This window comes from Borostomias antarcticus (genome assembly GCF_949987555.1).
Source record: "Borostomias antarcticus genome assembly, chromosome: 10".
Lineage (NCBI taxonomy): Eukaryota > Metazoa > Chordata > Actinopteri > Stomiiformes > Stomiidae > Borostomias > Borostomias antarcticus.
In genome coordinates, this window is record NC_140243.1 from 10,587,027 (window position 1) to 10,692,854 (window position 105,828).

General features: G+C 48.1%; 8 protein-coding genes across 9 annotated transcripts; 5 read left to right on the plus strand and 3 right to left on the minus strand.

The window, feature by feature from the left end:
- The first annotated feature begins 6,161 nt into the window (after positions 1–6,161).
- LOC311314575 (nucleotide sugar transporter SLC35D2-like) lies at positions 6,162–15,241 on the plus strand. The gene is made up of 12 exons (XM_084444999.1): positions 6,162–6,280; positions 6,707–6,740; positions 6,829–6,915; positions 7,209–7,276; positions 7,483–7,554; positions 8,491–8,559; positions 8,792–8,894; positions 9,548–9,640; positions 10,448–10,515; positions 10,651–10,729; positions 12,845–12,927; positions 13,370–15,241. Exons 1-12 carry the CDS (start codon positions 6,171–6,173, stop codon positions 13,473–13,475), a joined length of 972 nt encoding a protein of 323 aa, XP_084301125.1. The 5' UTR covers positions 6,162–6,170; the 3' UTR covers positions 13,476–15,241.
- Positions 15,242–15,730: 489 nt separating this feature from the next.
- On the minus strand, positions 15,731–20,532 carry LOC311313800 (transmembrane protein 205). The gene is made up of 3 exons (XM_084444002.1): positions 20,331–20,532; positions 20,071–20,234; positions 15,731–17,881 (listed from the first exon to the last, which is right to left on the minus strand). The coding sequence occupies exons 1-3, from the start codon at positions 20,428–20,430 to the stop codon at positions 17,579–17,581; spliced, it is 567 nt and encodes a 188-aa protein (XP_084300128.1). The 5' UTR covers positions 20,431–20,532; the 3' UTR covers positions 15,731–17,578.
- Positions 20,533–21,901: 1,369 nt separating this feature from the next.
- On the plus strand, positions 21,902–25,569 carry LOC311314137 (ciliary microtubule-associated protein 2-like; the record flags this gene model as incomplete). Its single annotated transcript, XM_084444473.1, has 10 exons — positions 21,902–21,951; positions 22,064–22,151; positions 22,265–22,435; positions 22,544–22,663; positions 22,781–22,918; positions 23,028–23,171; positions 23,383–23,556; positions 24,933–25,061; positions 25,240–25,370; positions 25,473–25,569. 10 exons carry the CDS (start codon positions 21,902–21,904, stop codon positions 25,567–25,569), a joined length of 1,242 nt encoding a protein of 413 aa, XP_084300599.1.
- Positions 25,570–25,720: 151 nt separating this feature from the next.
- dhcr24 (24-dehydrocholesterol reductase) lies at positions 25,721–33,126 on the minus strand. Its single transcript, XM_084444786.1, has 9 exons — positions 32,879–33,126; positions 31,728–31,883; positions 31,493–31,598; positions 30,436–30,554; positions 29,031–29,294; positions 28,777–28,920; positions 28,090–28,287; positions 27,495–27,673; positions 25,721–26,994 (listed from the first exon to the last, which is right to left on the minus strand). The coding sequence occupies exons 1-9, from the start codon at positions 33,107–33,109 to the stop codon at positions 26,841–26,843; spliced, it is 1,551 nt and encodes a 516-aa protein (XP_084300912.1). The 5' UTR covers positions 33,110–33,126; the 3' UTR covers positions 25,721–26,840.
- A 1,272-nt stretch (positions 33,127–34,398) lies between these two features.
- On the plus strand, positions 34,399–35,521 carry LOC311314138 (uncharacterized protein; the record flags this gene model as incomplete). Its single annotated transcript, XM_084444474.1, has 2 exons — positions 34,399–34,679; positions 35,284–35,521. The coding sequence occupies 2 exons, from the start codon at positions 34,399–34,401 to the stop codon at positions 35,519–35,521; spliced, it is 519 nt and encodes a 172-aa protein (XP_084300600.1).
- A 5,334-nt stretch (positions 35,522–40,855) lies between these two features.
- Positions 40,856–60,172, plus strand: pcsk9 (proprotein convertase subtilisin/kexin type 9; the record flags this gene model as incomplete). The annotated part of the gene is made up of 13 exons (XM_084444475.1): positions 40,856–41,036; positions 55,627–55,823; positions 56,296–56,487; positions 56,597–56,723; positions 56,815–56,948; positions 57,117–57,258; positions 57,955–58,151; positions 58,321–58,504; positions 58,599–58,778; positions 58,877–59,025; positions 59,410–59,575; positions 59,666–59,835; positions 59,972–60,172. The coding sequence occupies 13 exons, from the start codon at positions 40,856–40,858 to the stop codon at positions 60,170–60,172; spliced, it is 2,220 nt and encodes a 739-aa protein (XP_084300601.1).
- A 581-nt stretch (positions 60,173–60,753) lies between these two features.
- On the minus strand, positions 60,754–97,216 carry usp24 (ubiquitin specific peptidase 24). 2 transcript variants are annotated; one of them, XM_084444324.1, is made up of 67 exons: positions 96,879–97,216; positions 92,926–93,094; positions 92,377–92,444; positions 92,092–92,235; positions 91,754–91,876; positions 91,279–91,314; positions 91,077–91,142; positions 89,884–89,949; positions 89,697–89,771; positions 89,276–89,434; positions 88,684–88,798; positions 88,176–88,279; positions 87,639–87,746; positions 87,125–87,220; positions 86,851–87,012; positions 85,020–85,112; positions 84,078–84,185; positions 83,558–83,707; positions 83,132–83,263; positions 82,911–83,022; positions 82,274–82,350; positions 81,902–82,042; positions 81,635–81,688; positions 80,957–81,072; positions 80,357–80,423; positions 79,710–79,820; positions 79,485–79,583; positions 79,130–79,303; positions 78,761–78,846; positions 78,514–78,622; positions 78,250–78,408; positions 77,912–78,009; positions 77,696–77,791; positions 77,360–77,582; positions 76,894–77,056; positions 76,483–76,644; positions 76,255–76,325; positions 75,958–76,118; positions 74,920–74,981; positions 74,526–74,717; positions 73,964–74,078; positions 73,667–73,811; positions 72,976–73,095; positions 72,687–72,812; positions 72,442–72,540; positions 72,248–72,330; positions 72,000–72,141; positions 71,733–71,852; positions 70,827–71,044; positions 70,263–70,387; positions 70,014–70,155; positions 69,769–69,919; positions 69,109–69,204; positions 68,909–69,012; positions 68,115–68,228; positions 66,464–66,671; positions 66,257–66,346; positions 65,968–66,070; positions 65,768–65,886; positions 65,500–65,613; positions 65,232–65,297; positions 64,670–64,736; positions 64,308–64,386; positions 64,113–64,188; positions 63,873–63,959; positions 63,670–63,780; positions 60,754–63,340 (listed from the first exon to the last, which is right to left on the minus strand). In XM_084444324.1, exons 1-67 carry the CDS (start codon positions 97,155–97,157, stop codon positions 63,278–63,280), a joined length of 7,869 nt encoding a protein of 2,622 aa, XP_084300450.1. In that variant the 5' UTR covers positions 97,158–97,216; the 3' UTR covers positions 60,754–63,277. The 2 variants fall into 2 exon arrangements, with proteins under 2 accessions (XP_084300450.1, XP_084300449.1); XM_084444323.1 differs by having other exon boundaries at positions 80,936–81,072.
- Positions 97,217–97,735: 519 nt separating this feature from the next.
- bloc1s2 (biogenesis of lysosomal organelles complex-1, subunit 2) lies at positions 97,736–102,063 on the plus strand (the record flags this gene model as incomplete). The annotated part of the gene is made up of 5 exons (XM_084444050.1): positions 97,736–97,895; positions 98,468–98,584; positions 98,779–98,898; positions 99,074–99,178; positions 99,733–102,063. The coding sequence occupies 5 exons, from the start codon at positions 97,736–97,738 to the stop codon at positions 99,762–99,764; spliced, it is 534 nt and encodes a 177-aa protein (XP_084300176.1). The 3' UTR covers positions 99,765–102,063.
- Between the last annotated feature and the right edge of the window lie 3,765 nt (positions 102,064–105,828).

Below are 105,828 nucleotides of genomic sequence, written 5' to 3' on the forward strand. Positions count from 1 at the left end.
CCTATTCGGGGGCATGCAAAAATCACGATCATTTAGCTGAAGTGAAGGGATTCCGCGCAAACCTGTACACTCTTGGAATACCTAGTTGTAACGTTAGCTGTCTTTATGTCAAATTTTCCTGCAATTTTGCGAAATGCAAAGTTAGCCAACTAACGTTAGCTAGGTACTAGCTAAATTACTGGGAACAGAGCAGGTTTACTCACTCACCATACTGACGCAGAACTCGATTCAGAATGATTCTGAGCAAACTAGCTACTAACGTTAGATATCATGGGACAGATTTTGACATGGCTTGCACACCGCCAGGAAACCGAGTGTTGAGTCTCGCACAGTCTGCTAGTGTGTACGATTAAAATGAAATACACGTTTAACGTTAATCCCGAACAAAATTAATAATACTTCCGGGGAAGTGTCATGGAACGTAGGAAGCGTCGGACACGTCACACGTGGCTCGAGACGAACGAGGGCGGGAACAGCAAGTTGTCAGCGAGCATCGTCTGTCAACGCATGCGTCAACTACAGTCGGTAGTTTAATCTCAGACAGACAGTAGTCTAGTTTTCTCACAACGGAACTAGACTTTACATCTAGTATAGTATAGAAGAATAAACTTTTTTCCATGTACGTCTATTTCGACGATTTCATCATTATAAGCATGCATTCAGGTATACCTGGATACCCATTACATTTACATTACAGTCATTTAGCAGCCGCTTTTACCCAAAGCGATTTGCAAAATTTGCATTTAACGTAGGAAAAGCCAATGTAGCCTACTACTACCTGCAAGAACCCCCTCCATTTTAAACATCACTCACCAGATTGAGGGCATGGAAGGTTGAGGGTGGTCCCAGAAATTCCAGTAGGGTGCGTTGTCGGAGCCCTGACTGGTCAGTAGCCCTAATATCTAGATTTGCATGTGCCAGCTGCCAAAGGATTTGATTTTAAATACATAATAATAATAAATAAATGTGAATGTTTATTATTAAATATAAGTGGACATTATGAAACGACGCTGAAGTTAGAACCCGTTTCTCAGAACCCGTTTGGAATTATCCGGTCCACCTTAAAAAAAACGGTTCAAATCGGGATTGAATCAAGATTAAAAGAAAACTACCCAAAATGTCACGGGTTCTATACAACACAGTGGTAGTAGACCCCCTCCCGGTCTGACTCGTGGAGTTTCACGAGATTCTGATGTGGCATTTCAAAATAAAAGCCTTCTAAAGTCTCAAAAATGGCTTAAATCAGGATTAAATCAGAATTGAAAGAAAACTACCCACGATGCCACATGTTCTATGCTACACAGTTTCATTTTGGGTAGTTTTCTTCTAATCCTGATTTAATCCTGATTTAAGCAGTTTTTGAGACTGTCAAGTGATTCGCAATTAATAGCCTAGTTTTACAAAAATGCTTTTAGAAATTGGGGAAAACTGCCTCTGAGTCGTCTGTCCATGTATTTTACTGGGTTTCTGAAGAAAGGTTGAATGATAAATTGCTTGCAATGCTACCATGGTAACGGACATTTCCCCCAGCACTGCAGCAGAGTAGCACAACCGCCTCGTTTAACACGTCTCGTCGATGGTAGCCAGACGTCTTTACAATACTAACGTTAGAGAATAATAGCATATAGCTAAATGGAAATAATTAAGAAAATAATTTCAAAATGGCTATGCCTATAGTGAATTACAGAAGCTATGCTGTACAACAACATAACGTTACTGTGTTTATTCCTCTATCAGCATGTGATGAAAGATGACAACAAGACTGCTTGCCTCGTTCAATGTCCTGGACAACTACTCCAAGAAAGTCCTGGATAGGCATGCAAGGGTAAGTAATAGCCTTTTCATAGCTAGCTACTTGAGATAAAAGTAAAATGTCACTGCTATACATAAAAGCAAATTGGATTAATGCGACCATCACTATACTCTGTTGTTTCATAGCTTCTATTGTTATTTTTTATGTATTATTATTTTGCAGAAGAATCAACTTCTCAGTCAGATGGCCATGCCACCCTGTGGCTCCTGCCAAGAGCCGGACCTGTTCCTGTCCCAGGACTGGGACTTGGACTTCCCCAGCGCCAGGAGAACCCCTATCTCCAAGCCTAAAACTAATGCTGAGATCATCAGTGAGGAGCAAGAACTCATGCATAACAAACTAAGGTACCCAGTACTCAGGAGGATTACTGTAGGTTTGAGTTTCCTATTCTCTGCTTGGGGGATTCTTCAGAGCAAAGGAGATCTTGGTCAGTCAGTCAACATACAGTAGGCCCTTAATTCAAAGCAGCCTGACAGTTTGGTCGATATGAGCAGATCGTAAGCCAAACCTATCTATGTTGGTAGGTTGTAATAAGTGACCAACCATAAGGATGTTATCTGCCTATCTAGTTTGGAGGGAAGGTTGAAGTCTAATATTGGGGAGTCCTTTTTATTCTTTGTAACCTCATGTTGTCAAAATGTAGCTTGATTATCTTTATGTCCGCCAATATTTACAGTTTCGTGCCAAGGCAAGGCAAGTTTATTTGTAGCACATTTCAGCAACAAGGCAATTCAAAGTGCTTTACATGAGACATTAAAAGCATCAAGAAAAAGTGCAAGAAACACATAAAAGGTCATATAAAACGAAATGCAAAAAAAGGACATTTAAAACAAAATGCAGGAAAAATAAAATACAGGAATAAAAGTTACAGTGCACTGTATGAATGAATAATTATTTTATTTAATAAAAAGCAGCGGCAAAAAGAAAAGCCTTCAGTCTTGATTTAAAAGAACTGAGAGTTGCAGCAGACCTTCAGTTTTCTGGAAGTTTGTTCCAGATATGTGGAGCATAAAAACTGAACACTGCTTCTCCATGTTTTGTTTTAACTCTTGTCAAGAGCATCAAAGTTTACAGCACCAAAGCGGCCCTTCAGAGAAGACTCTAGCTGCAGACCAGAGAATGCAGTCAGCAGCAGAGTGACTATCCGACCCTTCACCGGCCCTGTGGACCTGGCCTGGAGGACTGAGCAGAGGAGAGGTGGGTTAGCAGGGGAGCACAGGATCAGGAGTTAGGATACTGGTTAGCTGGCCAGGAGAACTGGGCAGAGGGGTGTTGTAGGAATCATTCCAAATTCATACTGCTTTTACCTATCCTCACCCTCTCAGTGCTTCAAATATTTGTTCACAACATGTATGTAATACTTCCTGCAGTGTGTTGTTGAAGAGCATATCCACTGTTTCTCTCCACAGCAGTGCCTCTACTGTAAGTTCATAACTAAAGAGGGTACTGCATTTCGGTTTAGACTTCCAGTTGCTTCCATTTGTAAATGAACATGCGATACTGTTCTTTCGTTCTCTTTCCAATCATGCATTATTCACTGCAGCTTTATTTTCCTCCACATCCTCTTTGTGGCAGGAGACCCGTTTATAGGCGCTTTCTTGATGTAAAACTGGTATAAGATCTATTCGAGCAGAAAATGTTGATACAGTATCATGATCCTTCTACCCTCTGTTTGGTCCTTCAGGCCAAGATGAGAAATCTGAGGGCTTTATGGTCATTACTTTGAAAAAAAGTCCTCCTTCCTTCAAGTCTGGCAAACATCCACCCCAGAGGCCAAAGTGGTCAAGAGAGGTACAGTCAGTTACCTTTAAATACATTCATGGTTTCAGTAGTGTAGTCCATTGTAGATGGGAAGTGGCAAGTGTTGTATTTCTTTTTTTGCCCCTCTAGCAAGTGTGGCAAGTGTTGTATTTCTCTTTTCAGGTTTCAGTTTGAGGTTTACAGGGATGGTGTTACAGAGATTTTTCTGTTTCTCTAGGTGGAGAAGGTTCCCCCTTTGGAACTGGACAGTGATAACAGCAAGGCCATGGTGGGTGGAGCTCTGGGCTACACGGACATATCTCACTGGTGCTCTTCCCCTTTTCCCCGAGACACCTCCCTCACCGCCTACACAGGTATAACACACAGCTGTCTTAATTTTCACTTGTGATTCATACCTAGCCCCATGCACCTTCAGCATTTCATTGTACACAGTAACCTGTACATCTGACAAATGAACATTGTTGAATTTAACACATTCAACTGCACATATAATGCACCTTCAAGTCAACACATCTGCCGGTAGACCTCTCAGAACCTTCAAAGATGTTTTAAGTCCTAATATAGCTGATATTACGCTCGCTCTCTTCCTCCCCTATGCTGAGTAACATGAAGCTGTCTCTTTGTTTCTACAGAGGAAGAGGAGGACCAGTTCTCTCTGTCTGAGTCTGTAGGGAAGGTGGTTTGCCAGCAGCTTCAGCGGGGGAATGTTGTACGAGTCTGTACCAGCCGAGCCCCCAGGAGGCAAGTCCTCCTGTTCACTACTGTAAGTTATATATTTTGTGAATTTTCTGAAACAGTTTTCTGTCTCTGTGTTTACTTTTCCAGGAGCAGAGAGTCTCCGGTGAGAGATGGACAGAGAGAGGAGCAATCTCCCTCAGGAGATGAGGCCGCTCCAGAATCAATCCCTCTCAGCCTCACAGATGAGCTGGAGAGGACGAGTGTGAAAGTGCTCACACCGCGGCCCCCATCAGTTTACGTCCCCCTTCCGGTATGTAAATATTTACTTAAGTGGTTTTGAATTTGTTTGTTTGATTATTTTGTGTGTCTGGGGTTTGTTTTGTAAATTAATAAATGTGTTTCCACAGATAGTCAGTGAGACGTACCCAGTGGTATGTAACACTGACCCATACGAGCACAAACCCTTCACTTCCCCCGGCCTTCACTCCCTGGACCCATCGGAACACAGTGCCCCCCTCAGGAGCAAAGTTCACTCTGCCATTGTGCGCATCACTGACTCCCTCCAGGCAGAGATCATGGTGAGGAAGAGGAGGGAAAGAGAAGCGGAGGAGAGGCAGGGGGCCTGGGCCCAGAGGAAGGCCTTCTCAAGGATTCAAAGTGTGAGCCTCAGAGCTCTCTCTGCAGATGGGAGTGTCAACGATACAGACCTGGGACGAGTCCCCCTAAATAGCAATGAGCCATCGCCCAGCCCAACCGCCCAGCCACCAAACAGCAGAGGGGCCCATCTCGTTCCCCGGATGGGTCCAAATGTCCCCCTGACAGCACTCTCTGGGCAGAAGTGTGTCTCCTCTGATGCAATGGGGACAGTCCTCAATGGAGTTAACCCAAAGCAGGAAAACACTTGTGTTGAACCGCCAGACTATTTCAAATCCCTTCCTAATGGAACCAGGAAGAAACTGACAGCCAATCCGACCCTGCCCAACTCTCACCGAGAATCGGTCACCATCCACAGTAGTAAAAAGGACTTTCTGTTCATCTCCAAGCCCCTGAAGAACAATCTAAGCAATATTAGTCAGTTTGTTACCAAGCAACAGCACCACAAGGACTGGTGTGCTGGAAAACGTCGGATGTGTCACACCTACGCAATTTCAGAGGCTGCTGGTATAGAGAACATTGGTGTATGCGGAGTGAGCTTCTTCTTGTCCACACCCAGGCCCAGCAGCAGGGCCGAGTACAAGGCTGGAAGTGCTGAGGTTATTCTGCCCCGGCTGCGCCCCTCCCCTTCCCTGGCTGACCAGCCCCTGCCCTCCCTCGCCCTTTCAGACCGGGAGTCTGAGGGCTCAGAGGGAGCAGGGTCAGACTGTACACTCAAACCAATCTGCCCCTTTGAGCGGCAGCAAGCTATAAGCATCCCCACTGCATAGAATCTGGCTTAATTTACACTGAATTTTGAAGGGAATGTACACCCATTTGGTTTATGAAAATACATTATATATAAATGTTGCATATAAATGTGTGTGATTCTTTAACAAATAGCCTACATTTGAATTGACATTTGAACCAAAATTGTGTGAAATCGTTCTAATTTAATTAGAACCCGAACCCAAGTCAAATGTATATGAATGAACTTTTGAATATATCTTTTTTAACCCCCGACGACCCATCCCTTGCCAGATTATTTTGACACACTTTCACATAAATAAACAGAAATACAGGCCTATCTTTCATGTACAGGAAACCAGATGTAGGCTATGAGCTCAGTTTCCCCCATCCCCCGAGGCTTGGATACAAGCATCCGCTATAACCGCTACTCTCCACCGGAAGTTGAGAAACGCTGTAACGACGGCGTTAGGGAGGGCTGCACTAGTGATGGCTGGGACTGAGACACTGGGTTAGAGCGGGGGATGAAGGTTTGGGGATGGCGGACAAATCTCTTACACTGTTTCTGAAGCTATTTGCTGCTGTATTCTACGGTATCAGTTCGTTTCTTATCGTCGTTGTGAACAAGAGTGTCCTGACTAGTTACAGGTACGTGATGTTGGGTTCCCCGTGGCTGTGGAGCGTAGCTAACGTTAGCTACGAAAGTCTGAGCTGAACCGACTGTCAGTGGCCGTAACTTTGAGCAGCTTTCGACTCTTCTCGCTCTTTTTAAGGCCAGCTAGCTAGGGACTCTTTTCAGTCCACCTAACCTAACCGGACGAGAAAGCCTGGGAACGAGGTTAGGGACAAGGCGGGGTGGCTACGGCACGCTCTGGGAAAACGTTAGTTTGCCATCTATCTAACGTTACTGCAGTTCCAGCTACAGTTACCCACCGCAACAGGCAGGATTCGGTAACGTAACCAAATAATGCCACAGACAACTCTTTGATTAGGCTAATACAGGGCTAGGAGGTTTTATGTTTCTGTGTCGACAAGGAAACAATAAATCAGCTTTGCGATGTGTTTGTTTCACAGGTTCCCCTCGTCAATATGTGTCGGCATTGGTCAAGTAAGGCGATATTTATTTACATCAACTTGATGTGATTCATTACCAAATGCCCAGTATGCGTTTTAATGTTTGTGTGTTGTGCGTGTAGATGTTGGCCACGGTGGTCGTGCTGTGGGTGGGCAAGGCTCTAAGGGTGATCAGCTTCCCAGATTACGATCACAGCATACCTCGCAAGGTGAGTCCTCATCCCCCTCTGTAGACATAGCTACCTATCTGCCGAAAGTAAAACAGCTCAAACGTTATTTATCATCAGGTCAATGCATACAGAAACGTCTGTTTTCCAGTGTCATAAATCAAATGAGTATGCAGATTGTCTTGACTAACTGACAGAGACACATTTGAAAACCCAGATAACTGGATTTAGTAGGTTGAATTTTAGTTTTTCTCAAAACAGACATTGGGCTCTTCATTTGACTTGCATAATTTCACTCTAGTAGATGGCTAATACTTGTATTTATCCCATTGCAGACATTTCCTTTACCACTCCTGTACGTAGGGAATCAAATAACCGGACTGTTTGGGACAAAAAGACTGAAGTAAGTCATCTTTTTTTTGGGGGGGGGGGGGGCACATCTAGCTGTCCCGTTTCGGGGGTTGGGTTATGGTGTTTGACATATAGTCAAGCTTGACACAAGGTTAAAATGATTTTGCTGGACATATCTGCTGGCTAACAGGTATATAATTTGTAATACACCTGTTATTACATAGCTAACTGTTGTGCTCCACATACCTCCTTCCTCAGTCTGCCGATGTTCACAGTCCTCAGGAGGTTCTCCATCTTGTTCACCATGCTAGCTGAGGGCCTGTTGCTCAAGTAAGCCTCCTTATTTCACACTCTGGCCTTTATAATGTGGTAGAATTTAAACTAAGCTCTGTGATTGATATAATTTGTACCAACATTTCAGTGATAGAAATAGTACGAATAATGGTAGCGGACAAAATGCTCCAGGATGGGTAAAATATGGATTACTAACAATGACCAAACATAGCAGACACAGCAAAAGGTTTGGAACTGAAGGTTGGTTGAGTGACCACATCCCCCTAATGGATAAAAGATCGATATATGGGTGAAGGGATATTTACATACTATTGTTACATTGACAAAGGGATCTTTAAGGGGTGTATCCACTAACAATACACTGTAAACTACAGTTGTAGTGGCTGATCGTTACTCTTCAGGGAGACTTCACTGACAACTTTGTACTGACAACATGTTTGTAAAACTTTTCCCCTCTGCAGATGTTGATTAAAACAATATCAAAGTCCAAAAAGGTTCAGTGCGTCTTAGCCAAATTCTGGGTAGACGGTTTGGTGCTTAACAGCAGACAACAATACATTTATCAAAAGCTGTTTACCTGCGCATTTCGACTAGACTACCCAAAATAAAGAAAGATGGAGCACTCATTCATATAGTCTGCACATTTATTCCTGTCACCATCCCAGGAATAAACATGCAGACTACCGTATATGAATGAGTGTTCCAGCTTTCTTTATTTTGGGTAGTCTAGTCGAAATGCACAGGTAAACAGCTTTTGATACGTTGACTAAAACTAGTCTATGCATCTAAGAATTAGGCTACTTATTTATTGACTCTTGTCAACAGTGACTCTTGTGACTCTTTTTCCACCACAAAAATCAAAGTGGCTTCAAAAGCAAACTCATTATTACCTGTAACCCACACATTGAAAATGAAACACAACGCAACCACTCACACACTGCTTTCATCTTCCAACCCCCTCAATCATTTCAGGAAGAAATTCTCCAGGCCTGTCCAGCTGACAGTCTTTACAATGATCCTCGGGGCGTTTGTAGCAGCAAGGTAAGGTTTATTATGCCAGGTGTTCCCACTGAAGCTATTACCCATTCATGTCTACTACAAAGAGCACTTTGAGGTGTGGCCACTCTAAAATGACAACATCCAAGTCACTGTCAGAAAAACACAGGGTCTGCTGTCAAACAGTGACCCGTGTCCATGACTGACGGTTGGCTAAATGCCCGTTCAGAAAGCTAACCCTGTCCTTGCTAAAAGTGTCTGTGTCTGTGCTTCACAGTGCAGACCTTTCCTTTGACTTGCAAGGCTACGTTTTCATTCTTCTGAATGATGTCTTGACTGCAGCCAATGGGGCCTACGTGAAGCAGAAACTGGATTCTAAGGTATGCCATTGCCAATGACATAAGGCACACCATTGTCTTAGGAGAGTTTCCCTTGGCATTGAGCAGAGGATTTAATGAATTCATGGAACGTGAGCCACCCAAAACATGGTGTCCTCGATACAGTTCGTGACTAGCAACAGCAGGGACTTGTGATTGAAAACCTGTGTTTCAAGGTCGAGGGTTAGAATGTCTCCTGCCGTTGGAAGTGGCAGTCTTGTGCTCAAGGCTGCGCGGTGGCTGTCTAATCGGTCCTGGATTCGTACTGGCCCTGGCCAACATGCATAGGCTACCTACTGTGACTTAGAGGCTGGCCTCCGCTTAATTTAGGGACATTGCTATACATAACCTCTGCTAGACAAGTTCTCACATTACATACTACAAATAGTCAGGGTCCGTGTTAAGAACCTGCTGATTGTATGACGTTACAGTCATCACTGCTCATACAAGTGTGTGTGTGTGTGTGTGTGTGTGTGATAGAGAGAGAGAGAGTGAAGCTATAGAGCGCTGGACTCGCCACACATGACATCTGTATACTGGTCAGAGAGGAATGCATCAACCCGGTTATGAATAACCCTCTCTGTTCTGCTCTCTCTCTTTTTTTACCCCCCCCCCCCTCTCTATCTCTCTCTCTCTGCTTCACTCACTTTCTCCAGGAATTAGGAAAATATGGGTTGCTGTATTATAACGCATTATTTATGATATTGCCCACACTGCTGCTGGCTCACCTCACTGGAGATGTGCAGAAGGTGAGCCCCGTCTTGTCTGCTTCTGCCACCTTCTGTGTCTCTGGCCGACTGTCTGCTCTCATTCAGCTCAACTCGCAGTATTTATTACTCAATTGTACTGTAGATGACCGAGGCTGTGACCAGGGTGGTTAGAAAGCCTCCCGGCCTTGTTGTTGCGACAGTGTAAGAGAGGCTACACCCTCTGCCATCTTGATTTGTGGAGGCGGTTATGCTGTTGGCGTTTATGAAGTAAGCCTGCCGTACGTGGACATGAACGGACCTGCAGAGGTGCGTCTGTCATGGCGAGATTCAATCCCAGTGTTGGCAGTCAGCGGTGTGCAAATGAGCGGGATGTGTTAGGGCACTGTTATGGAGTGTGTGAGTGTGTGTTTGTGTCTCAGTGGGCAGAGTCTGTCTGGCTCGCCAAACTCCAGAAGTGGAGAAGTCAGCAGTCATGAAGGCACAAAGCTGCTATTGTGCTGCCGGCAGCGACATTACTGCCCAGTCAGCGCCGTCTCCCTGGACTAACTAACTACAGCAGAGCTCCCCTGTTGCTTCTACTGATGCTATATTTCACTCAAGGAAAAGATTTTGCCAATAGATTTGTTAGAGAGAGACATCACAGTTCTTTGTGTGTGTAAAAGATGCTGACTCAGCATATAGGCATTGACATGAGGAAACTTGAACAACAAATCTGAGACACAGTGAGGGTGTAGATATACAGGTAGGCCTGTGAATATACATTTTGTCTCAGTGTCTGTGTGTTCTACTGCTGTCATTGTGTGTTTGTGTGTGTGTGTGTGTGTGTGTGTGTGTGTGTGTCTACAGGCAGTTGATTATGATGGCTGGTCAGATGTCCTCTTCCTTACCCAGTTCATTCTGTCCTGTATTATGGGGTGAGAACTTGAGAATCCTTGCCTTGCCGCACCTTAACGTCACCAATGCTTAACTGTATTGTAACAGTCATGCGGTGTAATTGGACACAGTATGTGATTAGTTTTGACTGATTTTTGTTATTGGTGTTTTTTTAGGTTTGTGTTGATGTATTCCACAGTACTGTGTACACAATACAACTCTGCACTCACAACTACCATAGTCGGATGCATTAAGGTAAGCCCTTGTTTGCACATCAAATATTCCCTATGTCAATCTGGAATACTGCTGCACCGTGCTGAAATCAACATCTGTACCAGGGCTGGGCGATATGGCCAAAAGAAAATCAATCTCGATATTTTTTTTCAGTGGTATGGACGGACGATTCATGATTTTAATCAAAAATAATACTGTCTCATGAACTCAAGATAGTGAAAACATTTAGTGACATTCAAGTTTGTCGTTATCATTTTCTGTAGTGCAGGTGTCCACTACAGGGTCGGCTAATGAAAATGGCAGAAAAAGGAGAACTGATTTCAACACAATGAATAAACCAGAAAATGCAATGGACATCAGTTGAAAGACAGGCAGTCTGAAAGAGAATGAAATACCGTAAATTTCTTCACCACAAAAAGAGCCATGAAATCTCATACTGTATGTGTATAGAAGAAAGACAAATTACCTTCATGTCATGTCATTCCCTCACCCCTCTAACACATGCCCACTGTACATGCAAGTACACAAAATCCAGGCTAAAAAAAAAAGGGCAAAGGCTTGTTTTTCATGCACCAGCTAGCTAATGGGATAACGATAGCATACAGTAGCTAGCTGCACATTAGTACTGGGGCTAACATATTATTCTCATTCCCTCTTTAACTTTAACTTGGAATTATTTTGTTGCGTCTGCTCCGGCTGCCATTACTCAAGCTTGTTGTTGACAGGCAAAACTCAGATGTGCAGGCACGTGAAGAAAATGACGACAGCCATTACATTCAAGGCTCCGAACCGGTTCAAGGAAGGAAACGAAAAACGAAAACGAACGGTATTTTACGAGGAACAGAAACGGGAACGAAAACGAAATGGTCTTTAATTGTTAAAGAACAGAAACGTTAATTTGAAATCTTTAAAACCGGTTAATAACGTTATTTTTTCGTTATTTGTAGTAGGCCTATATAACTTGAAAATAATTTTAAAAAATAAGAAAGCTGAGCCTTTTATGGCCGAATAGGCTAAATTAAATGTATTAAATTTGTAGCCTACATCTTGTCCTGTTTTTGTAATGTAGCCTAGGCCCCTAAATCTGTTATTTCACATTCAGGATCTTAAATGCTTGCTTAGCAAAATTAAGAGATTTAGATAACTTAAATAATTTAGGAACAACACACCATAGCCTAGTTCAGACTAGGGATGTGTGCAGCGACTATTTCCACTGACGACTAGACGGTGGTTTTATAACCGATTACATGACTAGTCTAAAAACAGGATTCCCAAGTTTCTACAACAAGTGCTATTTAGAAAAATTGAGGATGTTTCTCAAACTCTGCAAGCTAAGATGCATGACTATTCTTGATGTTTCCCAACCGCAGCCTATTTGCACGCGTTGCGCAGGGCTGTCACACACTCTCGTTTGTTGGCCTGTGCAAAACAGTAGTTCAGCCTGTCCTTACAGCTTATTAGTTAGCAAAGATATCAATGTGATTTATTTTGTTTAATTGGAGAAGAGTAGGCTAGCATATAGCCTGTAATGTTTCAGTAGGCTAAAACTAGATTTCACATAAAGACCGCGGATGTCAAAGAGGGCAATAACGTTCGAAGGCAAATTTATTCCAACATTGCATTGGTCCACAAAGAATGATGCGCATAGTTTACGGTTAAGGGCATACGGGAATAGGACTAATGTTGCGTATTTCTTGTAAAATAATCAACAAGGCCACTACAGCACACATCACCAAGGCTAATATTGCTGGCAATAAGGCCACCACAACCCTAGACTTGTTGATTAGGTTATACCTTACAAGAAAATACTGTAGGCCTATAGAGTCTTAATAGGCTAACACCCCTGGAAAGGTGAACGGAACGTTATTTTTTGTTCAGGAACGCTATATTGGTGGCAGAACACGAGAACGGAAACGTTAAATATGCTGGTTCTGCTCGGAGCGAACCGATTGAAAAATAATTTCGTTTTTAAGCCCTGATTACATTACTGTTGTAACTACTAAGAACTGCTGGCATTTGCAGCAGCAGATGGGGGAAGCACAAATCTCAATGTTGAGGCATGTTTTGCATCATTCAAAAACGAAAAATCAAATGAATCGCCCAGCCCTAATCTGTACTGTTCTCTGCTTTCTCTAGAATATACTGGTGACATACATTGGAATGGTGTTTGGTGGAGACTACATTTTCTCATGGACCAACTTCATAGGTTTAAATATCAGGTATGGAACTACCAATACATACGGTTATATAATTTCACCCTACTTGTTATTTTAGTCTTATAGCCTACCGTGGGAACGTAGAAGCCCTGCCTTGCTCTCATCAGTTCTTCTAAAAAAGCGTCTTATTGCTGCAGTTCTGTGCCAGGACAGCACTCTGATGCCCCCTCGGGGCATATATACCAGAGGTAGAGAGAGTGGTTCTGCAGTATCAGGGTTTTGACCCCTGGTCAGACTTGCCTGCAGGTGTCCACGGCCTGCTGAGTCATGTCTGGATCACTTGCCTGTTGGACCTGGGATATTGGGGCACTGTGAAGATGTGAGGAGTTGATTGCGGGCTACGACAGAGAGACAGCTCATTTTCCTTTGCATTATGCTTTTCTTTTCTTGTCTGTGTGTGTGTGTGGATGTTGACTGCTGTTTCTATGTCTACTTGTTGTTTCAGTATCGCTGGCAGCTTGGTGTACTCCTACATCACTCTGACCGAGGAGCAGTCCAGCAAGCAGAGTGAAAGCATCAAGCTGGAGATAAAAGGGAAGGTTGTCGTATGACAGAGCCACTGGAGATCCTGTTTTTTTTCTCACATTAAGGAACAAGAGAAGTCTATTTTTGCTACACTGTGTATTTATTGAGTTTTTCTGGTGGTAGTGGTATGGCAACCATACTAACCATCTGTTGCTTGGACTTCCTGTCTGTCTGTGGAGTTGGGGAAAGTCCAGAGCTTTCAAACAGGGCACTCCTCAGGCCGCCATGGTAGCAAGACCCTCTTGGCTGGTTCTGTTACCAGCTGGTCGCTTTTTATATCTTTGGATCCAATTTTTTATGAGTTGGATTGTTTTTTAAAAGTGTTATTGTTATTATTTTTCTAAAAGGTGCAATAGTCAAGATTTCGTTGTAGACTAGTCTTGCAGAGCCAGGCCTATCTCTACACTTCGTTTACGCTGCGCCAGCGCTAGAGAAAGGGCTGGCTGGATTCATCACCATTCGGAGATAGGGGGTTAAAAATGCTGTGTTTCTTTAAACCAATCACATCGTTATGATCGTTATCCCGTAGTCTGGGAGAACCTCCCATCGCCACTGATTTGCCGACCACATGAATCGGCGCCACTGATAGGGCGGTAATTAACAAATGAGAAGGCTTATCCCCAAAACCTACATCCGTTGAGTCAGACTAGATGTAGACTAATCTTTTTTTCTTCTCTTAAAAAAAACTAACAAGGCATGTGAGCCAATTGTATTGGGACTCTTGATCACTCCCGGCTCCTCACATAGCATGTTACCAACGTCATTATACTATTGGCTCACTATTGTTTTGTACAATACAATACAACAAAACATTAATTTCAGACCTGTCAATTTTTTTGAAATTATAAATTTATAACCAATACTTTTATTCTGCACCTTTCTAAAAGCTTTGTGGGTGCAATCTGTATTATGATTACTTAACATCAAAATGTTGACTATTGCACCTTTAACTCATAAGTGTTGTCATAAGAATGATTTCTCATAAGGGAACCATCTTGTATTGGTATTACATGGGGATAAGATTCTTACCTTCTGACTTCAGAAAAAATGGAATGTTAAGAAAATGCACATTTTCTTTGATAGCAAGGATGGTGGTTTTGAATATGATGTAATATTATACATGGGTATGTTTAGATGGATGTGCATTTGTCAAAGCTGTTGTATGATGGTTTGAATCATTTTGCTGTCTATAGTCTTCATTGGGATAAGATCTGAGAGGATCAATATGTTTACATTGTACTCCCTCAGTATTAGAGACTGCCTATTGCAGGCTTTCTAAAGGGGAGTCCACATGTGAGGGCAACATGCTGTAACTATGTTTCATTTTGTTTGTATCATAAGGTTCATTTGCTTTTCGAGACAATAATGTTATTGCACTTTTAACAGTTGTCTAGCCAGAGATGACGAGAACAAGGTGAACTCTAGATGCCTTACTGTGAAACACGACCAGGTGGAGAGGGAGATTGAGATTAGTTTCAAAGTTTAGTAAAGAGGTTTGCAAGTCAGGGTCTTTATAAGTGTTAACAAACCGTCGTCCTGGAACAGTCAGGTATGACATTTCACTGTTTTTAAATGTTTTATATCGTCTGCACTCTACCAATTCTTGGCTGGGTGTACTTCATAACTTTTATATTTATTATTTTATAATGGATATGCATATTGTAGGGTGATGATGATGCGCAATACTGAACTTGGGTTCCTAAAGAAGACACATGAATTTGTAACTTGCATTGCAATGCTCATGAGACCAGAAAAGAATGTTCTTGTTTTTTATTACAATAAAGATACCTCATCTGCCACCCTTGTTTTGGTCATCAATTTCCCATGAGTTGATGTGGTGATGAGTGAAACACTGACCTTTTCTCATGTGTCATCTCTGTTCCTGTAACACATAGGTAAGGAGGGGGTAATTCAACAGCCCTTAGTCCTCTGTTACAGTTCAACCATGTGGTTGGGTTTACATGGGTTGGGTTACAACTGGCATGATGGGATTCTCACATATGCCCCCTACTGTCAAGTTAAAGAGCAGCATGCTTATTACTCTGTGCCCCCTACTGTCATGTTAAAGAGCAGCATGCTTATTACTCTATCATTCGCTAGTAATCGTTCTATTGCATAGTATTATTGCATGTAACCCAAAAAATAGAACACATATTTTCATAAGATGCAAATAAGCCATCCCATGTTGGATTTGGTAATATCTAACTTTTTTTTATTTTTATTAAATGAAAGGTCACTCAATGTTGATGTGGATACTGCACTACCATTTGCCACTAAACAAACACTGGTCCATTCATTAATTTATTTGATATAAAATACAAAAAAGAGCAACCCAAAAGTCAGATCAATACAAACCCGCTCCCACACACAGGTAATAAAAACAGTTCATTAGCTCTGATCCACACTGCATCTTTACATTAAGGCAAAGGATCTGAGACTACAGAATTACATTCATTATTTATAACATTAAGCCCTTAATAAACCATTAACACAACAAAAAATTTTGACATAACACCAGAGACAATAAAACTACTTAAATGCCATAAACATGAATGTGATTTGGTTTTCTAAACACATAAAACTATCAGAGCTAGTCACTCATTTCACTCAAATTCTCTGTGAAATGTAATTAGCCAACTTGACAGAAGACAAGCATAGGCATGGTGAGCCAATATGCTTTTTAACCAGGTACCTTTAGATTGCATTGACCGTAGGCATAAAGTCTGGACCTCTATGACGGAACCAGACAAGAACATATGTGAAAAATCTCAAGTCTATTTCAAAGTACACTCCTAAAACACATATTCATGACAGAGCAGTATGAGAATGCTCAATGGGGGCCAAGGTGGCCCAGGCTGTTGGACATCATTGCATTGTTAGCACATTCACGACGGTACAGTAAACCACATACTGTACGCTCACGGATGGAAAAATCTGTAAGGAGGTCGGTTGTATTCAACAGCTCAGGAAATACATCGCCGTAGCACACACAAAAATACAGCGGTATAAAGGGATGAAACACACCATTAGCACCCAAACCGGTGAACTGGCAAGGCACATTTTCATTAGTTAACATTGAAAATATATATATTAAGATGATTAGGAGCAGAAATAAAATGGGAGTAAAGCTACAGTGAACTGTAACATTGTTAACCCGGACACCCCCCCCCCCCCCCCAGGGGTTGAGCAGTGACCCTAACCTGAGGGGTGGGACGTGCTGTACACATGTATACTAAAGTACTGTGCAGATGTCTGGAAGCTGACCCTAGAACCAGTGGCCTACAATTAGGCTTCCCATAGCAACCCTACCAACCAGCCTATCCGCAAACACTGGATCCTGGAGCTGAGAGAGCGGCAGCCTGTTGAGCACGCCTGGGAATTGCGGGGCAGAGTCACAGATTGAATCGCCAGGACACTGCATTGGTGCGCATTCAAATTGCAAAAAGAGTGTAGTTGTACTCGTTCAAAATTGAAGTCGCTCTGCTTTGTTCGCACGGCCTTTATGAGAACAGAATCAATGATCGCCTTCACACACAAGCTCAGCACCAGCACATGCATGCACGCACGCGCACGCACGCACGCACGCACACACACACAGGAAACAAAGCTCAGCTCAGGCCTCATCCCTTGGCGGAGTGCACGAGGAGTCCCCATTTAAGTCCCCATTCCAGGTGAAAGGTGAGGTATGTGTGGAGCGCCAGCGTGCAGTCAGGTCATCTCTGCTCTCATCCCTCCATGGAGACGCACATACACCAGGGCTGCATCTCAATCAACTGTAGCATATTCAGCACTAGACCAACCTAAATTCAACATAACCCTTTATTTTAATTCGAAAAGTTCCTGAGCCACCTGGCTGAGCAGTAGTAGCCAGGTACTTCAGTGATTAGTACTCTGGCTACATCATTCTGGTAGAGGAATGGAGGCACTTGTCTGAACATTCTACCTCAAAAGAACACACTGGAGTGACATCAGCTACTGACTGATATGTCAGCTTTGATATAATCAAACACAAACCTTTCTGGAAGTCTGATTGGCTGAGTGAGTGGGAGTGACCGTTTGCGAGGTCAGGCCCAGTTGGGCAGAGTTATTGGCCTAAGTGGAGGGATGACAGTTCTGACCGGTGCGTGTGTTATAGCGTGATGAGGTTCTCAGCCATGTAGAAAAGGCTGTAAGCATTGCAGGTTATACAGCAGAGGTTGCAGAGAGACGACAGGAGCCTGTAGAGCCCGAGGCGACCACTCAGATGGCTGTATTTAACATCCGTCTCACACAGCTTGGCGTAAGCCTCCCTGTTGGACGAAAGGCCGATGTCTTGGCCCAGTCCGCACGCCTGTTCGATGAGGTGCATGTCAGCCATGATCTCAGAGGTCATCTGGCCAAACCACTGAGCGTTCACGGCCGCCACCGTCACACACACGAAGAAGATGCAGATCTGAGGGGAGACAGAGACACCGTTCAGAGAACATTATTAAACACTTAGAACCGCGGCTTTTCAATAGCGGTTGAAGTACTGAATTTAAAATTATTCTGTCAGTGTCTATTCAATATTTACCCCCCTGCCCTGACGTTTACATACTATACATGTCTACGTTGATGATGACAAAATGTGGATTACAAAAGAAGTTCTTTCTTTTTTTTAACACGTCCTATAAGCGCGAAAAGCAAAGTCTTTGAAGTTAACATTGGTACCCAATGGTACTAAGGTGTGAAAAGCCCCGCCTCTCTCCTCTGGCCAAATTTAATGCGTTTACTATAAGTGAATTGAGACAATGAATACAACATAGAAAATGAATATAAGTAATTTGGAGACTATACTCTATACTGAGCAGAATCACAAGAAGGACCAGGATGATGCCAAATCCACACAAAAAACCTGCTCGTCTCGCAGCATCACTTTGTGCCTCCTTGACTCCAATGTTCCCGCAATAAAATCACAGAGAACTGGGTAAGCTGCTCACAGAAACCTCCACGGTTGTGTGGCATAACAAAAGAATGACCTGGCAACAATCTGCACTTATTTCTCACAAGATCGAGGAGAGAGGGAGAGAGAAGGAGAGAGAGAGAGGGAGAGAGGGAGAGGGGGAGAGAGAGAGAAAGACTGACTTTATTTACCCCAAAACAAAAGTTCTGAAATGTATTTACATTGAGATGTTTTTTTTCAACATATTATCAAGAAGCTATGCTAAGCTAGGCTATGGCTTGTCAGGGGGCGCGCGCTATCGGGATGCAGATTGATAGGCGGCCACTAATGAGAATAATAGGACAATACAGATCTGACAGCCAAGACCTGACGCCCATGAGTGTGTGCCTTAGCGGTTACTGGTATGAAAGCTCTGCGCTTCCAGTGTTAATGACTGATCAAGACTTAAAGGAGTAGTAAAGGGAAAATGCATGTATATCCCTGTTTTAAAGGACAATGCTCGTTTTTGACAACCTGGACCTTATTTACGACATATTATAAGACGTTTGACTCACCGAGATCACTTTGGTGTAGTTCGGAGGCATGTAGAAGAAATTTAAAATCCAGCGCGAGCCAGTATATGCATATAATGGCGGTGGTGGGGGCACCGGGAATGCAGTTTCTAAAAATCTATTTTCTGCCGCGAAACGGTTGTTTTCATCAATCTGTCTTTATGAATCGCTAGTTGTGCTTACATAGAGCGTAGGCCTGTTGTGGTTGTTCACATGCCCCCACCACCGCCATTATATGCATATACTGGCTCGCGCTGGATTTTAAATTTGTTCTACATGCCTCCGAACTACACCAAAGTGATCTCGGTGAGTCAAACGTCTCATAATATGTCGTAAATAAGGTCCAGGTTGTCAAAAACGAGCATTGTCCTTTAAGGTTACGTATGATCATATACAATGGTTCAGATCAAAACATTGACAAAACGAGCACTTCTGATAATTGCTCTACCACTGTTTAGGTCATACAATGGATGTGGGTGGGCACCGTGAAAAATCATTCAAAAACATGTTAAACTCTCAATTTCAAAGACAAGAAGCTCACCGAGGGGGTAATTGGTGTCCGTTGGTGTTCTGACATCAAATTCGCCGCAAAGTATGAATCCTGTAGGGTTTTATTGATCATTTTATGAAATCCATTGACTTGTATTGGAGTAACCGTTGTAGATGTGTAGATCAATCCACATAGTGGATTCAGGAAGCAGAACTACTTACGGTAGCTATTGTTATTGTTTATGTTGCTAGGCTACCTAGTATGTATGTGCTGCGACTAAATAGTTCTATGCTGAATATTTTAAAAAGCCTTTCCAGATGAACTAGAATCTTACTTTATGGCGAATTATATGTCAGAACGCCAACTAACACCTCGGTGAGTTTCTTGTCTTTGAAATTGAGAGTTTAACATGTTTTTTTAATGATTTTTCAAGGTGCCCACCCACATCCATTGTATGACCAAAATGGTGGCAGAGCAATTATCAGACTTTCTCAAAAGTGCTAGTTTTGTCAACGTTTTGATCTGAACCATTGTATATGATCATAAGTAACCTTAAAACAGGGCTAAACATGCATTTTCCCTTTACTACTCCTTTAATGACCTATGACCTACACAGCCACATATGCACGTCTCGTAAGCAAACGCACACACACACACACCTGAAAGGCTTCCCTGTCGTCCAACATGTCGCTGGGATGGTAGACGGCGTAGAGCGTGAGGTTGAAGAAGGCACAGGCTGAGCCCATGTGAAGGTAAAAGGGGACGAGGCGAGACTGAATGAACCCATAGGTATGTCTGTTCAGGTGGTTGTTCATCACAAAGCCTGCAGAGAAATAAGACCTGGATATTAACACTGTGGACCCTGCTAGAGGCCAGGACTTGGTTAGGGGGGGGAAGGGTCAGAGGGTCCAGTACTCACTTGAAATGAAGGTGACCCAGATCTGCATGCCCCAGTAGGTGGAGAGCAGCAGCAGCTGAAGCAGCTTGGCTGTGTCACTGGGATCCCGGTCAGTAGGCATGCTCCCTGCTGACTCCTCTTATCCAGTTCTTCGGGCTGTCAACCACAAAAACTTTCTCTCAGCCTGTCACCTCCACTCTTCTCCCTTCCTGGTTTTGCCTGTGCCAAGGTCCCTGATAAGAGAGGAAAATGGGCGATAATTGCACTCCAAACTACACCAGTTTGGTATACAGACAGCAAAAGAGATCCACGCAGTCTTGTATGTTAGCAGACAACCTTGACTGGCAACCTTCCCCCAAAACCACCTCTCTCTCAAGAGGAATGAGGAACACGTTAAATATAACAACATCCACGCCCAAAGTCAACAAAGTTGCTAACCAGAAGGCAGCAACATTGTGTGAAAAAACAGTCTATTGTTACTTATTTGCTTACAAACCCACTCCGAGGGATGGGAAAATCGCAGTGCAGTGCAAAATAGCCACTACATTAAATGGATCAAATTTTGTTCTGATCGGTCTACTTCCGACAACTCGACTGTAACATCTGACTCCTAGTCGCCAACCCAGACATGGTTTCATAGCTTGACACACAGATTGTGCTTACGTTTTGTTCATCATAATATAGCCATGCATGCCAGCCCATCTTCAATGTCACCTCCACAGATCAACTTTCCGCGGTCTAGCCTAACTTTAGCTTAGATGGCTAATGTTCTACCTAACTAAGCTAGCCTTAGCTACAGTAGCTAACGTCAACTGTGCAGACTATCCGATGACTTGTGAAAGCTAATAGCTATCTTTCTTGCGAACTATATCGAAACAATGTTAGTTATTCAACTGTCGTATGTTTTGGAATTCTGAAGATTAACTTCAATGAAATCACAACATACTTCACCTGTCCCACTTCTTCCTGCCTTGACAGTTTGAGCATGAATGTGAGATGTACAGTAACGATGGTTGAGGAAGCACGCCTTCCTAAACTACCTTCTTATTGGCAGATGGGATTTCAAATTGGGCGTTGAGTGGTTGTTACTGTCTGTCTGTCACCAGTAGAGGACGTGAGAGAAGTGTCTGTCCATATTAGGAAGAGGGCGGAACACACTCAGTCAACGTTGGGCAGAGAAAGACAACTTTACATATAGCTGGACTTCAGCATAAAATATCAACAACTGGACATTAATCATTTCTGGAAGCAGGAGAATATATGATTTTTCAAATTAAACTGTATTTGTATAGCGCATTTCATACACAGAGGCCACGCAGTGTGCTTTACAGAGAGCAAAGGTGGGGTAGACATAGATCATACCTGTACATTTTTCAGAGGGGAAATGCCTGAACACGTCAGGCATCGATCGCCCTATGCCCCATGGAGGTAGGGGATGAAGTCGGCCTGCATTCGTTGCTAGGAGATGTGGGGCCTACATTATTCATGCATTATGATCAGTGTTGCCATAGCCACGTTGGTGTTGGAAAAAAAAAATTAGGCTAGTCGTTTTTTGGTACAGTGTGAGGAGGAGGCGAAACTAAAACCATACCATGGCTGAGAAAAAATTCAAAGGAGCTCCGTTTGGAACACAAGCTGCAAGGTGAGAGATCGGTGTTCAGGAAACTATTATTATCTCATACTGAACGAAGTCCTAAGTGCACCGGATGGTATAGCGTTGTTCCTGTAGCCTACCGGCTCCCCTCTTTTGGCAGGTTTGATGTGTCTGCAGTCCATCCAGCCAATAAGAGAGCTGGGACATACACAGAGATCCCCTATTGCAAGAGGTGGACCAGTGACCCGGTACTACATCAACCTGTATTCTCTACCCTCAAAGTCTAATTTCTTCTCTTACTGTGTGTTGTTCACATCAAACCTAGCTTTTTAGTAATGCCTTACTAGACTATCTATTGCAGGAGAGGAATCTAGGTCCGGGATCGTACAATGTGGACAGCGGCGACTTCAGTGTGCGGGCAGTGACAGAGAAGGCCAAAGGCCCTGGGTGGCACAGGGCCCAGGAAACCGCTAGACTGGCACAAACACCACAGCTCCTCTACAGAGAGGCCTGGGAGAACAAACGCTTTCTGGTCAGAGCTCTTCACATTTTCCCTAGTTTCTGAGAAAAATATTTTGATGGTACATTGGTTCTGAGAGTTATTCTGGGACATAATTAACAGCTGTTATTTCCCTTGTAGAAAACCAAAGTGGGTCCTGGTACCTACAGAACCACAGACTTCATAGAGGAGCTGGAGAAGAAGCCAGCCAGTGTCAGAGGCGTGTGCGAAGGTCGAGAGGAGAGGTTCAGAGACACTAAGGTACCTCACCTCTAGAGGGCAGCACAAACTAGTTCATTCTGGATGGATAACACCTGCTGACACTGGAGGACAGCCTGGAGTAATCCAGTGTGTGTGCGTGTGCGTGCATGTGTGTAGAGCCAGACTCCAGGGCCTGGTTCCTATGGTAAAGGGGGTGTGCCATGGGCAGCTTTGGAGGAGAAGAGGGCACAGACTACTGGATGCGTCAACATGGACCTCTGGTCAGGGCTGAAACGTTTCCCCAAAGGCATTACGGTAGGCCTATGCCGTACAACTGAGCACATGTGTGTGTACACAGGACTAGGCTCTGTGTGTGAGAGGGAGAGGGTAGGACTGCTGTCTGGTGATGCTGTCCTGTGTGTAGGACTGTGGGCTGAGTCCTTGTACGTACACTCTGAAGAGCAGCACTGATGTCATCTTGAACAGCAGCAGCAGCAAGAGGGGACCTTATGACCTGTTCACTGGACGGAGAGACAGAGCAATCACAGCTGGATATTTTGCTGCTCCGGTAACACACACAAACACAAGCACAAAATCTCTCCACATGATTACTGGCTATTTCCATCTTCACTCATGCATGGTTTTCCAGTAACACACACACACACACAAAATCTCTCAGCTTTTTCCATCTTCTCTCATACACGACTTTCACAGAACATGGTGTCTGTGTGTGTGTGTGTGTGTGTTTACCTATGCACACACGTGTCTCTCTCCCGTAGAAGCGTACGCACCTGACTCCAGGCGAGTGCGACGTGCAGGGGCAGGGCTTCGGCGACGAGCTGCGTGGGAGGAAGAAGCAGCAGCACGGGGCGTTCAGCACGCTGGAACAGTACCCGGCTGTGCACACAGAGAGGATCTACCACAGCACCCTCTCCCAGTGCCCTCGGCGTGCCGTGAGTAGTCTCAACGCCAGACCCATGAGAGTTATTTCGCTGATACACTACACAAGCTACGATAACTACGTTACTACATGCTGCAGATCTCTCTATGGGTGTGGGGCACTTCATACAAAAATCTGGTGCTCAAATCCTGGCAATTCATTGGTTTCGCAGGAATCCCTGCGACACCAATCAGTAACGACTTTCGCGATCAGGCGTTCCCACCCATAGATATGCCCCGCCCATCTATCCTGGGCTAGCATCTCTCATTTGCTGCTAAGATATGTCACTCTTTCCATTTTGAACCATTGATACGCCCTCAGAATACCAGCTTTGGCAGCGAAGTGGCACAGACTCTATTAGTAAGGCAGAGCGCTGCGATTCAGCGTAATATTTTAGTCTGGAAAGAGACTACGCCGCGAGTTACCACCGCCGTGACCCCTGACCAGTAGATCTCACTCCTAGCCCAGTAGATATCACTCCTAGCCCATTAGATCTCACTCCTAGCCCATTAGATCTCACTCCTAGACCATTAGATCTCACTCCTAGCCCATTAGATCTCACTCCTAGCCCAGTAGATATCACTCCTAGCCCATTAGATCTCACTCCTAGCCCATTAGATCTCACTCCTAGCCCAGTAGATATCACTCCTAGCCCATTAGATCTCACTCCTAGACCATTAGATCTCACTCCTAGCCCATTAGATCTTACTCCTAGCCCAGTAGATCTCACTCCTAACCCATTAGATCTCACTCCTAGCCCATTAGATCTCACTCCTAGCCCAGTAGATATCACTCCTAGCCCAGTAGATCTCACTCCTAACCCATTAGATCTCACTCCTGGGCCCAGGCACATCTATGCACACACAGACATACACCAATGTTTGCCATGTCTCTCCTATGATGTTATTAGCCTCTCTTACTTTGAAAATGTAATTTAATGTTATTTATTGCTCTATAAATGTTCTTAGCCGGTAGACAAACATACTCCAGGAGCTTGCTCGATCGCCTCGCTGAGAGGGGTCAGGGAAGAATTTTTACAGCTCACTTATCTGGCCCCCGGGTGATTACTGTTTTTTTGCTTCCCTCTGGAATATGTAGGGGTGGGATGTCTGCCCACCTCCCTTGTTCTCTGTAAAGCGCATTGTGTTGCCTCTGGGTATGAAATGCGCTATATAAATAAAGCTTTGATTGATTGATTGATTGACTCCTAGACCATTAGATCTCACTCCTAGCCCATTAGATCTCACTCCTAGCCCAGTAGATCTCACTCCTAACCCATTAGATCTCACTCCTAGCCCATTAGATCTCACTCCTAGCCCAGTAGATCTCACTCCTAGCCCAGTCTGAGTGGGCCTCCCTCTCTGTTCCATCTCACCCCATCTCTCTCAGACGTCCCCTGGGCCTGGCTGGTACGAGAGGACGTCCTCGTCCCGTCCAGAGAGCCGCAGCCCTCCCCCCTTCCTCTCCTCTGCCCCCCGCCTCAGCAAGAGGTTGGAGAGGCTCCGGATTGGAAACCATGTAAGGAAAACCTCGTCTCGAACTCCTCACTACTCTCCCCTGGTCTTAGTTTAATGTATCAAACACGATACCATGGTTCATATGGACCTCCTTTGAATTTGACAGAAACTATAGGTTGTATAAGAGTTATAGTGTAACAAGAGCATAACGAGGCTATTTCACACAATCCTCTCCTCAGAGCTCTGTTGGCCCCGGTCGTTATGACATTGCTGAAAAGGGCCAGAGCAAGGCTGGCAACGGACCCACCTCCTCCTTCAGCTCCCGAACAGAGAGATACCTGACGCATCTGCACAGAGACAAGCACACACAGTAAGAGACAAGCCTACACTTAGTAAAAGAGACACACTATCAGTGTCTGGAAGGACTAATGGTGTGTGTGTGTGTGTGTGTGTGTGTGTACGCACATTTCAGGGAGAGGCTACGGGCAGTGAATGTTCCAGTGGAGAGACAGAGTTTCTTGGTGCCTTTCAGCCCATCTGGGGGGAATGCTGTGGTGACATCAGCTTAACCACACACACACACACACACACACAAACGAAAGACATAGGATACACAAAACAACAACTGCCACCAAAGTTTACTTTTTGAACAATATAAAAATATATATTTTAAGATCAATAAGTGTCCATTTTTCATAAACCAGAAAAAAACATTTTAGATAGAGCTTTATTTTTCATACCACAAAAAGGCCATAAATATCGAAAGAAAAGTGTTTCACACAATAAAGGACTTGTGAGTGGTCCCTCTCCCAGACTAAAACCCATCTCCAGACTCTAATGATGTTTGCATGAACGATTTAGGAAAATACAATTACACATTCTAGACTATATAGGGCTTTGTTTTCAATACAAATGGATGTGAAGTATTTTCATCCTGCCATCGATACTCTTAGATCAAGGTTTAGAACCCGGGTGGGATAAAGGTGTAAGGACATGCAGCACTTTGGAAATTAAGAGTCAATGACCTTTCAGATGGAAAATATACACCAGTCCACAATAGTCAGCAAATGGCTTCACCTACACAAGTGAAATGAACTGATGTCTGGCTGTCTGTAGTCTCTAAGCACATGTTGGACAGAAATTAAGATTAACCGGAGTGGAGGACATTGTTGTACATCATTATTGACAGTGATTATAATTATGTTGCAACATAGAATAGAACAAAATACCATCATAGTTTGCAATGCAAGGAGTTCAGGACAGACAAATTAAGGACAGTCAAAAACTTAAGAGGCACGAGAACCAAGCCAATGGTAGGGTCAGGTCAAAGGTTAGGGGAGCTGGTGCTGGAAGAGAAGGCTAGTTGAGGAATATCCGTCCTCAACCCTTTAGTTTCATGATGCTGTGCGGTTCACATTCACTGGGCTTTAAATCTGGATTCGACAGTATGACGAGAATACCTATCAAAAATATTCCAATTGTTAAAGGCTATAAAATATGTTTCACCTGTGTGTGAAGTTAAATTCCAGTTGAGGAATGAAATGCTGATGTTGTATCTCTCTGTGAGGGTTTTTTAAAGTGGTGCAGCTGCTTCTATACGTCTGTCCATGCCTCGTAGCATGAGACCAATCAGGAGTAACCAATACCGTTGCACACCAGCAGAGGGCAGTAGAGATTGCTCATAAACCTGCACTGCTTACTTTTTACATACCAGATGGTACATGGTGATCAGAGATACATACAGGCTTGGAAGTGAATGCTGTCCATCTCTGGATTAGGTGTGGGGGAAGGGGGGGGGGGAGGGTTCAGGTCATATTTAGGGTTGGGGGTCAACGGTGGTTCAGTGGCGTGCTGATTTGCAGATCTTGTCGTAGACCTCGGGGAATGCCTCCTTACAGCCTAGCTCCTCCCTCAGGCGGTGATAAAGCGTCCCGTCGAACATCTCCCAGAATTCCTGCCGGTCCATGTACACGTCCGCGTACAGCATCTGGAACCTGCGGGAGACGGTCGCCATAGCGACAGACGAGGAAAAGTGAGCAGAAGGCGAACTAGATAGCAGCAGGAGAGAGATGAGGTCCAGGTGCATGTGTGTGTATGCGTAGTCTCTCTCCAGACTCAAATATTACGTTGAATCGCTGCGCTCCGCATACTACATAATAGAGTGTGCCACTTCGCTGCCCAAGCTGGTATTCTGAGGGCGTATTGACGGTTCAAAATTGAAAAAGAGTGACAGGTCGTAGCAGCAAATGAGAGACGCTAGCCCAGGTTAGATGGGCGGGGCATATCTATGGGTGGGAACGCCTGATCGCGAAAGTCGTCACTTATGGGTGTCGCAGAGATTCCTGTGAAACCAGTGAATTGGCAGGATTTTGAGCACCAGATTTTAGCATTAAGTGTCCCAGACCCATAGAGAGATCTGCAGCATGCAGTAACGTAGTGTATCAGTGAAAGAACCCTCATGGGTCCGGCGTTGAGACTATGTGGCGTGACTCACCCGTGCACATCTCGAACAAACTGCTCCAGCTGGCGTGTGGAGGCTCTGGCCTGGAAGTGTTTCACCTTGGGCTCTCCGTAAGCTCCGATGTCCACATAAAGCTCCGTCTCCTGACCTTTGGGATGTACCATCCCATGCCCAGGGGGGAGCACAAACGGACACAACCACAGAGGGTATACCTGCAATGGGACATGCCAACCAAGTAAGAAAGTATGTAACCCGTGTGTAAGGTCTCAAAGGTGGAGTCCAACGCGCTTCAGCCAAGTTCCAAATAAAAGGCTTTTGGTGCTCAACAGTAGAGGACAATACATATAGGAAGATTTTTTTTACCTGGGCACTTCAAATAGACTACCCAAAGCAAGGCATTTTTCAAAATGGCTGTCAATTGGATAATTATGTGGGAGGATATACAGTATATACCTCCCCTTTTTCTTGCCAAAACGTCAGTCACCCCCCTGCAATAAATGTGCAGACAGGCTGAGTGCTCCGATGTCTTGCTACGGATAGCTTGTTTGAAGCGCCCAGGTAAAGAGATCTTCCTATATATCATAATGTCTTTCATGAGGTAATGTGTGTGTGTGTGTGCGCGTCTTACATTAATATCCTGGTGAAAGTGTGTGATGGCTGCCTCCATGTGTTTCATGGGGACCAGCATGTCCTGGACCACGTGGTTCTGTTCATACAGACGTCTGATGGTCTCTCCCTGGGTCAGCTTCAGCAGCGAGATCTTAGGAGGAACCATCCAGCCAAACAGCCACCGGAACACCACGTTGTTCCCAAAGGGGATGATATCCTGGAGAGACGACGCATGCGCGCGCACACACACACACACACACACACACACAGTCGGGTTACTCCAGACGGGGATGTTATCCTGCACAAAAGTGCCCTGAGACAGAGGCCTGGGATCTGAAACATCCGGCTGAAATCTGTCAATCCCATTCACTGCATAATTCAAACACACAATTTATGGTTATGGAAAGTAACAATAATCACCAAACCACACATGACTCACTAATGGCTAATGGTAGTGTGTGTGTGTGAGTGTGTGTGTGTGTGTGTGTGTGCCTGCATTAGTGAGGCTAATGCAAAAAAATGTGCGTGTGGGGGGTTGGGATTGATGACAAGCTGAAATCTGCAGGATAAAAGGGTAATCATCTTTCTAATGCACAGACAGGGCGAGTGAGTGTGTGTGTGTGTGTGTGTGTGTGTGTGCATCCATGTGTTGTCTAATGCATTTGGAGACGAGGCCAGAGAAGTGTGTGTGTGTGTGTGTGTGTACCTGTATTTCCCAGAAGATGCTGCGCGTGTGTCTGTGGTAGTATTGTCGTAGAGGAATGTACTCCACTGCAGTCCGGTCCTCATTCAGGAAACCCTCCACATGTTTGAAGAACCAGGGCTTGAAGTGCAGGCCGATCCGGTTGACCTGAGACACAGAACCAAAGCTTTTCATGTAAAGATTCGAGGTCACACGCGTGCACACACACACACACACACACACACACACACACACACACACACACACACACTATTCACCTTGTCTGGCTCTGCATGGTCCGTCATGGTTCCTGTCATAATAACAGCACTGTTTAGAGAGTACTGCAGTCCTTCTACGAACGTGTTCTCCTTGTTCTGCGAGGCCTCAGAGAACTGCCTGCAGATGTTCTCCAGCCCGCGTACCGGGTGGTACTGCAGTTTAACCCAGGTCCGCGCCGGAACTATCTTGATCTCCGCAGCAACCAGGAAGCCCAGAGTTCCACAGGACCACGGAACCGCATGGAACAGGTCAGAGTTCTCCTCCTAGAGAAGAACCACGTACAACAAATCAGTTATTGAAACAAAAGGTCCTAATTCAAAGGGGGGGGGGGGTACAGTGCCTGTAAAGTATTCCCTTTTGTCTGCCATTCCAGGATATTGACTCTTGTTTTTAAGCCACTCCAGTGTGGCTTTGGCTGTATGTTTTAGATCATTGTCCTGCTGGAAAATGAATCTTCTTGCAAGTCCCAAGATCTCTTGCATGCTGCAGCAGGTTTTCCTTCAGAATCTTTCTGTACTTTGCTCCATTCATTTTGTCCCCTATGTTTGTGTGGTCTCCAGTCCCTGCTGCTGAGAAGCATCCCCATAACATGGTAAATGGACTTCACTTATATAGCGCTTTTATCCAAAGCGCTTTACAATAGCCTCTCATTCACCCATTTACACACCTGCCATGCAAGGTGCTAACCTGCGCATTTGGGAGCAATTTGGGGTTCAGTGTCTTGCCCAAGGACACTTCGACATGTGGACAGGAGTAGCCGGGATTCGAACCGCCGACCCTACGATCATTGGATGACCCGCTCTACCTCCCTGAGCCACAGCCATCCGCTGCCACATGATGCTGCCATCAGTCACAGGAGGGATGGTGCTCCTAGATTCTTCAACTTGGACTGTCTCCCATGTGCCTTCTGGTAAACTCTATTGGATTTTATGTTGTTTTCAACAAGGGCTTTCTTCTTGCCACTGTCCCATAAAACCCAGATTTGATTTTTGCAGCTGAGTACTTTGTCTTTATCAGTGACAATAAAAACTAAATGAAATCCATTTTGATTCCATGTTGTAACACAATGAAATGTGAAAAAGGGGGTGAATACTTTTCATAGGCGCTGTATCTACCTGCCATCAGTGCTGGTGAACCTTGGAATGAGTCCACTCATATCAGGATAGCACTACTGACTGAGGTAACTTATTATTATAATGCACTGCAGCCTAACTCTTCCATACTAGGGAACAGCCTGTACCATCTGGCAGGGCGACTATCAATGTAAATCAGCCTTTTGGCTGCAATTGTAGTGCATTTACATTTTTGTTTTTGTTTTAAAATGTTCATCAATGTACACTGTCCCTACTTGAGAAAATAAAATGAATTGAATTGAATACACACACGTATTCTCATGTAACTTACCTCGGTGCAGCGGACCAAGCTGCCATCTGCCAGAACCAGTTCGAAGGCCACACAGATGTGCTGGAACAGTCCATAAATATGGGAGGAAGACTCTATACCTGTACCCATCACCAATCCACCTGAAACACACAGAGACAGATAACTCTACACCCGAACCCATCACCAATCCACCTGAAACACACAGAGACAGATTGGTCTGGGAATTTCAGAGGTGTAAAATAGATCGATACTGTTTCTGTTATGTGAGGCTGTGAGGATACTGAATCCCCACAGCAGGTGAGAGGTGCATGGCTGAGTAAACATTCAAACAGAGAGGAGATCCCGTCGGCTCCTCTAAAAGGTGTGCGTGTGTTTCTCTGTGGACCTCCAGATGAGAGTACAGTGTCCTGAGGGAACAGTGCCCTGTGGATCTGTAGTTCATGGCATCAGGAAACCCATTATGAAATCTGATCCAGGAGTGCTGCGAGCTCTAAAGTCATTTCCTCCCAGTTCCATCCACAGCACCGAGCCCCCTGTTCTCTAATCCAATCAGAGCAGACGATGACACTCCAAACAGGATATTCCGTCCCTGATTGATGCAGCCCATCAGCACAACAGTCAGGCAGCCAAAATACCAAACAACACTACACCATCCATCTCTAACCCTCACCAACAAAAATACACTTCCCAGAGAGCAACATTGGTTCTGGTATAGGTGATTACATTACATTACAGTAATTTATCAGACACTTTTATCCAAAGCGACTTAAAATAAGTGCATTCAACGTAGAAAGGAGAGCTAATAGTTGCCATAAATCATCAAGTACATCTCCTTTCAAAACAAGCATCCAAGAGCATAACCGGTGAGTAAAAGTGCAAAAACAAATAAATACAAATACAGGAGGTGCTAATAGGAAGGGTCAGGGTAGTATTTCTTGAAGAGGTGGGTTTTGCACCTGCGGTGAAAGATGGGCAGCGACTCTGCTGTCCTGATGTCAGCGGGAAGTTCATTCCAGGACAGAAAAGAGTTGTTGGTGGCTCGTGGCTAAGGATGTAATTCATAACATGCAGTACATACCGACTGTGAGGTCATCAAGCTCTGGCAGCACAGGTAGTGTCCAGCCAATGGAACTGAGGAGTGCAGTCACCTGACCCATGTTTGCCAGGGGTTCAACACGCACCACCTGTGATGGGAGGGGGGAGGGGGGGCAGAGTTAATATAAAAACAATGTCCCTGCATGCCTTTATGCGTGTTTGTCTGTCTGGGCATTAGAGAACCCAGTTCCACAGCTAGTTCAAGCAGGTCCCCCTACTTGTCTGTCTGTGTCCACCTCCAGTATGTCCATCATGTTGATCATGATGTTCTTGTGGGTCTTCTTGTACTTCCCCACCCTGAGGGACACGGTGAGCCAGCCGGGCCGGCCCGTACACATGTGGGTCTGACCCCCCTCCTTCTTCCAGTCACGCACCTGAAACGCACACAAAGGGCCAATCAGCACGAGTCACACTGGAGGAGACCAACTAGAGCCCTGCCCATCCAGTGCAGTGCGACTCAATGGGTGAAAGTTAATTTAAATAGTTGGTCTGTTCTTTGTGACGTACCTCTCAGACTAATTAAAATGCATACTGCACACTATGCTGTTAAAGGCCAAATTTCCCCTTAGGGGGATCATTAAAAGTATCAATCATTAAAGTATCTATCAATCTAATATGTGATATTAAGTAGGTAATAACAATGCAATAACTTGCATACTTTCTTCATGAAGTAACCAAGCAACAGGACCACAGAAGAAGCCCACCCATATGTTCGGAAACAGCTGGTGGAAAGAACAGCCTTGCACAGTAATGGGAATGAAGCAGCCCTGGTCATCCTTTTCTGCATGTTCCAGCGATGTTCCATGTTCTAATCTTACATACACTAAATCTGTCAAATAGTCTACACACACACACACACACACACACACACACACACACACACACACACACACACACACACACACACACACACACACACACACACACACCAGACCTGTGTAATGAACCCTGTGGCAAGTTAGTTTTTTCCTCTCCTTCATTTCCAAATCCCCTGCTCTTGTCTAAATCCCTTCTGGAAGAGAAGGATTAGGCCTCCTCGCCCCCCGGCAGTGGCCTCTCATTCAGTCATAAACCTTAGTTGGTCATTGGTCAGTCTCCCTCCCTCTCTCCACACAAACTCACACACCAACACACACTGATTTTTGTCCATAGATTAAAATGGATAGCCTGTAGCCTACGCATGTCCATGCACAGCACAAGTTCGAAACTGTTCACAGGGACTGCTCAAATGTAGACAGGCTGAGGTACCCTACCATTGTAACCCTGCAACCAGGGCACCATAAATGAGACTTTTGTCTTGCTCTCCTGGTTAAATAAAGGATACATAAAAAATAAAAATAGGTGATCAAGACCGCAGTGCAAGTCTCACCTGTCTCTGAATGTCCCGAACGCGCTGGTCGTGCTGTTTTGGCGCCGAGCACATCTTAAATATTATCCATGCCCGCACATGATAATACACATCAAATATGACGGACAGTGGCAAGAGGAACAAACACACGAAGATCCATCTTTGATGAATAATCACATAATCTAATCCTTTCACTTTTATCCACAATAAAAACAAAATCACCAAGCCACCCAGATATAACAGTGGATCCATGGTGTTCTATAGGCTAGCCACGCGCTCCTCCTAAAGCACGCTCTCGACAGATCTGGTATCGTCTCGAACTCTTGTGATCCTAGATGAGCACGGCTACTCCTAAACGAATACACATACAGGTGGGAAAACAACGGCGGTGAATGCTGCGGCTCCCAAACCTCACATTTCTCTCCTTCACGCCGATAGGTAAGCGTTACTAGGTGGCCTGGTGGGCCCACCCACGGGTTCCGCTGATTGGTCAATAATAAGGAAATAGGGACACTCCAGTTGTTGCGTCTCAGCTCTTAATCCAATCAGAGAGCAGATATGCCGTCACACCATTCACCCTCTCCTCATGTCTTCATTAGCATGCAACAGATAAGTAATCAGTTTGATATCGGATTCAGATTATATAATTTGAAATGAACATCCATCATTACCTTAGGCTATTTGCTTTCACCTACTTTAGGCTAGCCTAGTATCCTAAATTAAAAGTGTGGGATGGTTATAAAAGAGAAGAGAACTAGGCTACTTTTATTTTTGCCAGTGATCTTTTTCTTGCATGCATGTATACGCTTATACATGTATTAGACCATTATAGCGCATCCCGAATCACGAGTCAAAAATCACACAATAAGGTAAACTGTGTTACAGGTCAAATCCTGGAAATCAGGTCTGCGCCAATTAACTTTTCTCTCTCTCTCTCTACACGCGCACACACACACACACACACACACACATACACACACACACACACAAACACACACACACACACACACACACACACACACACACACACACACACACACACACACACACACACACACACACGTAGCCTAGTTGAAGTCTACAACCAGAGGGTGGGGCGCCAGAAATTATTCTATAATGGGCTGGGCAGTCCTGTCATCCATCTGTCCTGCCCTCTGGAAAACACTCAACAGTCCCGCTGGGTGAGCTCAGCTTCCGGAGGATCTATCTGGGAGATGGGCATAGTTATTTCATTTTCACCTGAACGATTTCTCGTATTTCTTTTAAAAACGATGTATGCATAGCCTGGACATCTATTTTCTAATCCTCCAGCATTAAGAGAATAAACCGTAAAATGGGATTCAGCTCGTCTTCGTTCAATTGACTAAGGAGAATGCGACTATTGGAATAGGCTATACTGTTCAATCTTAACTTGTTTCAGTATTCTTGAATCTCTAACCCGCGCGCATGGGAATATGTCTGTCCCATGGCACTGACCGGGGCAGCGCGCGCACTACACCGGGACTTCTAGTCTAGGATATCACCCCGACCCCCGCAGCGCGATGCCCTCTCTGCACCACGGGACAATCCTCATCGGAGTCTTCCTCGTCGTGACCGGGGGCTCCACTGCCTTCTTGACCTCGTCCCAGAGCCGGCTGCAGGCCTTCTCCCTCTGCAGCGTGGTTCTGGGGGCGGTGATGCTAATACTGGGGTTATTTGGGGCCATGAACAGTAAAAGCCCCGTGATCTACACCCACGGAGAAGAGTATCCACACTTCCATAACGACTACCCCCCCCACAGCAGCCACGTCCTCCCGGAATCCCAGTCGGTGTTTCTGCCGAGGTGGGTGGGTCCACAGCTATTGGTTTTATCTGTCTTAAAACGAATAAAACTATAGAAAAACACCAACACATGTGGATACGCCTACTGTATTTTCATTTGTCAGTGTGTCTAGATCAACCTTTCCTTCCGATCGAGGCTATACTCCAACATACCCCGTTGTTTTCTGATTAGATTAAAGTCAGTGACCAGGTTTAATAGATGAGTAAAGTGATTGATGGGTGTGCAGCATTAAGTCCATTAGGCTACAGGACCATTATTCTGCATGAAGCATAACAGGGAACTTCAAGTCTGACAGGTGAGAGCTGCTACTGCCATCTAGTGTCCATTGTCTGTAACTACATTCTCTGAAGAGCCTGCCTTGTCCATCCAATCTTGTTTCTTGTCCTCTCACTAATGGTAATACACCAATGATCAATCTCTACATCTGCCAATATCCTATTTTGAAAGAGCTGTTGAAATAGCTATTATAGACACAAATAAGATGTGGCCTGCTTGACCTGTTAACACAATGCTCTGTGAAATGTATTTGTATTGCTAGGCAAGTTGACAGTTGGCAGCTGCACTAAACTGTTGCTGATGTGTGTGTGTCTGTGTGTGTGTTCAGGACACAGGAGAGCCAGAGGCGTGGGGTACGTGGTGAGGAGTTTGACTACCCCCCCATGGACCTCGGGTGTTTCAGCCCGTCCTACCACCCCCCTCCCTGGCTGGGCCCTCCCCCTCCCTACGAGGTGGCCATCAAGACCACTTGCAGCTCCACACAACTGCGGCGCGCCTTCTCAGACTCACAGCTGGCGACTGAGCCGCTGTTTGGTCAATCACGAGAGATCAGTTTTGAGGTGTGACACTAAATTGACCAGTAAATTCACTCCCTGTAAATGTTCAGTGCTCACTCAGCATGTAACAATCGGTGTACAGTACTAACACAAACGATGTAGGAACTCACCACTGTTACAAAAAAAGTGTCCCTTCTCCTCTCTTGCTAACACACACACAAACACACTCACAGACACTCACAGACACACGCTTAGACACACACACACACGCACACTGCCAACTCTGGATGGAACTGTATGTGAGTTACAGATAGGGACTACATGGAGTCACAGTGCCTTTATTCCATAGTCTCAGCTGCTCTCTAAGTGCATGGTCATACATTCCTGTCAGAGATGCTTTTTTCCTTTGCTTGATTTACCTCACCTCATGTTATAAGAGAGAGGATTTGAGGAAAGGTAGGTTATCACATGCAGAGGTTAGCTACAGTAGGCGCTAGCTAACGTTAGCTAGCCTACAGTAGGTTAGCTAGCTAGGTCTTTTGTCTTGCTGTTTTGTCAAATAAACATTTATTCATGTGGTTAATTCAGAGGATGCATACTTTACAAATAAAACAGAAATCAACTCAATGTGCTTTGTCTCATGCATGCTTTGTAGATTGACCTTGCATTGTGTTGTCATGTTGTTTTCATTTAACATGTAGACCTATCAAATTAAATCATTAGCCTACTATGGAAGAATTTAAGACTGTGAAACAAACTATTCAGTCCAAAAACTTGCTGTTAGAGACTTCATATTTTATTGTCAACAAACAACAAACCAAGCCCCAAATTGTCTGCAGTCACAACTGAGGTTTCAGCACAAAACCTCAAATACAACAAACATTTGGGATATTATGTTTTCATCACCTGATTGGATTGGGGCGATACCAAGATGCATCACAGAAGAGCTGTCGTGACGGGTCAGAGGGTCCCAGGACAGACAGTGGTGTCTGCTAACCGTCTGGTGTCCAGTGAAAGTATACAACCCAAACACGCACAAAAGGCTGATGATGCAGCATTCAGTTAGAGTTCAGTTCTGACTATGGGCCTAAATTGATACTATAATATTTGTTAATATGAATTATTAGTCAAATCCATACAGTAGCCTAAATCATATAGCCTACTATATAAAAACACAACACTATTAAATACAAAATATCAACCTTGAAAAAAGATTATGTTGTGTAACACTTACATCTCTGGATTATATAGGCCTACATCCCCTCATGACTACAGCCCTACATTCACCCTAAATGTATACAGCCTATAAAAAATGACAATTCACTGTATTTCTGTGGATTTAATGTGTGTTGGTGCTATGTGGTAACATCAGTCTGTTATGATGAACATGCAGCAGTTACATGTGTCTGTGTGTGTCTGTTCAATCAAATTATAAAAGACCAAAATTACATTTGAACATCTTTTGACTGGCACACAAAGCAGTCATCATCTCTGGTCGACTAATGAAGGCATGATGATATGAGAGTTGCACCTTTGTCCTACATTATGACGGACATGTTGGACTGTCTGACAGATAGGCTGCCTATGCTCTTATTTATTTATTTATTTAAATAGCCTAGCTTTGCCTATTTCCTCAATCAACAAGCTTTAATAAACTGAGATTATTGGGATTGGGAGGATCAGGATCCATCAAACACACTCACAGTTAACAAAACGAGCATATTTGCTTTCGAGATCTTTCTCAGGCCAAGCTTGCACATTCTTGAAAAATAGCAAGCTGTATGAACCGAAACCGCACCGAATTTTTGCAACTAACGTTAATTCTTTAGACTACCAAACATAACCTCATACAGGATGCCGCGTTTCGAGTCGAAGACAGCATTTCGTTGTTTACAGGCGCATTCAGTTCAAATTTACTGTTGTCTTGACTCTCACTATATACAATAGGGTCATACATCTAAACATTTAGAAAGAAAGACGGACGACGACACCGAAGACTGTCCTCGCAATGTCCTGCCTTCCCGTTGTCTCTCGTCACCGAGAAACGCGCCTCATTCCCCAGACCGCACGCACAGTAGGCTGAGCAAACTGCGTAGCCTACCCACGATTCCGTAACCGTTTCACTCGAAGTTTATCGATTAGGATAAGTCTACTTTTACCAGTGAGTAGCCTAAAAACAAACGACCCAAATCAGCGGGAAATATGTAGACTGTTTGGGCGCGGTCAACTCGTTCGACTGGAGAAAAAAAAAGATTATCCCGATTTTAAAGGTGACTATTAGAGCATGGGACGCCGCATGGAATAGGCTATCTGCTATTAAAACGAAGTGAAAATCGTCGAGGACGAGGGACGTCAAACGCAAATATTCTTCCTCTTCCACATCTCTGTACTGTTTACTCTCAGTAGTAGTTCTTCAACAGGTAAGGGTTCTCTCTCCCTCTCCCTCTCCCTCTCTCTCTCTCACACACACACACACACACACACACACACACACACACACACACACACACACACACACACACACAGTCCAGTGCTAGTTACAACTCTAACCTCACTTTTTTCTCTCTCTCTCTCTCTCTCTCTCTCTCTTTCTCTCTCTCTTTGTGTTTCTCTCCTGCAGGCAGACTGTGATGATAGCAGATGTCTGGTGTGACTGTTGAGAGAAGCCCAGGGCTCTAGGGAGGGAGGAAGAGAGAATGATGCCCTCGCCCCAGGGAATATTTATGTCCCTGGGCTTGCTACTGACGGTTGCAGGAGTAATGATGGTTCTGTGCGTTGGTCCAGCCTATGGGCCCGTGTTTTGGCTGGGTCTGTTCGTGGGTCTCGGAGGAGTGGGGCTGGTGGTCACAGGATTCTGTGTTGCCAGGAAGAACCTTCAAGAGGCGGTGCCCGGTCACTTCCTCTTGCATCCTCGCACGGGAACACGCTACAGCCCACACCAAGCCCTGGCCATACAGAGGTATATACATACACACACACACTGCATCTATTTCCATCTGGGAGTCATTGTGTCTCACTTCTTCCGTGGAATACATGAATGTAAAAGGAAGCAACACAGAGACCAATTTGCACCATTTGGGGGCCCATGCCACGATGAGGCCCCACACACAGCATGTGGTCTATGTTTACAGTAGGTAACGCACGATCAAAGGTTATGAGGGTCAGTGTTGAGGTCAGACAGTCAGTCTCAGAATAGCTTGAATTGAGAGAGAGAGAACATTTTGAACATTCTGAATACAGAAGTCATAGCGAACAACAAAGTAATTCTTCTCACCAGAACATGCACATATGGCGTGTACACAAACATACACACACACGCGCACACACACTCACACTCACACACACACTGTGACTCCCTTGGCCTTGTCTGTTTTAATCTATGCCCTGCCAGTGAGTTTAAACAAGGGCTGCTCTGCTCTGTGTCCTCACTCAGCGGAGGTGCTGCCAAGAACAGAGTTTCCATCAGTAGACAATGACCAGAGAACGCTCCAATATCTCTGGCTCTTATTCATCTGAGAATGTCAACCTTTCCTCAGCCTTGAATGTCAAGGCAGACATCGGTCCTTCATTCCTCTGGGGCAGATGTCCTGGACACTGACCAGTCCAGGCCCAGTCGAGATATGTGCCGTTTTTCTCACCATCTCTGCTCTCTCTGTCTTCTCTCCCTCCCTCCTTCGTCCCTCCCTATCTTTCTTCATAGGAGGTTGGACCGGATTCGCAGGGAGATGTCAGAGGAGAACAGGCCGCCTGAGCCCCCCACGCCCTCCACCCCCCCTCCCTGGGACATCGAACCTCCTCCCTCCTACGATGCCGTCATGAAGAGCCAGGGCCACGCCCCCCTAGACGTGACCTCTCTCTCTGGAGGGCGATGAAGGCGTGTCACCGCTGACGTGAATGACGATCTTTACACCCTCTGCGCCAGTGCCTTTATCTTATGGGCGAGGACGGGACTCCTAGAGCCTAACGTTAACGCAGGCCAGATACAGGGGACTATGGTCAGGTACAGGTACTGCATTCAGGTACACGTACTGTGGTCAGCCTGTGTGATCGGTGCCTTAAATACAGCAAAAAACCCAACCGACCCTGGAACGGCCGAGAGCAATGCTGCAGGAAAGCATACACAGGCCGAGGACCTGATCCGAGTCTTCACTGTGGACACACACACACCTTAATGCCGGGCTCAGACTACAGGATTTTTAGGCCGATTTATCCCTGATTCATCCCTCCTGACAATCGGAGGAGAAATCTGGTCTGGAACGTTGGTCGGGGCCGATAATCGGTCCAGATGATCTTGTAATGTGAGGGGTTTAAAGATCTAAACTTATACCTCCCGATCGGCTTGCAGACCCATCGGGGCGGCCCCGATAATATCAAACATGTTTGATATTTAAGATTATTACGTCCCGACTTTACAAGTGAGACGGCGAGACCAGTGGTTCGTTGCTCCCTCGGGCACGATAAGATCCTGTAGTGTGTGATGAGCCGTTATTTTCAAATCTTGCTGTGTGTGCTTGTTTGAGATGCGCAAGAAGAATATCTGTTAAGATTCTCCTTATGTGCGTGATGCAACCCGATTTCGAAATTGGTTAGGATTTTAAATATCCTGTAGTGTGAGCCCGGCATAACTCTAGAGATCTTAGTCTGGCATTGACTGTGCCTCTTGCCTTGTATAGCACTTATTTTTCATAAGAAGAACCTTCCAGACGTCTGTCTGTCCACCTGAATGTATCTGTGTATCCATTTGATCGAATAGTTACAACTTATCCACATATAAAATGGTATTATGCTCCAGCCAAGTGCCTTGTTGAAAGTATCACATTTCAGTATTTTTCTGCCAGCATGTTTGTGTTCACTGGTCTGAGGAATGTTCAATGTGATGTCACTATAAACTTGAGTTAACAAACGAGTGGGTGGTGGATCAGTTATAAAGCATGAGTTGTTTGTCGAATACAAAAGCTTCAGAACATAATATGTGTTACTGTAAGGAGGAGAGGAAGGAGGAAGGAAGTCAAGCTTTATTCCAGCCTGAGGCAAGGTGACCTGCCTGGCCCCAACACACACACACACACACACACACACACACACACACACACACGCACACACACGCACACACACACACACAATTATTACTGCCAGTCTGTCTGCAGGCTGTAATACCTAGCAGAGTGGAACCTTGGTTTCTCCTCCCTCACCTTGAGAGTGTGACCCAGAGCCACAGAGCAGCCATCTCTATCTCACACACGCACACACACACACACGCACACACGCACACACACACCACACTGGCGAGGCTTCGCTGACAACCTCCAACAGGGACAAGTCATTCAGGACCCGTGATCCTGCTGGCTGTAGCTTCTCTAATGCTAACGGATAAGGGCCAACCCAGGTCGTCTCTGCGCCACCATGACCGAAGGCAAGCCTTATCGCTACGGGCTGATTGCGGCGGGGCTGTGCGTGGCGGCGCTCGGCCTGTTCATCATGACTCAGGAGCGACCGCACGTCTACGCCACCCTTTGTGCCCTCGGGATCGTCATGGTGGCCATCGGGACGGTGTGGAGCGTCTGCCAGTGTTACCCTAAGGTGGGTACGAGTGTGGGTGCGTGTGCCGGTTTGTAAGTGGGTAGACTTACAAAAAGTGTCAAACCTTAAAGGGCAGTATGTCTGAGGTGAAGGGCAGATGAGGATTCTTGACAAATCTGTGGTGTGTGTGTGTGTGTGCGTATTTGTATGTGTCTGTTGCAGGTGATGTTGATTCCTCAAAGCCCAGAGGAAAATAGAGCACCAGACTGTCGGCATATTGTCAAAGTGGAGAAACACTCCGGGTACAACTACAACCACACACACACATACACACAGACACACACACAGTCCTGTTAGCCCATCGGTGGTGAGTGATCACCCAAGCCGTAATAACTCCCAGTGGTCTGGCAGTGTCCAGTTGAGTGCAGTAACATGGAGACAGACAGTGACACATACAGTCATTCAGCCCAGGCTGCAGTAATGTACACAGATGGGATTAACATCGCTGGTGCAGGAGGAGATGTAGGGAGACTGTGAGGAGAGGGAGATGAATGACAGGATGAGAAAACCACTGGTCCCTGGTCAGGTTTTATTCTCTCCAAGGACCGTCAGAGAAGGAAAAGCTGACCTGACTTACCTCAGTGACTCCACTCCTCTGGCCATCATCAAAATGGGAGTCCTACACGATTTACTTGATTGAAAACCTGGGATAATTCTGTGGAGAAACGAAAGGAAAGGATCTCTATACTGAAAAAATCTGTTATATTCTATTGTAATTGTGTTCTTAAATGGATATTCTGGAAATTTTAAACTAGGGCCTCAGTTCTCATCAGTGATGTGCGAAGCAACTGCATATAGAATATACAATCCATGTGACTCGTGAATAAAGTTACTATTTTCGGACATAACTGTCTTTAACTTTAAAATTACGTAGGCTACTCGTACTGTTTATAATCATTATGCACGAGACTAGTTGTCACAACAACAACAAAAAAAGTAAACATACAAATATTGACTACGACATAGCAAACGCACACCCACCTCCAGCATGGAATAGTATTTCTTCTGCTGGGGCACGTAAGGTGCGCAAAGTAGTAACCTATCTGCAGTTGCATAATATCCCCACCAGGTGGCTCTGAATCTACAGAACAATTAGTAAAACACAATATCAGTAGCCTACATCAAATTTGAAGAAATTCACACAAGGCTAATTCTAACTCTGTTACACTTGTCAATTTCAACAAAGTGCGAGCACGAGCGACAGAAATATAGGTCACTAAATCGGAACGGATTACACAATAGTTTGAATTCAAAACGTATGGTAAATAAACACAATAGAATCCCTGAGAGACTTCACTCATATTTAATTTGTTTTTGGGTGCGCTTTGAGTGTTTGGGGGTGTTTTTTGGACAGGCTAACGTGACCTCATTGTGTTGCACTAGCATTAGCCACCAGTGAAAATTGGAACGACTCAAAGCTATCTAGCCTACAGTAGCCTATGGAATTAACTGAAAATGATCTCCAGCAGTCATTAACAGCATCGGTGAGTTGAAAATGACGTCCTAGTTCACAAGATCCAAACTATTTCCAAAGCCGCCAGTTATAAAATCAAATTGCAAACATCTTCTTTAGTCTTTCATCAGCATATCGGAATGGAGCGCGAACACAGTCGCTCTCTATCATTAATTGGACAGTCTTTCAACAGCACATCGGAATGGAGCGCGAGTCGCTCTCCATCATTAATCGGACAGTCGCGATTCCCTCATTAGGCAATTCCTCGTGGATCTGCATAATTAAGTTATGATGAGTTCTCAACTTGGTTAAATCACCTTATAACTCATAAGCCCCCTCTTGCCAAGTGAAATCCATTTCATAGGCTACAGCTATAACGTGGGGTAGCCAAGTCATTTTACAGCATACACTAAATTGTGATGGTAAATGCTAGACAGCTAACAGTCAGCGTACATAGATCAAAGAAAGATATACAAATTTTACCGGCTATACGGAGAGATTTAAAAATTTTCTTCCTTTTGCATCAATAAACGTATTTTATACAATTCCCCAGCATGCAACACGGTAGGCTATCAGAACAATTGCTACAGTTTGTCTTTCGAAGTAAATCACAGTACCCTAAATCCTCTTTTAGTGGCCGGGGCCTTTATTTACTGAGCTGCAGAGAGCCCCAGGCCTTTATTGGAGGCAGGCCTATATTAGAGGCAGACCTTTATTTCTTAAAATTAAACTCTCATGGACATAATCCCTTAATTTCAGGACTTTTATTGTAAAAACATTGCACATGGCCTGCGTCATCCAACAAAACAAATCAAAGAGGTCTACCTGTATGTAAACAGCCAGTTTAGCCTACGCTATAATTTCCCTCGAGACTCGTTGTTTGTCCAGCATTGAGTAGGCCTAGATCCAGTCTGAAAGTTTAGCTTATATAACCATCACATTCACACACTCCATCAACTAGGCTACTGAAGCGTAGATCTACTTCGCTTTGTTTTGTAGTAGAAGGGGCTACGTTAACACCCACTCTGAGGCGACAACGTCACAAAAACTGTAAACGTGTGCGTTATATGGAATTCTCATACAATAGGTGCGTTTACATGGACAGTTTGAATCGGTTTCAAATCGGTTTGGAAGACCAAACCGATTGAAAATATGTCATATAAACACCTCAATCAGACTGAAATGCCCAACCCGATTGAAATTCCAATCGCTTTCAAGGAGGTAGTTTAAACCTTTTCGAAACCGTTTGGTCCGTCATGTATACCTTGAAACGGATTGATGCTGCGTTCTGCGTTCATTCTGCGCATGCTCAAGACTTGACTAATCAAGGCACGCTCGACAGTTCTGTAATCAGCCGTTTGTAACCATCGCGCAATCACTCACGGCTGCGTGCGCGTTTGAAACATTTGTTTCGTTGGCGCATGTAAACATCCAACCAGTTTACTTTGTATCCCATGTATACACTCAAGCTGAAATATTCAACCACATTTAAATCAACCAGATTGAAAAATATTTGTCATGTAAACGCACCTATTGACAAGGCATAGTCAAGCAATATTTTCAGGGCGACACTTCACAGAATTCATAGTGATGATTTGTGGTCGTTTTTATATAGCCTAACTAAATATGCACATAACAAGCAGAAAATATGAAGGTAGACTGATGATATGTAATTGTAGGAGAGTCGTTTACTTTTCCGTTGCAGTTTAAAATGTCCCAAGCACAAGCCCAGAAATCAGTCTCGTACTGCGTTTGGGCGTTACGACCGCCTCTCCCGAGTGCGGGCGTTAAAACCACCTTATACGCTATAATTTTCCTCGAGACTCGGTTGTGTTTGTCCCGCATTGAGTAGATCCAGTCTGAAAGTTTAGCTTCTAGTTCCAAGCTAACTTTCTTCCGCCCACCACCAGCTAGGCGTGCTATTTTCTTGTCAGCTAGATGCAGTTCATCCTTCTGCTTTCTCCAGTGTCTGATTCTCTTCGGGTCGATGCCAAAGTGCTTTGCAACTCGCTCTCCCGAATGTTCTGCAGCATACTGCAAAGCTCTCTTTAAATTTCACATCAAACTTTCTTCTGGTCGGCGCCACGTTTGTTACCACCTCAAACAACGTGCCTATCAACCAAAACTACCGTAAAGCCCAGGGGCCTCATTTATCATTGTGGATACACCCTTTTTCATTTACACCTGATTTTTGTACTTGCTTTTCTCCGCAAATAATGTGATGTAGGCCTATTACAAAATTCCATGGGAAAAATTGTGTATATATCTCACAATATTTCCCATCGAGTTTTGGCATGATACATCACATTATTTGCGGAGAAAAGCAAGTACAAAAATCAGGTGTAAATGAAAAACGGTGTATCCACAATGATAAATGAGGCCCCTGGCCTGTATTTGTCCGTGTTGACCATGCCCCCGGCCATTATAAGAGGCCCGGCCTATAATTGAATACAGGCCACTATTAGAGGATTTACGGTAAATCTCTACAAACAAACACTGTCGTATATAGTATTCAAACACAATTAGCCAAATGTATAATATACTACAACATTCACAATAACAACTAAAGTTTTACAACCGAACACCGGGGGAGACCCCCCCCCCCCCGCATCCTCGCGAGTAGGCACTCTCCTCTCCCTGAGGAGAGACTGGTGACGCGAGGCTAGGCAAAAGTCTACGGTCACTGTAGACAATTACGCGTCCTGATTGGTGACTCTGACCGTAGACTCCCAATCGACTGTAGACTACCAATCATAAGTCAGATATGTAAATATCTTTCCCGGCACTTTTCCCTGACGACAACATTTGGGCAGTGGCTAGTTTCAGTGCGAACTAGAATGGAGAAGTAAGACGCCTCCTTCCCTCCACTAGTCTGGGGGTCCACCTTGGGCAAGTGGTAGTACCCCCTAGCCCCCCTACCTGGGGTAACAGGTAAAAAACCCATGATGGAAGACCAAAGAGGAAGAGAGACCTGGCCTGGAGGAAGCCCGGGGCCCTCGTCTGGAGCCAGGCCCAGACGGAGGGCCCGCCTGCGAGCACCTGGTGGCCGGGCTTACCATGGAGCCCGGCCAGGCCCAGCCCGAAAGAGCTACGTGGAAACACCATCTCCTCCGTCCCGTGGACCCACCACCCACGGGAGGAATTGTCAGCGTTGGGTGCGCTGCCAACTATCTCAACCCGAGTGGTGTTTTATTGTTGGACTTCTGTGCTAGTCACAGTTTGTCCATAACAAACAGCATGTTCGAACACAAGGATGCCCACAAGTACACCTGGCATCAGAACACCTTAGGCCGAAGATCGATGATAGATTTTGTTATCGTATCAGCCGATCTGAGGCCATGTGTTTTGGACACTCAGGTAAAGAGAGGGGCAGAGCTGTCCACTGATCACCATCTGGTGGTGAGCTGGTTTCGATGGCGGGGGAAACCTCTGGACAGACCTGGAAAACCCAAGCGTGTAGTGAGGGTGAACTGGGAACGTCTGGAGGAAGAGCCTGTCTGGAGAGATTTCAATTGCCACCTCCGGCAGAGCTTCTCTGGCATCCCTGTGGAGGTTTGGGACATCGAGCATGAGTGGTCGGTGTTCAAAGCCTCCATTGCTGAAGCTGCGGCTGGGAGCTGCGGCCTGAGGGCCATAGGTACCTCAAGGGGCGGTAACCCTAGAACACCGTGGTGGACAGCGGTGGTCAGGGAAGCCGTCCGACTGAAGAAGGAGGTCTTCTGGGATATGTTAGTCCGGGGGACTCCAGAAGCAGTTGCAGGGTATCGGCTGGCCCGGAGGGCTGTGGCCGTGACCAAGGCAAAGCAGCGGGTGTGGGAGGAGTTCGGAGAAACCATGGAGAAGGACTTTCGGTCGGCACCAAAGTGTTTCTGGAAGACCATCAGACACCTCAGGAAGGGAAAGCGGGGGACCATCCAAGCTGTATACAGCAAGGAAGGGACACTGCTGACCTCAACTGAGGAGGTTGTTGAGCATGGGAAGGAGCACTTTGAGGAACTCCTGAACCCGACTAATCCACCCACTATGATCGAGGCAGAGCCGGAAGATGATGGGGGGTCATCGTCAATTTCCCTGGAGGAGGTCACTGAGGTAGTCAAACAACTCCACAGTGGCAAAGGCTTTGTCACCAATCCTGTTTGTGATTTTCATGGACAGGATATCGAGGCGTAGCCGCGCGGAGGTGGGGTTGCAGTTCGGAGAGCTGGGGATCACGTCACTGCTATTTGCAGATGATGTGGTCCTGCTGGCATCATCTGCCTGCGACCTCCAGCACTCTCTGGATAGGTTCGCAACTGAGTGTGAAGCGGCTGGGATGAGAATCAGCACTTCTAAGTCTGAGGCCATGGTTCTCAGCAGGAAACCGGTGGTCTGTCCGCTCCGAGTAGGAAATAAGTCCTTACCCCAAGTGAAGGAGTTGAAGTATCTGGGGGTCTTGTTCACGAGTGAGGGAACCATGGAGAGGGAGCTTGGCCGGAGAATCGGAGCAGCTGGTGGGGTTCTGCAGTCGCTTTACCGCACTGTTGTGACGAAAAGAGAGCTGAGCCAAAAGGCAAAGCTCTCGATCTACCGGTCTATCTTCGTCCCCACCCTCACCTATGGTCATGAAGGATGGGTCATGACCGAAAGAACAAGATCACGGATACAAACGGCCGAAATGAGTTTTCTCCGGAGGATGGCTGGGGTCTCCCTGAGAGATCGGGTGAGAAGTTCAGTCATCTGGGAGAGACTCGGAGTAGAGCCGCTGCTCCTTTGCGTCGAAAGGAGCCAGTTGAGGTGGTTCGGGCATCTAGTGAGGATGCCTCCTGGGCGCCTCCCTAGGGAGGTGTTCCAGGCGTGTACAGCTAGGAGGAGGCCGCGGGGTAGACCCAGGACTAGGTGGCGGGATTACATCTCCGCACTGGCCTGGGAGCGGCTAAAGATTCCCCAGGCAGAGCTGGTTGATGCTGCCAGGGAAAGGGATGTCTGGGGCCCCTTGCTGGAACTGCCATAAGATGGGACCATTCCATCCGAGGCCTCCCAGTGCCAGGAAGCAGGGGGAAGGAGGCAAAGCTAACTGTATACATGGACGATAGCTACTGATAATAATTCATTAGCCAAGACCCTTGGGTGGAGTGAAGTGTTTGCTAGGGCATCCGGAGCCAAGCTTAATAGAGCAAAGAGCGAGGTGATGTACATTAACTGGCGGACCCCTAAACCAGAATTGGGCCTGAAGGAGAACAGCAGAAGGCTAAAAATATTGGGGGTGGAGATCGGGGAGGACATGGTGAGGGCTAACTGGGAGAAGCGGCTCCCTGGGATCCAGAGCAAACTTCTCAGGTGGAAGGACAGAGACCTAACCATAACAGGGGAAGTGTTAGTGGTTAAGGCAGAGGTGTTGGCATCCCTTACCTTTCTGGCTGCTACCCTACCTGCACCCAGATCTGTTCTGACAACAATGACAAGATTGGTGTTCCGATTTATTTGGGGGTCCCTACAGGAGAATGTAAGGAGAGAGATAATGTACAGGCTATTGGAGAAGGGAGGAAAGGCTGTGCCCGAGCTTGGCACAAAACTGAATGCATTGTTCTTGACCCCAATTCTTAAAGCAGTTCTTCAACCGGGTAATGACCACCTCTCGCATAATTTTGCCAGGTTTGGGGTAGAGCATGGGATCCTGACAAGAGTGGGAAGGAGATTGCCGCTCGACACACCCCACGCGAAGACAAGGCCAGTTTTGTACCAAAGGGTACCGTCCCTTTGGGAGGCCACCAAGTTAGATTACCCCACGCTAGGTCAGGTTAACAGGGTAATGGTGGGAAGGGGCTTGTCCCCCCAGATTTCTAGGATGGTACCAGTGGGGATCATGATCGATAAGAACTATAGCCAGGTCTGGAAAAATGTAAATTGCAGGTTCCTGCTCAATCACAACAAGGACCTAGCATGGAAGATAGCACAACATTGCTTACCCACAAAAACCTTTTTGAAAAGAAGATGCTGTTCTAGGAATGCAAAATGTCCCAGACCAGATTGTAATGGGGAGGAAAGTGTGCGGCATCTGTTTTGGTCATGCTCTTATGTCCAAAAGGTGTGGGGATTGACAAGACCATGGTTGCTGGAATTGTTCAAAGACCCAAGGGAGGATGACATCCTGTATGGGAATTTGGATGAAAATAAAAGTAAAAAATGAGAAAGATGGTGGGCAGTGATAAACTGTGTGAAGGAGGGGTTGTGGAGGAGCCGGAACTTGGTGGTATTCCAAAGATTCAATTTAGAGCCAGAGGTTGTAGTTAGAGTAAGCTTAACCATGGTAAGAGACTATATCCTTAGGGAGAAAAAAAGGTACAGTGACCAGGAATTGATAGATAGATGGAAGATAGGGGATGGTCTTATCTCAAACGCACTTATTGATGTTCTTTACTATAAAAATGTGGGTGTAAATGTTATGAGTTGAAATCTGGACAATGTTTTGCAAACATTTTTTTTAAGGAAAAATGTGGTCATTTTAGGTTTTCACTGTACATTGTGCTTCAACACTGTATTGTGTATGTGTACTGCGTCTTGTGTTTCTGTATATTGTATTGATTTCGTGTATCAAGGTGTGTTGCATGTATTTATTGCGATGAATTGAAATGTAGGCTACTGTGTTTTTTATGTGCACTGGATAAATAAAGCTTCTAAAAATTTGAAAAATTGGTTCACTCATGGTGAGGCATGGCCATTGCACGCTCGGCCATGCTGACCTATGCGAGTTCCCATAATGTGGTACTCTCGGCTGCATAATTTATGGCAATGGGGGACTGCGTCCGTGCTCTCCCCTGACCCTCTGTAAATTAAAAAATGTAAAATTATAACTGAACCTGACGTTTATTCCATGTCCCTGTTCTAAAAATCAATTTAATGGTCCCCAGGCAGGGTGCGTAGCCTATTCGTGATGCACCTTGTCCCCAACTGTGGTAAAACTCATCCCTCTCTCCTCTCCTTTGTTCTTCAGTCCTGCTGCCGAGCCACTGGCTAGTGTCCATGAGAAGGCCAGTGACATCTTCCCTCCTTGGTTCCTGACAAATCACTGTACACCTGACGCCACAGTCCTCCAGTCCTTCCACAGTTGTCCCACGCTGCATCTGGCCTGAGCCATGGGCCCGACCCCCGGGTACAAGCAAGCGTGTTCATGTACTCCGCCGCTACAGCCAAGGACGGAGTCAAACTGCATCATCCGATCCACCGAGAAGGTGATCGGCTGCAACCTGCCCTCCCTCCTGGTCCAACCTCCCCTCCCTCCTGGTCCAACCTGCCCTCCCTCCTGTTCCTGCACGACTCCAGGACCCTAAAGTGGGCCAGGAAGATTGCGGCCGACCCCTCCCACCCCGGCCATAATCTCTTTGTACCACTCCCCTCAGGTCAGGCAGGAGGCTATAGTCCATCAGGACCTCGTCCACACGCCACAGAGGCAGCTTCTTCCCCACGGCCATTAGCCTCTTCAAGAAGGCCCACCCGGGTCCCACCATGGACCCCGCCATCGTTGAGGGACACTGAGCATTACCTGAATGTACTGTACAGGACGCACCGCACTCGCATATCACGCCACACACACATATACACTCACACACACATAACACTATGCTCACTCACTGCACTACTTTTTGTGCGTGGCTGTAAGCCAGTAGCCTGGTATGACCATGCCGATCTAGCGAGCTCACTGCTTCGCTCCGCAATATCGGTCTGGCCTTCGCCCCATAGACAGCGATTACATGGGTGGGGGTACTTGCCTTGACAGACAAACACCTTCAGCCAATCAGCGTTCAGCAAACTTTTGCCAAATCCAGTCGGAAGAACGGCAAAACCGTCTTTTCCACCGAGAAACGCTAGTGCATACTCTTGCTCTTGTTTAAGTAGGGCAGGGACACGAACCAATCAGGGGCTGCTTTCCACTGTGGGGCGGGACAGCAGTTAAAACGCAGTCCCTTATTGGCCCGGTATGGTCTGTATTTTGGCATAATCGGTCTGGAGGAGGCGAAGTCTAGACCGTTCTGCATTAGTCGTACCAGGCTAGTAAGCCAGCGCACCTAGTATAGTGTTTGTCCGGTTATCAATCCCTCCCTCCTTCCCTCCCTCCCTCCGTTGAATGTTGACCTGCATTTCTCTTCCCTGCAGGAGATAGGGGTTCAAGGCCCCAGTGGGGATGATTTTCTGGGACTATACCCCAAGCCTCCACATGTTCATCCTTTCACTCCAACCTTTACCCCTTGCCTTATAGGTCAGATCCTGTCCCAACCCAACCCTTATTCTAACCCCAACCAAGACTAGGCTGTAAGCCAGCGCACCTAGTATAGCGTTTGTCCAGTTATCACTCCCTCCCTCCCTCCCTCCCTCCCTCCCTCCCTCCCTCTGTTGAACACAGAATAGCAAAATACAAAAAATATACACAATATCATGTATAATGTGAAGTGAAATGCTATGTAATTAAGTAGCCTATAATGTAAGAAAATGTAAGTACAATAATAGTGTCTAAATATATACAGAATAGTAAAATACAAAAAATATACACAGAATCATGTATAATGTGAAGTGAAATGCTATGTAATTAAGTAGCCTATAATGTAAGAACTAATACTGGTGTCTTCTTTCCATCTAAATGTAAACACAAAACAAGTACAAAAAATATAACCGGAATGGGATGAATATTTTACAGTGGATGTGCATTCTGATGAGGCTGGCAGTGTCCCCATTCAGGATGTGGATGGCCTGAGGGTAGAAGTATGGTGGTCCCCCAAGACTGCCTACTGCTCCTGACCACCCTTAAAAAAGAAAAACAAACAAGTAGAAATTAGTTTAAGGGGAAAAACCTCAGCTCGCTGCCCCTGCTGCATGTATGTTTTCAAAGGTCAGCTCTCGTTTCACGTCTGCCTACTGTATGTCTCAGCAGCTGAATAGCAATAAAAGATGCATTTAATTTCATATGAATCACCTACTATTCATCTCCTGCTTCCTCCTCCACCCCCTTAGCAGGTTCATCCTCCTGGGAAGCTGCTTGTTGCCCACCAGCAGAGCCCTTCTCAATGCTCAAGAACAGACTGGGGGTCATCCCAGTGATGCCCATCGTCATCTACAAACAATAATACAGGCAAACTGAAAACAATTAGTAGGCTACTGTATAAAAAATAGAAGCTCACATAAAATGGTGGTTTCACACACACAAAAAACACTCAAAAGGAAGAGTATCCCACTAACAAACATTAAATATCGCATTAACAAAACTCACCAGGCTTTGTCGAGGCAGAACCAGACAACTTTTCCTCCAGTTCCTTGATCCTTTGGTCACGTTTGTTTTGTTCTTTTAGAAGTTCTTTCTGTTTTTGGATAGTGTTTGTCCGGTTATCACTCCCTCCCTCCTTCCCTCTGTTGAATGTTGACCTGCATTTCTCTGTTGGCCCCACAAGAGGCAGTAGTCCCAGCACACCAAAATGAAGGACACTAAAATCATCCTGCTAAACCCCACTACACAAGTAGAGTAGCGGTGAAGACAATGGACTCCCATGCGGAAGATAGGGGTTCAAGGCCCTGGTGGGGATGACTTTATGGGACTTTACCCAAAACCTCCACACGGTCATCCTTTCACACACCCTAAAGGATAAAATCTTTTTATCCTTTACCTTTGTCCAGAAAAGTTGAACCAATTGCAGCAAAATAGCTAACGTTACAGGAATCATCAGTGTAACTGCTTTAGCCACTGACCGCTACCATTAATGTTATGGAAGCTGCTGCTAGTTGTTGTGAGCCCATGAGCTAACTGGCTCCTATTGTGCAGGATTAGCATTGGAAGCATTGAAACGGATGTGTCCAGGCGATAAGACCTATCTTAATTTATCAGACATTATTTCATGTCATTTCAATTCACAGCTATTTCAGTGGCATGACTAGCTTCCGTTCTACCAGTCCTGAACAGAAAAAGCCAGCCACGTACATAAACCAGGCTGGACCTGGCCTGGTTATATATTGTTCTTTTTCTTAGTTTATCCTTTTTGCACTCGCATTTTGTACTTGCTCTTTGCACTGTCCTGTCTTTGCACTGTCCTGTCTCTTCCCTGCCACTGTCCAATGTTGTCTCCATGTTTTACACCACGGCCGCAAGCAAATTCCTAGTATTGTATGTTTAAAAGTTGATTCTGATTAATATATGTGTTCTATGTAGGCCTACATTTAAAGTCACACCAAAATGGCAAATGCATTCTGTCCCATTTTGGGTCACATACTTGGTCATAGTGTTCAACTATTCAACGATGTATGTCAAATTATTTTTATTTTTTTTAATTTTTACAAAATTCTACTTTTACTGTAATCTTATATCAGTAAAGTATATAATTTCTTACTTCCTGGAAAACGGTAGGTGACGTGCCATTACGACACCAGGTACCTTAGGTTTTAGGTCAATAATCTCACGACATCCACCCTGTCAATCAAAACAAAATAAATTCCTCCTAACATTATGTCCCGCCTCAAGAGTTGAATATCCCGCCCGCTTGACTACGTTCCAATGGAATTTGTCTAAACGAATGTCCCGCCCTTGCAGCCTGTTTCAGGTGGAAATACGTCAAACTACGGAAGCTAGATGATTCCTAACATCCATCTCGTGCGACTTTAAATGATAATGTCATGGGTATGAGAGGTAACTGTCCTTCCTGTAAATATGTTATGGCCAATAAAACTATTATCTGGATGACTGAGCGGTGTTGTGTGTGCCGTTAAGGTATGTGGAAACAATCAGAGGTCGTGTGCAAGTGGTACAGGGGTATAGAGTCAGTGTGTGTGTGTGTGTGGGGGGGGGGCATCGTGGGGGGACCCGAGCCTTGTTGATGAGTCTGATGGCCGTAGGAAAGAAGCTGTTTTGTGGCGAGCGGACCCGGTCTGCTGCCAGAGGGGAGTGAGTCACAGAGACCATGTCCCAGATGGGAGGGGTCGGCCAATAAGATCGCAGCCGACCCCTCCCATCCTGGACATGGTCTCATCCTGGACATGGTCTCATCAACAAGGCTTGGGTCCCCCCCTATTGACTCTATACCCCCTGCACCACTTACACGCAACCTCTGATTGTTCCACACACCTTAACGGCACACACACTGCATAACACCGTCACCCACCACACTACATTCTGCACACACACACAGTACACTCACCACACCCCATTCTGTATATAGTACGTACACTGGAATTGTGCCTCCCCCTATTTTTTTTTTTTAACAGTATACCGTAATTTGTACATTACACTGCAGTCTGTTGCACTGTTTTTGTTATTTTCTATTTGCACTATTTTTTCTACTGTTTTTCACTGTCATGTCTTTGCACTGTCCTGTCCTGCACCCTGTCCTGTGTCGTCAACAGCGTATGCCTTAAAGGTATAATATGTTATATGTGGATTATTTCCCCCATCTAGTGTCTAAAGATAAGAACTGCAACAACACAACGTATTGGTTGCCAAAATGCCAGAGAATGCACTGTTTCTGTCATACTGTGATAAGATCTTCACTCCGAGAGGAACATAACGTTACACTAATCAGTAATCACAATAAAGTATTTCAGAGTGCCATGTAATAAGTTACGTTAGATGCTGTAGTGTGGAGATAACGTTAGGTCTGGCTATGCAGATTCCAAGAAAGATAATGATAGCTAGTTAGCTAGCTTACCGGTCTAGTAGAAAAGTAGCCATATCACCATGCGACTTTATCCCATGAAACTCCATAAACTCCATCCAACGAGCAAAGGCTGGCCCGGTATTTATCCGACTTTTGCTCCTTCTTCGGTCATTGAGCTTTTGAGATTCGTATGGCATGGTTCGCCGGGGCTCAGGCAGAGAAGCAGGGTGACGAAACTCGGCCATTTTACCAAACGTTTAGCTGAAAAGGGTGAGCGGAAGTGACGGAAAAGCTGCCGTTTTATAATCGCACACACACTTGATGCTAACCAACATAATGCTGCTAATTCATGGAAGTATAACGTTAGCTGGCTACTGCTAATCTCACAGTGGTGAAGCTAGAATAGAACCTGGTAACCCAGTGTGCAGCAACGCTGTAATAGCCTTCTATTGGCTGGTATATCAACAGAGTGTCAATGTCAGGCCGTCCAAATTTCATAATGTAATAATTTCAGACAAAATATAATTTTTTATGGAAAAGCAATACTTTTACTCCGCAGCCTTCGCAAAGCCCTATGGATGTATTATTTTTGAAAAAATGTTTATTTTAATCCACATATAACATATTATACCTTTAACCCTAGTCACATTCCTAGTAGCCTACGTCACGTGTGAACCATACACATGGCTACACATGGCAATAAACAGATCTTGTGTCTTGACTGCCCCGTTAGGCAATTTTATACTTAAGTAGGCTAGGCTATAAGATTGCCTGTAGAAAAGTATATACAGTAGTGGTGGAGGGGCGGATGAATCTGTTCAGTCGAACATATTATGTTCACGTAGCTCCTGGAGATGGCACTCTTCGGTAAAATGTGGTTGACTTCATTCCCTCTTTGTGAACAGAATTATGGGAGGCTCCTCAGGTAGGCTAGCCTACATTCGGATAAATCAGCTTTCCATAGCTGTGCAAAGAAACGTATCTGTCTAGGAAGATAGCATAGCCTACTACCTGGACTTGACACGTCCCAGACGTGCTAGCTTTAGCCTATATTATGGTTCTACAAAAAGTAAATGAATAATATTAACAACTCAAATATAACACAATAACCTTATCACGGGAGTATGATTTGATAGATAGACCTACGGAGTTATGCTATATTTCAGGTCTTTGTTGCGGAGAGACTCCCTCAAATCTGTAATTTGACTCCGCTACAAAGGCACGCGGAGGTGACAGAGAGGGATCATTCGATACAAACGTGGTGGCGTGAGCTCTCAAACTGTGGAGTCTCCGCCTAGTAGAATTGTACATTTCAATTGTCCGTTTTTTCCCTCCTTTTTTCTGTCTGAACGACTACTAATGACTCAGAGCAGTTACCTCACAGAGTCCACAAGGTGCGCCTTTCAAGGAGCTGCGACAAGCGGACACCGCAGGCTCCCTCAATAAAGACTCATATTAGTGATGCTGTAACTTGGTTCAGTACTTCATCGATTTAGTCATTGTTCACTTTTCTTGCTTACCCATTCGCCAATCAGCCTGCTCCAGCATGGAGCATCTTTTGGAACGCTTGGGTTTTGCGCTCTGTCTGTGCGCGCTCATCCCTCTGTCCGTGAACGCGCAAGATTACTCCGAGGAGGATGCGATGATATTAGACCATATTCGACAGGGCGAGAGCGAGATACAACCGGAGATCGGAATCGATCCGTCTGCCGAATTCCTGAGGAGCAACAAGGTAAGTTACTATTCATTTGTAGTAAAATATTTCCACACACAGGGCCACTCGCCATGGTTTGTTGTAGTGTGCTGTTTATTTCTTACTCCAGGGGCCTCATTTATCATTGTGCATACACCCTTTTTCATTTACACCTGATTTTTGTACTTGCTTTTCTCCGCAAATAATGTGATGTATCATGACAAAACTCGATGGGAAATATTGTGCATATATCTCACAATATTTCCCATTTAGTTTTGGCATGATACATCACATTATTTGCAGAGAAAAGCAAGTACAAAAATCAGGTGTAAATGAAAAAGTGTGTATGCACAATGATAAATGAGGCCCCAGGTGTGGCACTTATTTACCCAGATTGCATGCACCTTATTTACTGTATATGTACTGCATATTCCAACGCCGTATAACCTAAAGGTAGGTGTGAGGTTGTCTCTAGGAGACGAAGCATTCATGTGTTGTGTGTGTGTTGCAGGCTGCGTGGCGCATGCCTGGCCAGTACCTGGTGGTTTTGAAGCAGGGGACCCACGAGAGTCACGTCCAAAAGACCATCCGGAGACTACAGGCCAAGGCTGCCAGGAGAGGACACCTCCTGGAGATCCTCCACACCTACTCTAGAGCCCTGCGTGGCTTCCTGGTCAAGATGAGCAGCGAGATCCTGCACCTGGTAACCCTCTGACCTCTTCAGCCTCACAGCTAGCCCAGGCTTTACTTCCAGCCCTGTGGATCTCGACTTTGACCCTGTGTGTGTGTGTGTGTGTGTGTGTGTGCGTCAGGCAGTGAAGCTACCACACATTGAGTACATAGAGGAGGACTCGTCCATCTTTGCTCAGAGCATGCCATGGAACCTGCAGAGGCTGATGCAGCCTTCTACTGCTGACTCTGGGAAATACAGCCCACCCAGTGAGTCACACACGCATGCCAACGCACGCACACACATTCCGGTTGTGTAACACAGAGAACTTGAGAGACCATGTGCCCCCCCACGCTGCAGATGACGGGGGGAGGGCGGAGGTGTATCTGATGGACGGTAGCGTGCAGAGTTCTCACCGGGAGATCGAGGCCCGCGTCCTCGTCACAGACTTCAACAACGTGCCCGAGGAGGATGGAATCAGAGTCCACAGACAGGTCGCACACACGCGCACACACACACACACATTCTATTTCCTGGTATTCTTCCCTTTGACACAGACAAAACAACTTTTGATACATTTGACAAACCCTTCTGGGTGTCTACATCCGGCCATCTCAGTTGGATTTGGAACTCATTGACCCCGCATCTCCTACTCCTCATAGGCCAGTCAGTGTGACAGTCACGGCACGCACACAGCCGGCGTTGTAAGTGGGCGGGACTCCGGCGTTGCCAGGGGAGCCGGTGTGAATGTGGTGCGTGTGCTCAACTGCCAGGGGAAGGGCACAGTGTCAGGAGCGCTAGCAGGTGGCTCTCTTTCTCCGTCACTCCATCTCTATCACTCTGCCACTCTATCACTATCACGCCATCACTCCATCTCCATCACTCCATCACTCCATCTCCATCACTCCATCTCTATCACTCCATCTCCATCACTCCATCTCTATCACTCCATCTCCATCACTCCATCACTCCACCTCCATCACTCCATCTCTATCACTCCATCACTATCACGCCATCACTCCATCTCCATCACTCCATCTCCATCACTCCATCTCCATCACTCCATCTCTATCACTCCATCTCCATCACTCCATCACTCCACCTCCATCACTCCACCTCCATCACTCCATCTCCATCACTCCATCTCTATCACTCCATCTCCATCACTCCATCTCTATCACTCCATCTACATCACTCTACCTCCATCACTCCATCTACATCACTCCACCTCCATCACTCCATCTCTATCACTCCATCTCTGTCACTCCATCTCTATCACTCTGCCACTCCATCTCAATCACTCCATCTCCATCTCTACCACTCTATCTCCATCACTCTATCTCCATCACTCCATCTCCATCACTATCACTCCATCACTCTATCTCCATCACTCCATCACTCCATCTCCATCACTCCATTTCCATCACTCCATTTCCATCACTCCATCTCCATCACTCCATCATCTCTATCACTCCGTCATGTCTCCTCTTCCCGCCCAAGGAATGGAGTACATAAGTGTGATCTTGCTGGCCCGTCCGGTGGAGTCCGTGGTCGTCTTGCTGCCGTTCGTCGGCGGGTTCAGTCGCTCGTTAAACGCCGCGTGCAGAGAGATGGTTGCCAGCGGGGTGGTGCTCATCGCTGCAGCAGGGAACTACAAGGACGACGCCTGCCTCTACTCACCAGCCTCGGAGCCAGAGGTACACACACACGCGCACACACACGCGCACACGCATGCACACATGTGTGCACACACATACTATACACACACACACATACATAGACAGTGGATACAGGGTAATTTCCCTCAAGTTGTTAACAAAGTCCCCTTTTACCCTAACTATTCCATTTGACCTCTGGCCCCTGAAGGTTATCACAGTAGGGGCCATTAACTCTGCGGACCAGCCCATCTCACTCGGGGCAGGGGGGACCAATGTTGGCCGCTGTGTCGACCTCTTTGCTCCGGGTGATGACATCGTCAGCGCCAGCAGTGATTGCAGCACCTGCTTCACCTCTCACAGTGGAACCTCCCAAGCTGCTGCTCACGTAGCGGGTACACACACACACACACACACACACACACACATAACAAGAGTTATCCTTGTGAAAGTTCTGTCTTTTATACGCATGTTCCTGCGCGCATGCAGGCATAGCGGCGGTGATGTTGTCCTCCAATCCCAACGCCTCGTCTGTGGAGCTGCTCCAGAGGATGCTGCAGCACGCCGTCCCCGATGCCATCAACCCCCTCTCTCTGCCGGAGAGACACAGAGTCAACACCCCCAATGCCGTGGCGGCGCTGCCCCCCTCCACAGCAGCCAATGACACAGGTCAATTACACCCACCCACTCACTCACGCACGCACACACACAGTGTCTTGCCTTAGCAAACGCGGAACTAATGTGTTTGTGTGTGTGTGTGTGTGTAGAGGAAGAGCTGCTGTGTCGGTCAGTGTGGTCTGAGAGGTCCGGGGTGACAGCCTCCGACAGGGCAGCGGTTCGCTGTCGTCATGGCGAGGAGATGATGGGCTGCGCCAGCTACGCTCCAGAGGGGGGCCGCCTGGGAGAGACCATCTCAGTGAGTTCTACAGAAACGACCGACGGCACAGCTAAACACAACCCCGTATTAAAGGATCAAAACGTTGACAAAACTAGCACTTTTGAGAAAGTCTGATAATTGCTCTACCACCGTTTAGGTCATACAATGGATATGGGTGGGCACCTTGAAAAATCATTCAAACTTAAAGTTAAACTCTCAATTTCAAAGACAAGAAACTTACAGAGGTGTTAGTTGGCGTTCTGACATATAATTCGCCATAAAGTAAGATTCCATTGTATATGATCATAAGTAACCTTGAAACAGGGCTAAACATGCATTTTCCCTTTACTACTCCTTTAAAGGGATAGTTCACCCCCAAAAAAATTTTGAGCTTGGAGTTTGTGTGTGTGTGTGTGTGTGTAGGAGCAGGGTGGGCAGAGGGAGTGTGTAGCCCATAACGGACATGGGGGTAAAGGTGTGTACGCAGTCGCCCGGTGCTGTGTGACGAGCGGTCTTCGGTGCCAGGTCCACGCCAGTCCTCGTCCGGGGCAGGACGCAGAGTGCAGCAGCTCGCATCACCACCTGACCGGTAACCCGACCCCGACGCCCTATCCCTCAGTACTCCCTCACCATGTGTGTGTGTGTGTGAGTCCTGAGTGGCTGTCCTGTCGTTCCTCAGGCTGTAGCTCTCTCTCCACCACGGGAGCGGTGTCAGACTCTCGTCCTCACCACAGCGACCAGAAGCGTTGCGTGACAACGGAGGGAACAACGTCAAGCGCGCTCTGCTGCCACGCCCCCTCCCTGGAATGCCGTCTCCTGGAGCGGGAGCCAATCAGAGATAATGAGCAGGTAGAGTAGATCAGCGCGTTCCCAGCTAACGTGTATATGTGACAGGCAGGCGAATAGCATCAATTAGCATTTAGCAGGCTATGTACGTGCGCTGTATCCCCCTCTCTGAGCCGCCTCCTCCTCCCTCTCTCTCTAGGTGGCGCTGTCCTGTCCCCCTGGCTGGACTCTGACCGACTGTAGCTTCACCTCTCATGCGTCCACTCTCCTGGGTCACATCGTCAGGGGCAACACCTGCCTGGCCCGCGGCGCCGCAGGGGCGGGGGAGGAGGGGGCGGCAGCCATGGCGACCTGCTGCCGCGTCAGCCCATCACAGCCTCCCGCCGGCCCCGAGCACTGACTGGCTCCTCCCACTCTTATCACATCACCATGGTAACAGCCAATTACATACAAGCAGGTGGTCCTCCGGTCGAGGCCGCTTTTGAAGCTCCCACAACCTCGCACCGGAACACTAACAGTAAATCCTAACCACTCTCCGGTTCTCCCGTTTAACGTGTCTCATTCTGCCAATATTGATATTGTGTATTCTTGCTATAGGAACGTTTAGGATGTGAACATTATGCATGGATTTCATTTCCTACCGTTTTGAGGAGTAAACCATAGTTTTGTACTGTTATATAAATGTATCAGACTTATCCAATAAAAAAGCTGTTGATAAATGTTGCTTTCTGCTTATTCTATCATCAGTAGAGTATACTGTATGTACAGCATGTAACATGCACAAAAAAACACATTTGCAAAAGGTTGTGCATTCCAGTTTATTTTATATCAAATTTCCCCATAATCAAACTCTGATGTACAAATTAAAACTGTATTTTAACATGCATTGCAGATTTCTGCCACGGCAGACTGACTTCCAGCAGAAGTGAATGTTCAAAGCTGAATGACACTTAGAATAAAAACCCATACGGACGCCACCCACCTCTCCTCAGCCCTCCCTCCCGCAGATAAAAAAGACTGATTGGAACTCTTCTGACTAGGCTACAGGTGCTAGAGAGGGTCAAACTAGGGAAAAGGTTCTGGGCTGAACTCATGTTGGCTCTGCCCAGCTTGTTGTGGCTTAAAGTCACGAGCGCTTGTCCTTGTCCACGTGTCCTTGATCCTGGGCTCAGACCTGCGAGTCCTGCACAGTGAGATAGACACATCCCTGTCAGAGCACCAGACAGGGGTGGGGGGGGGCGGGGTGGGGGGGTGTGACGTAGAGTGTGTGTGACGTAGAGAATACGCCGCAAACTTCAACAGGGGTCAGTCTGTCCTCCAACAGTACAGTACAGCAAGACAAAGCCCAACGCTCACTGCTACACATGCAAACGCCAGAGAGTGATGGGACACAATCAGGTGGGTGGGGGAAGGCGGAAAATCTACAGAAGCTAATTCCAGCTAAATATCAAAGAAAAGCTCCTCTTTTCTCAAGGCTCTCAGTGCTGATTGGCTGAAACAAAGAGGAAGTAGGAGTCCTGGCGGTGGGACTTTACTCTCCACTCCAAACAGAAACCATTTTGCATGATTGTTAAACAGGCCATCACACTGTAAACATTTAACCATTAAAGCTGAGAACTAAGCACGCTCATCCAGTGTGGTCTACTATGGACCAGGGCGCAGAGTCCCGCAAGCTGCTCTCTACGCTGGGAGCAAGATGAGACTTCAACTGGGAGTTTTTAGCAGCCAGAATGGGAGTTTGAGGAGAGCTGAATATCTTGGTGGCTCTGGTCTTGGTCTAAGGTACACAAAGTAGTGGCATCGCCTAACCCTGTCCTGCTTTACCCTGCTTAGTTAGGACAGGACATGACCCCATTTTCTGTACGCTGAGGAGGGTGGAGGAGCCCTGTGCAGGCCCAGTCGCAGGAAGGGAGGCGTCTCAGTGAGCAACCGGCCTGGCGTTGGAGCCAAGATGGGGGTTTCCTAATGGCAGCCCCCTCTCTTGGGAGAGTGATGGAGGAGAGGATTGGGTTAGGGTGAGGAGGGTAGGGTTGGGTTAGGGGGTGGGGTAAGGGTTTAGTTTTGGCGGGGGTGAGTCAGGCTCCTTAGTGTTTCCAATAGGAGACAAAACAAAGGCAACGAGACAAAACAAGCTCAGCTGGCAAATCAACACCTGATAAAGCACAGAGGTAACAGTGAGGCGAGGAGGACCTTTATGTGTGTGTATGTGTGTGTGTGTGTATTCTATGTGCACCGAGGTGTGGCGGACCTGGGATCCAATCAAAACTGTGTGTGTGTGTGTGTTACATTGGCACCCAAACTTAAAACAGTCTCCCAGCTTCTCTCTGGTTGGCACCGATGCCCCGGCGCCAGCCCTCACTGGGCAGCTTTCCTGGCGTAAGGCAAAAGTCCGTCATCCTACACTCTTTAAAAAAAAAAAAAAAAAAAAAAAAAAATACAGTTCATCCACATCAAAGAAACCAGCAGAAAAAATAAAAAATAAAACACAGAAAAGCAGGCAGAAAAATCCAGCGGATTGGCTGCTCGTCAGATAGGAGGGGGAGGGGCAACGTCGACCATGGGCCTCTCGGCTGATTGGCTGACAGGCACCTTTCTGCCCTCTCAAGACAGTAATCGCCGTTCTGCGTTACCAGGGTAACCACAGTGATAAGACAGACCACGGTCACAGGCTATGGGGCTCTATATGGAGGCTTTTTTGTGTGAGTGTGTGCGCGCATGTGTTTGTGAGTGTTAGTGTGGTTCTGAAAATACCGACAGAACTGACCAGAATGGATAAAAGCAAAAGGAAGAGCAGACAAGATGCGTGAGGGGGCGGGACTTCCCCTGCCCTAGAGGAGCTGGCCAATCACGCTGTACATCACCAACGGATTTCATTTTCATTTCAGTGGGCTGGGTTGGACTATAAAGTGCATACTTAAAACCCCCAGCTACATCTGTGTGTGTGTGTGTGTGTGTGTGTGTGTGTGTGTGTGCGCGCGTGTGGATGCATGTACACATAGCTCAGTGTCCCTCTAGAGCAGACAAAGCCACACCTGAACCAACACGTCAACAGAGAAGAGCACAGGAGACTTTAAAATATTATCTTACATTTGAAATTACACCTATGGAACAAAAATCTTTACAATATGAATATGTCTATTTAGTTACATTGGCAAATATGAGCAAAAAAAAAAGTCTAAAAATGCAACCCAACCACATCCTTTTCCTGAATGAAAGGAGAATAAACTGAAATCTTCCACTGTCCTGGAAGTTTTCCAATTCCCTGTTTATCAACACTCATGCCCTTAAATGATGATCCGTCTCGATTATCGGCTAGTCAGGCCTAGCAGGAAGTGATTCATGACGATTCATGTCTCCTTTCATTGCTCTTGTGACCAGGAGAGTAATTGTTCTGATTGGCTGTTGCACGGTCCTGACCAATCAGAAGTGAACTGCAGTCTTTTTCGATTGGCTGCCAGGAACTGTTCCGTCTCCTCACCGAAGGTGATTCTGCTAGCTTGAGGAGCTAGGGGTCGACGTCCTCCAGATCGCTCTTAGAGTCGCCCAGCATCATGGGAGACTCTGAACCCTGAGAGAGAATGGAGTGAAAGAGAGACCGAAGGACAGAGAGGGAGGAAGAAACAGAAATAGAGAGAGAGACCGAAGGTCAGAGAGGGAGGGAGAGAGAGAGAGAGAGAGAGAGAGAGAGAGAGAGAGAATTCAGTGTGAGGATTACTTGCCTGATTGCATCAATCGATGCAACCGAGCCTGGGGAGGAGGGGAGAACACAACACCTAACCCGCACGAAGAAGATCAATCGATAGTATTGTGAACGCCCCCCGGCTACGGACTCCTAGAGACCCATGTGGGCGGGGCCTACCTGTGGGACTCCTAGAGACCCATGTGGGCAGGGCCTACCTGTCGGAGGCTGCGGTCAGCGTTCTCATTGGCTGGGCTGCCGTCGGAGCCGTTGCTACTCCCAGACTGCTCCTTCTCGTTCAGCAACGCAGTGGCGTAGGCCAGGGTATCCTGTGGGGGGGGGGGGGGGATTACAGAAGTGAGGTTGTCTGTGTCTGTGTGTGTGTGTGTGTGTGTGTGTATGTGTGTGTGTGTGTGTATACCTGTGCTGAGATAGTGCGCTGAAAGGTTTTGGCGGTGGACGTCTCATTGGAAACGTTGCTCTGCGGAGTCCAGTAGTGTTCTGACATCTGGGAGGAGAGTTGAGGGTTACAAACTAGCACAGTGGCCCCACAATCACACACACAGACGGTATGATAGGCATGTATGGGAGTGCGTGTGTAATGTGTAAGTGTGTGTTGTAAATATCATGTGTGTGTCTGTGTGGTGTGTTTCAGGCTTGCCTTCTTCTGTAGCCATTGCACTGCCCAGCTCCAGTGACCAGACAGGTCCTTAAAGTAGTCTTTAGCAGGAGCACACCTGGTGGACAACACACGCACACACACGTCAAACTAGAAAGCATTATAGCCTGGGAATCCTCGCCTAACCCCAGCTTTACCCGCAGACCCCTGACCCTCTGACCCGCCCATGTGACTCACTTCTGGGCCAGTGTGACCAGGAACTTGACACACTGGTAGCAGCGGCTGCTGTCCACGTTGTTGCTCTGGTGCATCAGCGCTGCAGAGAGAGAGAGAACAGTCAGGCCTCCACTCCCAACCACAACCCTGTTCCCAACCCTGTTCCCAACCCCAACCCTGTTCCCAACCCTGTTCCCAGCCCCAACCCTGTTCCCAACCCCAACCCTGTTCCCAACCCCAACCCTGTTCCCAACCCCAACCCTGTTCCTAGCCCCAACCCCGTTCCCAGCCCCAACCCTGTTCCCAGCCCCAACCCTCTTACCAACCCAGCCCAACCCTTATTACAACCCAACCCCAACAGTTACAGTAGAATGGTGACCTACCCAGAAGGCCTTTCTCTGACTCAAACGCATATTTCAGCCTCTGGGACTGCAGGGGGTCCTCCACCACCTGAGAGAGAGAGAGAGAGAGACAGAGAGAGAGACAGACCGAGAGAGAGACAGACGGAGAGAGAGAGACAGACGGAGAGAGAGAGAGAGAGAGAGAGACAGAGAGAGAGACAGACAGAGAGAGAGAGAAAAAAAGAGAGTTGTTGCATTTCTCGAAAACATTGTAAAACAGTGGTGGTGGTGAAGCGCAACTGACCAGGTACTGAGGATGTTGCTGAGTAATGCTGAGTAATGCTGAGTATGCAGCTGAGTAATGCTGAGTATGCAGCTGAGTAATGCTGAGTAATGCTGAGTATGCAGCTGAGTAATGCTGAGTATGCAGCTGAGTAATGCTGAGTAATGCTGAGTAATGCTGAGTATGCAGCTGAGTAATGCTGAGTATGCAGCTGAGTAATGCTGAGTATGCAGCTGAGTAATGCTGAGTATGCTGCTGAGTAATGCAGAGTAATGCAGAGTAATGCAGAGTAGTGCTAGAGGAGACCCAGCTGTTACTCACCAGCAGCTCCTGCAGCAGCTGGAACACATTCTTCAGCTCATGGGGTGGAGCGGTCTCCAGCTGGGTCTGCACGCGCACACGCACACACGCACACACGCGCACACGCGCACACACGCGCACACGCGCACACACGCACACACACACAGTCAGCTGACATTTATACAAATACTTCAACTACCCCCCGCCCCCAAGCCCCACACAACTTCTATAGTTTGGCATGGAAGCCGGGAGGAAGTTTCCACGGATTGTGTTTAGTAGTTTTCTTGACCTTAAGCAGCTGCAGGACGCCCAGGGAGAAGGGCTCGTTGCAGAAGGAGCAGTGGGTCACCATCTCGATCAGGAGGGACAGTGGGCCGGACAACTCGCGCATCGCAAACATCACCTGGCAAAGCATGGACACACTGGCGTTCTTCACAGCATCACCTGTCCATTCAGGTTTTGATCATGTGTGTGCGTGTGTCATATTGTGAATGACAGAGAGAGAGAGAGAGAGAGAGATGGGGAGAGAGTGAGTGTGTGTTGTGTGTGTGTGTTACCTCCAGCAGGTACGGCTGTCCCTCTGGCGTGAAGAGCGAGGCCAGGATGTCCGCGTTGAGGGGGAGGAGGGGGGTGGAGGGCGGCACGCTGCTCGCGTTCAGCTTGGACGCGCCCGGAGCTATGAGGCGAAATGGGGTGGTCAGTCCTGAGGAGCAACGCACCTGCGCTCGGACAGTGTGTGTGTGTGTGTGTGTCTCACCCTGTGTCCTCTGGGTGTTGAGGTCAGAGTGGAGAGTGATCATGGCGAGAGTGTTGTGGAGGTGGAGGAACTCGCGGGCCTGCGCTGGACTCCAACGCCGGTTCTACACAGAGAGGAGGGGGGAGAGAGAGAGAGAGAGGGAGAAAGAGGGAGAGAGGGGGGGTGAGTGGAAGAGTGCATATGCGTGTGTGTAGGAGACGCAGACAAGGGGAGAGAGAGAGAGAGAGAGAGAGAGAGAGTGTGTGTGTGTGTGTGTGTGTGTGTGTGTGTGTGTGTGTGTGTGTGGTACCTGGTTATTCTGCCTGTTGGGTCCCAGGAGGAAGATGAGCATCCGTCGGTACGCAGAGTGTTTCAACAGCAGCTGACACGGCGCGTAACCCTGGGAGACGGGCGCAGAGAGAGATGGGGGTGCTTTTTACACTGTGACACCGCTGGAGCTCATACAGGATAGGGGCGTGTGTGTGTGTGTGTGTTTGTGTGTGTGTGTGTAATTTACCTTCTGTGCAAAGTTGCTGAAGAGGCTGAAGTACCGGGCGCAGTTTTTGACGTTCTCGGGTACGTCCTTGTCCAATAGGGAGAGCAGGGCGTCGGTCAGAGCGTCCAATCCCGGGTCTCCAAAGTGGAGCGCGCTCTCCAGGGTCTTTTCAAGGATGGAGGCGACCACCACCCTGATCTCCCTTATGCTGCACTCCAACAGACACACCCTGGGGGCGAGAGAGATAGAGGGAGAGGGAGAGGGAGGGAGAGAGAGAGAGAGAGAGAGAGAGAGAGAGAGAGAGAGAGAGATGTAGATCAGTATGACACCCCGAAAAGAAGGCCCTGATACTAGGGATGCCCCGATCACGTTTTTTTGTGGCCGATATGAGCCATACTGTATCTGCCGATACTGATCGTTTTTGCTACTTTGTTATAGCAGCTGGTATAGCAGTAGAGTTTCCATTTAAATACATTTCATCCACAGTAAAGTATTTCCCAAACGTTGGCAACGTTCTGCCAGGAAAGTCAGTCACATAAACTCTAATCATTAGCAATTAGATTCTGATTCATTGTAAAAGCTGAGCACAGTAGTAAACTTACAGGGAGTAAAAAGCTTGCTAAATGCTCCGCCACTAATGGCCTTGGAATGCACACATGCACACACACACAATATGGCGTGATACTGTGTCTGGGTTCTTCTAGTGTAAGTGTTTTTGTGAGTGTGTGTGTGTATGTGGGAGGTTGGCGTGGAGTGTCACCCAAAACGTCCGATACTCAACAGCCAATCACAACCATGAGTCCCAACATCACCCCATCTCCAAACATGCAAGAAAGAGGCCAAGTCCCCCCCACCCCACCCCCCGACACACACACACACCCTGCAGTAAGTGTTTACATTCCAAAGACTTCTCTTCCAGCCTATCAGCAACCAGGAGGCTGGCCGCGCCCACACAGGTGCTTTTAATCTGCCCGCCATTCCGCTGGCGGTGTGATTACAGACAGACTAACAAGAGCTCTGAGGTGTGTGTGCTTGTGTGTATAACGTGTAGGGAGGCTGCTGCATATGAGGTGATCTTGAGCCGATGAGGGGCGGGTGGGTGAGGTGATCTTGGGCCCACGAGGGGTGGGTGGGTGGGGTGGTGAGGTGATCTTGGGCCCACGAGGGGTGGGTGGGGTGGTGGGGTGATTTCAGGGTCAGGGTTAACTGCTCTGGGGCTCATTCCCATCAGTCCTGCCTCCTCACTGGGTGGTATCTGACTCCAGCAGGGGTATCTGACTCCAGCAGGGGTATCTGACTCCAGCAGGGGTATCTGACTCCAGCAGGGCTGTTTGAGCTGCTAAGCTGGACCCCCACTGCATGGCAGCGGTGTGGCAATAGTGGCACTGCTACTGTTACTGGTACTACTAACTTGGTGATCTCTACTGGTACTACTAACTTGGTGATCTCTACTGGTACTACTAACTTGGTGATCTCTACTGGTACTACTAACTTGGTGATCTCTACTGGTACTACTAACTTGGTGAACTCTACTGGTACTACTAACTTGGTGATCTCTACTGGTACTACTAACTTGGTGAACTCTACTGGTACTAACTTGGTGATGTCTACTGGTGCCTATTCTATTCTACTGGTGCCGGTACTAATTTGGTGATGTGCTACTGGTACTAACTTGGTGATCTCGCGTCCCTCGGGTCCAACCAGATACTGGACCATCCACTGGCAGGCCTCGCTGCTCTTGGACAGCAACACCTCCACGGTGGCCATCCACTCCTCTGTGTCCACCCTGGCAGAGAGAGAGAAGGGAGAAAATATGAAACGAGCTGGATTGTTATGTTTAATCATGAACAGTGTGTGTGTGTGTGTGTGTGTGTGTGTGTGTGTGTGCGCATGTGAGGATGCTTGTCCAGAAGCTGCAGCTCGCTTGGTGTTCAACCACCCCAAGTTCTCTCACACAACTTCTCTTCTCCGTTCTCTACACTGGCTGTAGCAGCTCGCATCCAGTTTAAAACTCTGGTACTAGCCTACAGGGCAATGAAAGGAACAGCTCCCTCCTACCTCCAGGCCATGGTCAAGCCCTAGACTGCCCCCCCCCCCCCCCTGACCTCTACACTCTGCTACCTGAGGGCGACTGGTAGCCCCGTCACCATGCTCACTGACGTCAGGACAGCAGAGTCGATGCCCATCTTTCGCCGCAGGCTCAAAACTCACCTCTTCAAAAAGTACTACCACGATCCTCCCTCTTAAGCACCTATTGTATTAGTATTTTGCTACTCTCGCACTTTGACTTCAGCACTAGATTATGCTTTTAAGTCACTTGTTTTAGAAAGGAGATTCACTTGTGAGTTCTGGAGAGTAGAAGCACACTTTACTTATGCTAAATGCAATTATTGTACGTCACTTTGGATAAAAGCGTCTGCTAGGCGACTGTAAAGTGCGTGTGTCTGTGTGAGTGTGTGTCTGTACCGGAGTTTCTTCTTGGTGCGTAGGTAGGTGTGGAAGAGGAAGTGGACCGCCAGCTGCAGACTCTCTTTAGCCATGGACTGGTAGACGGGGTGCTTCAACTTTGTCTGTAACACACACACACACACACACACACACACGCACACACAATAAACACACACACGATATAAACAGACACACACACACACATTCAGGCTACGTACCGCGTTGACAGAGGCGAGAGAGAGGGCGAAGTTGAAGTAGTCACTGTTGTAGACGTCCCTGTTCCTCATGAACTTCAGGTTCTCGTCCCTCACCATCTGCAGAAGAGCGGGGGGCCGGGGGGACGGGGGTGGGGGTCACTCAAACTCACAGGCAGCAGGTCTCTTACTTTTACCGACGGAATATCAAACCACAGACAGGTTTTTACTGACGGAATATCAAACCACAGACAGGTTTTAACTGACGGAATATCAAACCACAGACAGGTTTTTACTGACGGAATATCAAACCACAGACGGGTTTTAACTGACGGAATATCAAACCACAGACAGGTTTAAACTGACGGAATATCAAACCACAGACAGGTTTAAACTGACGGAATATCAAACCACAGACAGGTTTTAACTGACGGAATATCAAACCACAGACAGGTTTAAACTGACGGAATATCAAACCACAGACAGGTTTAAACTGACGGAATATCAAACCACAGACAGGTTTTAACTGACGGAACATCAAACCACAGACAGGTTTTAACTGACGGAATATCAAACCACAGACAGGTTTTAACTGACGGAATATCAAACCACAGACAGGTTTTAAGCGACGGAGAGACTGTCCCACAGCGGCAGGAGAGGACGGTGCGGTGGGGCCTCCTGTACCTGATAGATGCTAGCGGGCATCTTCTCCACAAACAGGCCCTTCTTCTCTCCCTTGCGGACCAGGCGGGTGAGGAGGGTCAGCCGGTCGTTGTTGGCCCTGGGGGGCCGGGGGGACGACTGGGGGGACACGTCAGGGGAGGAGGGGGCCGACCTGGAGGTCAAGGAGAGGTCAGGTAAATAAATCGACCAGGAGTCAGAGCGCTGTGAGAAGGCGAGGTGTGTGTGTGTGTGTGTGTGAGACTCACAGGGTGAGGTCCTCGGCCTCTTGCCTCATGACGCTGACCCGGCTCTTTTTGGGTAGCACCGGAGAGTTCTGGTCACTGATCCTCTGGTAGAACAGCATGTAGGCGTTCCAGTACCGCCTCCGCACGTCAGGGTAGGGGTTGGCTACGCACAACACAGCTGAGGTTAAGATGTGCATGTGTCTCTTGACTTATCACAGACTTAGATGGTCAGGGGTTAGCTGCTTTGTGTATGTGTGTGTGTGTTCTTACACTGGTCGTAGACCTTGGGTCGGTACTCCCCTCCGAAGCATTCATACTCCAGGGTCTCGTCGTTCATGTCAAACTCCTCCACCACGTTGTCATTGAATTTGTACCATCGCCCTCGTGCACTACCCCTGGTCCAGGAGAGGGGGGAGAGAGAGAGGGCAGAGGGGAGGAGAGAGGAGAGGAGGGGGGGAGAGGGAGGGAGAGAGGAGGAGAGGGAGAGGAGGAGAGAGTAGGATGGGAGAGGAGAGGGAGAGTAAGATGGGAGAGGAGAGAGGGAGAGAGGATGAGGGGAGAGGGAGGGAGAGAGAAGGAGAGGGAGAGGAGAGGGGGAGAGAGGAGGAGAGAGGGAGGAGAGGAGGAGGGGATCAGGGTGTTAAGATTCTGTGGTCTCCTAACGTTCCAGGTCTCCAGGGTTCCTGCTCTCAGAGCCAGACATCTGGAGACGTTTACCAAACAAACCAGGACCCCGTCGACCGCTGCCTGCATGGGCTCGGCAGGGGGGCGGTAACCTAAGCACTCATTCAGGGGATTCAAGGACACGCGCATGTGTGTGTGTGTGTCTCTCACCGGCGGTCTTTGATGAAGGAGTAGTAGTGTCCGGCGTGAGCCTGACCACTGTGGACTACAACTCCCACCAGCTCGTAGTTCTCAGAGATGGTCACCTTCTTCCTGGGAGAGCCTCCGGCTGCGCCGCCGTCGCCACGCCCCTCCCCGCCCTCACCGCTGCAGTCCTGGCGAGCCATGCCCGACACCGTGTAGGGCTCCATGTTCAACACCCAGGGGAACTACACACACAAACACACACACACAGAGGGAGGAGAGTAACACAGCGCTCACACGCTTCCGTTTGATGCGTCAACATTGACGGATGCCATTCACTTTCAATGGCTGCAGCCGAATGGCATTCTGGTTCCGTTGTTGTCCCGGTGCGTTGCGTTGCCTGCGTTGCTAGCGTCGGAAGTTGAGAAATGTTCAACTTTCAGATGCGTTGCTGTAGCTGCCGACCAATCAGATGTCTTGACAGAGAAAGACGTCAACGCAAGGCGGGATTTTCACATTTCTCAATACCAAGATGGAGGACAATCGCTGTTTGTTTGCAGGGTAGGATGTACCCAATACCTGCGGGCACCACGTTTACGTTGCCTCAACCACAATGCATAGACGATCGCCACACGTTCGACCAGATTAGCATCCATGACAGCACTAAACGAAAAGCCGGGTGGGTTTTCAAAATAGTGCGCGCTAGCAGGTTCGGAGAATCTACTGGCTGTTGCGAGCGCAGTTTCGGACAATGTGATTGGTTGTTGTTGCGTGTGGCAGACACGCCTTCCGCCATACATTGATGGACACGCATCGAACGCAAGCGTGTGAGCGCAGCGTTACACACACACACACAGGTGTAGGTGTGGAGGGGTAACCCGTGTGGGGGTACGGCGGCGCCGTAGTCGGGGCGTGGCGGTGGGTGTGGCCTACCCTGATCTGCTCGTCGTATTTGATGGAGCGTCCGCTCTCCCAGTCGAAGCCGAAACGCATGAGGTGGATGCAGAGGACGCTGGGCAGGGACTTTATGCACGTCCGCTTCACTGTGGTCCTCTGTGGACACACACACACACACACACACACAGTATAGGTGAACACACACACACACACACAGGTGGAAAATCACAAAGGTGCGCTCGCACGCACTGAGACATCAACACACACGGACCGTCGCACACATGCGCACACGCACACACACACCTTCTCCTTGCACTTCTCGCAGTAGTAGGCGTTGCTGCCCTCCAGCACCTCCCCCCTGACAAACTGGTCCAATGAGATCTCCAGGCTCTGGCAGGAAGTCACGCCCAGATTCAAGGCCATGAAGGTCTCCTCGCGCTCATACCTGTGGGGATAAGAGTCAGGGGGGGGTCAGGGGTCGGAAGCCTCCCTATCCCCTACGCGGAGAGCTAATGTCTGACAGGGTCCGGCACATGGGGACCTCAGCTCACCGGTGAGGGCAGTCTTTGCAGATCTTCTGGTCGGAGAAGATCCCCTGGAACGTGTTCTTGAAGATCTGCTCCCGGCCTATTTTCTGATTCATAACACATGGTGTATGTCATGCAGGAGCGCACACGTGTGTGTGTGTGTGTGTGTGTGTGTGTATGTATGTGTGTGTGTGTGTGTGTGTGTGTGCATGTTGTACCTTAAGGTGTTCATCTAGCTGGTCTACAAGGCTGGTGAAGAACTCATAGGCATCTTGCTGCTCCCTCACATACAACTCCTTATTCCACATCTTGAAGATCTGCAACACACACAATAACCATACTGAATCCTACTGAGCCATAATGAGCAGAGATGTCATTGAGTTCTAGAGTTCTCTAGAAGACTTTGTTAAGAAGGACTCTAAAGGCCAAAGGTTAATGAGTGTGTGTGTGTGTGCATATAGACCTTCCAGAAGTTCTCTGGTACGTAGTACTGCAGCTTGCTCTCCATCAAGTGACCAAACAGGGACTGGACCTGACAGAACACACTCTCCTCTGGCTGCTCCGTGTCATCCTCGATGGACAGGAACGCCTGGAACAAACACAAGTGTGTATGATCTCCAAAACCACTGAAATCACTCTCACTTGACCAAGGATGGACCGACCATCGCTTCCTACAGAGTCTATCGCCACCCGGTGGACGCCCAGGGAAGCAGGTATAGATCTTGGAGGTTGGACCGTGTGTGTGTGTGTACCTCTGCCAGGCCTGGCTGCATGTAGAGCTGTTGGAACACAGCGTTCATGTAACACGTGGCCCCTCCGTTCTTCAACCCCACGAACCCCGAGACAGAACGACTGTCCACAGGGGGGAGGTACTGGAGAGAGAGAGAGAGAGGGGGGGGGGGGGGGACAGAGAGAGAGAGAGAGAGAGAGAGAGGGAGAGGGGGAGAGAGTGTGATAGAGGGAGAGAGAGAGGGGGGGGACAGAGAGAGATAGAGAGAGAGAGGGAGAGAGAGAGGGGGAGAGAGTGTGATAGAGGGAGAGAGAGAGGGGGGGGGGGGCAGAGAGAGATAGAGAGAGAGAGGGAGAGAGAGAGGGGGAGAGAGTGTGATAGAGGGAGAGAGAGAGAGGGAGAAGAGGGGAACAGAGAGAGAGAGAGAGAGTGTGATAGAGGGAGAGAGAGAGAAAGGGGGGTGGGGCAGAGAGAGAGAGAGAGCGAGAGAGAGAGAAAGGGAGAGAGAGAGAGGGAGAGGGAAGGGGGGACAGAGAGAGAGAGAGAGAGAGAGAGGGAAGTAGCCAGAGGGGGAGTGTTAACACCGTATTAAGAAAGGTACACAATATGCATATGAGAACGAGCTTGCGTGAATGTCATCATCATAACCAGAAGAGTGTGTGTGTGTGTGTGTGTGTGTGTGTGTGTGTGTGTGTGTGTGTGTGTCTACTCACGTCAAACTCCTTGGAGAGCGAGGGGTCAGACTGGTGGTGCATGGAGAGCAGCTCTCTGGTGATCAGGCGGAGGTTGGACAGAGAGCTGTCCGCCAGCATCACCAGAACCTCATAGGCTGCTAGCCTGCTGCTGGCGGTGCTACACCTACACACACACACACACACACACGCACGCACGCACGCACACACAAAACAAATGAACAACATCATTTTTAGGGTTGAAGTAACAAAGTCTGATTAATGTGTACAGTATATGAAGTTAAAGCCTGATTTGATGTGTCTGAACATGTTGCGTACTTGGGGTGGAAGTCGTGGCTCGGGGCGGCGGTGGGGGTGGGGTTAGAGCTGTTGATGATGATGCGTGAAGCTCGGAACAGGAAGTCATCCAGCAGCTGCTGGATCAGAGACAGACCTGGGGAGACACACACACACGTCAGGACACCGTGCTGTAGGGGTGGGTCCAAGTAATCGATTAATCGTTCATGACAGTCAACGTCGATTTTTGGTCACAAATTGTGGTCATACTTTTTTTTTTTTCATTCAACTAAACACATCCTTTAAATAATATTTAAATTGAACTGAACTAATGTCATGCATCATCTGTTCTGCAGCGCTATATTGATTGGAATGGGGGCTAAATTACAGCGTCAACATCAATGGATTTATGGTCTTTACTTTTTTTTAAAATTCAAATAAACACAAAATTCAAAATGTTGGAACCAAATATTTCTAATGTCATTCAAAAAATGATTAATTGATTAATCGTTCATACCACCCACTGATTAATCGAAAACTTGAGTTGTGCACATCCCTACCATGCCGTGTGTGTGTGTGTGTGTGTGTGTGTGAGAGAGCTCACCAAGCTGCTCCTTCTCGTTGCCACAGAGGGACAGGAGTGTCTTGATGAGCCGGAGGTGGCCGGCCTGCAGGATGTTGTCGGCCTCGCTGGTCTCCATCTCCGAGCTCCAGCTGGGCTCGAAGTTGTCCAGCCAGGAGACCTCGTCCTCCAACATGGCCGCCGCGCTCACGTTCAACACCTCCATCTCCGAGCCTGGGTGGGAGGGCGTGGAGGGAGGGGGGGGGGGAGAGAGGGCGAGACGCAGCCAATGAGAGACAAAGCAGACGGGCGGAGAGCTGGTTAACGCACCACTGACCCCTGCTGGTGGAGAGGAGCGGCTGCGTCGGTGACGGGAGGTGATTTTTATCCTGGTGCTGATGAGAGAAGATGGCGCCGAGGCGGGGGGAGGACTTACTGGTCAGGTCATCCAGGAGCTGGCATCGCAGGTCAAAGTACTCAGTGCACTGGGACAGCAGCCTGGACAGAGAGCATACTGTCACTGCACGTCCCTGAAAGGGCATGTGTGTGTGTGTGTGTGTGTGCGTAGTAATAGCAATAGTAATAGTAGGTACTTTATTGATCCCTGGTGGGAAATTGCACTGTTACAGCATCAAAGAAAAACAAAGCAACACAATCCAGACTAAATACAATTTAAAATCGATTCACACTATACAGAAATCCAAATAAACAAGTTCATAATCAGTGTGTATTTGTGTGTGTGTGTTTGCAGGTGTTTTTGTGATAGTGTGTGTGTCTGTGATAGTGTGTGTGAGACAGTGTGTGTGAGACAGTGTGTGTGTGTACAGTATGTGTGTGTGATAGTGTGTGTGAGATAGTGGCCCTCATTTACCAAGCAATCCTAGGACAGAAAACTGGGCGTACAGTCATTTCCACGGCAAGTTTGGCATTTATCAATTTGGACATGAGTGGAGGCTGCGACCAAGTCTTAGATCGTGTCCGCAACTCTGAGAATCATGAGACGGATTCTGACGTGCTTAAGCATAGATATAAGTTGCCACATATTCATCACTTTATGTAGGCTACCCTATGGCAAAATATTCTATTTTGTAAAGGCCGACTAGTCACACATCACGAACAATTTTTTTCCCCTTTTTTTTTTTCATTTTTTCAAAGTCTTAAAATGAAAGCAAAATTAATCTTACACCAATCAATCAATGCACTGGTGACATGATGACAAGCAATCAAAATTAACAAATGAAAAGCAATGGGTAGGCTTCAGTCACTTATTTAAATAAGAGCTTCCACCACATTTATCAACGCCCGATCATTCGTACGATGGGATTGCCAGGATAGGAACGTGATGAATCACACATGAACGCTGTCGTACCATAATTCCTGTGATCGGATCTGCATGTTTCACCGTTCCGTTGATAAATGAGGGCCAGTCTGTCTGTCTGTGACAGTGTGTGTGTGTGCGTGTGTGTGTGTGTACCTCTGGTTGACGCCCCTCATGACGGAGGTGGGGCTCCACAGGGGCAGCTGGGCTGTGAGGATGACGGAGAGGAGGAAGAGGTTGGGCTTCTGGAGCTCGGGGAAGGTGGAGGTGTCCGATTGGCTCAGGGTGTACAGCTGGTCGCACGCCACACGACGGATCTGACGCATGCCCAGAGATAGAGACGGGGATGTGAGCACGTACTCATACATACGCATTTGATATTTATTCACACGTAAACACAACAGTCACTGGGGCACCGTCCTCCGACAGCCTTTGAACAGGAAGTGAACAGACCTCTCCGCTGGGAGATCCCAGCAGGATGTCGATGATGAAGTCGTTGACGGAGGGGAGGTTGTAAAACGAAGCTGGGGAAACAGGAAACGTACAATCCGTATTCTGTTCACATGGAGACCGAACGGAGCTATCCCATAATAGAAAGCATGGAGCAGTGATCATCAATGGAAGGTGCCTGGCACAGATTATGAGAGTGTGTGTGTGTGTGTGTGTGTGTGTCAGTCTTACAGAGCAGTTGGCAGCGTAGCTGGAGACAGGTGACGAGCAGCGACAGGGCCTCGCGGGCGATGATGGCGTCTTTGATCGATACGCTCTGCTGTCTGACACATATCCCAGCATGCAGCGCTGTCGGCGTGGCCTCGCCCTCACTGCTGGAGCTGCAGTTGCTGCCTGTGAACGCGCACGCACACACGCACGCACACACACACACACACACGCACACACACGCACACACACACACACACACAGTAAGATATAGGATAACACGGGTATAGACTACAGTAGAAAAGAGCAGTCTTGGTGAAATACAACCTCATATTTTGACCAATATGATGAGTTTAGTGTGCGTGTGCGCATGTGTGTGTGTGTGTGAGAGAGAGAGAGAGAGAGAGAGAGATTGTGTGTGTGTGTGTGTCTCACCGGTGCTGCTGACACGGCTGCGAATCCCTATGGGTAGGAGTGAACTATGGCTCTCCCTGATTGGTTGAGGGCTGCCGACAAGGTCCAATCGTCCGGCAGCAGCTGCCCAGGTCAGGCGCATGAAGCACGCAACAGTGGAGGTAAAATCACCCACCTCCATGGTCTGAGAGAGAGAGAGAGAGAGAGAGAGAGAGAGAGAGAGAGAGAGAGAGAGAAAGAAAGAAAGAAAGAAAGAAAGAAAGGACAAATTAGAGCACTGGGCTGACAAAGTACAGTACTAGCCTCTAAAGTGTGTGTGTGTGTGTGTGTGTGTGTGTGTACCAGTATTCATTGCACTGACGATAGTGGCCTGAAACGTTGCATTTGTCATTTGCTCCCTACTAAATCTATTAACCTTCTGATAAGACTGAGTTTGGTCAAGTTTTTTGTGTGCGAGTCCTCCTTTGCTGCTTCGTGACTATCGTACCTGTATGGCCACGCGTGCCGCAGGTATGATCTCCTCCACGCGTATGGAGGACCGCTCCGACAGGGACATCTGTCGGTAGGACGACTTCTCCGGCGTCCCGCACAGCGACAGCTGCCGTCCGGCGCGCCCCGCGTTCCGGAAGGGCCGAGACGACAGGGCGTCACCGTCTCTGATCACCTCGTCGTCCAGCACCGCCGGCATGCTCTGGCCGACCAGGAGGAACCTGCAGGGGGCGCCGATACGCCACAGCCAATCACGTTGAACTTTTGTTTTCTGAGAGTGTGAATGTAGCTTCATACAGGGAGTGTGTGTGTGTGTGTGTGTGTGTGTGCGTACCTGGCCAGTTGAAGGCAGATGGAGTAGACCCCCTGCCTAGTCTCGTAGTCCACCTCGGAGGGGATGGAGTCTCTCTGCATCACGTTGACCACCAGGCTGCCCCGGGAGACAATTCAAACAAAAGCCGAGGGGACGGCGTCATGAGAAACAGAGTGGAGTTCACATATGTGGCGGTTTAACGCGAGGAACTCCGTCAACAGTTCGCCCTGTCTCTACCTGAGGCCCCCTGCTTTGAGGAAGTTCTCGCAGAAGGACTTGACGCTGGTTTTGGCCATCTCGTCATCAGAGGTGGGCATTAGCTTGGAACTCAACACCTGACAGAGAGAGAGAGGGAGAGGGAGAGAGAGAGAGAGAGAGAGAGAGAGAGGGGGAGAGGGAGGGAGACAGAGAGAGAGACAGAGAGAGATAGAGAGAGAGAGAGAGAGAGAGAGAGAGACAGAGAGAGAGCAAGAAGGGAGAGAGGAGTTAGAGGAAGAGGCGGTTTGATCTAACGTGTGATTCTCAACCCTTCAAACGGCGGCGGGTGTGACGCTGCGCGCGGTCGGCCGGCCCACCTCCAGGTTGTAGAGGACCCTGAAGGTGGACATGCCCGGGGCCAGGGAGCGGAACAGGGCCTCCAGGATGGAGGCGGCGCTGGGCTGCTGGTGCTGCTGCTTGGAGGCCAGCGACGGGGAGCGGGATCCCGAACCCTGGCCTAGGGTGAACAACGTCTTCTGCAGGAGACACGCACGCACACACACACATATATTAGACACACAGTAGCACCACCGAGCTAGTGTGTATGGCACAGAGGGGGGATATGAAATACTGCGACCCACCTGGTGGCTCCACACACTGGACTCTTTGGGGACGAAGTTGTCGAGGGCGTCCTGGACCTCCGGGTCAGTTGGGATCAGCAGCAGGAGCTTGCGCACACGCAGAGTGATCCTGCAGGGAACACACACACACACACACGTTACAAACACACTCGGTATGAACTGCTATAAATGCTTGGGAGGATTATGTGGGAGGTTCAGTATCATTTCAATCAGTCATACAGTGTGTATGTGTGTGTGTGTGTCTCACCTGGGCTCGTCCAGGTTGGCCAGCTGGTAGAGCATCTCAAACACGTTACACACCAGCGCCATCACAACACCAGGCAGGGACTTCTCCTGGGGAGGCACGCACGCACGCACACGCGCACACACACACACACACATACACACACACACACACACACGCACACGCACACGCACACACGCACACGCGCACACGCACACACGCACACACGCACACACGCACACACGCACACACTCATAATCTGTGCCAGGCACCTTCCATTGATGATCACTGCTCCATGCTTTCTATTATGCCAGCACATCAGTCTTTATTGAAGGTGTGTATTCATGAGAGAGCATGATAAGTATTCTTCTGTGTGTGTGTGTGTGTGCGTACCTGCTCCAGGGCGTAGGCGGAGTTGAAGACGGCGGAGCTGGAGCTGCTGGAGGCGGAGGCGGAAGACTCGGAGCTGCCGGACGGCGTGCCGGTCCCCGAGCTCTTCACCGTCAGGCTCTGCTCGTCACTGAAACCCAGCTGGGACAGCAGCTTCTGGTCCCTGTTCATGGTCAGCTGCACAGACACCCGGGGTCACCGACACCGTCACACATAATCAACAAGACTCTCTGGAGGTAGATCCTCAAATCTCTCATCACACACACACGCACACACACGCAGATACACACATACGCGCACACACACTTACAAGCAGACAAACACACAAACAGATACACACATGCATACACACACTCACCACACTGTCGTTGGCGAAGATCTGGACGTTGTCCACGGGGCAGTTGAGGTGTTCCGAGATCTTCCACCGGATGCTGCCAACCGTCTCGTTACTGTGGGCCTGCAAACAACAACAACAACAACAACATCGCACACACACCAACACACGCACGATTAGTGAGCCCAAGAGGTGCGAGGCGCTTCCGTGTGGGCCCGGCGCGGTGCATGCTGGGAGGGGGCTGTGTACCTCCAGGGTGAAGGTGTCTTTGGTGGACTCGTAGGTGACGTGCAGAGATACGGGGTGGCCGTGGAACGAGGCTCCGTGAGGTAGGATGGTGCGAGGAACTGAGTAGAGGTCCTGCAGAAATACACGCGCGCGCACACACGCGCACACACACGCGCACACATACACACACGCGCACACACGCACGCGCACACGCACACACACAGACACACGTGAATCTCAGCTCCCCTCCATAACCCTCTTATCAAAGCCAAAGTCAATTTTATTTATATAGCACTTGTTCATACAAGCAAATGTAGCACACCGGGCTTTACAGAATAAAGAAAAACAATTTATTGTTGGTACTAAGAAAAATAAAATAAGAAAATAGAGCAGGATGGAACATGCATGGTAAAAGAGAAATAGAAAATAAGAAACAGTAAAGAAAAAAAAAAAAAAAAAAAGAGAAATAGAAAATAAGAAAAGTAAAGAAAATAAAATTTAAAAAAAGAATAAAATAATATTATAATTGAGTACAACTACATGATGAAAGCGAGATTAAAGAGGTATGTCTTAAGATCTCGCTTCAAAGTTCATCAAATACTGGTGTTGTGTCACCGGCTCGCCCCGCCTCTGTGTGATCCATGGGGCGGGCGGCGCTAGGCGCTTACCTCGATAGTGATGACGTAGCGCTCGGCCAATAGCAGCAGCCTCTCGATGATCACCAGCTTGGTAGACCTGGAGGTGGAAAGGGGCAGAGTCGCCGCTGAGCATGCTGGGGGGTGTAGGCCGGGACTAGAGCAGCAAACGTTGCGTACAGGCGGGCTATCGTAATACGCGCGACGCGTCATGGAGGCGGAGCCACGGTGGTGTTCGGTGCAGATGGTCATGTTCTAGTGAATCGTGAGTGTCATTCCAAAGCCAGGGCCTAAAGATTAATTTATACTCAGTCGGCAAGTGTCAAATGACATTTAGCATTTATACTTCAGCGAAGTGTCTGATCACCTCCATGGTAACTTGCAGACGCATGGCTGATTGATCCATGGCAACACACGTGCCTTCTGTCTAGCTATCCAATCACAGCTGTGCGACAAAAGTGACGGCGTCTGCGACATTAGTTAGTGTTAGTGCATTAGTGCAAGACACCCCTGTCCGACACCAAAAAGTGTCGACAGTGATGTCATTTCTATCTGTTGACACTTGTGTCATACGACAAAGTTTTAAATCAGGCTTAAGAGATGGTCTCCTACCCAGAGGTCCCTGCCGTGTACCTGGAAGGTGACTGGACAGACGTGGCCACGGTCGGCATGGCGGTGGCTGTCAGCATCTTGGTTGCCCTGGTAACAGCATGGGTCAAGGTGGGCCCGCCCAGGGCAGAACTGGCCGCCTGAGAGATAGAGAGGGGGGGGGGGGGGTGTATATACAGAGAGAGCTGTATATAGTGTCCATAGCATATAGCGCGCTATATACAGTGTGTGTAGTTGTGTATATAGTGTGTATAGCTATATATAGTGTGTGTAGCTGTGTATAACTATAGCTGTATATAGTGTGTGTGTTGTGTTGTATAGCTATAGCAGTATATAGTGTGTATAGCTGTATACAGTGTGTATAGCTGTATATATGTGCATAGCTGTATCTGGTGTATACTGTGCCTGTGTATAACTGTATATAGTGTGTTTAGCTGTATATATAATGTGTATAGCTGTACCTAGTGTGTATACTGTACCTGTGTATAGTGCGTATAACTGTATACAGTGTGTATAGCTGTATATATAATGTGTATAGCTGTATCTAGTGTGTATACTGCACCTGTGTATAGTGTGTATAGCTGTATACAGTGTGTATAGTTGTATATAGCGTGTATAGCGTAGCTGTATGTATATCTCTATATGTTATGGACTGTTGTCAAGGAGCACTTCCCTATTCCCACTCCACAAACAGCCACTCACCTCAAGTCTTTTGTAACAATCGGCAATGAACTTCTTGTGCAAGGACACGGAATCCTGGAGAGAGAGAGGCAATGACATGACTGACTGACTGACTGACTACACACACACCAAGCACCTGACACACACGGAAGACTTACACACACACGTCTGCACACACACACACGCGCGCGCGCACACACACATGCACACGCGCACGCACGCGCACGCACACACACGCACACACACGCACACACACACACACACACACACACAAACACAAACACACACCTTCTTCATCTTGGGGTTGAGGTTAGTGTAGCTGTAAGTGATGATGAGCTGGATGGCCTCGTTGGCAATCTCCTCGTCAGGCGTCTCCATGGCGATACGCCAGATAAAGTCCATCCCAGCAAGGTCTAGCCGCTCCACACACTATACACACACACACACACACAAACACACGCACACGCGCACACACACGTGCACACACAGGCGCACACACACACACTCACACACAGAATGTTTCATTAACACACAAATACCAAAATGTTGCATTCTTATGCACTATTATTATAAAAGGGAAGCTGTGTGTGTGTGTGTGTGTGTGCGCGTGTGTGTGTGTGTGTGTGTGTGTAGGACTGGGGAGTAGGGACACACACTCACCAGCTGAGTCCCCTGACGTTTCAGGCGGTGGTCACACAGGTTCACGTTCTCAAAAAACGTTTTGAACAGGTTAAACCCTGAAACAACATTAAAACAACACAATGTACGAATCAAAGACATGCTCCCCAGTGCCGACATGGTGTGAAAATCCCCTGGATGACCACCTTGGGTGGGGTCAGTGTTACTGACCGTTCATGGTGATCTCAGTGTTACTGACCGTTCATGGTGATCTCATAGTGTTACTGACCGTTCATGGTGATCTCATAGTGTTACTGACCGTTCATGGTGATCTCATAGTGTTACTGATCGTTCATGGTGATCTCATAGTGTTACTGACCGTTCATGGTGATCTCATAGTGTTACTGACCGTTCATGGTGATCGCATAGTGTTACTGACCGTTCATGGTGATCTCATAGTGTTACTGACCGTTAATGGTGATCTCATAGTGTTACTGACCGTTCATGGTGATCTCATAGTGTTACTGACCGTTCATGGTGATCTCATAGTGTTACTGACCGTTCATGGTGATCTCATAGTGTTACTGACCGTTCATGGTGATCGCATAGTGTTACTGACCGTTCATGGTGATCTCATAGTGTTACTGACCGTTCATGGTGATCTCATAGTGTTACTGACCGTTCATGGTGATCTCATAGGGCTCCAGTTTGAGGATTTTCTCCTTGAAGAGCTGCTGCTGAATGTCACTCTCCAGGTCATGCTGCCCCTTAGTGAACCACTCAAAACACATCTACACACGCACAAACACACACACACACATAAACACGCACTAGGTGAGGCTATATACACTGAGTGTGTGTGTGTGCGTACGTGTGTGTGTGTGCGGCGCGTGTGTGTACCTCTCTATCCAGCTCACAGACGTCAGGCCCGGACACCAGGCACTCCCAGATCTCCTTGGCCCTGTTCCACACCAGGTACAGACTGGCCTCCTGGAGGAAGAACGCAAGGAACCGCAGGTGGCCGTCCAAGTACTGGATGGATGGATAGAGAGAGAGAGAGAGAGAGAGAGAGAGAGAGAGAGAGAGAAAGAGGGAGAGGGAGAGAGAGGGAGGGAGGGAGGGTGAGAGAGGGAGAGAGAACATTCATTTTTAGTCAGGAACTATGACACCATCATTCTGTGTATGCACTGTAATTATGTAGCGTGTTACATTCCCTCTACTAGAGAAACATGTGTTCAGGACACACACACACACACACACACGCACGCACGCACGCACACACACGCACACAGACAGACAGACACACACGCACACACACGCACGTACCTCCTGGTAGGTGTACCGGCCGTCCACCAGTGTGGATCCCGAGAGGCCGGTGGTGCCGGCGGCAGTGACCGCCAGCCGGTGGCAGCAGACCAGGGAGCCGGTGATCAGCTTGACGATCTCAAAGTTCTTCTTCAGGTCCTGGATGATGTTCTGCTGGGAGGACCAACGTTACCATGGCAATGAGGCATCCGCGCGGAAGAGCGACAGGAAGGACAGGATCTGTTTTGACGAAGGTGCGCGTGTGTGTGTGCGCGTAGTCTGCCGCAACGTATTTTTGAGATAAGCCTCTCGCCGGCGCCACTCAATTCCGGCGGCACCGATCAGAGATTCAATCCACCGACGGCGTTTTGCGAGGGCGCCGTGGGGAAAAACGCCCAGCGTAGCACCCAAGCACAAGACGACTGTGTGAGGAGGCTATGAATCGGGTGCAGCCAGACCCTTTTCCAGCGTGAAACCAAGTGTGGAGAAAGCTCTGGCTATGCGAGACTAGTGTGTGTGTGTGTGTGTGTGTGAGACTGACCTTGTCCTGCTTCTGGTAGGTCTGTTTGATGAAGGAGCGTGTGATCTCGTGAAGCTGTCGAAGAGCAGGGACAACCCAGACCGCCTGAGGACTGCTCTGCTGAGAGGCCTGCACACACACACACACACACACACACACACACACGCACGCACACACACGCACACAAATGCAGACACGCACGCGCACGCGCGCACACACACACACACACACACACCAGGTGAAAACGATCATATTCCTGTTGATTGGCAGTGTTAGGAGAGTACAGCTAAACCCACACTGGGACAACTTCTGGGACGTTTGGTTTGGTCAGACGGAGAATCTCAGCTTCATTGGCGTCCGTTTGCCAGTGACCGACCGTGGGCCGGTCTAAAACACCGGTCCATAGGTCAGCTTCAGTCCCAGGGTGGGTTTACTGAGACGTCCCTTTCTGGGTGAGGCACAGACAGAGCCGTAGATGGACGGAGCTCGGCAAAACGCCCGACAGCGACGCTCCAAACCTTGAACGCCGACGCGGAGCCCATCTAAACTCTAGCGGGTCGACCCCGAGTCGTGCCGTGCCGTGTACATCTATGGCTCTGAAAGCCAGGTCTGATTTACAGCCTGGACAGAGGCCCAGAGAGACTGGACATGGGCCTGTCCACCAGCACCCAGTGGTTTGTTCAGACCTCCGCCTCACCCAGACCCAGACACCACACAAGCCAGGGCGGACACCCTCACCCTCAGGACAGAAGAGAATTACACCCCCCCCCCCCCCCCTCCTCCCCCGTTGGAACAGAACAGAAGAGGCTTAAATCAACAGTGTAACAATCATCAATCACTCAGTGAACCCCTGCCCCCGCCCACTGATCCAGCCCTCCTCCGGGATTGGTTGGTGCGCAGCAGTGAGATTGAAGGTGAATGCTGATTGGTCAGTAGGGTATTAAGTGGTGGGGCTTCTCTTACTTTGGCCAATGAGTTGGCTTTCCTCTTGCCCCAGGAACCAGTAAGAAACAAGCTCTGAGTCTCGCTGGGTTTACTCTCGTCCTGAGTCTGAGTCTAAAAACATAAACTTCATTTGAGGACGTGTGGGACAGCGTGCGTGTGTGTATATGTGTGCGCGTGTGTGTGTGTGTGTGTGTGTGTGTGCGTGTGTCACCCAATCGCTTGACAAAAGAACAGAGGAGTAGCTGGGGAGAGCAGAATGTGTGACGTGCATCTATAAATATGGAATTAGACGGGGGAGGCCGCAGAACGCGGTGAGGAGGAGAGGAAAGAAGGGACGTGTGAAAGGGAAGAGAAGAGATGACCGTGTCTTCTGCAGAAGCATGCTCCAGAGAGGGAGAGAGAGAGAGAGAGAGAGAGAGGAACGACAGAGGGACAGGAGGGGCAGGAACCCAAACATCCAGAAACAAAGTTTTATCGTGCGTGACTGTGTGTGTGCGATGCGTTATTCAGTCAAGGACCAATCAGTGATGTTTGCTGGACCGGACCAGACAACACTGTCATATCCCAGTAGTGGTGGTCGTCCATGGTCTTCAGAGCAGAGCAGAGCACAGTAGAGCAGAGTACAGTAGAGTACAGTAGAGCACAGCAAAGCACAGTACAGCAGAGTACAGTAGAGCAGAGTACAAGAGCACAGTAGAGTACAATAGCGTACAGTAGAGGACAGTAGAGTGCAGTAGAGCAGAGTAGAGGACAGTAGAGTACAGTAGAGCAGAGTACAATAGAGCGCAGTAGAGTACAATTAAGTGCAGTACAGTAGAGTGCAGTAGAGTACAGTAGAGCAGAGTAGAGTGCAGTAGTGTACAGTAGAGGACCGTAGAGTACAGAAGAGCACAGTAGAGCAGAGTAGGACAATAGAGTGCAGTTGGGTACAGTAGAGGACCATAGAGCAGAGTAGAGTGCAGTTGAGCGCAGCAGAGTACAGTAGAACAGAGGAGAGGACAGTAGCAGAGTACAGTAGAACAGAGGAGAGGACAGTAGCAGAGTACAGTAGAGTACAGTAGAGCAGAGTAGAGGAGGGCGGACAGCCTGAGAACAGGCGGAGGCCACAGCTACAGAGCAGCTAGTCTGGAGTCAAACGCCACAAAACATGGGCACAGGGGCGGAGTCAGCGCATCGCCTTTCAAATCCAGCTGCATTTGAACAGCCGATCATGAAAAGGGGGACGGGAGTTTCCGGGAGTATCCGCGGCGTGTATATCCGGTGCTACATGTAAATAGAGTCGGGAGCGCAGGCCAATCAAACTCCTCAATCGGATTCTCATAGGTGTCCACGAATGTCATAGCTTGTTCTCAGTTCTCGCCGCAGCAAGAGCTTCTGGGTACTCCGACCTAGGAGTAGGGCTGGGTTAAAAATGTTGTGTCTCAAATGATTCAGAATCGATTCATGAATCCCAAAATCAATCTTTTATTTAATGAATGAATGCATGAATAAATAAAGAAATGAATAGTTCATTAATTCATTCAATGATTCATTCATTCGTTCATTTTTGGAAATCAGTATCGATACCCAGCCCTAGTATTGATGTGTTGCATAACTTGGCAGTCATGTAATTAAGGTTACAGCTAACCTTGTGAATCGGAATCGAATCGATTCTTGAAATTCGAATCGATACCCAGCCCTACCTAGGAGCACTAACAAGGGCGTGTTAACTTTAGACCGACACTGTCATAGCTGCCTGTAGATGGGCCTGACTGGGGGTGTGTGTTTGTCTGCAGTTGGGAGGTGAGAGGGGGAGAGGAAAGACAGGGACAGAGAGAAGAGTGTGTGTGTGTGTGTGTGTGTGTCTCACCTTCTTGATGTCCTCTATACATTTGATGATGTAGCTGCGTTTGACGGTCTCTTTGACGGCGTAGGCGTCACTCAGGATGCCCAGGTGTTCCTCGGAAGCCTGCTGGACCAGGCTGGTGGGCAGGGTGGGCAGGTGGGCTAGCTCCCAGAGCACTTCCAACACCTACACACACACACTCAGAGTTTTAGGGCTGTGTTTAGGTAACAGGGTCCTGAACATATTATCCAGGACAATAGCTATGGCCACACACACATACGCGCGCGCGCACACACACCTTTCCCGTGGTGGCCTCGGAGCGTGCCTCTCTGCCGATCCTCCCGATCAAACTAAGCAGCTTCTGCCTCACACGATCACTCTCCACCTCCCAGCTCTGGAAAACACACACACAGTTATAGAAATAGTAATTCATTATATTTAGAAAGCACTTTTCATTGACATTGAGAGACAATCTCAAAGTGGTTGGTCACTACAAATCTGAAAAACACACACACACGATCACTCTCCACCTCCCAGCTCTGTAAAACGCACGCACGCACGCAAGCACGCACACACGCACGCACGCACACACACACGGTTGGTCACTCTCTACTTCCAAGCTCTGTAAAAAACACACCCACTTCTCTACTAAAATGAACATGTTAATAACCACACACTTTCTACTAAAATGAACATGTTAATAATCACACACTTCTCTACTAAAACACACACGCACGCACGTACACACACAGACACACACAAACACTTGTGTTACTGCCACAAACACACACACACACACGGTGGCTGCTGACCTTCTGAATGAGAACAAACAGGTGGCTGAGCTGCTCAAAGTTGAACTTGACGGCAGCGGCGGCGATGATGGTGTGGATGTTCTCAATCACTGTAGAAGACTGACCAGCCTGGAGAGAGAGAGAGATGGAGAGAGGGGGGGGGGGAGGGAGAGAGAGAGAGAGAGAGGAAGGGGGAGAGAGAGGGGGAGGGGGGAGGGAGAGAGAGAGGGGGAGAGAGAGGAAGAAGGAAAGAGAGAGAGAGAGGGAGAGTGAGAGGGGGAGAGAGAGAGAGAGAGAGAGAGAGAGAGAGAGAGAGAGAGAGGCACACACAAACACAATGTAAAGGTACAGTACTGCTCTATTAACGCGTCACAGGGCTCGAAATTTTATAAACTTAGTTTATTTCTTATTGTGTTTTTATGTTTTGATTAAAACAGAGATAAATAAAGATTAAATCAAATCAAATGTCCGTGTGTGTGTGGGGGGGGGGGTTGTGTGTGTGTGTGTGTGTGTGTGTGTGTGGGGGGGGGGGGGGGTTGTGTGTCTGGGTGTGTATACCTGAATCCTCCAGATCTTGGAGAGCTCGTCCAGGGACAGTTTACTGCCCAGTAGCTCGATGATGCCTTTTATCCTGTCACAGTACTGAGCCTGGTCAATGTTACCTGAAACACACACACACACACACACGCACGCACACAAGCACACACACGCACACCTTCAATCCCTGGATGAGTTACAGTCAAATCATTTGATAAGCAAGAGGGAGGAGAAGAAAATAGGGAAAGGAAGGAAAAATGGAGGGGTGTGATAGAGAGAGGGAGAGAGAGACAGGGAGAGAGATGAGGAGAGAGGTGGGAGTGATAGAGAGAGGGAGAGAGAGAGAGAGATGAGGAGAGAGGGAGGTGGGAGTGATAAGAGAGAGGGAGAGAGACAGAGAGAGAAACAGGGAGAGAGATGAGGAGAGAGAGAGGTGGGAGTGATAGAGAGAGGGAGAGAGATGAGGAGAGAGAGACAGGGAGAGATGAGGAGAGAGAGGTGGGAGTGATAGATGGAGTGTTCCTCTCACCCTCCAGTGCTATTGAAAGGACAGAGTTCTCCACCAGCCAGTCCAGCAGTCTGTCTGTGTCGATAGCATTCTTCACCGTCTTAGACACTGTGCTCTCCTCTATCAGCTTAGTCACCTGAAGACCACACACACACACACACACACACACACACACACACACACACACACACACACACACACACACACACACACACACACACACACACACACACACACACACACACACACACACACACACACACACACACACACACACACACACACACACACACACACACACACACACACACACACACACAACACTCAGCAGGAGGACTGACTGGGACAATAAAGCCTGTGGTATACTTGCTTTTAACTACATGTACGTGCACTAAAGATGGCTGCCGCACGTCTCCTGGGTTCCTGGTGGCGGTTGGCTGTGCAGGTCCTCAGAAATCAACGTGCCGCAGAATACATGCTCGTCTACGCAGACGCGTTGTTGAGCGGCAAGTATACCCCCCCCCCCCCCCCCCCCCCCCGCACGACATCACTGCCCTCACTCCCTTCCTTCCTATTGGGCTGGACAGCTTGACCTCTGACCCTCCCCACTGACCTCTTTGAGGGAGTTCATCTTGGTGGAGAAGTGCGGCGTCTTCAGCATGCGCAGCAGCGTGTCCAGCCGCAGGTCGTCCACCACGTTGACCAGCTCCCGCTGGAAGCGCATGCACAGCAGCTTGATGGCCGACAGCAGGTCCGGTATGCTGACCAGCCGCTGGGACGGGGGGGGAAGAACACGACCCCACGGTCAACTCGGGGGGAAGAACACGACCCCCCGGTCAACTCGGGGGGAAGAACACGACCCCCCGGTCAACTCGGACACTGGGTGGTTGTCGCAGCATTGTGTGTGTGTGTGCGTATAGCGTGTGTTGAGTCAGGTCCATAGCTTGTGTTGAGTCAGGTCCGTATCGTGTGTTGAGTCAGGTCGATTAGTATGTATTCAGTGTTGAACGTTTTGCGTTAACTGCTGTTCCTACCTTGTCCTTCAGATCCTTCTCCTCCAGGTTCTGCACATACGTGATCATCTTGTGGATGACTGGGTCCAGCATGGGCTACAGGACACACACACACACAAATCAGGCATGCCTTTACTAAACGGTCAGTGTGTGTGTGTGTGTGTGTGTGTGTGTATGTGTGTGTATGAGCCAAAGAAAATCCTCTAACCTGTACCAGGCTGGGGTTCAGGTATTCTGCACACACACCGAGCGGCTGGACCAAGGCTGATACACACTGGACAGAATCACAGACACGGCGCCATTTAACACAAACCTGGCCGTTCATAGTGGTGGCGTGTGTGTTCGTTTGTGAGTGTTCGTTTGTGAGTGTTCAAGTAGGTTTGTCATTTGTACAGGGCACGTGTACAATGTACAATTAAATGCTTACTGGAGGGTTTGGGTTAGCGCTTCACTGCACATAAACAGCCTGATGAATAAAATGTGTGTGTTTGTGTGTGTGTGTGTGTGTGAGAGAGAGAGAGAGTTTTCGATAGGGTGTGACGGAGAGCGTGTGTGTGAGAGCTAGGGTGTGAGGCGGTCCAACAACGGAGGCCAGCTGCCTTTTGTCACTCTGTGCAAAATCAGAGGAGTTCGCTGAATGACCCTGTGTCCACTCTCCCCCACAATACTCTCTTCTTTCCATGTATCCTCCCTCCCCCTCTCTCTGCCCCCCTCCCTCCCTCTCTCCCCCCCCCCCCCCCCCCCCCTCTCCCTCCCTCTCTCTCACCCTCCCCCTCTCCCTCCCTCTCTCTCACCCTCCCTCCCCCCCCTCCCTCTCACCCTCCCTCCCTCTCTCCATTTCCCTTCCTGGAGTCTCTTCCTTCGTTGCTCCATCTCCCCTGCCCCCCCCCTCCCCACAGACAAAGTGCATCTCCTCTCTCTGGGCAGCGAGGCTGGGGGTGTAACCGGAGAGGGCCGGGCCTCAGATCTGCTACATCCTGCTTCTATTGAACATGTCAGCCTGATTAACATGCTAATGGGGAGAGAGTGAGTGTGAGTGTGTGTGTGTTTGTGTGTCTCTGTGTGTGTGTAATTGCGCTCAAATCAATGGCTATAGTTCCGGCCAGGTTCTCCACAGGAAGTGTCGGGACAAGGATGCCTCAGACACACGCACACACAATTACGTATTTAGCCATCATGCTGGAACAGGATAGGAATGTATTGCTGCAAGCAGAGGGTCAGGGAAGTAAACAAGATGACCTCTTGCCTGGATAAACTCTCTGTCTGTCAACCCCCCTCTGTCTGTCTGTCATCCCTCCTTCACACCCTCCCTCCCACTAGAGTAACTGTTTCATCACTCCCCTCCCTCACTGGTGGGGCCTACCCAGAGAAGTGTGTGTGTGTGTGTGTGTGTGTTCTTACCCCAATTTCAATCTCCTCTGTGTTGAGCTTGGTCTGGATGGCAGTGAATCCACCCATCTCTCCAAACTGGGGATGAATGGAGAGGAACATGATCATGATGATTTACACAGAAAAGGAGAGGGAGAGACGGAGAGAGAGAAAGAGGGATGAAGCCTGGGTAAGAGAGAGTGGGGGGGGGGGCACAGCTCAGTTCTGGACTCACCCGATTCACCAGGTCAACCAACCAGCCATGGGGTTCCTGAAACACACACAAACAGGTGTTCCGTCATAGCCATGGGTAGCACTCAAACACGCGCGCGCACGCAGACCCAGAGCGTAGGTTTCATTTCCCCCCAGCTGCTGCCCGTCAGTCAGTCAGGCTCTGTGGAGCCACTCAGGGCGCCGCCGTTACGCAACGCTAAATTCCACAAACCCGTTCTTCTGCCCTCTAACCTGGCTGAGGGTTCGCTAGTGAAAAGCTAACAATGTGTACATGGGCGGCGCCGCCACCACACACACACACACACACACATGCATGCGTACACGCACAATGTGACAATGTGTACATGGGCGGCGCCGCCACCACACACACACACACACGCGCACACACGCACACACACACGCACACACACACACACGGATTGCCCATTTACAGAAGCCTCAGTCGATCAGCCCTCAGTTGGCTCGCCTCCTCTTACCTTCTGATACATGCTGCTGGGGGAGACGGCGAACATGCTCTCCTCCCCGAAAACCTCGGCCCAGTTCCTCTGACATGCCTTCATGCGGTTCTTGAAGTGGTACTCGTTGTCTGGGTTGAAGGCCTGGACACGCGGCAAAAGATACCGTCAGACTGGCTCCCTACCGTGTGTGTGCTCGGCGTGAATGTGCTCTCTGATTAACACACACTCAAACATTCCTAAGAAAACGACCCTCTGTCAAATTAGTGAGCGAGGGATATTGCTCGGGCTGTAGGGAGTAGATGACTCGTGAGGTGCTGTGTGTGTGTGTTTGTGTGTGTGCGAGCGTGCATGCTTACCATGGTCAGCACCCCCATAAGGCCCACGGGTATGGGGTCCTGCTTGACCCTCTCTGCCACCAGCTCGACCAGCAGCATCAGCATGTTGTAGATCCCCTCGTGGATCTCCGTCCCCCATTTATGGACCGCGCTACTGGTCAGCAGCTGTGGACGAGAGGTGGACAGGATGTTCGGGGGGGGACGAAGACGGTAACGGTCGATATATAAAAACAAAACACACCGCGCGCTAACTCTGTGTGTGTGTGTGTGTGTGTGTGTGGGGGGGGGGGGTTCGTTGAGGCTGACCTTCTTGAAGGCCTCGTGCATGCAGCGGTCCATGAAACGCTTACAGTTCTCATCTGCATCAGCCAGACCTGAGAGAGGGGGGGGGCAGAGAGAGAGAGAGAGGACAGAGAGGGAGAGAGAGAGGGAGGGAGGCAGAGAGAGAGGAGAGAGGAGGGGGAGAGAGAGAGAGGAGAGAGGGAGAGAAAGAGAGACAGAGGAGAGAGCGGGAGAGAGAGAGGGAGAGGCAGAGAGAGGAGGGGGAGGGAGAGGGGAGATATGGAGAGAGAGTTAGAGGGGAGAGAGAGAGAGATAAGTTACACATAAGGTACCATCCCTAATCTCAAGTAAGGATTTGGCCCTGAGAAGGTGTGTGTGTGTGTGTGTGTGTGTGTGTGCGAGCGAGCGCTAAAGCAGCAGTGCCTAGAATAACTCAAACTGTGAAAACATAACCTACTGCCCACACATTAACTGAGACAAACAAATGGTTTGGTGTAGCTTTTGAAGTTCAAAGCACAAACACTCATCCCCCGCAGCAAACACACAATAACACCTCAACAAACTCTCTCTTACCAAGTCTGGCCAGACAGGTGGACGCGATGAGGCACTTGCCCAGTGACTCCTCCCTCTTGTAGGGTATGGACCAATGATCCGTGAACACTCTGCTCTCCAGCTCATACAGGTTGGTGGTGGGGAACTCCATACTGCCGCCAGAGCAGTTCCCATTCTCGTCATTAGTCCTCTGGAACGAACACACACACACACACGCACACGCACACAAACACACACAGGCAAGGGCTTGAGTCCTACAGCATAAATTAATCAAAGATTCCACCCTGCCTTCCAGATCACTGGACTTGCTGCCCAGGCATCTGGTTTGAGCTGCTGAAAACCAGCTATACAACTTTGTGTGTGTGTGTGTGTGTGTGTGTGTGTGTGTGTGTGCGCGCGTGTGTGTGTTTCCCGGGCAGGGTCAGTAAGGGCGACGAACGCGCAAGTCTCTGAGGAGAAGTGGCAGGGCGTTCGAAAGTCATCCCCTCTCTTGTCCGACGCCCTCCCTCGTTCTCCGGTCGTCTGTATTCCCTTCCTCCTCTTCCCCTCTCTCTCTCCCTCTCTCTCTCTCTCTCTCCTCTGCATCCTAAACGCCAGGCGCTCACTCAGCTGAGACAGATGAGCCACTCTGGACGGCGGGTCACCCTGCTGCCATTGTAACACCGTGCTCTTGTTGTTGCTAGAATTAGCCGTCTGGCTGGTAAGAGAAGGCCGGGGGGTAGTCGCCATGTGTTTCGGAACTTTTCAGAGAAACATGAGTCCCAAGTCAGTCACGAGTCCCCACATAAGACACGAAACGTAAACCCTCTGGTGAATTGTGCTCGTTCTGCAGTCTTGCGCGCTTCATGATAGTCTACAGTCGACCTCACGGACACACGTGGGTTGTTTAATTATTTACATGATATAGTGAGTTGGTTACATATTCATGATACGCGATTTGCATCACGACAGCCATGATAAATAAGCAATCACTCTGGTGCTGCTCGAAGCGAGTCCAATCACAGCTCGAGACCCACGTGGTCGACTAAATGTTCTCAAATCTCCCTGTGATTTACATACACGGTTTAGGATAGAGTCTGAGTCATGAGCACAGACACAAAGTTAGGATTGGGCATTGAGCCTGCTGCACCTGCCGTGACTACAAAAAATACACACCAAGAATATAGGCTTCGCTAACCTGCCATCACATCATATCACTACCAATGGAATCATAGACACCAAAGACTGACGGTCCAGGTCCAGACTGACGGTCTCCACATAACAGCATGGACAACTGCGAACTCAATCAGGACATTTAGAGCTGCAAACCAATACAGGTCCCAATATCGTATACATGATGAGTGATTGGCGGGCGGGGGGGGCAGCGTCAGGTTTCAGCATTGCCTCGCCTTCGGAGAGATGGAGAGAAATGAGTTATGGAGGGAAGGATTGAGAGATGAGCCGCGCTGTTCAACGCTAAGGTCAAAGGCAATTCGGGGAAGAATTCGGGGCGGCTGTACCTCAGTTGGTAAGAGTGGGTCGTTCAATGATCGAAGGGTCAATGGTTTTGAATCCCAGCTCCGACTGTCCACATGTCGAAGTGTCCTTGAGCAAGACACCTAACCCCAAAATGTTCCCAATGAGCAGGTTAGCACCTTGCATGGCAGCTGCCGCCATTGGTGTGTGAATGGGTGAATGAGAGGCCATTGTAGAGCGCTTTGAGTGCTGCTAAGGTGGAAAAGCGCTAAGTGCCGTCCATTTACCAAACATCCCATCACTGTCCAATCGGAATGCGCCTCATGATACCCAATAAGAATCCTTCTGACAGGACAACCTCTCCCCTCGCCAACAGCCCCCATCCCAGGTTTCCTATTAAGAAGTGCCTGGTGTAGGGAGGTACTCATCACAGTGTCATCACTTGCAGCGGGCTCATCCTTTCAGATAGCAACATGAACTGCTGCTGGGAGTGGGAGCGTGCCGCGCTGCCCTCGGGGGCATGGTGGCAGCGTGTGTGTGTGTAACGCGCATGTTTGGTTGCTGGGGGCGGAGAGGTAACCGAGCCCCTAGTCTGTTAGTATGCATCCCGCAACACCCCTGAGACCACTACAGAACAGAGACTGCTGAGAGAGAGTGAGTGAGAGAGAGAGAGAGAGAGAGAGAGAGAGAGAGAGAGAGAGGGAGAGAGGGAGAGAAAGAGAGAGCGAGCTGCAGAGCTATATTTAGGATAGGAACATGGGGCCAGAGACCTGTGACATGCCTCCTAGGCACTAACACAGCAGCAGAGACAGACAGACATACAGGTAATTAGCTGGAGGGTCAGGAGAAAGAGAAAGACTGAGAAAGAGCAAGGAAGAGCAAGGAAGGGTAGAGGCTGCGCGAGACGGCGATACGGTCGGGGAGATGGTCTTTTTGAGAGTAGGCCTACTGTGTGTGTGTGTGTGTGTGTATAACAGCCTAGATAGAGGACTCAGCCTGTCCCCCTTTGTGTGTGTTGACCTCATGTCTTCAGCACATTAAAACAGTATTGTCGGTCACAGAGGCACGACCATTTTGAAACTGTGTACAGTGACGTCAGAGATATTTCATTGGGCTTGACGACCAGTCTCCTGGCTCTCTGACATGTTCCCTTCAGAAACAAGGCATGTCTACTGGCAAGTCTGCTGGGGTGTGATGTCGCACCCCATGGCATTCACGATAAACAACAGGTTGTGTTTCAAAATATTTCCAAATGTTTACACATGCTGTGCTCTTCCTGGATATGTCCCGTCTTACACTGTGTCTCGGTTGCTTCAGAGACCCACTGAAGGAACATGCCCTACAGCATACATCCATACAGTATCACATTACAATGACATCTGGATAGGTGACTGGGTAGGTGAAAGACAAGTTATACCACACACTACTAGTCCTGAAGCTTGGTATGTGTGTCAGAAGCAGAACAGTCAGCACTCTGGGATGCACAGATGAAAGTGACATTTTTCTGTAAATGACTGACAGGGGTCATCCAGCTTTTATGTTCCTTCACCCTGCCTAGAGCTTAAAAACCCTATTATGACTCCTCCTCATCACATCCAAGTGTCCGCACCTGCTCCTCACGAAAAATTAGAATGTACCTGGGATCAGTTACTAAATGAACGACAAGCATACTGACGAGATGAGACTTACTTGAAATCGCTAGCTAACTTAGCTAGCTATATCTGGTAGCTACTAGTAACTACTAGCTAATAACGTTAGTGCTACAAGATCTGGCCAATTAGCTATGTACAACTATCGTTACCTAACACCAGATAAAAAGCGTAGATCACGGTTGTGTAAATGCTAGAAACCTGCTTCTTCACTCACGATGGACACATCTGCCACAGCTATTGCGAAACCACAGCTCGTCAATGAGCTAGTCGGCTAGTAAAGTTACTGAGCTTGAAGGTTGAATAGCTAGCTCGGTGCTAAGCATTGCATAGATCCGGCCTGACAATAAACCTTTGCTTTGGAGTCACATGTATACGTTTTGACAATGGCTAGCTCGCTAGCTAGGCTACAGAATTAGCTCCTTATTGTATGCTACTGTGCTGCGGTTTGCGCCTCTTGCACAGCAGCACTGATTCGGATTCCCCTCCCCCAAACATCAGCCAGCTAGCTAGCTAACTTAGCCTGCCCGCGCATGCCTCATTAGCTAGCACGCTAACTATCAAACGTTATCTATCTTTTACAATGTAGATGCTATGTGTGTCTTAGCACGCAAGCTACAGACCGGGATTACAACGCACAACGTGACAGCTAGCTAGGAAACTCGTAAAGTCATCGCTGGGTTTTCTACCGGATGCATGTTAGCTGGCAGCGAGTTGCCGAGTGCATGCCGCGGGTTTTCCCTCTCGCTTTGACAGCCAGGCAGGGCGCCTGCTGGGGCTGAGGAATGGGCGAGCCCTCCCGACTCTAACGTTAACGTTACTCATCTAACGACATTGGACTGCAAAACCAACCACACTGTCAAACCTTACCTCGCTATCCACTACATCGTGGTAAGCAGGCGGTGGGTCAAACCCTCCTGTCCCAGTCCGCCCGCTGTTCTCCCCATCTCCACTCGACCCGGGTCCCGGAGCGGGCCCGCTCTCCATGGGCTCGTATCCGTACCCGAGCCCGGGGCTTTCGTTTGTTAGAAGCGCGACTGCCTCGTTGATATCGTTCTTTGCCAGGCGGAGGGCCTTCCTGATTGCAACGGGGTCTGGGAAGCCCATGCAGAGCAGCGTTGTCATATGCTGCTCCTCCTCGGTCTCCATGGTTCGGGTGTCTCGGGGTATCTCAGACTGTGTTAATAACGGGATGTACCGCACAGCCCTGTAGCCGTGCACGCCGCCATGTTTACAGTCCACTGCCGCCTGTCACGATGGTCACGATGGATTCCCACCACAACAGCGCTGGACGTTTCCGCGGATGCGTAGTGCGTCACCCAGACGAGGCATGCAATTGATTGGCTTTTTCTCTCCTCCTCTGTCAAAAAGTTTAATTTGTACAATACCTAAGTGAGTATGATTATTACAATGATTACACTTATTTTAAGACTTCTAGATGTAAACAGAATGTGTAGCTAGTCAAGCAGAAGCAGCGCTGCAGTTGGTCCGTTGCAGAGAAAAATAACATAATGCATGCTGACCTTATTCCTGAAAAGTCCCAATAGGTGATGGCTGCACAAAATTTCCCCTGCGAGGTTGATGATTTTGTGAATGTAGCGGCGGAAACTTCAAAAAGCACCTGTCAAAAAAGGGTGTGGCTCGCTGGGAGTAGGGGAGGGATGGCGCGCGGGTGGGGGGGAGGGGGACGTCACGTCCCTGAATCATGTGACTGGCTGACTGGGAAAATGGCAGCGACGGGGGAGGAGGCTGCCGCGATGGACAGCATCTCCAGAGTACCTTTGGCCCATCCGACTGCGCTGAACCTTACGGGGAGCACTGGCGAGGCAGCACCGGAGAATGCAGCAGAAAGTCTGGTACCAGCGCCCAAGAAGGCCAGCACCAATAGTGAGTGTCGGCAGTTAGCTGCGCTATTAGCTAGCTAGCTAATAAGCTAACGCTATTAGGCCAACAATGTACTGCCCTCCTGACCACAACTAGCTAGCTTCAAACAGCTAGCCAGTATGTGAGGCGAACTGTATAGATGGGACTAGACCACAAGTTAAAGAGGGCATTGCGTGGATGTCGAAAAGGCTATAATATATAGAAAGCTCTTAGTAAACAATTTTCTTCCAATATGACAGGAATGTAACGTGTCTGTCTGTCTGTCTGTCTGTCTGTCTGTCTCTGTCTGTCTGTCTGTCTGTCTGTCTGTCTGTCTGTCTGTCTGTCTGTCTGTCTGTCTGTCAGTCAGTCTGTGTGGCACTTGAATGAGACTAGACAACAAAGGGCTTTATAGAGGGCATTGTGTTATGGAAAAGGCTGTCATTTATAGAAAGCTCTTAGTAAACAATTTTGTCCCAATATGACATGAGTGTAACCCGTGTGTGTGTGTGTGTGTGTGTGTGTGTGTGTGTGTGTGTGTGTGTGTGTGTGTGTGTGTGTGTGTGCGTGCGCGCGTGTGCGCGCGCCGCTTGTAGGTGACGGAGGAGTGGAGACAGCCGAGGAGGCCACTGAACCGGCGGAGCCTGACATCAACGAGCTGTGCACAGACATGTTCGACAAGATGGCCGTGTTCCTCCAAGGAGAACTCACAGGTCTCTGGCTCCCGTGTGTGTGTGTGTGTGTGCGTGCGCGCGTGTGCGCGTGCATCTGCATAACCTGTATCAGGCTACAGAACATGCCCGATCTGGCAGTGACACAGTCGAGGTCGGACCGGCTTCTGTTGGGGGAATCAGAAAAGCTCAACTTCCTCTTTCCGCTCCGTTCTGTTTTCGGTTCCTCTGCGCAGCCACCTGCGAGGACTACCGGCTGCTGGAGAACATGAACAAGCTGACCAGTCTGAAGTACATGGAGATGAAGGACATCAGCATCAACATCAGCCGCAATCTGCAGGACCTCAACAACAAATGTGAGTGACCTCACACACAGGGGCCGCTGCTACAGGGCTGCTAGCCACACACCAGCTATACGAGGCGCGCTCACATTTCTGCTCTCAGTAAACCCTGTGTGCCCCTGCTGGTTTGGCATCGCTGCTATTTTCGTGTGTGTGTGTGTGTGTGTGTGTGTGTGTGTGTGTGTTTCAGATGCCAGCCTGCAGCCCTACTTGGACCAGATCAATCAGATTGAGGAGCAGGTGTCTTCCCTGGAGCAGGCCGCTTACAAACTGGACACGTACTCCAAGAAACTGGGTGAGACACACAGACAGATCGGCTGTGACACACACACATACAACACACACACACACACACACCATACATCCACCGAGAATGGCCTCACATTCCAGCTCTATATTTATATCAGGGCCGTAAGTGGATATCTCCCCCCTGAGAAACAGACTACAGTCTACAGAGCCTCTGGTAGGAGAGGATGTTGTTGACCACATTATCAGTAGAATACTTCATTGTTTCCCCATGAACCAGACTGTCCTGGTCTGACCATTGTTCTCTCTGTTGGCCAATGCTGCTGCATCTGGGGAACATCGCTGAGGGCTGAGGGGTCTTCCCTGTGTCTGCGGTAGCGTGTGTTAGCGTGTGTTAGCATGTGTTAGCAGTATCTATGAGATATGGGCTAATCATAGTCCAGCACAGTCTGGAGTTTAACCCTATCACGTTTCCATACACGAGTCCCACCAGTAGATGGCGCTATAAGACTGCAGACACTCAGGCCCTTTCATTTATTTTCATTCAACTCTCAGGACCAGGGTGAGGGAATTGATCCCCCCCTCCCCCCTCTTTCTCTCCAGAGGCCAAGTTCAAGAAACTGGAGAAGCGGTGATGAGGAGCAAGAGGAAGGAGAGGAGGAGTCAGGGATGCCTCTGTCCTGCTAGCCCTGCCCACCCAGCCCTCCGCCTCCCTGACCCCTCCTGTAGGACCACCTGAATCACCGGAGGACGCAGACCAAGACGCCAAACAGGCAAACCTCATGTGTCATGTTAACTCTCATTGGGAAGCTCATTGTCACAGCTTTCAAAGCTTTGAATGAGATCAACCTTTTGGGTCGGGTTTGGGTGAGTTCGACCAGTTTTTACTGACAGCGACATGAATCTTTCAACACCAATGATGGTCCACGATGTACATGTGCACATGTTTTGTGTTTAATTAGCAACATTCCAGGCAACCGTCATGAAACCTACGTTAGAATAACTAAACCAACCTGTGGCCGTGCACAGAGCCCCGCCCCTCTGTTGTCCAGCTCTCCGCCATTTTACCTGCTCAATACAACAAAAGGCAGGGCAGTTTTAAGAGCTGTTGAAATGCCCCAGAAGTGTAGAAAAAAACTAACTTGTCCAGCTCCTACTTATCTCATGCTGCTGAGGTAGGCTCTTTCACTATGAAAGGTAAACAGCTACATATACACTTTTTGAAATACATATTCGCTTCTGTAGATAAGGATCTTTGACTTGTGCGTATGGTACATTAATTAATGTATTAACATTGAACACTTGTTTTTGACAAACCGAAAAATAAATGTTTGAAGGTTGTGTGCCTGTACCTATTCAGCCAGCAGATGGCAGCCAAGTTCCACGTTGATGCACGAGATCAGTGGTGTCATGTTCAGCGCTGGCCTCCCAGCGGCGTGTCTTATGGTTCAGAGCAGTGTGACAGATGACCTGCGCTCAGCAGTTGCTTAACTCCGAGAGGACAGCCGTGTTGACGATGCCCCGCCCCCTCCCTGTTGTTGATTAGCAGATCATATCTGATCCCATCGCCAGGGGCAACAGATTAACTGAGCAGATAGGACCTCCTGCTGTGCTCTCCCGTGTGTGTGTTTGTGTGTGTGTTGGGGCTAATCTAAAGCAGGTCTCTGTCATTAGGCCAGTTGAGGCCCCCGTTGCAGTGGGAGCTCATTATTCATACTGTAACATTATTTGCCACTGCACTCTGTGGTCTCTCGCCCTTTCTCCCTCTCTCTTCTCTCATGGCCGAGAGGCAGAACATAAAACCCTGCTTTACTCTCTCAAATCTTCGGTAACTCTGTTAAATGCTTAAATGTCCTGTTTTCGGAGCCCTTCCATGGACGCGCCGGCAGGCAGGCAGGGTAACGCAAGACAGACCCCTGCTCCGGGAGGAGCACTCGGTAATGGCAGGCAGGCCCGTTCTCATTGACCAACATGAGGCACTCTAGGGGCTCTAGGACTCCGTTAACGAAATCCACTTTAAACCTCTCACTGTATGCCTCAGAATTGAACTGTACTGCTGTTTGCCAGGAGCGTTAGTCATCGCCTGGGTGAAACGGGACATGGTGGGTACCGGGGCGGCGGGACAGAAGCGTGTCACGTCTTCGTCTCTGGTTTTTCTCCCTCCGTCATCCCAACTAGTCATCCGCTTCATCATCCCCTTCATCCTCTCTGTCATTCAGTTCCACGGCGACTGGGAAATAGGTTAGAGAGGCATCTGTTGGGCACAGTGTTACTATAACACACACACTAACACACACACACACACACACACACAAATGAGGCATGGATACAGAGGATGAGATTCATAATATTATCTAAAAGGCCTGTATTCTCTGTATCACAGCGCCAATCCGTTCTCTGGACCCTTTCTCTGTTGCTGAGATGTTTCCAGTTCAGGCCTAATGAGGAAAGTGGTCCCACGTGTGGCTTGGATGTTGGGTACGTGTGTGTGTGTGCAATAAACTTGTGTGTTTCTAAGGAAGTTTCAACTAAGCATCCTCCTGTCATGCCAATGCAGGACTAATGGTTCCATGGTTTTGGTAACTACAAAGATTTTTTCGTTGCTCATATGAAATAGATTAGATTAGGCTGTGCATGTGTGTGTTGGAGGCTATCTCAAACTATTTTAAATCACCAGCGATTAAAATGAAATTGCACAGAGAGTGTGAGTAAGAGAAAGGGAATGTTTTACTCCCCACTCTCTTAGTCAAATTACTGTATCAGTCTATAGCAGGTTGGCGTCCCTCTGTAATAAGCCAGAACATGTGTGTGATTTGTGTGTGTGTGCGTGTTTGTGCACGTGCGCACGCGTTTCAACTAGAAATCAGCTGCCATCAAAAGGCAGAGAGCCGCACAACTGCTACTGTTGATTGTCTTGTGTTTTCATATTAAAAAAGCGTGTTAAAGATACAGAGCCCTGAGGTATTTATGCATTTCTCGTACATACCTGAATGACAAACATATTTCTGCGGTGTTCTGTGGTGAGGATCAGTGTCATACAGATGTGCCCCTGGGGGAATCAGTGTAACGTGACACACAAACAACAAGCCCTCAACGTCCCAAAGGTATCACACGGGAACACAACATGCTGTGTTCATAACCCTAACACGCTTCCATCGGCCTCTTTCTATCACACTGCTTATTGTTCTGCCTGGACAGCTTTGGCTGTGTGTGTGTGTGTGTCAACATATTTGACTTAAGAAGGGGAGAGAAGGCTACACACACACACACCTGGTTCTGATGTGTGTCACTCTGGGCTCCTTGTCTCCCTGCTGGTTGTGTGGGTTATGTAATGTTTTCCTCCATATAAATTCTAATTGAGGATTTCTCAGCTGGATTCTATGGCCAACAGGTCGTTTATAGCTGATGCCTCTAGAGCAAGCAAACAAACGGTCTCCTTTGATCCTCTAGGATGGTCTGTTGTTGTAGCTGATGCTGGGAGGAAGAGGAGCCACTGAGATGCACCTTCTTACTGTACGGTCCTAACGCATGCGCGCACGGTTTCTGAACCTCTATCACACATTTAAACTTATAAAAGAAATATGCAGCAACTCTATTGAATTGGCCTAAGAGATCCTGGGATTTCGATTTTTGGAATATCAGTTTAAGCGATGCACATTCTTGGTACTCAACGACAGCAACTCTCCCCAACTTTTTTTGTGTGTGGAGAAAATAAGCTGCTCTGACTGACGAACCGACCACCACAAATCGTTGCCCGGAAATGTGATTGAGAAACATCAAACAGCACGTCCTTCAGGAGAAGAGGAGCCGCGTTCTCCCAGAGCGAGCGAGTGAGCGCAGAGGCCCATTTACAATAGCAGGGCGGCGCGCCACACCACAGGGTTGTGTAACCGACAGGCCCGGGACGCTGGGAGAACTCACTGGTGTTGGTGAACGAGGAAAACAAGGACATTCATGTCAATAAGACCCAACCGCATTTGTTCTGCGTTTCACGCCCCCTGCTCAAGGTTAGCATTCCACTCAGCTGAGAAGGTTCCACACATACGCTGCCCGTCTGTTTCTCCCTCACAAACAGTCCGTCAGTTGGAGGCGGAAGGAACTGCCACTCGGGCTCTCATCCAGCCTGCCGGACTCCCCAACCCGTGCCCCTGTAAAGCACGGCCTGTTTGAAGGTCACAGACGAAGGGGGAAATGTTACGTGTTTACGTGCGTTTGAAAGCAGGCCGTAGATCTGAGATTTTTGTTTTCCACAGCAAACGCAAGCCACATGTGAGATCTGAGGATCTGAGTGGAACTTCACATACCTTCTCTGGGAAAGGGATGAGGGAGCCACATGAGGTCAAGAGCTGCAGCACCTTCACTCACTTAGCCCTGGCCACTCACATCGACGTGTTATTCTACACACCCACCCACCCACACGTCTCTCTTACCATATGAAAGGCTAATGTGCTTTGAAGACTTTGACCAGCACTATATGAATCCAATCATTTATATTTAGTATCAAAGATGTCCACACCACTAGTCCATTATTGTAGGGGAAAATGAGAACAGATGGGGAAACTGTATGAGGGAGGGAGAGGGAGAGACGGATAGTGTGACAGAGCCCTGAATCTCTCAGCAGGGTATTGGGGTCAGGCTCTGGCTCCAGCCCCAGATTGAGCCCCTCTCCTGGGGATGGAAAGAGGAACCTTCCCCCCCCTGCTGCCCCCGGGCTGGAGGACATCCCCAGGAACACAAGGCCAAGCTCCTTTGAGGGTTTGGTCCCACATAGTCAGCCATTCTGGAGTGCACAAACAGTTGTTACTGTAAACGAATTAAAAACGTTCCTTTGTGAAAATTCAAAACCTCTCCATGTCTTGGATCATTTTGTGAGTGTTTTGATTTTCTATTCTGGTCACATTGGGTCTCAAAAAAGATCCCTCTTTCATGCATGGCATGTACTTGGTCCCAGCACCATGTCTAACCGGGCCCAGGTTCAGCCAAGACCACCCTTCAGAACCCCCCCCCTTCCCCAGACTCACAGGCACCTGAGCCACCCATACACACACACACACACACACACACACACACAGAAAGACACCCGGAGGCGTTTGGAACAAGATGTATGAATATCACAAGCCAGCTCACAACAGTCAGCATGGGCCCATGGTCCTCTGAAAGACTCGCCTTGTTACGTTGTTGTTTCGAGGACAGTGTCTGAAAGCACCATTATGGGAGATTGATAATTGGACTGAGGCACAGATCACTGCTTTGTTAACATGTCACATCCTGTGTGAGATATGAGTATAAAAATGCTGGGGTTAGCTCATAGTTTAGAGTCTGCTAAAGTGTGTATTTGTGTGTGTGTGTGTGTGTGTGTGTGTGTGCATGTTCTTGTATTAGCTCATCTTAGTGACTAACAAGCCTCCGGAAGCCTTCCCTGGCGTTGGTTCAGGGGAGGGAGTTGACTCATCCTTGTGAAAGACGAAGGTCTTCTCCCTTCATGAGACCAACGTCCGCCAAACACGGAACGACCCAAACACGACATGAGACACGAGCGCGTGCGGACGTCGCCGGAGGAGCACACGGAGCGTAGGCGTCAGGTTGCACGGCTAGGGCGGCGAGAAATGAACTCCCTGTCCCCGTCACTCTCCAGTGTTGGACGGAGGATTATAAGTAAGAAAGGCTCCCTCGGAGTGCGTGTGTCCGAGAGCGCTCCAACAGAACATTGAATTAAGGAACCTCCTCGGAGACGTGTGTCCTGTCATCCCGTGGCTACGTTACAGCCCGCGCTGGGTATCTATGGGACAGAGAAGGAGAGGACAGAGGGGGAGAGAGAGAGGGGGAGAATGGAGAGTGAGTCGAGAGGGGGAGGGAGAAGGAGCTGAGAGAAAGAGGAGAGAGAACAGAGAGGGAGAAACGGAGAGAAATGAAGAGAGAGGAAGTGAGAGACAAGATGAGAGAAACGTTATTGTCCATTACATTTAGGGAGGGTGAGAGGGACAGGGTTCTGAGGGACAGACAGAGTTAGAGGGACAGGGTTCTGGGGGACAGAGAGAGAGGGGGGGGGGCAGACAGAGTTAGAGGGACAGGGTTCTGGGGGACAGAGAGAGAGGGGGGGGGGGGGCAGACAGAGTTAGAGGGACAGGGTTCTGGGGGACAGAGAGAGAGGGGGGGGGCAGACAGATTTAGAGGGACAGGGTTCTGGGGGACAGAGAGAGAGAGATGGGGGGGGGGGGTCAGACAGAGTTAGAGGGACAGGGTTTTGGGGAAGGTACAGAGACAGACAGAATGACAGAGACAGACAGAATGAGAGGGACTTGCCAAAGGTCATGCCATATCCAAATTGCATAATTGATTCTGCGACCACACTAAGTACACCTATTAATAACAATCCCCAGCTCAGCCTCAATCTTTTTAACAACCTAACGGAGGGAGGTTAACTGCTGTGAGCTCTCTAAACGGTCCTTTCTACAGGACCTGCTCGGCTGCACGTGGGTACACCAGGGCTGGCAGTGAGCTATGGCCAGTCCTCCCTGTGTCGGCCTGAGCTGGCCAGGGCTGTGGGCTGCAATAATATTTGTCATAATTATTCAGGGAACATAAACAGGAGTGCACCTGGCTCTGCTGGGCTAGCTCTCTCTCTCTCTTTCTCTCTCTCTCTCTCACTCTCTCTCTCTCTATCTCTGAGCTGTGTGCATTGCAGCTTGCCTTTAGCCT

Coding starts and splice junctions, on each gene's coding strand:
- LOC311314575 (XM_084444999.1), top strand. CDS start 6,171: ATGGCGGACAAATCTCTTACACTGTTTCTGAAGCTATTTGCTGCTGTA. Junction 6,741..6,828: donor TATGTGTCGGCATTGGTCAA/GTAAGGCGATAT, acceptor TTGTGCGTGTAG/ATGTTGGCCACGGTGGTCGT. Junction 7,277..7,482: donor TTTGGGACAAAAAGACTGAA/GTAAGTCATCTT, acceptor CTCCTTCCTCAG/TCTGCCGATGTTCACAGTCC.
- LOC311313800 (XM_084444002.1), bottom strand. CDS start 20,430: ATGCCTACTGACCGGGATCCCAGTGACACAGCCAAGCTGCTTCAGCTG. Junction 20,235..20,330: donor CTGGGTCACCTTCATTTCAA/GTGAGTACTGGA, acceptor ATTTCTCTGCAG/GCTTTGTGATGAACAACCAC. Junction 17,882..20,070: donor ACGACAGGGAAGCCTTTCAG/GTGTGTGTGTGT, acceptor GTCTCCCCTCAG/ATCTGCATCTTCTTCGTGTG.
- dhcr24 (XM_084444786.1), bottom strand. CDS start 33,109: ATGGATCCACTGTTATATCTGGGTGGCTTGGTGATTTTGTTTTTATTG. Junction 31,599..31,727: donor AGGTGGACACAGACAGACAA/GTAGGGGGACCT, acceptor CTCCCATCACAG/GTGGTGCGTGTTGAACCCCT. Junction 30,555..31,492: donor GCTTGATGACCTCACAGTCG/GTATGTACTGCA, acceptor TGTGTGTTTCAG/GTGGATTGGTGATGGGTACA.
- usp24 (XM_084444323.1), bottom strand. CDS start 97,157: ATGGAGACCGAGGAGGAGCAGCATATGACAACGCTGCTCTGCATGGGC. Junction 87,747..88,175: donor CCAAGATCTGGAGGATTCAG/GTATACACACCC, acceptor CTCTCTCTCCAG/GCTGGTCAGTCTTCTACAGT. Junction 66,347..66,463: donor TCAGCAACTTTGCACAGAAG/GTAAATTACACA, acceptor CCCGTCTCCCAG/GGTTACGCGCCGTGTCAGCT.